Source organism: Sarcophilus harrisii, chromosome 2, assembly GCF_902635505.1.
Source record: "Sarcophilus harrisii chromosome 2, mSarHar1.11, whole genome shotgun sequence".
NCBI lineage: Eukaryota > Metazoa > Chordata > Mammalia > Dasyuromorphia > Dasyuridae > Sarcophilus > Sarcophilus harrisii.
The window spans coordinates 597,515,933-597,660,111 of record NC_045427.1 but is presented as its reverse complement, the minus strand read 5'-3'; the positions used below and the strand labels follow the sequence as shown (position 1 = coordinate 597,660,111).

The following is a 144,179-nucleotide window of genomic DNA, read 5'->3' as shown; positions in this document are numbered from 1 at the left end:
GACAATGCTGAAAGATGGACAATTGCTAACCCTAGTAGGCTGTTTTGTGAGTCTGAGAGGTCACAAATTCATGGCTGCAACAAGAAATGTTTCCTGGAATGATACAACTTCTCAGAGGAGATGACCATGCTTGGTTGCCCGGAGGATAGGGTTCTTGGGTGATTTTGTAGGTAGGGCCAAAGCTTTGGCTACTCTGGATAAATATATCAAATGTGAGAACATCAAGACCTTTATCAAGATGGAGTCTAGTTCCAAATGAGAGAGAAAGGCTAAATTATGACCCAGAGTAAAGATTCTTTCAACCTGGTTGTTTTCTCTCTGGAAGCTATAACTAACTCTGGTGATTTTTGTGTGATTTTTTTTTCTTTTCTTTTTTAAAGATTTTTTTATTAAAACTTTTTCTTTTCAAAACATATGCATGGATAATTTTTCAACATTAACTTTTGCAAAACCTTGTGTTCCAGTTTTTCTTCCCTTCTCCCACCCTCTCCCCTAGATGTCAAGTAATTCAATATATGTTAAACACTGTACAAATATATGTTAAATCCAGTATATACCTACATATTTATACAATTATCTTGCTGCACAAGAAAAATCAAATCAAAAAAAGAAAAAACGAGAAAGAAAATAAAATACAAGCAAACCACAACAAAAAAGAATGAAAATGCTATGTTGTGGTTCACACTCAGTTCCCACAATCCTCTCTCTGGGTGTAACTGACTCTCTTCATCACAAGATCATTGGAACTGATCTGTATCATCTCATTGTTGAAAAGAGCCATGTCCATAGAACTGATCATCGTATAGTCTTGTTGTTGACATGTACAATGATCTCCTGATTCTGCTCATTTCACTCAGCATCAGTTCATGTAAGTCTCTCTGAAATCATCCTGCTAATCATTTCTTACAGGACAATAATATTCTATAACATTCATATACCACAATTTATTCAGCCATTCTCCAATTGATGGGCATCCATTCAATTTCCAGTTTCTAGCCACTACAAAAAGGGCTGCCACAAACATTTTTTGTGCCTTTTTTTTCAAGGAGCCTTTGGATAATAAATGAGTAATAATAGAATGAGCAATTTATGCAAAGAGGCCTTTATCAGAATCTTTAACTGTAAAAATGTTGGGGAAAATCTCTTAAACAAAGCTTGCATATAATTTATATCTAAGATCTCCTCTAAAAAGGATTAACTGGTTCTCTTGTAGAAATACTCAATGAACAAAGTAAATGTCAGATATAGAATAGCTATGTACTTCTTCTATCACAAAAGAAATACTCAAAACATAAAGCATAAAGGCCTCTTTTCCAAAATATATAGAGAACTGACTCAAATTTATAAGAAATCAAGCCATACTGTAATTGATAAATGGTCAAAGGATATGACAGACAATTTTCAGATGATGAAATTGAAACTATTTCTAGCCATATGAAAGAGTGTTCCAAATCACTATTGATCAGAGAAATGCAAATTAGGACAACTCTGAGATACCACTTGTCAGATTGGCTAAGATGACAGGAAAATATAATGATGAATGTTGGAGGAGATGTGGGAAAACTGGGACACTGATGCATTATTGGTGGAATTGTGAATGGATTCAACCATTCTGGAGAGCAGTTTGGAACTATGCTCAAAAACTTATCAAACTGTGCATGTCCTTTGAGCCAGCAGTGTTTCTACAGGGATTATATCCCAAAGAGATATTAAAGGAGGGAAAGGGACCTGTATGTGCAAAAAATGTTTGTGGCAGCCCTTTTTGTAGTGGCTAGAAACTGGAAAATGAATGGATGTCCATCAATTGGAGAATGGCTGTGTAAATTATGGTATATGAATGTTATAGAATATTATTATTCTGTAAGAAATGACCAGCAGGATGATTTCAGAGAGGCCTGGAGAGACATTCATGAACTGATGCTGAGTTAAATGAGCAGAACCAGGAGATCATTATACACTTCAACAACAATACTGTATGAAGATCATCTCTGATGGAAATGGCCCTCTTCAACAATAAGAGGATCCAAATCAGTTCCAATTGGTCAGCGATGAACAGAATCAGCTACACCCAGCAAAAGAACACTGGGAAATGAGTGTGGACCACAACATAGCATTTACACTCTTTCTGTTGTTGTTTGCTTGCATTTTTGTTTTTCTTCCCAGGTTATTTTTATCTTCTTTCTAAATCTGATTTTTCTTGAGCAACAAGATAACTGTACAAATATTTATACATATATTGTATTTAACATATACTTTAACATGTTTAACATGTATGAGACTGCTTGCCATCTAGGAGAGGAGATAGAGGGAAGGAGGGGAAAAGTTGGAACAAAAGTGTTTGCAAGGGTCATTGGTGAAAAATTACCCATGCATATATTTTGTCAATAAAAAGCTATAATAATAAGAAATTTTCCCCTTCTACCCTGAAGTGGGGATATATGAGCCAGAGAGTTTGAGACAAAAGCCTGATTCTCTCCCTTTAAGGGCCCATTTTTGGAGCTTCTGTTCCTCTTTTAGTTCACATCTTCAAAGGTAAATTCAAATGCTCTCCAAAGGCCTTCCCCCAGCCATTATTGCTTCACCAGGAAAATTAATTTATTTTTTACTTTGTGAATATTTGCACATACAATACACATGTCCATCTGTGTAATTGTTAATTTTCCAGATAGAATGTAAGCTCTTTGAAGACAAGGGCTGTTTAAATTTTGTCTTTGTAACCCCAGCACCTAGCACTTAGGAGGTGCTCAGTGAATGCTTGAGGACTGATCTTTTAGACTGAGAAAGTTTGCTGTTAGGGACTCCAGTCTGAACAGTGCTCAGAAAACTGGCAGGGAATACCTGTAACTCCTATGTGCTCTTTCCTCAAGGTCACCTCCTGGTTCCTGGCAGGACTGTGGGGGGGTAGGGGGAGGCATCTGTGCAGAACACAGTGCATGTCCATCCTGCTGCCTTCTGGTCTGTCTTCTGAACACAACCAAGGTGAACAGACAGAAAGGACCCAGAGTTATCCCTTGTTTACATGCAGGTACAAAGGGGCAGTTCCTGTGATTGAGTCCTAGTCCTGTCAGCCAATCATCTTGGGAGCAGCCCCAGTTGGTTAAAGATTCTGATAAAGGCCTCATTTCCAAAATACATAGAGAATTGACTCAAATTTATAAGAAATCAAGCCATTCTCTAATTACTTCCAACCAACTAGAAACCAATAATGATCAGAATTACTGCAAAGCAATTTGGAGCTGTCAATTGTTCTCTTAACAAAATGCTAAAGCTCATATAAAGCTACACACAAAGGGGAGATATGATCAGCCTGATGGCAAGAACAAGAATTCCTATGATTCACCCTCCTTACAATGGATTATGGAAAAATCAATGCTGTTTACAAACCAGAGGCTGAAATTGCTAGATTATGAAAACTGGTGAATATATGAGAAAAATTATGAAACTGGTGAATATATGAGAATAACACACTTCCCTCCTATCTTTGCAGAGGTGGGGGAGCTACGGGTATGGAACATTATATACATTATTAAACACAGTTGATGTGTTGGATAGTTTGCTAATCTGCTTTCCCCACTCTCTCTTCTTTATTCTTTGTTACTAGAGATGGCTTGCTGAATGGGGGATATTATTGAGAACAATAGTTGTAAAAATACAAAATTTAAAAAAGTTTTTTAAAAAGATAAAAATGTAATTTTTTGAAAGAATAAATTTCTAAGTTCAACTAAAGTGTTATCTATAGACTTATTCAAGAAAAGGTAGCTCCATTAGAAAAACAGAGCCTTGTTGCCACTCTGCAAGACAATATCAATTTAAGGTTCTACCTCTCTTAGAAATGCTGCAACCCAGTAGTCTCCAGAAAATGGAGAAACAATGACAGTAGCAGAAATGAACCTGGAATAAGTTGTTGAAGATAACTCCTCTGTGGAAGAGAAGATCCAGGTAGAGCTCTCACCTGGAGACTGTTCTGGCTCAGTCTGTGATTGGAAATGATGGATGATCCCTGGAGCAGAAAGGCAAACGGAATGGGAAAAGGGACTGGCAAAAGTCACGATCAGGAAGGAGGATCTGTAACTAATGATTCTATCACAGGAACTGCCCCTTTGTACCAGCATGTTAATGAGGGATAACTCTGGGTCCTTTTTGTCTGTTCACCTTGGTTGTGTTCAGAAGACAGACCAGAAGGCAGCAGGATGGACCTGCACTGTGCTCTGCACAGATGCCTCCCCGCCCCTCCCCCCCCCTCTACAGTCCTACCAGGAACCAGGAGGTGACCTTGAGGAAAGAGCACATAGGAGTTACAGGTATTCCCTGCCAGTTTTCTGAGCACTGTTCAGACTGGAGTCCCTAACAGCAAACTTTCTCAGTCTGAAAGATCAGTCCTCAAGTATTCACTGAGCACCTCCTAAGTGCTAGGTGCTGGGGTTACAAAGACAAAAATTAAACAGAGACACAAGAAAGAGATGGAGGGTGGGAGGGGGAACAGGGGAGAAGGAGGAGGAGAAGGAGGAGGAGGAGGAGGAAGAAGAAGAGTAGGAGGAGGAGGAGGGAAGGAAGGGAGGGAGAGAGGAATGGAGAAAGGTAATGTGTCAACCTCTTTCCTATGATTAGGCAGTAATTTTTTGCTTGAAATAAAATTTCTTGAGGGATCCATATATAGATGAGACATCCATTTTTACCCAGATATAAATCACATCTTAGATACTTATGTCCTCCTTTATATGTGCAATCTAGTGAAAAGTTTGAACGGCGTGAGTTTGTACATTTACGCCACAAAATGAGGACGGAAAAAGAGTGATCTTTAAAATAAGAGAAAAGTAGGGGATTTTAAAGATAAATGAGCTTTTTCATCATCAGTTCACTGAACCCCCAAATTGTAAGGGACTTGGGATCAACAAAGGAATATCCATAGTTCTAGGACTGCCTTGAGTTGAGGATTTAATCTGAACATAATATAATCCCATTTTCTCACTGTGTTCTTGGCATTGGACTAAGAATGAACCAGATAAAGAAACTTGGACTCTCTCCCCCTCCTCCCTCCCCCCCCCCATTTGTGCTTCAGGGCTTTTAACCAATTAAAACCCAGTTTGTCAGAGTAAACACCATCCTCAGTGCCCTTGATTATTCTAGAAGGTTTTTTGTGAACACAGTTGCTTACAACAGGGCCTAGGGACAGTGATGAAGCTTTCCTTAGTAGAAAATTGATATCCAGGGAACAGAGCCTGGCTGCAGTCCAAAAGGATTAATTTTCTATTGTCTGGGCTATGGATAATTATGTTCCTATCTGTGGAATTGGTGTTTATTTCACAGATCACAAAGCCCTGGAACGGTCAAACAGCATTAAAAAAAAAACAACACTCTCTGTTTTCTGTGTTTAACAGAGATGTAGAACACCAACATACAGACATTCTTTAATAAGCATATTAATAGTGTTTATAACACTTAAAGGTTTACAAAGTTTCTAGTATCTGTGATTTTATTTGATCTTCCTCTGAAGGAAGTGCTACTTTCTTATGGAGCTATTAAGGATATTTTACCTAAGGATGCTGAAAGAAAGGTATTTATTAGGAGAAAAATGTAAGAGATAGTTTTTGAGCTGTCAATTCAATGCACATTTTAAAAATGTCTTTTGTATACAATATAATGTGTTAGAAACTGAGTTATACAGTCAAATTCAATTTTTAAAAAAATTATCTTAGAACTTAATATTGGAGATTTTTACAAACAACTATATTTGCTGTTTTTATTACATTATTAAATTTCAGGGAATACTGTTTTCATTACATTATTAAACTTCAGGGAATAAAGTATCATAATTTTTCAGGTACTCTAATTCTCCATCAGAATATTCTGCCCATTTATTCATTTTTTATTATTTGTAGTTAAGTGTGCATTCCATTCTTCTGCTCTCTCTTCTCTTCCTCCTTCCCTCTCCCTCTCCTCCTCCTCCTCTTCCTTCTTCTCCTTTCTCTGTCTCTCTCCCTCTTTTATATTATTTCATACAGTCCTTCCAGACTGATCTGTATTCTTCATATATGTTGGTCTCTTAGTAATTTCATTATAACATTCCATTACATTTATGTACCACAATTATTTAACCATCCCTTCCCTCAATATTGAATATGTAGGTTGCTTCCAGTTTTGATCTGATTTTTTTTCTCATCCTTTGAACATATCTCTGAGGGGGTGGAGGTAATAGTTTTTAATTACATTTTCAGGTTATATTTCCAACAACAGAAGTATTTGAGTCCAAATGTATGATAATTTAAAAAAAATTTACTTTGTACTGTGATTTTTCTGCAAAAGAAGTCTATAAGTTTGCAGTTCCTCCAATGATAAATAAATGGATCTCTCTCCACAATTTAGCCATAATTTATTTCATTGCTTATACTTATATTTGTTAATTCAGTGGGTATGAGGTAGTACCTCAACATACCTTGTTTCTTTGTATGCTTTTCTCCTTCTCTTTCTCTTCCTTCTTCCTGGCTAGAAATATAGCAGTCACTCTCAGACCCCATTCCACTGCTGACCAGCATGGTAGCTTTATCCTAGTCTATTTCTCACTCGGACCCATCTGTTCCTTCTTAAGCAGTCTGCTGGCTCCTCAATCCCAGGGCTCACTATAATAGTGATGGTCTTAGTGCAGACCCACATTTGGTTTTAGCCCCAATTCAGCTCAGGATTTCCAAGTTCAAAAAATCCACCAACCTCAACTTCCCCCCAAAGAATTACAAGCATTTACCACCATTTCAGGTGGTCCTCTTATCTTCTACGACACTGTCTCCATGCTTCTCAAACCCTCTGTCATCTTCATTGATTCCTCTCGTTTTACCCATCCTCTTTATCTGGGCATTATCCAAGACCCTGTCCTTACTTCCCCCATCCCTCTTGATTCTTCTTCTCTTGTCAAGGTCACTTTTTCCCATAGCTTCAAGTATCACCTATAAGAAGACAATTCTTACTAGTCCTGACTGCTCTGAGCTCCAGACATACTTTTCAATTGCTTTCTAGATAGCTCCATTTGGATGTCCCATTAACATCTCAAACTCTATATTGCAGGTCAGTGTAGTCTAGTGAAATGAGTTCCAGAAGTGTAACAATTTGCTCTCCAGGGGAAAAAATGTACATGAACATTTTTCTCCATCACTTCTTAGGTCAAGACACACAAAACAATAAATTGAGCTTCGATTTGTATGTTCACTGATTTCTGAGATGAAAACGCTCACATTGACAATTAAACAGTGGCTGATGGCTCTGGCACAGTTCTGAACTGACTTCTGGATTTTTATTCAGAAGATCAGGATTCTTTGTTCTGTGACTTCAGGGAGCGAACTTAACCTCTTTGGGGCCCTATTGTCTAGTTCATAAAATGAGAGGATTGTACTACTTCAGGGGTCATTAATCTTCTTTTGTATGTCATGGACCTCTCTGAGAATCTGCTCAAGCCTATGGATTCCTTAAAACAACATTTTCATAAAACATAAATGCATCATGAAGAAAACATAAAACAAAAATGCATAATAATGTAAGATTACAGAGAAAACCACCTATATTAAATGAGTTATCTATCTACCCTAGATAACTGTAAACAAGGTGAATTAATATATACTATATATATACAGTACAAATATATGTTATGTATACACTACAAATATATATTTGTTTATGCTTTTAATTAATATTATTATATTATTATTTTCTACACTACATTTTTTCTACATCACTTTTAAGTTCTAGACAATAAAACAACAAATCTGACAGTGATTTGTATGTTCACTGATAAATACACACATAAATATATACGTATGTACATATATATACATACACATATGTATAATCTCTAACCATGCTAACAACCCCTGGACTTTACAGTCCCTTACAACTCTAAATCCCATCATTTTTTTTGCCTGATGAAATTCCTTCCATTCATTAAGACTCAGTTCAGTTCCTAGTTCTTACAGAGGCATTTTCCCCCGCCGAAATGTCCTTTCCTTAGACCTGGCCGTACTTTGTGGCTTTCATGCAGCTCTGCTCCCCACAGTCCCATGACTATTTGCATCCCTACCAGGCCCTTTTACTAGGCTGTAAGCTCCCTAAGGGCAGGGATGAAGTCTTACTTATTCTTTTTGCAGGCGTCCTCTAGGGTTGGTGATTAATGAAGCTGTGTTGATTTTGTTACTGAATACACAGTTCCTGCCTTCAAGGGGTTTTCAGACTGTTTGGGGGAATCAAGGACCAACTCTGCCTCGGGCACGGACTCTCCGCCTGACCTGGACCGTCATTAACCTCTTAGTGTCCCCCAGGCAGGTCCTGGAGTTGATTGAATGAATAAAGCTTTTATTAAGCGCTTGCTAAAGCCGAGGACACCGAGGGTTTTAGGAAGGTCTCCGGGGAGCAGCGGGAAGCCAGGACCGGCTTGACGCGGGAATCGCCCGCTTGGAGCGGGTAATTGAAGCAAGCTGACTTTCTGCGAGAGGAAGGATAGACAGGGTCTTGGGGGGTGCTCATGCGCAGAGGATGGAAGGAGGAAGAAGAGCCGGCGAAGTAGGCAGAGAGGAGCAGGTATGCCTGGGAAGAGCCTCACCTGGAGCTCCCAGAACTGATGAAATCACAGGTCTTTTTGGCATTTTTTTAAAAGCCATGTACGTCATAGGAAAATAACAATACAACATGGGCTGAGAACCCCCCAAAGTCCACTCTATCCCCTTCCCATCAAAAAAACAAAACAAAAAAAAAACAGAACACTAAGAGTTCAAAGGTGAACTATGCCCAAAGAGCTAGAAAAATGTGCATATTCTTAGATTTAGCAGTATGCTAGGTCTGTATCCCAAAGAGATTGTGGGAAAGAAAAAAGGATCTACATGTACAAAATATGTTTATAGCAGTTCTTTGTGTGGGGGTAAAGAAATGGAAACTGAAAGAATGCTCATCAATTGGAGAATGGCTGAACCAGTTGTGGTATATAATTGTGAGAGAATATTATCCTGCCCTGAGAAATGATGAGTAAAATGGTTTCAGAAAAACCTAGGAAGATTTATATAAACGGATACAAAGTGAAATGAGCAAAACCAGAATAGTGAACCCAATAACAGCAACATTGTATAATGATGAATTGTGAATGCGTTAGCTATTCTGACCAATGTCATGATTCAAGGCAATTCTGAAGGATTTCTGATGAAAAATAACTATCTACCTCCAGAGAAAGAACTGATGGAGTCCGAATATAAATCAAAACATATTTTTAAAACTGGTGGTTTTTTTGGGTCTGTGTTTTCTTTTGCAACATGGCTAATACGGAAATTTGTTTTGCATGACTTCACATTTACAATTGCTTGCCTTCTCAAGAATGGGGGGAGAAAAGGAAGGAAGAGAATTTTAACATTTCTTTAAAAAGGAATGCTAAAATATTGAAAACTGTTTAGAGAAATATATTTGGGGCAAAGGGAGGGAGAGAGAAGGGACACTTGAGGAGTCTAGGTTCTTCTCTTAAATGAAGAAGAATCTTATCTCAGACTTTTGCATATCATCCAAAAAGTTAATTGCATCCTCTAAACATACTTTTGTCTTTTTCCTTTGAAAAGAACCAGAAAGAAGGTCTGAAAGGTGAAAAAATGGAGGGAGGTATTGTGGAAGGAAGTGTATAGTGGAGTTTTCTTTGGTGAAGGCAGAGAAATTTGAGAGCAACAACTTCAAGAATAAAAAGTTTGCTTGGTCATCCAGAAAACAGGATAAACTGAAGCTTTAGTTGACCAACAGGCCAAAGTCCATTCATATTCAATGAACATCTGGAAGTTTTATTGTGACTTTTCCCCAGTCTGTTACTTTATCCCTGCTTGTTCCTTTGTTACTGTAGGATACTGAGGGAAATACCCCTCTGGGGAAAAGGGTGGTGAACAGAGGAGAGTAGAAACAAAGGCATATATGAATGAAGTACAGAAGCTGTACCCACTACATAAATAAAACCCAGTGAAGTTTGATGGTCTCCACTAGCCCACACATTGGGGACAGCAGCTTCTGAGGTTTCCTCAGTCTACCTGGTGGACAATCAGCTCCAAAACTGTTGATTCTCTGGCTCTACAGAGTATGTTTTTGGAACTGGAGTTCTTAACCTGGGGTAGAATTACAGGCCTCCAGAGATCCACAGATAGATTTTAAGGGGTCTGTGAAATGAAAAATATTTTTACATCTTTACATTCACCACGTCTACTATAAATTGAACATTTCTTTCAATTATTTAAAGAAAAGAGCAACATTATTCACCAGAAAGCCAAAGGGGTCTTTGATGTTAAAAAAAATTAAGAAGCCTTGCTTTATAAAACCTCAGAAGGCTATGAGTTTGCTTTAGGTACAGAAGTACCTAAGGTAAGGGGGGGGGCACCTTCTGTAAGATGGAATGGGTGGTAATTTGCTTTAGGGAGGCTGACTGAACAATCTTTGGAGGGCCTCTGGGGAAAAAAAAAAAGAGGGACTATCATTTTGCAGTCCTCCACAGCCTGAGAAGCAGGCCTGGTGATGTTGGAAGGAAGGCTGCAGACCTGACAACATATGCTCCTCCAAGAGAATTATTCTAAAAACAATGGCTCTTTCCCACTGTTGGGTACCTAAGCCATCACTTAGAGCAGTGGATCTCAAGCTTTTTGAGGAACCTCTCTTATGCTACCAAGAACTTTTGTCATTTGGGTTCCATCTATTGATAATTGCTGTATTAGAAATTAGTCTTAGCATTAATATAAAAAAGTTTTGATTTTGAGGATCCCTTGGAATGGTATCAGGGATCCTGGGTCCACATTTTGAGAGGTACTGATCTAACCTATTATCTGATATAGGAAAGGAAACAAAAGGGAATTAAAATCAATTAATTCATTTTTTAATATCTGGTATCATGCTAGCTGTTGTGGACAGGTATGTTTTCCAGGCCCTCATCATGGACTTTCAAACTTGGAAAGAACTCACTGGTCAGCTAGCTAATCCAGAGGTGTCAAACATATCTGGTGGGTCTTCAGTATCTCTGATTAGGGCCTGAGCCAGATTAAAATGTAATTAGAGAATATTTAACAAAATAAACGAAAATACAATAAAGTATAAATATCACTTTACAACAGTCAATATGTGTCCCACGGGGATCCTTATCCATGGATGAGTAGCCCCCTCTTTTCTATTTTTGAGCTAGATAGCATTGATCTAGTTCAACTTGGCCCCAAGCAGGCATTTCCCTTATGCTTTTTCAAACAAGTGACCATCCAGACCAGGCTTGAAAATACTAATAGAAAACCACTACCTCCAGAGCCAGTGGTTGGATCCACTTGAGCTTAGCTCTCATTACTAGGAATTTATTCCTTATAGAGCTGAAATATACCACTTTTTACTTTCTATCCTTGTTTTTCCCTCTAGAATCAACCAGACCATCTAGGTGACAATTCTTCAAATAACCAAAAACCACCTTTCTGTCCTCCTTCCCACACCCACACTCACTTCCCCCCCTCCCCCTTCCCCTATCCTCTTTTTCTAAGCTAAGTATCCCAAGCTCACAGGATTATGGGAACTATCACAGGTTCATAGATTTTAAAGCCAGATTGTCACCTTTAAAACCCTCATTTTGGAACTAAGACCGGGAGCAGAATCCTAACTGTTATGAGGCCACAAACAGAAATAGCCAAAACAAAATCTGAACTCAGGGCCTTTCCCTGCCTGACACTGCCTTCCCATTGTAGTTTCCCTATTATAGATGTGCTCCAGGTTGTAATTATTGTTCATCCAAAAAAAAAAAAAAGAAAGAAAAAAAAAGTAATTCCCTCTTCTGCCCCATAATGGCACAATATTCCAGAGAAGCTTGTCTGGTTTACAAAACTGTTTCATATCCTTTCTAGGTGTACCTAGAGCAAGTGGATCTTGGTGGCTGGGCTATTTAGAGCATGGTGTTCCCAAAGGCCAGGCCTCCAATAGCACGAAATGACTATGGAATTAACAAAGTATTAATATTAATTCACCTCTATTAAAAGAAAAGTAGCAGAGTTGCATTATTAATTAACATTGGACCAGCAGTCAAGGATCTTGTGATGTTTAAGTCTGCCAGTAATTATCTACATGAACTTCTTGAGGTCTTTCCATCCCTATTCTCCCACTTCCTCATCTGTAAAGAATAAGAATCTGATATCTGTTGGGGTCATTTTCTAGAATTTTGTTCTTCCATTATTCTTAACGTCACACTTATAAACATATAGATTAATCAGGCACAATCTCTTGGGGATGGTGTTTGGCTTCAGTTAAGTCAAAGATGGAAGAGGAAAAATCACCACTTGAAAGGTTAGGAAAAGGCCTTTTAGGTGTAAATGAAGCATCTGTCCTCAGGTGAGGAGTTCTGGGGTGTGAATTAGTAATTCAAATGCATATGAAAAAGCCAGTAGACAATGAATTTGCTCCAGGGGCACTCAAGGCCCCAACACCTTTCCCTCACACCTCTCCAGCTTTTTGCTTGGGAAGTGACTTACCTACAAGCTAAGGAACTGAACTGAACTGGAGAGTTTAGAGTTAATCCATCTGGGCATTGTGCCAAATGTGCAGATACAAAAGGAGACAAAAGGCAGTCCCTTCCCTCAAGGAGTTTACTGTCTAATTGAGGAGGTAACTTATTCTAGGACAACAGCTTTCTGTCCTTTCGGGGGGGGGGGGAGCATAAAAGTTTTCAAACTAAAAAGACCAGCTTGGTACTATTCAGCCGAGAGTAAAAAGCGACTGTAGCTGTCCATCAGGAACAATCAGCTGATCCTCTGGGCACCTAATCTGCCAGTAGCCCAGAAGGACTAATCATTAATCTTCAACTGTTATAAATTATGCCTGATTCTAATCCTGTTCTATCTTCTAGATCTAAACAATCTTCAGCTTATCCTTATCTTTTCTTAGAATCAAAATCTATACTATATATATGAAAGTAGAGAATGGATTTCACTATCTGTCTCAACAACTTCAGAATTTCTGGGTAGCCATTAGAGGTGACTTTCTTGCCACTTTTAATTTTCTCACCTTGTTAACTAGTGCTCAATTTTCCTTAACTCTTCAATCTTTCTCTTAAAATATGAGGAAGAAATTAGCTTTCTATCCCATATAGCTTATTAAATAAAAGAAAAACATCCACATCAAGCTTTACTTTTTGTGCAAATGGGTAAGCTTGGGAAAGTTTATGCTCCAATTTTAAAAGTATTTTCCTTCCTATGACTTCACTCCTCCCCCAGCTACTCAAAGTCAACTGCTAGAATGAAGTCCTAATTTGCATCAAATACTTAAAGTTCTTCACTAACCTGTTTCTTCGAAGTTCTACTGCCTTCATGGAATAAGTCTCTTAAAAGTGTTCTTCAGGACTTCCTTGATGATATCCTCAGAATCTATATTTTAAAGTATGCTCAAGCAGAATATTCCATATTAAAAAATGGGGGAAAATGGAAGAAAAAATGGAAAAGATTCGAAAAAGCTATTACCAAAACCTTCCCATCAGGGAGTCCCAAGAGCAGGTCAAAGCTCCTTGTTGACTACAGCAGGATTTGGGCCCATGAATAATCCCTACACTTCCAACTGGCCCTAAAAGTGTGGTCCCTAAGGTGCCTACATAGAAAATAGAGATGGTAGTAAAGAGAATAAACATGGGGAAAATGAATGGATTGGATCAAGTATATAGAGAGAAGATCTGAAAATGGAGGCTGTATATAATTATGAGGGCATCAACGGATTGAATGATAAGTAATTTAAAGAAGTAAAAAGCTAAATGAATAGGGGAAAAACTCAACCCTCATTTAAAAAAAGATGTCTGAAAGAATGTTAACAGCCACTGACCTGTATGCCTACATACATATAATTTTTTTATGAGAGTCATTTGTACATAAACTGAGGACATCTTCAATGACAATATGATAGGGAACAAGTAGAGTTTTGAAGTGTATTTCACAACAGACCATGTCTTTACCATCTCACAATTGGCTCAGAGATATAGAGTATAGAAGATACTGTTGTGCTGATTTCAAAAAACCATCTCATTTGGAAAAACCAAAATGTCACTTAACAGACTCTTCTATAACAAGGTATCTCTCATCCATATATCAAGATCATTCAAAGATATAATTACCAAGCAAATCCTGTTCAATGACCTTTGGACAGTAGACTTTAGGTAGTAAATAAAACAGGGAGACATGGGCATGGTGTGGCAGGCTTGCCTGAGAGGCTGAAGCTGGCCCTCAGGAATTCTAAGCCAACAGAAGCTAAGCTGGTCAAGTGTTTACTAAGTTTAGCATTTTCTCCAGACTAGGAGGACTACCATATTGACTCAGGAAAGGGGAACTCTTCCACTTTGGAAAACAGAGCAAGTCAAAAGTCCCATGTTGACCAGAGTGGGCCATGACCCATGAGCAGCTCCTGAACTTCCCTTCTATGTCCAACATAAAGACACAGTTTTTTGTTTTTGTTTTTAGAAAGGGAGTGGTATTGATGGAGTCTTAATGCAGTTTGAAGTATACTTTTTTAACTTTATTTTTCTTTTTGGAATATTTTTGGTCTGTGTTTTTTTGCAATACAGCTAATATGGAAAAAAGTTTTGCATGACTGCACACGTATGATCCATATGAAATTGCTTGTCTTCTCAAAGAAGGAGCGAGGTGAGGGAAGATGAGAATTTTCTTTAAAAATTTTTATCCATTTTAACTTAAATACAAAAAAGACAAATAAAGGGAACATTTCCATGTTCATAGCACAACGACATAAAAAGAGGATTTAACATAAAACCATGAATTTCCATTTCACGGTTTACTTTTTAAAAAAAACTTTGTAATAAATATTACACATCATTTTCAAAGCTACCCTATTTTCTGTGCTTCCTTCTAAATTTTATTTTGTTCAAAGTAATTACTCGACACCAGGAACATAATTAACTTTACTGGTGCTGTTGTATAGCAGCAAGACCAGAAACACCACTGTCTCAGAAGTACACAAGGTGAGCATTGCACGCATGGAAAAGAGTGTGGGAGATGAGAATTGCCAAAACAGGCAAGCATGTTTAAATTATGAGCTTTATGGTTGAAGGGAACTCCTGAAGTGATGAGGTTATGATATTATGAGGTTATATAATCAAATAAATATCTGAATATTCAGAGCTAAATTCAAAGAGAATATCCCAAGGATTTTAAGTTGGATTATGCTTTTTTAATTCCCAAAGAAATAAAGAGAGAAGACCAGTGCCAAAGTCTTATTGGGATAAAAAGACTTGTAAAGAGTTGAGAAGAGGGGAAGATTGAGGGAGGGGGAGATAGGAAGGAATTCTGTTCTGGATGCATTGAGTTTGAGATACCTAGAGGACACCAGTTCAAGATGACTAAAAAACAAATGATGCAGCATTGGAACTCAAGAAAGAAAGTAGGATGAGCTATATAGATGAGGGAATTGAATCTGTAGGAGCTGATGAGATTACCAAGGGAGACAGCATGTACTGAAAATTACAGAGGACCTTGGACAGAGCCTGGGAGACAGGTATAGTTACTGAGCATAATCTGGATAAAGAACCAGCAAAGACAAAGAAGGAGCAGTTTGGACAGGTAAGAGGAGGAGAAAGGGAAAACAGTTTCACAAAACTCCAGAGAGAAAAGAGCATGCAAGAGGAGCAAATAATCCAGTATCAAATGATGCATCAGGGGTCAAAAAGGATAAGGAATGAGAAAAGGCCATTACAGCAATATAGAGTAGTTTCAATCAAATGATGAGATTGCAGAAAATTCAGACAAGAATGAGAAGAGAGGGACTATAGACATTGAAAATAGATTTTAAAAAGGAATTTAGCTGAGCAAGATGATTTCAGAAAGGCCTGGAGAGACTTACATGAAGTGATGCTGAGTGAAATGAGCAGAACCAGATCATTGTACATGGCAACAATTCTGATTGATGTGTTTCTTTTCAATAATGAAGTGAGTCAGGCCAATTCCAATAGATTTGTGATGGAGAGAGACATTTGCTTCCAGAGAAAGAACTATAGAAAATGATTGTGGACCCCAACAGAGCATTTTCACTCTTTTTGTTCTTTGCTTGCATTTTATTTTTTCTCATTTTTTTCCCTTTTTGATTTGATTTTTCTTGTTCAACATGATAAATGTATAAATATATATGCATATATTGGATTTAACATATTTTTTACTTATGTTTAACATATACTGAATAACTTGCTATCTAGAGAAAAGGGGAAAGAAGGGGGAAATTGGAAAGCCAGGTTTTGCAAGGGTTAATGTTGCAAAATTATCCCTGCATATGTTTTGAAAATAAAAATTAATTTAAAAAGTAATTTAGCTGAGGAGAGGGATGATACAGGACAGCAGTTAATAGAAGCAATAGGACCTAATGGGAAATAGGGTTGATTTTTGGCTTATTAAGCCATGGGGAACTGGGAAAGTTCGTAGGCATCAAGGAACAAATCAGTAGTACTTAGGAAGATTAGAAAGATAATGGGAATGATAGTAGCAATCTACTGAAGAATACTGAAAGGGACGGGGTCAAGAATACATACAGAGGTATTGGCCTTGGAGAAGAGCCATCTCTTTATTGGATATCTGAATGGAGATAGTGGAGAATAATAGCAAAGGTTATGAGATGAGAAGAAAAGAAAAGACTTCTTCATAATATGTGGTGAGTAGAAGAGAGAATTGATTAGGGAAGGATCAGATAACATAAATTTGTAGTAAATCTAATCAACATGAAGTTTTGTGAATTCTTCCCATTCCATTAGGCAGAACATAAATGGAAATAAAAGTAAAGAGTGTGATTAATCAAGGTTGGAATTTTAGTAAGGCAATATTGACAGTAGAAATGGGCAAGGGATTTTTGAAAGTAGACTGTAGTGTAGAATTGAAATACTTCACTAAGGGTTGAAATTTGGAAGGGAAGAGAATGTAGCTAGAATAAAGATGGTATAGCTGGGAAAGTAGTCAGAAGTGAAGAGATCAAAGATCATGAAGAGTGTAGATGATAAGTTTAGGGGACAAAGGGAAAGTTGAAATGACTGTGATGATTATGATTATAAATTATTATGATCCTATGAAGAGATTTCAGGAGAGGTTGACAAGCGCAACGAGGAACGTTCCAATTCTCCCACTAGAACCAGGGAATAGCAGGTATGAAAGAAAGAGGAACTAGTGCTGGAAAGGATGGCCAGAAATACAGTGTAGTTGTATCAGATCTAAGTGCCCAAAGACCGATGAGTAAGAAATGATGAAGTTTAAAACGAAAGTTTCTTAATTATGGAGTGGGAACTTGAGGAGCACAGTGAAAGGGTCTGACAGGTCTGGAGTGAACTATTTTGGGGGATGGCATTGAGGTAGATGGGAAAGAAGAATCAGAATAATGTAATTGGGGAATAGAGATTTGTTCTTTTTTTGCAGTTGAGATTGATTTGTAATTGAAAGAGTAAGAAGGGTTAAGAATACTCTAACCACCTAGAATGAGTTAAAGCAGAATTACCAGTAAATTGAGGAGAAATCAGATAAGGAAAATTGATGATCAGAAAGTTCAACATCATCCCTTGAGGCAGTCCAGACTTCATAGGTTATTGCTGTTTTAGAGGCCTGGTAGCTAAGGCAGACATAATAATAAGTAGGTATGTCCCTGATGTAGGACAGCTCAGCCAGGAGGCAAGAAGTAATGTTAACTAGAGGAATAAATAAATGCAAGATAATTTGAGGAAGAACATTAATAACTGGTGAAACCAGTGAATGATTGAATAGAAGGTAGCATCAATTGATACTTGAAGGAAGTTAAGGATTCTAAAAAGTCGGAGGTAAGAAGAGTTTATTCCAGGTATAGGAAGCAGGCTTTTAAAAGTCTGGGAGGTGAATGATTTTGTGTCACATTCAGGAAACTAGTATGCCAGTTTGACCACAATATACTCTTGCAAGAGTAGTGTGAACTAGAAAGGTAGATATGTAATTACTGAAGTGACAGATTCAGAGAAACATGGGAAAACTCATATGAATTGATCTAGAATAAAATGAGCAGAATCAGGAAAATAATTTATGCACTCCCTACTACATTGTAGATGAAAACAATTTTAAAAGACTTGAGAAATTAGATTGATGCTATGGCCAGCCATAACTCCAGAACACGGATGAGAATTGTATTTCCCATCTTTTGATAATGAGGTGAAGTAGAATATCCATCTTCAGAAATGTTTACTGGATGGGGTTTGTTTTGCTAGATTATATTCATTTGTCATAAAGGAGTTTTTTATTGTTTTAAGAGGAGAGAAGAGGATAGACAAAAAATTTTAAAAAGAATCACTGAAATAATTTAAAACTATGGAGAAAAGTAAAGGGTAGTTAAGGGAGAACACATATTATTAAGATTGTTGTAGAATTATTGTATTGAGTTTTTATGCATTTTAAAAAAACCTCAAGCTGTACATAATGGGATTTTATGGTTTCATATACAATCCCTTTTTGTTCCGTGTTTCTTTATATAACAGTGGCTTGTGGGTTGTAGTTATGGGTTGAAGGTATTTGATTCAAAAGAACTAGTTTTTCAATCTAACCCCAGTATAATGTCGGGGGAGGGGCATTCTTTCTCAACCATGGAATAGAAAAGGAATATAAGGAGGGGAGCAGTTGGAAGACAATAAGGCAATTACTGCGAGGGGAGCAACTCCAGTGCTCTATGTACCAAACCTTCCCCATGACATTATTGCTTAGATTATCCTTTGTTCAGGGAATCCATGACAACACTGATTCGTGAGTGTGGGCTTTTTCCATACCTTGATTCATTTTGAACTTTGATGGGTGGATAATCCCTGTAAATTAGAGTTCCCTCTTCTTTCTTTTAAGAATACTCTCATGAGAATCAATGGTGGCACCCGTGACATCTGAAATCACTATTGATTAGAGAAATACAAATGAAAACAATTCTGATATTCCACTTCACCCCTATCAGATTGGCTAACATGACAGAAAATAAAAATGACAAATACTGGAGAAGACATGGGAAAACTTGAACACTAATGCATTGTTGGTAGAGTTGTGAACTAATCCCACCATTCTGAGAACAGTTTGGAACTATGCCTAAAGGGCTATCAAACTGTGCATACCCTTGATACAGCATTACCAACTATTGGAACTATATCCCAAAGAGATCATAAAAAAGGGAAAAGGACCCACCCACCTGTGCAAAAAATGTTTGTGGCAACTTGTCTGTAGTGGCAAGAAAGTAGAAATTGAATGGATGCCCATCAGTTGGGGAATGGCTGAATAAATTATAGTATGTGACATTATAGAATATTATTGTTCTATAAGAAATGATGGGCAGGATGATTTCAGAAAAACTTGGAAAGACATGTGTGAAGTGAGCACAAGGAGAACATTAGCCACAGCAACAGCAACAATGTACGATGATCAGCTATGATAATCTTAGCTCTTTTCAACAATATGGTGATTCAATGCAATTCAAAAAGACTTATGATGAAAAATGCCATCCACATCCAGAGAAAGAACCATGAAGTCTGAATGTAGATTGGAGCATACTATTTTACCTTTTAAATGTTTTTGTTTTTTCTTTCTTTTTTGTTCTGATTCTTCTATTCACAACATGACTGAAGTGAAAATATAATTAATAAGATTGTATATCTAACCTTTATCATATTGCTTGATATACTGGGGAGAGGGTCAAAGGAGAGAGGGAGGAAGAAAACATTTGGAACTCGAAATCTTATAAAAGTGAATTTGAAAACCAAAACTTATGGGGTGTAACTAAAGCAGTTCTTAGGGGAAATTTTATATCTGTATTCTTAAATGAACAAAAATAGAGAAAGAGAAGATCATTGAATTGGGCATACAATTAAAAAAACTAGAAAAAGAACAAATTAAAAACTCCCAATTAAATACTAAATTAGAAATTATGAAAATTAAAGGAGAGACTGAAATGAAAATATAATTAATAAGATTGTACATCTAACCTTTATCATATTGCTTGATATACTGGGGAGGAGGTCAAAGGAGAGAGGGAGGAAGAAAACATTTGGAACTCGAAATCTTATAAAAGTGAATTTGAAAACCAAAACTTATGGGGTGTAACTAAAGCAGTGCTTAGGGGAAATTTTATCTGTATTCTTAAATTAATAAAAATAGAGAAAGAGAAGATCATTGAATTGGGCATACAATTAAAAAAACTAGAAACAGAACAAATTAAAAAACTCCCAATTAAATACTAAATTAGAAATTATGAAAATCAGAGGAGAGATTAATACAACTGAAAAGTACAAAAACTATTGAACTAATAAGAAAAATTAAGAGTTGGTTTTATGAAAAAGCCAAACAAAATAGATAAGCCTTTGGTCAAGTTGATTAGAAAAAAGAAAGAAGAAAACTAAATTACTAGTATCAAATATTTGAAAAGGGTGAAATTAGTACCAATGAAAAGGAAATTAAAGTAATAATTAGAAGCTATTTTGCCTAATTGTATGCTAACAAATCTGACAATCTAAGTGAACTGAATGAATATTCACAAAAATATAGATTGCTCAGATTAAGAGGAGATAAAATATTTTTAAAATTCCATTTTAGAAAAAGAAATTGAACAAGTCATCAATGAACTCCCCAAGAAAAAAAAAATCACCAAATGGATTTACAAGTGCATTCTACCAAACATTTATAGAACAATTAATTCCAATGTTATATAAACTATCTGGGAAAATAGGTAAAGAAATCCTACCAAATTCCTTTTGTGACACAGATATGGCAACGATACCTAAATCAGAAAGAGCTGAAACAAAGAAAAAAATTATAGACCAATTTCCTTAAAGAATATTGATGCAAAAATCTTAAATAAAAATATTGGCAAAGTGAATACAGCAACTTATCAGCAAACTAATACACTATGATCCAGTGGGATTTATACCAAGAATGCAGGGATCATTCAATACCAGGAAAAGTATCAGCATATTTGACCATATCAATTACAAAATTAACAGAAATCATATGATTGCCTCTATAGAGGCAGAAAAAAAAGCATTTGACAAAATACTTATTCCTAATTAAAAAAAACTACAGTGCATAAGAATAATGAAATTTTCCTTAAAATCATTAGTACCTATCTAAAACCATCACCAAGTATTATATGTAATGGGGATGTTAGAAACAATCCCAATAAGATCAGAGGTAAACAAGGCTTCCCATTATCAATATTATTATTCAAAATCGTGCCAGAAATGTTAGCTGTAACAATAAGAAAAAGAAACTGAAGGAATTATAGTAGATAAGGAGGAAACAAAACTATCACTTTGCAAATGATATAATGGTAGATTTAAGAAATCCTAGAGAATCAACTAAAAAACGATTAAAAATAATTAACATTATCAAAGTTGCAGGATATAAAATAAACCCAGCATTTCTATATGTTAATAACAAAGCCCAGGACAAGAGCATAGAGCAGAGCAAAGCCCAGGGCACGAGATAGAAAGAGAAATTTCATTTAAAATAACTGTAGATAAAATAAAATATTTGGGTGTTTACCTGCCAAGACAAAGCCAGGAACTATATGAACACAATTACAAAACATTTTTCCACACAAATAAAGTCAGATCTAAACAAATGGAAGAATATCAGTTGCTCATGGGTGGGCTACCATAATAAAAATAACAACTCTACCCAAATTAATCTATTTATTCAGCATCATACCAATTAAATTACCAAATTGTAGAGAGCTAGAAAAAATAACAATATTCATATGGAAGAACAAAAGGTCAAGAATATCAAGTGAATTAATTTAAAAAAACATGCAAAAGATGGTGGCCTAGCCATACCAGATCTAAAACTATATTATCAAATCTAAAACTATATTATAAAGTGGCAGCCGCCAAAACCATTTGGTATTGGCTAAGAAATAGAGTAGTTGATCAGTGGAATAAGTTAGATACAGAAGACACAATAGTCAATAACTATAGTAATCTAATGTTTAATAAATCCAAAGACTCCAGCTTCTGGGATCAAAACTCACTATTTGACAAAAATTGCTGGGAAAATTGTATAATAGTATGGCAGAAATTAGGTACTGATCCACACTTAATACCATTTACCAAGATAAGGCCGAAATGGATTCTTGATTTAGCAATTTAGGAGAGCAAGTGATAGTTTACCTGTCATATCTGTGAAGGAAAGAATATTATGAAATGCAAAATGGATAATTTTGATTACATTAAATGTAAAAGTTTTTGTACAAATAAAACCAATGCAGCCAAGATTAGAAGGGAAGCAGAAAGCCAGGAAAAATTTGTTTACAGCCAACGTTTCTGATAAAGGCCTTATTTCTAAAATATATAGAGAAGTCACTCAAATGTATAAGAATATGTCATTCCCTAATTGATAAATGGTCAAAAGATATGAACAATTTTCAGATGAAGAAAATAAAGCTATTTCTAGTCATATGAAAAGGTGCTTTTAGAGAAATGCAAATCAAGACAATTCTGAGGTACCACTTCACACCCCTCAGATTGGCTAAGAAGATAAATGTTGGAGGGGGTGCAGGAAAACTGGAACACTAATGCCTTGTTAGTGGAGTTGTGAAATGATCCCACAATTCTGGAGAGCAATTTGGAACTATGCCCAAAGGACTATAAAACTGTGCATACCCTTTGATCCAGTGGTGTTTCTATTGGGTTTATATCCCAGAGAGATCTTACAGGAGGGAAAGGGACCCACATGTGCAAAAATGCTTGTACCAGACCTTTTTTTAAGTAGAAAGAAACTGGAAAGTGAGTGGATGCCCATCAATTGGAGAATGGCTGAATAAATTATAGTATATTAATGTAATAGAATATTATTATTTTATAAGAAATGGTAATCAGGAAGATTTCAGAAAAGCCTGGATAGACTTACAGGACTGACGCTGAGTGAAATGAGAAGAACCAGGAGAACAATGTACACAATGACAAAAAAGACTGTGTGATGATCAACTGTGATGGAGTTGGTTCTTTGTAGCAATTATATTTCAAGGCAATTCCAACAGATTCGGAATGGAAAATATCATCCACATCCAGAGAGAGCTCTATGGAGACTGAATATGGCTGGAAACATAGGATTTTCACTTTTTGTTTGTTTGTTTTTTCTTTCTCATGGTTTATTTCCTTTTTAGTTGGATTTTTTTTGCACACCATGATAAATATGGAAATATGTTTAAAAGAATCACACATATTTGACCTATTTTAGGTTGGTTACTTGATATCTTGGGGAGGGAAGAGGTAATGGAAGGAGAAAAATTTGGAACACAAAGTTTTACAAAAATGAATGCTGAAAACTATCTTTACATATATTTGGAAAATAAAATACTATTGAAAATTAGGAGAAAAGTTATTGTTTTTTTTTTTTTTTTTATTTAATAGCCTTTAATTTACAGGATATATACATGGGTAACTTTACAGCATTAACAATTGCCAAACCTCTTGTTCCAATTTTTCACCTCTTACCCCCCCACCTCCCTAAATGGCAGGATGACCAGTAGATGTTAAATATATTAAAATATAACTTAGATACACAATAAGTATACATGACCAAAACATTATTTTGCTGTACAAAAAGAATCAGACTCTGAATTATTGTACAATTAGCTTGTGAAGGAAATCAAAGATGCAGGTGTGCATAAATATAGGGACTGGGAATTCAATGTAATGGTGAAAAGTTATTGTTTAAAAATATTTTTATAGGTTATTGGGAAAAATACTAATAAATGGGAAAAAAGAAATTGATCACCTTTAGGAAAGCATCTTCCTAGGTCTGGAAGCCAGATTACAAAGGATTAAGAAATGAGAGCTAAGGAAAAGGGAGGCAGGAAATACAGATGATCTTTTCTAATAGTTTCTCTTATAGAAGGGTGATTAATAAAGAAGTATTTCTTAAACACCAACTGCCAGGCATTGCAAGACCAAAAAACACTCTCTGCTCTCTACTTTTATATATATATATATATATATATATATATATATATATATATATATATATATCCGTGTGACCCTAGGCAAGTCACAACCTCAATTGCCTCAACAAAAAAATAATAATAATAAACAAAACTGTAACAAATATGTGTAGTCAAGCAAAAGTAAATTCACAAATATTTTGTACCCAAAAAGATATGTCTCATTCTATATCTGAGTCCACTGACTTTCTATGAAGAGGTGGGTATCCATCATTCATTCTCTGGAGGATGGATCAGAGTTCTTAAGTTGTTGGGCTGATTGTTGATTTTGTTATTACATAAATTGTTCTCTTGGCTTTCTTCATTCTATCATTTCATCCAAGTTTCTCAGGTTTATCTGGAACCATTCTTTTCATCATTCCTTATGGACACATTATATTTGATTCTCACAATTTGTCTCGTCATTCTCCAATTGATGGACATCCCCCTAATTTTTAGTTATTTACTATTACAAAGTAAACAATTTATATTTTTAAACATATAAGAGCTTACATTCTATCAATTAATCAACCCACATTTATTACCACTTACCATGTGCCAGACATTATGCTGAGCAGCGGAGATACAAAGAGAAAATCGCCATCCCTGACCTCAAGGAGCTCTCATTCTAATAAGGGAGACAAAATGAAAACAATCATGTATATGCAAGCTATATATACAGTGTAATCTTAGAGGGGATGGACTATTAAGTAAAGTGGGGAAGAGACAGGCCAGGAAAGGTGTCTTATAAAAGGTAAGATTTGAACTGAGGCTTGAAGGAAGCCAAGTAACAGATTAGGGGAGATTTCATTCATGGGGCATAGCTACTGAAAAGGACTACTCAGAGAGAAAGACAACCTGTGTATACACACATATACACACACATATACACGGATACAGGGATAAGTACATACATACACACACTCAGTCAATTCTGCTATAACCTGCTTTGAAAATGTGGATTTGTTCCGGCGCAATTTCTTTAAATCCCTCTGTTATGTCATGATTTGAGGATAGCTAGAACTTTGTGTTTGCTTATGTTCTATTTCGTCTGTAAAAAACCCCAAAAATGCAGAAAATGGCATCACTTCACATAACTCTCAAGCTGCAACCCTTCCAACAGCCACAAGCTAATTTCAGGTCATGGTCAAGATAAAATGCCCTATTTACTGCCTATGTTCTGGTGCCCTAGGAATTGTGGGTTAAAGCCTACCCATTCTGGTTTGCTTCTGTGCCCAAGCACATGCTATCACTTCTTTTGGCTTCCTCATCTGAAGTTTCCACCTGTCCAGCTTTCAAAAGTTTTTGACCAGCCCTCATGTGCTGGATATAGGTCCAGCAGTAGCCAACAGCTGCTGCAATTTTGTAGTATTTGTATTTTTCTTAGGCATTTATATGTATAAACATGTGAAAACATGAAAATAAACATTTTGATTAGGTTGTAATTATTTTTTTAATGTCACTGATTAAGTTTTTGAGTATTGTGTCCTTTAGCCTATTTTCTCCAAAAACCCTGTGATTTTTGTTTGATTTTGCATAACCTGATGATGGTTAGGAATGACTAAGTCACATCTATAGCAAAGCTGATTGTAGAATTCATATAAAAAACACAAGGTAAGCATTAAGGGGATTTTTAGGATGATTACTCAAGGGGGAGGGCAAAGTTGAAGCAAAAAATTTTTGAAAGACAATGAGAGATATTTGTAGGCAACAGGAAGGGAGTACTTACGGAAATATTAAAAAAGAAAGGAGAATGATTGAGAAGGTAAGCCTCTAAGATAGAGGATGAATCAAAGTTATAAGCAGAGGGAACGGTTACCCTTCTTCTGAATCAAAGGAGAGCAGAATGGGGAGACGGGGCAGGGGAGTGATAGAGATTAATAAGGTTTTATATGTGGGAGGGGAAAAGGGAATGTTTAATCGTTATAACCACCCTGAGGAGTAAGAGCTATTGCTAGCCCATTCTACAGTTGAAGATACTAAGGCTAGTAAGCTCTGGAGTGTCCCATGCCGGCTCTCTCCCACTTCCATCCCCACGACGACGCCTGGATTCTGCTCCATCACTTAATCATTTTTCTTAGTAAATTAGAGGTCGAAGCACTTTTTGGAGAGGCAAGGAGGTCGACTGTAGGCGACTTGAGAAGAGCAGAGGCCTGGAACCGCTATTCTGGGGAGTGTAACCGAGGCTCAATAAGAGTAAAGCCTTGCTGTGGGGCATCCGGGGGCAGCTGGGATTAACTACCATCCCTTTGTACTGCCGTTATTTTAGCTGAATTACTTTCTCCACTACAGTTCAGCAGCACGAAGGGCTGAGAAGTGGGCTCCTTATCTCGCACTGTCTGTCTTGGAATAGTAGTCATGGAAACCTGAAAGCAACAGGTAGCAGCTGAGCAACGATTAATGTGTTTGGGCCCCGCTTCCTTCACTTACCGAGCAGGGGGAGGGTTAATAATACCCGCTTTCCTGGAAGGATTGGGTGAGGAAGGAAATCACGAACTGGCAATCACTTTGTTAAACTGTCCCGCATTCAACGTGAAAAGGGGCTATTGTAAGAATGGTCATTCTTAGGGGCAAAGAACCAAGATAAACCGCTCCCACTTAGTGCGGTTTGTTCCGAGCGTCACCCAGGAGCCTTCCCCCCGCCCAAGTAAGGCGTCTTCTAAGAGGAACCCCCCGCTGCTGGGGACCAAAGCGGCGGCCTCCTCCCTCCGCGATCCCGGAGATGCCGCCTCGGCCCCTAAACAAGGAGCAGCGTGGAAGGCTCCGCAGAGGGGAAGAGGGGAGCTGGTGCCTCCAGCATTGACAACACTAGCATCCGTGGGCTTCCTCTCACACCTGGCACCCACATCTCCGTTTCTTGTTGGGAGCGCGGGGCGGGCAGAGGGCTTAATTCTCATGCAGACACAGAGAGGGACCAAGTCATTCCTGGTCTGCCTCTCTGCGTCTGCCTCTCTGCAGCGTCCGTCGGCTGGTCGCCCCCCCCCCCCCCCCTTTCCTGAAAGAGCCTTGCAGAGGATTCAGGATGTAAGGGGCAAGGAGAGGAGGCAAGTTCGTTCTGGGTTGGCTGAGGATGCGGAGAGGGATGCGGCCCGGTGTGGAAGCTCTAACGCCGGTGCAGAAAAAGGGCGTTAGGAAAGACTTTAACAATACACAAGGTGGTCTCAGGGCTGGGCCTGCGGCCGCCTCCCCCCCGTCCCGTCCAGGCCCGCCTTCTCCCCCGGCGGCTCCCGGTACTCCTCTCCAGCCCACCCTCGGCCCCCCTCCCCCTCACTTTTCTCCACAGTAACGATGACAAAAGCACAGCTTCCCCGAGCTGTTGCAAAGGGAGCGCGTGTAAAGCTTTGGGCGCCCGATAGGCTCCTAAAACGCTTCTCCCCTTTCCCTTTGTCCCCCCGGACAAGGCCGCTTACTGGGAGGACGTGTCTTTAATGAACGTTCTTCAAGCTTTGTAACTCGGGAGCTACGGAAGTGAAGAGGGGTCCCCTCAAAACCGCACCAGAGCCGCCTTTGCCTGAGAACATTCAAGGCTCTGGGGGCTCTGGGCTCCACAAAGCGCCCCGCTCTCGGGGCTCCGACTCGGACCGGCCCTCGCCGAGGGGACATCGGCGGGGCTCCCCAAAGGCCTCGGGCAGGGGCGAGCTTAGAATTCGGGGGGACGCCGGCAGCTCCCCCTGGAGCGTACAAAGGCAAAGCGGGGCGGCCGGTGCGCCGGGCGAGCGCGTGTGCGGGCGCGTGCCTCGGGGCAGGCCCCGGCTCTCTGCCGAAACCGGCACGATTCAGCCAGGGGCGTTTCTAGGCTTCGGGACCATTTTCGCGGGGGCGGGGGCGCTCGCCCCCCGCCCCTCCCGCCTCCTTCCCGTTCCCGGACCATCCCCGCGCTGCGCACCTGCTCCCGCGCTCGGCGGGTTTAGGCTGTTGACCTCCAGCACCCACCCCCTGGCCCCTCCGTAACCTCCAGCCCACGCTCGGGGGCAGGGACTGCGTCCCCTTTAAGGGCATCCCGAAGTGGGTGGGGTAGGAGGCGCCAACCTTTGGGTGGGTCCTCCTCGCCTTCCCGGGGAAGGGTACGCGGGGTTGCGAGGGCGTCGGGGGCGCGGGGCGCGCGGGGCCGCGTCGAGGGTGGACGGCCCTTGCGAGCCGGCGCCCGAGCCTGGGGGAACAGGTGTCCCGAGTTGGTAGTGCGGGCGGGGGAGTACGCAGGGGGCGGGGGCACGGCCGCTCCTTCGGGCTTTATAAGCCGTCCGGTGGGCGGCGCCGCCGCTGGTTGCAAAATAGCGCCTCGGAGGTGGCCCGTGCCAGTGCGGCTGAACGCGCCCATCCAGGCCGGGCGGCGTGGGCCGGGCCCGGGCCGCCCCATGGCGTTCTCACTGGTAAGAGGTCGGGCCGGGAGGGGGGACGGAGGGATCGGCGAGCCCGGCGCGTGGCGCGCCTCGCCCCAGCCGCCGCGGGCGGTCTCTGCCGGGCCCGGAGCCGCGCGCCTCGGGCGGGCGCGTGGGCTGCCAGATGGCATCTCGCCCGGGGCGCTGCAGGCACCTCTCCTTGGGCTCCGCGCCTCCGGGCCTGGGCGCGCTGCATCCGCGGAGAGGCGGCGGCCCTGCCCGGAGATGCTGCGAGGCCTGTTTGCCTGGGGGGAGGGAAGGGGCGGGGCGCGAGTCACATGTCCGCGAGCGTGGAACCTCGTGTGTTTGTTTGAGGGAAGGGACACGCGCTTCTCCTCGTGATTCTGTTGCTTTTTCATCTTAAAGGAGCTGGGGGGGGGGTCCCGTGGGGGTCTGTCGCGGAGCTCCCCGAGCTTCCCCCGCTCGTAAAGCGTCTTGTCCCGGGGTGGGAGCAGCCGTGGGCGGCATGGAATTGGAGGAGGGGGCGCCTCGCGGAGCAGGGGTTGGGAACAGGTCGGATGGGGGACGAGACTCGGAAGGTCCGCGGCCTTCTGCCTACCCGGACGTGGTTCTGCGTGACCTGCGTTCTGGCTGGTAGTCGGGGCTGCGGGTGTTAATACCGAGTGAGGCAGGAGCTTCACGAGCAGCCACAGGAGTTACCCGGAGGGGAAGGGCCCGGGAGGAGTCTAGAAACGCCACGTGGGGCGGCCCCCTGCAAGCCCAGACGCTCCCCTCCTTCTGCTGAGGCGTCCTCCCCCTCCCCCCCCACCTTAGGTCCGTGGCTGGGCGCGGGCAGGAGCGGTGAGAAAGTGAGAGCTACCGACGGCCCCTGGGGCGGCGCGTCTCCTTTAAGGGCGACTCGGCTTGGCCGCGGCCTCTCCCTCGGGCCGCCGCACGCTCCCCCCTCCCGCCCCGGCGGGGGTGGGGGGAGGGTCACGTGGTTCACACGTTCGGCGCCGGGAGCGCGGAGCCAGGGGCCGCCCGGAGTCGCCGCCGCCGCTGCCTCGGTTCGGAGGCCCGACCTGCCCAGGCAGGCAGTGTCCCTAAGTAACGGACCGAGCTTGACCGGAGTGGCCGCCGCCGCCGCCCAGGTAGGGTGGGGCCGGGGCGCAGCCGCGTCAATGCCGGCCCAGCCCGACTGAGCGGACCGGGCGGGTGGGCCGGGCGGGGCAGGGCAGGGCCCGGCGCTGCGGAGACCTCTGGGGCCGGGGAAGCGGGCGGTCGGGCGCGAGGCGTCCACGTGCGGCCGTGGACCCTCGGGTTCTCCCCGGGCCCCGGAACTTGGGGGGCAGCGGCAAAGGAGGGGGACAGCGCTCTGGCCGGGCGGGACCGATCCCAAGGCCGGTCCGGGCTCGGAGCCGCAGCCGGAGGCCTTCCCCGAGGTGACCCAGGGTGGGGTGGCGAGCTCGCGCCCCTCGGGGTCAGCCGCGGGATGCTCGAAGGCCCAGGGCTCGATGACGGGCGTTTGGGCGGACGCTGCTCGGTCGGGGCGCACCCCTGGGCAGGAAGCTAGGAGAGGGATCCTCCTCCATGTTTCTGCCGCGGGTGGATTCTCCCCAAGTGTCCGTAGCGGGGCCCCGGCCTTCCCCGCCTCTCCGGCTTTGAGACGAGCTCGCCCACGGTTCGTTCCAGCCCCGCGTCTGGCCGTGCCTTGGTGCCGGAGGCCGCCCCCCGAAATGTTGGGAAGAGACGCCGCCCCCCCAAGCACCCTTTGGCACCCGTCTCTGTCGGCGGCCAGGCCCCGGAGCCGTGGGGCGCCGGGTCCCAGCTTTGTTCCGGTCCTTTCCCCTGGTTACCACTGGTCATCTGCTTCGGGACCAAGGGCCGGTGCTGTAGCCGCCGCGCGTGTTTTCCCCCCATGGGAATCTCCAAGTGATGCTAATGAGGCGCAGAAATTCGAAAAGAGTGGGGGGGGGAGGGTTAAAATCACTTAAAATATGAGGGGCCCGCCCGGAGGTTAAGCACGTTTCCCGCTCTCTGAGAAAAGAGAGCCCGGTTTTGTTTTATTTTTTTTTTAAAGACGTAGGTTTTTAGGATATGAATTTCTTTGAAAAGGTATCTTTCCCCCCTGTTTCTTGTGCCGGGAGAGTTACTCTCCTTTGCAGGACGACACCTCCACAAAGACAGGGCGGTGGGATGGGTGTGGGGGAGGGCAAAAGGAACCGCGCTCCATCGGGGAATGGCCCCCTAAAACAGGAGGGGGATGGGAAGGAGGGTTAGTGTGCTCGGTTCTTAGGGAGGACTGGGCACAGATCCCGGTGAGTGGAGTCTGCGTGCGGGCCTCGGGCTTCCTCTGGCCACAGGGCCCACTTTCCCGTTACATCCTAGGGGACTTGTAGTAGTAGGGAGAAGCTTCTCCCCTACGGTGTTTAACAAATAGGTCGATAACACTGGAGAAAAGCGTCTGCCTTTAAGATCTCTCCGGTGTCTGGGGAAGTGGGCTTAAAAAACCTGTACGGGCTCTTAGAGTCAGTTGTTCATGTCCCCGACGTTGTAGTGAAGCTCGCAGGTAAAAGCTGCCTGACGAAGAGCAAGCACTGAAGGGAACCAGAACTTGTGCCGTTTCTGGAGCTTAGATAACGAGGGGGCTCTTTGAGTAGTGACTCCTGCCACGAAGGAAAACAGCGGCAAAGCAGAAGGCTGACGTTTTGTCAGGCTCTAGTTTTTCAGCCAGCTGAAATCGGAGCGCCTTTCTGGGTATGAAGTGTAATCTAGACCACTTGATCTTAACGTATGGACAAAGACTTGGAGATGAAGGAAACTTTTGATTACATAGTGTATATTCATAATGGATTTAAAGAGGGTTTTTTTTTCTTAAAAAGAAGTGGGGTTGAGTAATTTGAGCCTTCTCTCAAATTTGGGAACCCATACCAAATCAGCATCTCGGGATAATTTCTTACCAGCCATGAAGGGAAGCAGATTTAACAACTAAAGAATGGTCAAGATGGTGGGGGACAGGAGACAGCCTACTAAATCTTAGTCTGGAACTCTGAAGAGCTTTGGTTTGCAAGGGCAAGGGGTGGAGTGGGTGAAAATGATAAAATAAAAAAGTTGTCTATTCTTCTTTAATAGATAATAATAAAATACCAAATCTGACTCATTTTCTCAGGATTTTAGATCCCTCTGATAAAAATCATACTACATTTTGTGTAAAACCATTTTTGTAGTTGCAGACTGTATATGCATCAAGAAAGTGGGTAATATTTGATTTACGAGTATGATTACCACCAAAATGGGATTTGAATGTGAAAATTCTTGATTTACTCTTTTGTTAAGGAATTAAATGAATACAAAATGTTTAAGAAGTTGTAACTATAATAAAAAAAGGAATGACATTTTTAGATTCCAGATTTCAGATATGAAAAAAAGGGAAAAGGATAAATAGAGCAAGAAATACAGCAAATAATCAAACTTTATACATGTCTCTATTTTGTAGTGAGAGAAATAGGCCAGGCTGCTTATTTAATGTGAATAAATAGGACAGCTTTTATTTTTCTGCTTCCTATTGGTTGCAGTTTTGATAAACCTTTCCCTTTGGAGACAAACTTTTTAGTAGCTGCTGAAGCTAGCATGGCTTCTAACCATTGGCACAACAATACTGATATTAGCAGGAATGTGCTTGCATTTACCATTCTTTTTGTATTGAGGCAGAGTTAGCTGATCTGATAGTGTCTGGAAAGGCAGGTAAAGTTTACTGTTCAAAAGGAGACCTGCTTCCTTTAGTGGGCAGGTTGAACGTCAATTAAAATTACCAGAATGTTTTCCCTGCTAGAACTGTGGATTAATCTTAAATTCTAAAACAGCTTTTAAGGGTCAATAAAGGTAAACTAGATCTTAAATGTAGCATTTCCTTTTAACTGTAATTCCCATACCAATTTAGATTTCTATGGAGGATTAATCAAAATTTCAACACTACAGAATATGTTCCTTTGGGAATGCTCATAATGCATTGTTCCTCTAAGAATAGTCTAGGGCTCATTCTAAAGTCTGCAATAACAGAACAAACTCGAATTTGCTACTAGTAGAGTAATATTTTGGTCATCACTTATTTCCTTTGTTAAATGACCACTTGCAACCAAGTTATACCAGGTGAAATGAATCAGTTCTTCTAGTACTTTTCCTTTGAAATTAGTGGATTAATAATGAGTTGTTGTGTTCAGATTTGCAAAAAAAGGATGACTTCAAGTAGTAAATAATCTTTTATTCTAATGTAAAGGTTCTTGGAGTATATTGACAGATAGAATGCTGGTAGTCTGTAAATTTGCGTGGGGAAAAAAATTCCATCTTTTCTTTCACTTCCATTATGCATTTAAAAAAATATCCTGAATGTTCCATAGGCTTTACCAGGCTGTCAAAAGAAAGGGGTCCACAACACAAAGGATCAAGAAACCTAATTTTTATATCAGTCCTACTGTTTTATCCCTGAGTACATCAGTCAAGCATTTATTGAACACCTAATGTATACCAAGTATTGTGCTACACACTGGAGAAAGGTAAAAGCAACCCCTGTCCCCTGCCAGTTATAATAGAAGAGACAACAAGCAGACAACTGTGTTCATATAAAATAAATACAGAGTAAATGAGAAGTAATCTCAGGAGGTACTAGCAATGGAGATACTAGAAAAAGGTCTACTTTGTAGATCTGCTTTTCTTTTTTCTTTCTTTGTTTTTTAATTTAATTTAAATTAGTAGTTTTATTTTCAAAATATGTGCGAAGATAATTTTCAACATTCATCCTTGCAAACTTTTCTCCTAACCTTCCCTCTACTCCCCTCTCCTAGTCAAGAAGTAATCCAATATGTTAAATGTTTCTTCTGTATTTCCACATTTATCATGTTACACAAGAAAAATCATAGATATGCTTTTCTATATGATGTCTGGTCCTTTTTAATTCTTATGATTGAGCCAGGAAACTAGTAGACTAGTAGAAACCAATAACTAGTAGAGGGGCAAGCTTCTGCTGAGAGGATTTTACTTTTTTCCCTGGTTTGGCATGAGTTGTAATTAGCATCTTTTACTTGATTAAAAAAAAAAAAAAGCTAATGTAATTCAGAGATTACCTATATCCTGATTTAGATGGCAGTTTTTAGTGAAGTTGTTTTATTTTAAATCAAACAAAATTATTTTTTATGATACTTGTACTTGACATTCTAGAATGCACATTTGATCTAGAATTCTACCTTCAAAGATAATTTGTACAATAAATTTCTTGGTTAGCGGTTTGTATCAATTCTTTCTAGGTAGTAACATGGCTAATATTAACTTTTCCCCTCAGTCTTGGCAGAAGGCCAGAAACTGGAGTGTTGGTAAGGATGTGTGAGAACTTTAGAAGTGAGTCTAGAAAGGAAGGTGTTAAAGACAGAAGTTAAAGATTTGACCCTTTTTACAAATCAGCCCCCATCAGTCTTGCTTTTATAAAACTCCTTGCTGTAATTGAAACCTCCTTTAAAATCATCAGTGACAATCTAATGACCATATCCATAGATTTTTCTCTGTTACGGAATTAGACAGGCTCTGTTTCAACCCCAATATTCAGTAGCTGGGGAAACTTTTTTGTGACTTATCCTAGGTCCTGTGTCTAATGGTAAAACTCTAGGAGCAGTGTTATTTCATTTCTATTTGATTACATTGATTACTCACTTCCTTTTAGAAATTCTCTTCCATTGGCTTTCAGAGGCCTTTGAAGATGGTTCTCCATTTTTTTAAACCTCTGTTCCATTTTTGCTTCAATTGTAACTTCTCTATTCATATTCCTCCTATGTAGTTCTACTCAAAGCTCAATCTTTATACCAGAATGTTTTTCTCATAGTACATTCTTGTTCTAAGTATTCACTACTGCATTGGACTCCCCAATCTATTTCTAGTCCTGACTCCTTTTCTGGATTGAAATAGCTCTATCTGTTCACAGAATTTAAAACATCTCTTCCTTTTCTCTCCTCTTTGTAAAGAAATCTTAAGCAGCGCTTTCAACTTTCTGCTTATTTGTCTGATTCACTCCTGGTAGCTCTTTTTCTAATTAGAATTAGATAGCAATTTTCTTGAGGGAAAACTGATTTCTGTGTAACTTATACATTTAATTCCCAATAAATATTTGGTGTGGTGCAGCCACCCTTTGTTTCCTGAGGAGTTCAATCTCCCAGTCACCCTTGAATATTCCCTCATCTCTCTTTGAGTTTCCTCAGCCAATCAATAGCTGGTATTATCATTACAGCATCTGAGTAGGGACAGTAACTGTTGAGAGGTGGTAATCCAGCTTTCCTTGAAGGCTACTACTGAGAGAGTGGTTTGCCCATTATACTTTTGGGTAGTTCTGGTTATCTGGAAATTTGTCATTGCATCAAGTTTTAATCTGTGCAATTTCCAACCATGCCTTTTAGTTCTGTTACAGAATTGACCAGGAAAAAAGTCTCATCCCTCTGACTTGACGGGTCTTCTTATACTTGAAAATAGCTCTCATGTCCAGACTTCTCTTCTTTGGACTAAGCGTCTCCAGTTACTTGGATTGCTCCTCATACAAGCTGATCCTGAGGTCTTTTATGGGTTTCTTGTTTGGCTGCCTTTCTCTGGATGCTTTTTCTGGTTATTGATGGTCCTTCCTAAAATATGGGCTCTAAAACTAGACATAATAATATAGCTGGGATCTGGGCTCAGAGTCGAGAAAGTGACTCTTGATTTCCCATTTTCAGGACACCTTTTGTCATAGTCTAAGATTGTTTTGGATTTTTTTTAGCTGCCTTATCCACAATATTCAGTCACTGAATTTGTAATTCATAAAAAGTGACAGATCTTCAGTAACTACTATCTTCTCCCACTGCATTCAGGACCATCTTCAATCATCTTGATCTCTATCTGGTCACTGGTTCCAGAGGGGAAAGTAAAGCAGTTGACCTTGCCCAGCCTCTCAATGAAATCCAATTCACATGCAGATCATGGCACCTCCTCCTTGATGTCATGGTCCTCTTGAGAAGGAAGAACAAACAATAACTGCTACCTAACTAAACCTCCTCTTCTCATATTCTTGTATTTGCTTTTTCTTGTTCCTTCTACTTCTAGCATAATTTCATAGCTCAGAAGATGTCAGGTCATGGAGCTAGGATCTGAGCAGGAGGCAAGGAAGGATCTTCTGACCCTCTTGGATGAGCCTCTTAAAGGCCTTGGGAGAAAAGTATTTAGTCCAGTTCTCATAGGATTGTAAGTAAAAAGTGGTTTAAAAAAAAAAAAAAAAGAAAAGGTAAGTAAAATGACTACGACAACATTTGTAATGTGAATCTGTGTTTCACGTTCAATATGCTTTCCATTGTACCAGATTACCTCCAGTTGCCAGTTTCACATTTATGAAGCATATGATTTCCCCTTCCATGATAACCTGCTATGGAGTGGTTCTAAACTGTCTACTGAGAGACAGTCCTGTCTTCCACTCCAGTCATGTCTTCATTCAGATAGAATTCTCAGGAAGATTGGTTTCTCCTTATCCCTCCTCAGTTTAGATCTTTTCTGCCAACCGTCCCTACTCCTTAGTGACTTCTTTTAGTAAACTCCTGTGCCATTTTGTTTCTATGGTACTTACTTGAGATTTAATTCCATACCTCTTACATTTCCTTTGTCTTCCTAATGAGCATTTGAACTGAATAAGATTAGGGACCATGGCTTATATTTTTATATTCCTCAGTGCTAGTATAATTACTCATATTCAGTAGGCACTCAAATGTTTGACAAAACAGCAATCTTAAAATCAATTGTAAGCTTTCCCTTGGGTTTTTGTCATGGGAACAGTGAGGCTTTTATGGGAAGTGAGTGTCTGCTAGTTTTGCAGTACTTGTTTTGTTCTGGTGTGATGAATTTCCCTTTACATTCACCTTTCCTATACCGAGATTGCAGGATCATTTAATAATAAAAAAGCTCCTGAATATTTGAAGCACTTAAATTCAGTACAGAACATGGCTAAAGAACAGCATCTGCTGGCTCTTTCGATTGCTCCTATGGGACAACCCAAGCCAGCAGTGATGGTATCATTCTCTTCTTTCAGTGCCCGAAGAAGCTACATAGCTCCTGTTTTGAGGGATTTCTCTGTGAAAGTAAAGAGGTTAGAGAAACTCTAAAGAGGTTCAGAAGGTCCCTCTCCAAGAGGCCTACCTCCTCTGGCACTGTCCAGCTCCTTTATAGTCATTCTTCACTGATGTGGAGTCTTGGGGATTAGGAGGAGGATGGGAGTTGCACAAAGACAATGAGGTATCTTTTCATAAGAAAGTTAACAGTAAGGCAAGTATAAAAACATTTGTAGGACAAATTCGGGGGCATCAGAGGATGAAAACTCAGTGCTTTTAGTGACTAAGTATAAGATGACATAGGGATCAACAGTAAAACTGCCCATAGTATTTTATTATTTCAATTACATGTAAAGATAGTTTTCAGCATTCATTTTATTTTTAAGATTTTGAGTTCCAAATTCTTTTCTTCCTTCATTCCTTAATTCTTCCCTCCCCAAGATAGCAAGCAATCTGATATAGGTTATACAAATTGTCATGTTGTGAAAGAAAAATCAGAACAACAGGGAAAAAAGCAAACAAAAAAGAGGTGAAAATAGTATATGCTTTAATCCACAATCAGTCTCCATAGTGTTCTCTCTGGATGTGGGTGGCATTTACCATCCCAATTCAATTGGAATTGTCTTAGGTCACTATTGCTGAGAAGAGCTATTATTAATTGATCATCAGAGTCTTGCTATTTTACTGTGTACAATATTCTTTTGGTTCTACTCACTCCACTCAGCATCAGTTCATGTAAGTCTCTCCCGGCCTTTCTGAAATCATCCTGCTGATTGGAATGGGATATTATTGTTCTATAAGAAACATTTGTGTACTATAATATGCATTCACTCGGTTTCCAATTCCTTGCTACTACAAATATTTTTGCACATTTGGATCCTTTCTTTATTACAATATTTTTTGGAAATATAGGCCCAATAATGACACTACTGGATCCAAGGTATGCAGTATGCACGATTTTACAGTCCTTTGGGCATAGTTCCAAATTGTTCTCCAGAATGGTTGGATCAGTTCACAACTTCACAAACAATGTATTAGTGTTCCACTTTTCTCACAACCCCTCCAACATTTATCATTATCTTTTTCTATCATTTTAGCCAGTCTGATAGGTATGAAATGGTATTTCAAAACAGTTTTAATTTACATTAATCAGTAGTGATTTAAAGCATTTTTTCATATGAGTATAAATGGCTTTAATAATACTTTATCTGAAAATTGTCTAGATATCCTTTGACCACTTACCAATTGAGGAATGACTTGTATTTGTATGAATTTGAGTGGGTTCTCTATATATTTGAGAAATGAGGCCTTTATCAAAACACTGGCTGTAAAAATAACTGATTTTCATTGAAACTGCTCCTGTCTTGATTACTACTAATAGGCATACCTTGTACTCTTCCCTGGTGTGTTTTTTTTTTTTGTTTTGTTTTGTTTTGTTTTGTTTTGGGTCCAGGATCTTTGTTTTTCTTGAATTCTCTAATGTTTGAATTGAAGTTAATTTTATGGTAGGGGTGGTATGATAAAGGAGGGAAAGAGAGGCTAACCAGCCTTTTAAAGCCTTACACATTTTCTTTAAAGAATTGGAAAGCGAGAACATTCAGTGACTGGTAGATACTGGTTTTAGGACTAAGTGAAGATAACCTAAACGACACTTTTATAGGAGAAATCCTATGTGAATTCTTGAGAGAATTTAGAGAGTTTTTGCTTCAAATAAATTTGCATTACACATTTGACCCCTGTGAACAGCAGGACCTGAACTAGGCTCTGGTTTCTGCTCCTTGTAGGCATACAGGAACAGAGGTTGCAAACCTTGTACAGATTCAGAGGGGGTAGGGCCACGGCCACAGCCATGTGGATTCTCACTGAGAAGTGGGGGAGATCTGTGAAACATCCTATTTACCTTAAGTGAGAACTTTTTGTATCTATCATACCACTTAACCGTTGCCAGAACTTGGGATTCAGGTTCCTATCTAATTTTTTTGCTCATGGAATTTATTCTCCTTTGGTATTTCTTGCCAATTCAACTAAAATCTGAATGTTCCTTAAGACTTGCTAGTGTTCCTATATCATCCTCATCATCTTATATTAGTTTAAGAATTTATTATATCTATAACATATTTTTGAATTGTTTAAGAAAACCAAGTTTCTCAGTTGGAATGAATCTGACTCCACCTCTGAGAGTGGGCTTGTGGGCTTCCTCCCAGAGTGCTCTTTGGCCCTGAGAGCTTCTTGCTTTATATGAGCTCTCTAAAGATGTGAACACAAGCATTGTTTCTATCAGTTCCACTTCGTACCTTGTTTCAAGTTCTGGCCCATAACATCTCCTTGTAGGATCAGATCAATCATACTGAACCATGCTAAATTAGATAATTGTCTCTATCAAATCTAATGAGTTAACACTTTGTAAGGATTCCAACAAACCATATTTTCCCCAAAATTTAATACCCTCTTTAGTACCTTGACAGTCTTCTGTATATAAAAAACTTTTTCAATGAATAATTGCTTATTTGCATATATTGTTATTTGGAGTGATAGTATGATAGATCGTTGGTTTTGGAGCCAGGAAATCCAGATTCAAATCATGTCTGACACATGCTGGCTTTATGACCTTGGACAAGAACTTACTTAACTTTACAGTGGGCTAGGCAACAAGTTCCCTGAGGCTATAAATTATAGAAGATGTTGACTTGAATTGGTAAAGGGAGGGTGTGTGTGTGTGTGTATGTGTGTATGTATAATTTTACTTGTCAAAGTTCCCTATATCAATGAAATCCCAGATCTACTCCCTGTCCTGCTTGATATTTCCAAAGCATTTTCATAGAGATCTTTATTTGATTCTTGCAAAAACACTTGAGTTAAAAGCTGCTCCCTATGTACGTATTCCATTGAATAACAGACTAAGATTTGTTCATTATTAATTTAACTTGATAATGTGGAGTTTGAACTAAATGAATTTAGGCTAATGGACTCTTTTCTCTGTCATACTAGAAAGAAGACACAGGGAGGATTAAAGACTGCTGGGATAGCCTTGAAGCCCCTGCACTTTCAACTTGTAGCAATGCTGATATTTTCCGTAGAATAAACGCCATGTTGGACAACTCTCTGGATTTCAGTCGAGTCTGCACAACACCTATTGCAAAAGGAAGACATGATCACTTGTCAGGTGATGTTGCTCTGCTGTGGAAAGCAGAAATGGACTGTGTTGTTACAGGTGCAGCTAAGAAATTTGTAGTTGTGAGGGTTAGGGTGGATTACTACTATATTCTACATTGGATATTTAATTTTTGTTTTATTTTTTAAAGATTTGACATGAGAATCTAGAAAATCCATCCCTGTTGATTGTTAATGATGATATTAAGTAGAAATGATATTAACTAGAGTTTGTATTTCTTTTTCTGTTAACTCAAGAATTTCTGTTTGGGGATGTAAATAGGAGATTGTAGACAATTAACCATAAAAACTGTTGAAGAGTAAATGTTCTAGAACACACTTTTATTTGGACTGTTTTCAAAAGCACTGAAAAATTTTTAGGTAATGACTTAATTGTACTAGATGTTTCAGGGTTTGCAGAATGCTTTTCTCATAACCTGTTAAATAGGAGAAAGCCTTAATTCTTTTTTGGAAGTTTAAATTGCTTTTTTCATCTTAATGATTTGAGAACTGGAGTAAAATATTCACCAAATGGGTAGCAAAGTTGGATAGACGCTTTATACAAAATTCCCTATTTGTGTGGAGGCAACTACTTGCTGAAGATTAATGGTTTCGAAGATACTTATTATAGACATAATGTATAATAACTTTTTATAGAGTTGTAACATGTCAAGAATGCATTTATAGATCTGTATATATTGATATGTGGGGGTTTTAGATTAAAGTGGTTTTGTTTTGGGAGGTTTTATAATAATCCTTGATTATTGGAGACTCTGGGATGTTGCACACCTGGATTTGGAAATCACTGAACTATAAAATATTGGGATTTTTGGATTTCAGAATTGCTCCATGAAGGTCCAGTAGTATATAACAACTATCTTTTAAATTTTTAATATTATTTTGTTTATTTTTTAGACATTTCCCAATTATATGTAAAATTCTTTTTGAATTCCAAATTAGCTGCCTCCCAATTCTGCCCCTTCCTTAAGTAAAACAGTTGAATATTGATTATACATGTAACCAACCTTTTTTTAAAAAAAAAAAAAAGGAAAAGAATTTCTGCTTTATCTAATAGTAAAATTTTATCTTAACTAAATCGTGAATGGAATGAACCTGAAAACTGCCCCTTATTCTTGATATCTCAAAGCCTGTTAAGAGTTGGTTATATTTTCATATTCCATACATATATATCTCAATTTAGAATATTAAGAGTTGTGTTATTGCTTTTAGTGATCTTTGAACAGAGGTACTTAAAAGCACATTTTATCCTAAGGACCTCAAGAGTAGTTCTAGACAGTAGAGACAATTGAAGAAAAAAGACCTCTTGAAAAGTGGTTATAGTTGCTTTTCTATCACAGTTGCATTTCCAATCTATGAATAATTAGACTAAAACTACTTTTGGTAGAATAGTTTGATCTGTTAATACAGTTGGTTTTTTGGGTGCCCTAGGAAGCCATTTCTTAGACCATATCCACAGTTGGAAAATACTTGTCTTGAACTGCCTAGAAAAAGGTGTTTAGGATACTTTTGATTATTGTTGGCAGCTGCAAAATTTACTACTATTTATTTCATCATGCAGGTATTGTGGGCCAAAGATAAGTAAGAAGAGATTGAAAGTATGAAAACACATCAAATAGGCAACTTTGAAAACCCTTTGGAGTTATCCAACGACAAAAATTTGCAGTCTAGTATTGACTTCTGTATCCTGTGTACAAAGTTTCCATCCATGATTGAAATATAAAGTCATATTTTAGCAAGTTGTGGGGGGAAAAAAGCTTAACTCTTCTTTTCCTTGCTCAGCTATGTGCCAGGCACTGTTAAGCACCGGAGATACAAACAACAGTCCCTCTTTGAGGAGATCATTCTTGAATGGGGCAGATAACATGCACGTAGTATGTAGGAGCACACAGTCAATGGAACAGTCTCTAAGCAAAGCTTAGTGAAGCCTGGGAAAAGATTCTTTCAGGAGGTAGGACTGTGGCTGAGGCTTTAAGGAAGCCAGGAGTCACAGGAATGGGGAGAGACAGAAAAAGTGATCAGTGACTGGAATAGTCAGGAGGCCAGTGTCCCTGGCAGGGGGTGTGTGTGAAATTGCTCTTGAGGAAGGGGTCAGGTGGTTTTATATCAGTTACTTGAGGTAATGGGGGAAGGCACAGGAATTTAATGAATTAGTCATGGTCAGAGGTAAATGCTGGGGTGGGGGGGTCACTTGGACAGCTGGGAGGAATATGGACTATAGAAAGTGTTGAGATAGGGAGACCACCCAGCAGTAATTCAGGTGTGAGGAGATAAGGGCCTGTACCAGAATGGTGATTGAGTCAAAGGAGAAATGTTAACATAGAATGGAGAGAGTTAGTTGAATGGTGGATGGAGAAATTGGAAGGAATCAAAGATGACACTAGGTTTTAGGTCTAGTTGACTGAGAGGATGGATAGCCCAGTAATAGGGAAGTTAAGAAACAGGGTGGAGTAATAAAGAGCCTCCTAAAAACAATTTTTAAAAAGCCAAATGTATGGTGAAAAAACACAAATCATAGCTACTGAAGATTTTGAAATGCTATTTTTTTCTCTTACTAAATGCCATAGAAGCAACAATCTAAATGATATTTAATTTTTAAAAGTTCAAGTTTTAAAATTAAGCAATAGGAATTTTAAAGCCTCAACTTTTTTTTTCCTTAAAAAAATTTGAATTATTTTCTTGGAGAATGTTCTTATAGGTTTGTTTTTTTAGAATAATAATGGTTAAAAAAAAAAAGATCTTACAGGTTCACTACCCTTATTTAAAGATAATGAAACGGGAGCTCAGAGAGTAACTTTTTGAGGGTCATAGAAACCAAATCTTGTCCTATTGTCTTGATAGTCATTTTGGAGTCTGGTCAGTTCTACTGTAACTTGAATCATCTTCAATAACTTGAATCATCTCCAAAAACAGTGAGCTGTGCAGTTTAGTGCAGTGAAAACCACAGGGCTTAGTGAGGAAAGTGGGATCAGTGATATCTTTTTTTTTTAATAGTCTAATCAAAAGAGTAGCACAGTTTGATACATGTTAAATGTTGAGAGACTTAAATGCTAAAATAAAGAGAGGCGGCAGCTGAAGCCTCAGGCACCCATGGCCCTACTTCTCTTGGGCTGTAGCAAATTTGATGGATTGTCAAGGCATGGAATCCTTAGCTGTAACTGTGAAGGAAACTCAAGATTTAGACCATCCCTTCTGAGCTCACAGCTTACTACAGTATTGGAAGATATACAATAAATTATCCACTTGACAACAATCTAAAGCTTTCTTGTGGAAATGATCATTGAAAGTTTGCAGCTTGAATAATTGTGAAGTGGTGATTTTCTGCATTCTTGATGTTTCTCAAGAAAGAAATCAAAAAAGCAGACTCAAAGTTGTCTTTATGCTCAAAATGTTCCCTAATATACCAATTGCAGTAGTGGAACAAATCTGAGCTTTTGAAACATAAATTATAGCAGAACCAATTGCTTTAATCTATAACTGTATTTAGATTTTTCTCCACTTAACTGTAGAGGTTAGTGGTGGTGCTATGTTTGAGATTTGAGATTGTTAAAAAAAAAAAAAAAAAACAAAAAAAACCATGACATTTAGATGAATGAGAGATTAGAATTAGAAGTTTATAATCTCAATTTTGTGTTGTTGAGCTTTTCATAATGCTTTAAATTAGAATTTATTTGGGCTAAACTTTTCTTAAGAGAATTGTTTATTTTTAACACCTCCCCCCACAAAAAAGGTTAGGAAAAAATGCTTTCAACTGTACTTTCGAGTGCATCAATTCTTTGTTTCATCCTGAGTTCTCTGGAATTGGAATACCTTAGAATTCTAATTGTCTTACTTCATATATCTCCCCAAATTTCTTACCCTTAATACTTTTTATAGCACAATAATATTCTTTCATATTAGTATACTATATTTCATGCATTTCTTGATGTTTGTATACTTAGATTATTTATTTTTGGCTGCCTGTTCATGCTTTCTATGTTATTTCCTTTCTCATCATTAGATTGGAAGCTCCTTGATGAGAGATTTTGTGGGGTTTGTTGTTGGGGTGGGTTTTTTGTATATCTAACGCAGTATTTATAGCACTGTGCATGGCACATAATCACATAGTAAATGCTTATTAATTTGATAGGAGTGTTTTGTGTGCCTAAGTCATAACAACTTGTGCTCAGAGCAGGGTTTTGAGATCAGGAGTGCTGTCTATATAAATCTATAGTATTCTCTTTTCTATTATATGCAGATATATCTATTTCTATTGTAAATATATAAATACTAAAACCTAGATAATGTTAATATGTAGTTTTTAGGGATCTTATGTATGATTTAATGGTACCCATTTCTGTTGAGAGTTGACATCACTGGTGTAATTCAAGTAGGGATATTAGCAAATGAAAGGGAATGACTAGCTTTGTAGCTTTTATTACATATCACTGAATTGCTTTTTTGGAGAGATTATACTTTGAATTTTGCTTATTATGACTTTCTTCATAGTCTTGCTAGGCAGTTTTGTATTCTGAGGATACAAAGATAAAGGATAATACGTAGTATCTACATAGCACCTGAAGACTTGTAAAGCTTCACAACAGCCCTTGGAGAGAGGTACTGTTATTTTTATCTTACAAATGAGGAAGATGAGGCTGAGAGAAGTAAAGTGGTTGCTCTGGGTTATGCCAGGAGTTGAGGTGGGATTTGAACCTTGGGTCTTCATGACTTCTAGGTTGCTCTAGGGCAGGGGTCCTCAAACTATGGCCCTCGGGCCAGATGCGGCAGCTGAGGACGTTTATCCCCCTCACCCAGGGCTATGAAGTTTCTTTATTTAAAGGCCCCAAAAACAAAGTTTTTGTTTTTACTATAGTCCGGCCCTCCAACAGTCTGAGGGACAGTGAACTGGTCCCCTATTTAAAAAGTTTGAGGACCCCTGCTCTAGGATGTAGAGAGAGTGACAAATATACAAATAAGTAAATGCAGATAATTAAAAAAGGGAAGGAGACATGAACCTTGAAAGGAAATAAAGATTTTGAGAGGCAGAGATTAATAATAGGGTCCTGTCTGGATATTGGGAAGCTGCTTGGGCAAATGTGTGGAAGTGGGAAATGTAATACTGAATACAAGAAATAGCCATGAGTCCTATTGAATAGAAATATGTAATAAGATTTGAAAGATGGGTTAGAATCAAATTATGATGGGCCTTCAATGGCAGACTTGGGAGGGCTTGTGACTTAGCTAAGAAGCATCATTGTTCTGTCGTTTTTTTGGACATGTCCAGCTATGACCCCATTTGGGATTGTCTTTGCAAAGCTATTTGAAGAGGCTCTTGATTTCCTTCTCCATCTCTTTACAGATAAGGAAACCGAAGCAGATAGGGTAGAAACTAAGGCAGACAGGGTTAAGTGACTAGCACAGGATCACCCATTGTCTGGGGCCACATTTGAATTGAACTAAGAGGAATCTTCCTGACTCTTTCTACTATGGCGCCACCTAGCTGCCCAAGTGGCAATAGGGTGTCTTTGCAAGTTTTTGAATGGCATTTTCTAACTTGGAACTGGATGGAAGTTGGGAAAGGGGGACTAGAAGCAGGGAAATTATATTAAATACCAGGCAAGAGCTAAAACCTGTCTAAACTAGGTTGATTAGACATTAGTTGAGAGAAGGATGTAGCGTTCCATCTTCCTTTAAAGCCCAACTCAAATGCCATCTTCTCTATAAGGCCTTTCTTAATTTCCTGTCCTCTGTGAATTTGTGTTTGTGCTTTATAGGTACATTTCCCCAGTATACTTTGAGCTCCTTAATGGCCAAGAATTGTTTTTATTTGCTTGTGTTCATTGTGTTTGGTACATAGAAAGTACTTAAAAGATGCTTATTTAAAGACATTTGCAAAAGATGTTATACAGATGGAATATAACAAGATTTGATGACTGGATATGTATATAGTAAGATGTTACAAAGATGACTTGGGTTACAAATCTAGTGAATGGGAAAGATGGCCTTTGATCGAAATGGAAGTGGACAAGGACAGATTTAAGTTGATTTATAGAGATGTTTGTGGTTCTGAGGGGATACCCAGACAATGTCTGGTAGGCAAACTGGAGATGTAAGGATAGGAGTTAAGATGACAAATGACTAGGTAAATGCATTTGAAAATTGACTGCACTGAAATATAATTCAAACCATGATTGTTAGTGAGAGCCCCAAAAGAGAGTAGTTGAGAGGAGTCCCTAGGGGACTTCCATAAGAGTTAGATGGATAATTTCAGCAGAGAAAACTGAGGAATGACCAGATAGGTGGGAAGAGAATAAGGAAAAAGCATTGTCACTGAAACCAATAGGAAAGATGATAATCTACAAGTAGAAGGGTGGTCATCAATAATGTAAAAAGCTACAGAAAAGTCAGAGGCCAGTTGGATTCAACAGATCATGGGTAACTTTAGATAGCATTTTCTACAGGAAAGTCAAGCCAGATTGTAAGAAGTTAATAGGTGTATTGTGCTACTAGAATTGTTTCAATCCACATTTTTTACTAGAATTGAAAGGTTTTCAGGTGGAGGCTACTGGTAATTTTCCCTCAACCATTTATCCTCAACAATTCCTCAAAGTCTATAAGGAATTTGCTATATTCATTTTATTTTGGTAATGCTTATGGCAACAATTCCCAGTTTTCTCTTTTATTCTGCATATGCATTTCTTTTTGTAATGTGAAAAACTAATCACTATTTTGTTACTTAGAAATTATTTTTTTTGTTGGATAGATGAGAATTTCCTTCATAGTTGAGAGATGATTCCATTTTGTTATTTTAAAAAATATTTTCTATGCCTCATTGATTTATCTTGTATTTTATTTTATTATTTATTTATTTAATAGCCTTTTATTTACAGGTTATATGTATGGGTAACTTGACAGCATTGACAATTGCCAAACCTCTTGTTCCAATTTTTTCCCTCTTACCTCCCACCCCCTTCCCCAGATGGCAGGATGACCACTAGATGTTAAATATATTAAAATATAAATTAGATACACAATATATCTTGTATTTTAGTATATAGTATGAAATGGGAGCTTAATGTTATTTTCTTTAGCAATATTACTTTACAACTTTTCAAATAATTTTTATGGAATGATATTCTACCCTGATATTTTATAATGTTGGCTTTATCAAAATTATAACAACTAACTATAAAAAGCTACAATATCTGGCAATTCTATATCTAAGGCTTTAAAATTTGACAAGTGCTGAGATATAGGATATCCCATTTGAAGGCTCATAATACTTTGTGAAGTAAATAGAGATAATTTGTTTCTCCATTTTCCAAATGATTAAAACAAGATAAAGAGGTCATAATTTGATTATTTTCCTATCAACAAATGTTAGACAATTTGAACCCATCTTCCAAAATCCAAGTCTCACTCTGTATAATACTGCATTGCCTTACAAATCTTTGCTTTATATATTTGTGTGAGTGTGTGGAGGGAGAAGACTGCTTTTTTAGTTAGGGATTGTTCTTTAGTCTTATTTATTACATTTTATTCTTTTTTTCCCCTTCATTGTTCTCTTTTAAGCAGTACAAAGTGAGGCAGGTTACTTCTCTGCTGCCCTCTATACTCCTAAATACAATAGGACTTTAGACTAAATGATGTTAACATGCCTTATCTCTTGCACTCTTATAGTCCTGCTGCTGTTTGCCAAAGAGCCTTGAATTAGCCTCTCCCTACTACCCTCCTTAGCAACAGTTCCTCTGCTGTTGAGTTTCTTGGATAAAATCCCATTTTAGCCTGATCCCAACTAGGCTTTAGTAGCTGTCCTACCATTCTTTAACTCTTCTGATTGATTTTCTCTCAAACTCTCTATAGTCTCTATAATCTGTTCCAAACCTTTAGCAGAGGATCTTTACTCTTATTTTACCAAGAAAATTGACGATACCACGAGTCTCATTCTTTGTTCCCTTTCTCTCCCCATTGGCTCCAGTTTGAGAAAAAGAACGGAATCTTCCAATAAGACTAAACCCTTTCCTTATCTCTGGAGCTCATCTTTTCTGATCATGACCTTTTGAGTACCTTCTTATGATCTCTAGTCTTTATCCACTGGTTTATCTGCCTTAAATGTACCCAGGTCTGTTTCTTGAAACCTTCCCCTTGGAGAGAGCCATCCCAGAGAGAGGGCTGTGGGGACTGAGTGTGGGCTCACAACATAGTATTTTCACTTTTTTGTTGGTGTTTGCTTACATTTTGTTTTCTTTCTCATTTTTTTCTTTTTAATCTGATTTTTCTTGTGCACCATGATAGTTGTGGAAACATGTATAGAAGAATTGCACATGTTTAACATATAGTGGATTACTTGCTGTCTAGGGAAAGGGTGAGGGGAAGGGAGGGAGGAAAAAATTTTGGAACACAAGCTTATACAAGGGTAAATGTTGAAAATTATCTTTGCATATGTTTTTGAAAATAAAAAGCTTTAAAAATAAATAGAAACCTTCCTTTGACTTGACCTGATTGGCCCTTAAACTATCATTTTGTATCTCACTTTGTTTTCACAGCCAGACTCCTAGAAAAAGCAGTTTACACTCATTGTTTGGACTTCCTTAGTTGCAACCTGCTTTTCATTGCCTTATAGTCAGGTTTCTAAACCCACTACTCCACTGAAACAGCTTTTCTCTAGATGATCAAAGATCTCTTTTTTGATCCTTTCTCCTCAGCAAGCAGACTGAATGCTGCATATGTTGTCAGATGTATTGGTGAATTTTTTTTGGATTAGATTATAAAGGTGGGCTCCATTTTTTGAGGAGTATGTGTGGCTAATTTCCAAGAATGACTGTAGGAAAAGCAAAAAGGCATCATTGGGAATGCCTTGTAAAGAGCTCTTTTCCATGGTTGTCTCTATTTGCCTGGACAGTACAATTGCAGATCTTCTGTTCTTACCTGCTAAGCTGGGGAGTGCCATAGTACACAGAGCACTCAACTCTAGGCAATGCAACATCCAGGTCCCCTGTAAGTCTTGGTGACTCTGGACAAGTCACTTCATCTCTTTACTTCAGTTTTCTCAGCTATAAAGTGGGGAGATAACAACTTCTACCTCTTAGAGGGATTGTGAGGATCAAATGAGGTAACATTTGTAAAGTTGTGGGTTTTTTTTTTTTCTGAGGTATTGGTGCTAAGTGGCTTGCCCAGGATCACACAGCTAGAAAGTGTCTGAGGCCAGATTTGAACTTAGATCTTTCTGACTTCAGGGCCAGTGCTGTAGAGTGTTTCTTTGGCATGGTGCCTGGCACATCATAGGTGTTATATAGATTGCTTACATTGTTCCTTTTTGAGCTCTGTACTTGCATTTCATCCTGTCCTTGTTGGCTTTTCCCTATCTCAACTCAAGGTTTTTGCACAGGCTGTGCATGGTTTGGCACATTCTTATTTTTCTTTCCCATCCCCCACATAGCCCTTGTATTTTCTTTTTTCTACTTCAGATTACTTTCTGAAATCTTGAAAGGCCAAAGGGTACCTTCATTTTTTTGTGTGTAGGTATCCCTGGTACCTAGCATGGTACATAAGAACTTACCAATGCTTGTGGAATTGAAACTATTTTGTTGGATACAATTTTTCATTTTTATAATCCAATACTGGATATTTTAATAATTACTGTTATCATAACACTCTTCCTTCTTCCCATTTTTCCACCTTCAGTAACTTCAGCTTTACCTCAGACTCATGCAGGGGTGTTCATATGTTTGATTTCATCAAGTGTTTCATGTCCACAATTGGAGTTTCTCTTTAAGTTCCTGTTTTGACCTTGCCACAACTTGAGTCCTTCTGTCTTCCTTTCTTCTCTGGTCTTATTTTTCCTCTCATCAGTATCTTAACTCTTTGTTTATCAGTTTATGCTTGACTTGATTCATGTGTCCCTCTCCACCATTGTCACATTGCAACTCATCTTTTCCTTCTTAGCCCTGTCTCTGTAGATAGTCAATCTCTGCCCTTGACTTCCTTTGCTTACTGTTCCTTGTGTGCTGCTGAACACTGCAGGAGAGTTGCATGACAAATTTGTTATTAGACCTCAGGCTTCTACTGCTACACATCAGTCATTTGCTTTTCTCTTGATTTTCCTATCATATTCCTTCCAATGGTTGTTCAAAGCATTCTCTTTCCAAGGTACTTGTACTACGATCTTTCCCTTTCTCCCAGCAAAGTATTTTGTGTACTATTTTACTGGAAAAAGACTTTTGTGAACTTCTTCTTTTTCCAGTTCCATGTTTTAAATAACCTCAGCATCCCTTTATTGTAGTCTCAGGATAATGGTGACAAACTTGTTTCTGTCATTAGCCCCAAACCTTCCTCTCCCTTGCTAGTTTTTCTCCCTAATTTACATTACCATGTTTTGTCCTAGGCCGCCTCCTTTTTTGCTTTCTACATATTCTCCTAGTGATCTCGTTAACTTATATGGGTTCAACTAGTATTTCTCTACATCCCATAATTCGTTCCTATTTAGGGTCTGAGCTCTAGTCCCATCTTTATCTATTACTTAGAAATTTCCACCTAGCGGGTCCAATAAGCATCTTAATTTCTACATATTCAAAATGAAACTCATTATTTTTGCCCACCCTTCCCCTCATTTTTCCATTGAGGTGACTACTATTCTTTCAGTTACTCACATTTACCACGTATAGGAGTCCTCAATTTCATTCACCCCAGCTCCCATCCACTCATTTTACAAAATCATGTTGATTATAACAACGTTTCTAATATATCTCTTCTTCCCCTACTCATAGCTATCATATTATTTTAGCCCTTCATCCCATCTTGCCTGAAATCATTGCCATAATCTCCTTATTGATCTCCTTCTGGACTCCTTTCTATCCCATCTTGCACACAGATTAGTTTTGAGGGAAAAGTCGAATCATGTCACTCATAATCAAGAAGCTTTTGTGGCTCCTTTTTGCCTTGAACAGGCTTTTGTTTTTGTTGGCTTCTGTATATTTTGTACCTAATATTTCCCACTGATCCACCTCTGTTTTAAAAATAATATCAAATCAGTTTGATAGGAAGTTTACATTCTAATAGGAAAACACCAAAATAATGTATACAAAATTTAGGAAATGTAAAGTTACCTGTGTTCTTGGTTCAAATCCAACTTTATCATGCTGTAGAATTTTTAATGTTTAGCTTCTTGGCTAATATCTTAATAGTTTTGTGTTTATACTCAATAGAAATAATTATTCCTCTTAAGTTTTTTTCCTTTGCTTTTTTTTGTTATATTTATCTGATAGAATTTGGTGTAGTTGTTTTTTGTTTTTACATGTAATTTATGTTATTGGAATTATTTTTGATATAATTCACAGTTAAATCTCTGGTCTTGGAATATTTTTGGAGGGGGGGAGGGAGAGTTCCTTTATGGCTTATTGAATTTCTTTTTCAAAGATAGAAGTAGTACTTCTAATTCGGGCATTTTATATTTATGCAAGTATTCATCTACTTAATTTATTATCAGTTTTGTTGGCATGTACCTAAAAGAATTGTTAATTTTTAAAAATTTCCTCATTTTGAATTCTCAATTTTTATTTTTGGTATTGACATTTTGTTTTTTCTTTAAGATTAGGTTAGCCATATTTAACATGTATTGGTCAACCTGCCATCTGGGGGAGGGAGGGTGGGAGGAGGGAGGGGAAAAGTTGGAACAAAAGGTTTTGCAATTGTCAATGCTGAAAAATTACCCATGCATCTATCTTGTAAATAAAAAGCTATAATAAAAAAAGATTAGATTGTTTCATTTTACTTTTTTTCCTTTTTAAAAAGTTCCTAATTTTACTTAACAAACAATTAAACATTTTTGTTGGTATTGCTTTTTTTTTTTTAAACATGCACAATCAGGTTATTTGTTCTTTCTCCTTCTTTGAAGAAAATATTTTGCAATATAAATTTTACCCTATGAATTGCTTTGTCTGAATCCCAAAAGTTTGGGTATGCTTTGTTGTACTCTTTAATAAAATTATATATTGTTTTCTGTGATTTATTCTTTAACCCATCAATTATTTAGAATGTAAATCATTTCTTCAGACTCTTTAGGAATAGGATCTAGAACTTAGGATATTTCTGATGAAGAATTTGTTTGACCAATGCAAGTACTTTTATAGGTTGTGACTTGCCCATGCCTCCTGGCTGGCATGTACAACATGGGACCTAAACCCCTTGTCTGGATCTCAAGGCTAGCTCTCTGGCCATTAAATTGAATCTTTCCTATATTGTCTCTTTATTGATTATGATTTTAATCATGCTTTTGTCAGTAAAGGATGTTTTTCATAGTTGCTTTTTCTGCATTTATTTGCAGTCTTTATGCCATAAATCATGGTCACTTCTTATAAAATTATCATGCCTAGTTAAAAAACAATTTTTAAAAATTTTTTACTCCTCTTAATTACTAAAGTAGTGATACCTTTTCTAAATTTTCTTTTTGATTTACTAGTATTTTATTTTTCCAAATCACGTGTAGTTTAACATTGATTTTTTTTAAAAGACTTTTAGTTCCAATTTTTTTCTCCTCCCCTCTGCAAGACAGCAATATAAGTTATACATGTACAATTATTTTAAACATATTTCCATATTAGTCATATTAAAAAAGAAAAAGCAGAACAAAAGAAAAAATCACAAGAAGTAGAAAGTAAACTAAAAAAGCTGAAAATCTATGCTTTGATCCACATTTAGTCTCCATAGTGGTCTCTAATGGATGTGGATGCCACTTTTCATCCCAAGTCTATTGGAATTGTCTTGGCTGACTGCATTGCTGAGAAGCACTAAGGTCTTATCATTGTTGATCGTTACATTATTTTGCTGTTGCTTCTGTTCACTTGATTCAGAATCAGTTCATGTTAGTTTTTCCAGAATTTTCTGAAATCAGCCTTTTTGTGGTTTCTTATAGAACAATTGTACATTCTTTTATCATAACTTTTTCAGTTTTCCCCAAATGATGGACATTCCAATTTCCAGTTCTTTGCCACCACAAAAGAACTACTATAAATATTTTTGTACGTGTGGGTCCTTTTCCTTTTTTATATCTTTGTGATACAGATCTAATAATGGTATTGCTGAATCAAAGAATATGTAGTTTGATTGCTCTTTGGGCACAGTTCCAAATTGCCCTCCAGAATGGCTGAATCAGTTCACATCTCCACCAGCAGTGCATTAGTGTTACAATTTTCCCTCATCTCCAACATTAATCATTTTCCTTTTCTGTCATGTTGGCCAATCTGATAGGTGTGAGATGGTACCCGAGAATTGTTTTAATTTGCATTTCTTTAATCAGTAGTGATTTAGAGTATTTTTTTCATGCAACTATATATAGTTTTAATGTCTTCTGAAAACTGCCTATTCATATCCTTTGACTGTGTATCAATTGGGAAATGACTTGTATTCTTATAAATTTGACCCATTTTCCATCTGTTTCAGAAATAAGATCTTTATCAGAAATACTGGCTATAAAAATTGTTTCCTAGCTTTCTGCTTGCTTTCTTATCTTGGTTGCTTTCTCTTTGTGCAAATTTTAAAAAATGTAACCTCATTTTATTATGTTCTTTATCTCTTGTTAAGTCAAATTCTTCCCTCTTCCATCAATTGGTAAACTTACTTGCTATCCTGATGCGATTATGGTATCATACCTTATTCCCTTATCTTGGTATACAATGTGTGAGGTATTGGACTGTGTCTAGTGTCTGTCAAACTTATTTTCTAATTTTCTTGGCAGTTTTTGTCAAATTGTTCTTAGAAACTAGAGTCTTTGGGTTTATCAGATTACTGGTCATTGACTATTATGTCTTGTATAGCTAATATATTCCACTGATACATCACTTTTATTTCTTAGGTAGTACCAAATGGTTTTGATGATTGCTACTTTATAATATAGTTTTAGGTCTGGTATGGCTAGATCACATTCCTTTGTATTTTTCCCCATAATTGCTATTTTTGGACCTTGTGTACCTCCAGATGAATTTTGTTATTTTTTGTGGCTCTGTAAAGTAATTTTTTGGCATTTTGGTATGGCACTGAATAAGTAAATTAAGAGGAAGTATCATTTTTACATTACTTAGCCTATCCATGAGCACTTGATATTTTTCCAATTGTTTATATGTGACTTTATTTGTGTGAAAAGTGTTTTGTGTGTTCATATTTATTGGGTTTGTCTTGGCAGTAGATTTTGCAAATATTTAATATTGTCTGCAGATATTTTAAATGGAATTTCTCTTGGGATCGCTTGCTGTTGGGCTTTGTTGATAGAAAAGCTGATGTATGTGAGTTTTATATCCTGTAACTTTGAAGTTATTTCAAATAGCTATTAGTTGATTCTTTAGGATTCTCATACCGCAGAGAATAGTTTTATTTCCTCATTGTCTATTTTAATTCTTTCAATTTCTTTTTCTCATTGCTAAAGCTCACATTTCTAGTACAATATTTAATAGTGACGATAGTGAGAATTCTTGTTTCACTTTTTTTTTTAAGAAAATGTTGATAGTATTTTATTTTTTCAATCACATGTAAAGATAGTTTTCAGCATTCATTTTTGTAAGATTGTGAATTCCAATTGTTTTTTTCTCCCCTTCTTATCCATCCCTTCCCCAAGACAGGAAGCAACATCATACAGATTATACTTATGCAAACTTTTAAATGTATTTCCATATTATAGTTATATTGTGAAAGAAAAATCAGAACAAAAGAAATAAACCACAAGAAAGAAAAAGCAAACCAAAAAAAGGTGAAAATAGTATGCTTCGATCCACATTCAATCCACATTCAAAGAAAGTAATAAAATTGAAAAAAAAACTATTGAACTCATAAATAAAACTAAATTTTGTTGATTTTTATGGGGGGGGGGAAACCAATGAAATTTATATACCTTGGTTAATTTGATTTTTAAAAAAGGAAACCAAATTACCAGAATCAAAAATGAAGTGAATTAACCATAAATGAAGAGGAAATTAAAGCAACAATTCTCTCTGGATGCAGAGGGTATTTTCCATACTAAATCTATTGTAATTATCTTGGATCATTGTATCACTGAGCAGAGCGAAGTCTATCACAGTCAATCATCACATAATCTTGCTGTACTATGTACAATGTTCTCCTGCTTCTGCTCACTTCATTCAGCATCAATTCATGTAAATCTTTCCAAACTCTTTCTGAAATCAGCTTGGTTATCATTTCTTATAGAACCATAATATTCTTATTACATTCATGTACCATAACTTAGCCCAATTATTGGGCATCCACTCAATTTCCGATTCTTTGCCACCACAAAAAGAGCTTCTACAAATACTTTTTTACAGGTGGGTCCTTTTACTTTTTTTTTTAATCTTTAGGATATAGACCTAATAGTGATGATATCATGATATCAAAGGGTATGAGCAATTTTATAGCCCTTTGAGCATAGTTTGAGATTGTTCTCCAGAATTGCTGAATCACTTCACAATTCTACCAATAATGTCCCAGTTTTCCCACATTTCCCAATATTTATCATATTTTCCTGTCATGCCCAATATAGAAAATGCTGAGTTTTTTTTTGATAGATACTATGTATCATTTTAAAGAAACCTCCATGTATTCTTGTGCTCTTTAGTGTTTTTAGTAGAAATGGTTGCTCTATTTTGTCAAGAGTTTTTCTGCATTTACTGAGAATCATGATTTCTGTTTTTGTTATTGATATGGTCAGTTATGCTATTGTTCTAAAATTGAACCCACTGTGCATTCCTGGTATAAATAGTGTGTATTATCCTGGTGATAAATTGCAAAAACCTTAAACATTAGCAAAGAAATTACAGCATCAATATTTGCTAGGGAAATTGGTCTTTAATTTTCTTTCTCAGTTTTGACTCTTTCTTGGTTTAGATATCAGTACCATATTTCTGTCATAAAAGGAATTTGTTAGCAATTCTTTTTTGCCTCTTTGCCAAAATAGTTTATATAGTACTGGAATTAATTGTTCATTAAATGTTTGGTAGAATTCACTTATGAATCCATTTAGCCATGGAGATGTTTTCTTAGGGAGTTCATTGATGACTTGTTCAATTATTTTTTCCTAAAATGGAGTTATTTTATTTTGTCTTTGGTTAATTTAAATGATTTATGATTTTGCAGATATTCATGTCACTTACGTTGTCAGATTTAAAATAAAGTTGGTCAAAAGCTCCTGATTATTGCTTTAATTTCCTTTTCATTTATGATGAATTCACTTCATTTTTGGTACTGATACTTTGGTTTTCTTTTTTTAAATCAAATTAACCAAGGTATATAAATTTTTTTTCATAAAATCAACAAAAGTTTTATTTATGAGTTCAATAGTTTTCTTATTTTCAATTTCATTAATCTCTCCTTTGATTTTTCGGAGTTTCTAATTTGGGATTTAAAATTTGTTCTTTTTCTAGCTTTTCAAATTGCATGCCCGCTTCCTTTATCTGTTCTTTCTCTATTTTATTCACATAAGCATTTCAGAGAGAGAAAATTTCTGCTAGTACCGCTTTGGTTGCATCCTCTTAAATTTTGGTATGTTCTCTCATCATTGTTAGTCTTTGTTGAAATTATTGATTATTTTTATGATTAGGATTAAATTATTTAGTTTCCAATCAAATTTTAGTTTCTTTCCAATGACTCTTCATTACACATAATTTTTATTGTGATCAGAAAATGCTGTATTTAGTTTTTCTGCCTTTCTGCTTTTTTTTTTTTTTTGAGGGTTTTATGCCCTAATTCGTTGATGAGTTTTTGTCTAGTTGTCCCCATTTAGTTTTCTATAGTGATTGATCGTATCTAACTTTAAAATTTCTACTCACCTACTTAACTTTATATTTGTTTATTTTATGGTTACATTTATTGAGTTCTGAGAGGAAAAGGTTGAGGTCACAACTAGTATAGTTTTGCTTTTGGTATTTCTTTTTGTAACTCATTTAACTTCTCCAAGAATTTTGATGCCATACCAATTGGTACATATGTTTAGTATTAATATTCATTTTCTATGATACTTTTAAAGTAAGATGTAGTTTCCTTCCTTATTTCCTTTATTTAGTGTGTGTGTGTGTGTGTGTGTGTGTGTGTGTGTGTATACGTACATTTGGTTTTGTTTTGTTTTTCTTTTACTTTGAGATCAGGATTGTTGCTCTTTTTTTCCCCCTTCAGCTGAAGCCTTTGCCTTTACTCTGTGTGTTTCTTGTAAGCAATTTATTGTAGGATTCAGGTTTTTTAATCCACTCTTATCTGCTTCTGTTTTATAGAAGAATTTATCACATTCAGTTATGATTATTAACTATGTATTTCCCTCCATCCTATTTTTCCTGTTGATACTTTCCTTTGTCTTCTTTCTCTGTCCATCCTTTCCAGTGTTTTGCTTCCAATTATTGCCTCTCTCAGTCTGCCTTCTATTCTCTCACCCCTCCCAACCCCCTCTTTATTTTTTCCCCTCCTGCTTCTCTGAGAGAGTTCTTTACTCACTTGAGTGTTATTTTTTCTTTGAGCCAAATCTGTTGAACATAAGGTTCAAACAATGCTCTCCCCATCTTTTCTTTCCCTCCACTGTAATTGGGTTTTCCATGTCCCTTAGGTGTGATATAATTTGCCTAAGTCTATTTCCTCTTTCTTTTCCTGACACAATCCTTTTTTTCCAACTCTTAATTAATTTTTTTTATTAGCACATAAAAATCAACTTGCATCCACACCTTCTCTAAGAGTATTTCTTCTAACTGCCGTAATGGAGATATGGTTTTTAAGAGTTACAAATATTATCTTCCCATGTAGAGATGTAAATAGTTTGATTGTATTGAATATCATGGTTTTTTCTTTTCTGTTTATGTTTTTTGTGCTTCTTGTGAGTCTTGTATTTGAAAATAGGATTTTCTGTTCAGGTTTGTTTTTTTTTCCCATGAGGAAAGTTTTAAAACCTTCTATTTTTTGAATATTAATCTTTTCCCCTGAAAGATTGTGCCCAGTTTTGCCCGGTATTTGGTTCCTGATTGGAATCCAAGGTTCTTTGCCTTCCAGAATATCATATTCTAAGGTTTCCTGTCTTTTAATGTAGAAGCTAAGTCCTCTGTGATACTTGCTGTGGCTTCTTGATATTTGAATCATTTCTTTTTTTTTTTTTTAAATTTAATAGCCTTTTATTTACTGGATATATACATGGGTAACTTTACAGCATTAACAATTGCCAAACCTCTTGTTCCAATTTTTCACCTCTTACCCCCACCCCTCCCTAAATGGCAGGATGACCAGTAGATGTTAAATATATTAAAATATAACTTAGATACACAATAAGTATACATGACCAAAGCATTATTTTGCTGTACAAAAAGAATCAGACTCTGAATTATTGTACAATTAGCTTGTGAAGGAAATCAAAGATGCAGGTGTGCATAAATATAGGGATTGGAATTCAATGTAATGGTTTTAGTCATCTCCCAGAGTTTTTTTCTGGGTATAGCTAGTTCAGTTCATTACTGCTCCATTAGAAATGATTTGGTTGATCTCGTTGCTGAGGATGGCCTGATCCATCAGAACTGGTCATCATCTAGTATTGTTGTTGAAGTATATAATGATCTCCTGGTCCTGCTCATTTCACTCAGCATCAGTTCGTGTAAGTCTCTCCAGGCCTTTCTGAAATCATCCTGTTGGTCATTTCTTACAGAACAGTAATATTCCATAATTTTCAAATACCACAATTTTGAATCATTTCTTTTTGATTGTTTGCATTATTTTCTCTTTGCCCTGATAGGAATTGGCTACAGTGTTCCTTGGAGTTTTCATGTTGGGATCTCAGGTGGAAATCGGTAGATTATTTCAATAACTATTTTACCTCTGGTTCTAGGATATCAGGGCAGTTTTTTTTTGAAAGATGCTATATAAACTCTTTTGGGGGGGGATTATTATGATCAGGTAGTAGTCCAATAATTCCTAAATTATCTATCTTGGATCTATTTTCCAGGCCAGTTGTGAGGTATTTTACATTTTAAAGTATTTTTAATTTTTTAAAAATTTTGACTTATTCTTGATGTCTTGTAGAATCAGCTTCCATTTGCCCAAATCTATTTTTTAAGGTATTTTTTTCAGTTAGCTTTTGTACCTTCTTTTCCATTTGGCCAATTTATATTTCTCTTTGAGGCTTTACATGTAGGAATTTTGATGTTGTTGTGTTCTGATCTTTACTGTCAATGTTGTAGATTTCTATGCCCTAGGGCTCTCTTGTTCTTTTGTCAGTTTTTTAAAGTTGAGTTGTGTTCCCAGGGAACGGGGTGGGGCGGGGGGGGGGGGCGGCACTGTTTCAGGTTTTCTTGCTTGGTCAGGGACCTGATCAGTGGCTTCCTATCTGGCCTGCTGAGCCAGGATTGTTGGGCCTTGGTTGATGATCTGTGTTATGACCAAGAACTGCCTACTGATTTAACTAGACACTACCTGTGCTGGGCTTCTATTCCCTTTTATTCTAAGGAGACAAATCTTTCCTTAAGTCCATCTGAGTTATCTTGGGCTGCAAAATTGTTTCATTACATCTATGTGGATTCTGTTGCTCCAGAATTCTTTTAGATGCTTGATTTAAAGCTTTGAGATTTAATATTGTTTCTGAGGGAAATTGGTGAGAGCTCAGGCAGCTTCTTGGTTTTTCTCTGTCATCTTGACTCTTCCCCCTAAATTTTCTAAGTCTATTCAGGTATTTAAATTTATGTTGTCTAATTCTGAAAAGGGTACAATAAAGTCCTTAGTATGATTCTCTCTCTTTAATCTGAGTAACTTTAATTACTTAGATTCTATTATTTGGTGCATAAATGTTAAATATTGTTTAATTGTCCTTACATATAATAGTTTCCTCAACTCTTGACTGTCTTTTTTTAAAATTGTTGCTTTGTTTGAGAATGATTGCTACTGGTTTCCTTGATTTTATGTTTCTGACTTTTTCATTAAACAAAAAGTTGCTACATTCTGCTCTCTAATGTTTTGATGCCATGTATAATTTCATGGATGAGCTTATCTCAGTCACATTTTGTGATTCTAGTTAATTGTGTAGTGCCCTTTATAATATCTTATATTTTTCAGCTTTCTACCTTCTTCATATCTTTGCAAAGGAGGTTGTGAAAGAAGCATCTGATCTTATTCTTCTGATTCTCCTTACTTTAGCAAGCCTAGAGTTTGATCTAGGTCCTTACTCTTGGGATTCTTATGCTTGATTATTGATAACTTCCTCCTTTATGGTGTAATCTACAAAGTCAGTGATGATGGCTTTGTTCTTGAATCCTTTTTCTCCTGTCCTCACTGCTCCATGTTTCCTTCTTGGATTGCATATTGGTGTGTGCCCATGCCAGGAGGCTGTTCACGCCTTTCCTGAGGAGGAGAATGAGGATCATGGAGGAGAGGGACTCGTCTTCACCCACCCTCCTCCTCTGGGTGAAATCCCGGGAATAAAGTTTCCCTATCCCTTGCCTCCCCAGAGGCTACAAGGTGACATGGTGAGTAGAAGGAGAAGCCTGGAATCAAGAAAGTCTGAGGTTAAAGCTGGTCCCAGACCTTTGTTTTATGACCCTGGGCAAGTCCCTGAATCTCCACTTAAGTTTTCTCAGCTGTGAAATGAGGTCATCATAGCATCTATCTACTGGGGTTGTTGGGGGGAGGATCAAAGGAGATAAAGTTTGGCAAGTGCTTAGGAGAATTCTTGGCACTACAAGGCGCCTCTCTTCTCTTTACTCCTTTCCCCCCCTTTTTTTTCCTCCCTTACCTACAACCAGCAGAAGAGAACATATTTACTGTTTCTTGTGTTGGTGTGCAAGTTTGCTTCTCTTCTGACCCTTCTAGAATGGAATTCTGAAAGAACACTTAGCTCTTCTTCCCATTAGATTGTAAACACATTATTGTTTAGCTTTCATCAATTGGTCAAATGCTGTTTATTTGCTTATGTTGGTCTAGATTTGGGTGTGTTTGTATTTCATAATTGCTAGTCAGCATATTTTGTTTTTTGTTTTATTTTGTTTTATCAGGAATGTTCGAAAATATTGTTCCTTGAAAGGCTCTTCTCTTCCCCTACCTTCCATAGGATGATGATCAATTTTTCAAGGGAAGGTATTCCTTGATTGTAAGCCTTTATCTTTTATCTTTATCTTTACTTTTGGGGATCATATTCCATGATTTGCTCTCCTTAATAGTATTTTCTGCTGAGTCTTGTGTAGTGTTATCTGTGGTTCATTGTTATTTGAATTCTTTTACTTTTCATCTAATTCTTTTTTTTTTTTTTAATCTCCTTACAGGATTTTTTTTTTTCCTTGGAAGCTCTGGAATTTGGTCATGCTTTTCTTGTTTTAGGAAGTGGTGATAGGTGAACTTTCATTTTTAATGAGGGCTTCTTTTATTTTTCATGTTGCTTTCTGATTCTGAATTGAGTAATTTTCCTTTATGAAATGGTGTACAATTTTTTTGGTTGGGTCATGGTTTTTAGGAAGTCTAATTTCCAAAAGGTTTGTATTTTTTCCAGATTGATAGTTTTTGGTAGTAGGTATCCTGTATTTTCTAATTTTTCTTGCTTATAGAGTCAGTGATTACCCTATTTTCTTTTTCATGGTGCCCATGGTATCTTAAGTTTTCCACCTTCTGTCCTAAAGTATCTTTCCTTCAAGAGCTCTTAAGTTGTAATTTATTTTATGACTTCTCTTTGAGTCATTTTAATAGTCTTTAATAGTCTTTTTGTCTCTGAGGAACTGCTTATACTTGTGGAGGTTATTCATACCTGCAATTGCCTTTGTCCTTCTCCCTACCTCCCCCAAACACGAATAAAGTTTCTCTTTTGTATGACAACAGTTTTTTTTTTAGATGTTAAATATATTAAAATATAACTTAGATACACAATAAGTATACATGACCACAACATTATTTTGCTGTACAAAAAGAATCAGACTCTGAATTATTGTACAGTTAGCTTGTGAAGGAAATCAAAGATGCAGGTGTGCATAAATATAGGGACTGGGAATTCAATGTAATGGTTTTTAGTCATCTCCCAGAGTTCTTTTTCTGGGTATTGTATGACAACAGTAATGATATTTATACAGTCCTGTTAAGTAGGTGTTGTCATCCTCATTATTCTAGTGCTCGCTCACACAGTGTGGATGAGATGAGAATCAATTCTCATCTTTTCCAGTGAGACAGGATCTGTACCCTCAGAACTTCTGGACCTCTCTCCCTATACTCAGCAGCCAAACTTCTATTTTCTGTTCTTGTCAGTTTTCCTAGAGAGTAGATTGTCTTGCTTTTTCCATTTGTATCCCCCCAGGGTTAAGTTTTTTGACATCTCATTAGTTTTGATTCTTTCTCATTAATTAATTATACAAATTAATACCTTAAAACTGAGAGAAATTAAGTGACATATCCAGAATCCCCTAGCTAAGTAGGATTTGAGGTACTCCAATTCCAACTTGGAGTTTTCCTGACTATAGATCTAGTACTTTATCCGTTATGCTATCCTTTCTGTGACTTATGTTATTTTTCAGTAATTTTGTGATGAATTTCTTCTTGGGTGAATCTTCTCTCTTCCTGCTTGACTTTTCTCATGATGTCATGGTCTTCTGTTCCTCAATCCCTTTTGACATAGCATCTATCTTCTCTAATGGTTTCATGATTGTATTTTCTTCATCCCCAATATCTCTCCTGAATCCAGTTGTCTCTAATTAGTCTACAAGACAATATATACCTTTAATCTTGATACCTCTAATGTTTTGACTTTTGCTTTTCTCATTTCTTTTATAGATCTTAATGCTTTCCAAGTAGCAAGTTCTTCATTTGAATTATTTCAGCTCCATTCCCATTGAAACAGTTCTAGTTCTGGATTTCTCTCTTGGACTCTAATTTCTCTTAATTCCCTTTCTAATCTATTTCATATACTACTACCAGATTAATCTTGCCAGAAGCATCATTTTCACTTTAGCAGCCCACAGCTTGAGAGAGTTTTTTCTTTCCTCTTGTTTAATCACTTAATTCAAAAGCGTATCTATATGCCAAGGATTGTGCTAAATGCTTGAGTTTCAAAAACAAACAAAAAAAAACTATTGCCCTCAACGATCTTAAATTCTTCTGGAAGACCCTGCAGTGAGCCGAGAAGTCCAAACCTTCTAGTCTCTCAAGACTTAATAACCTGGTCTCTCAAGACTTAATGACCTGGTCTCTCAAATCTTCGATAAAAAAAAATCTATTTGAGGGCAAATGAATTGGAGATAACTTGGTGGAATAGAATTAACTGAAGAATTTTAAAGGTGGCTGTAAAGAGATAAAAATAGTAGACGCAAAAGATATTAAGCCACACAATGTTTCCTAAGGGTTGGGGGGGTATATTAGAATAAGGTCCCCAAGGAATTTGCAGTATTGTGGCAGCAGGGAACATCTCTAGCACATCAGAGGAAAAAAAATGGAAGTTTATTAAAGGTACTGTATTTATTTCTGGGTGAATAGAATGAGTAGTGTTTTTCTGCAGTTGTGGGGAAATTGATTGCAGCAGCCAAGAAGAGTGTTGGGGAGGACATGAATGCAGTAACCTCTGAAGAAAGAAATCTGATTTTGAGTTCAGTACCTGCATTCACAGCTTGGCTCTGATGCTTTCGGTCTTGTGCAAGTCAATGTCTCTGGGTCTTAACTTCCACATCTGTAAAAAGAGGAAGCCACACTAGATGACCTAAGATCCTTTTCAGCTTTAAAATTTTTTTGAATCCCAAATAAGTCTACCTTAGTTTGCCACAGATAATCTTTCTTTCTCCACAGCCCTGTAAGTTTGGGCACATACATAAGGAGTGCTGCAGGAGGCTTGGTGCCAGCTATTTCTGCAGGAGATGGACTGTTGTTGCCCTCTTCCCCCCACCTTTTCCTATCAGCATGAGAGAGAATTCCATGATGTTGCTTTCTATATACTAGCTACTTCTTTCCACTATAGGTTATCTAGGGAGATCTGCTGTGACATTTGTTCCATCTAGCTACCTCAGAACCATCTGACGACCTAGGATTTAACTTGTGCTTTATGTGGCTAGGGATCTTGGGTGGGATTGTGTTTTTATCAGTTAACCTCTTTTCTATAGGAAAAGGTGTGTTAAAAGAATTGAGTTAGTGGGGGGAACCAGTCATAGGTCATTATTTTCAGAAAGAATGGGAGATAGTGATTAGATATACATGATGGCTAACTATACCTCTTGGCTGGCAACCTTAGTCTACTAGAAGTAGATTGTGCACTATAAAGAGTATTGGGAGCAGGGTGGGGCTGTGAAGGATGAGTATAAAGGCAGAGATGAAGGGGATTGAGGAAGAACAAGAGCTTTCTTCTGTTTCAGTTAAAAGTAGTGATAGTTGCCATGTTGTACTTCCTGATCCTCGAAGTAAGGAGTAATTTTGTTGCAGTATTAAGCTAGGAATAGTCAGAGTACCAAAAGCTCACCCTTGGAATAAAAAAAGACAAGATGAAAAGTTTGGGTTTCTTCTGCTTCCTAGACAGTTTGGTATATAAGCAAGTATCTTTCTAGTAGTTCAGACTTCTTTGTGCAATGTTGTTGTGGGATTTAGCAACCTGCAGCATCTGTCCCTTGTTTTTGTGATTTCAAATGTTAAACGTTTTATTTTCTTAGTCTCTTGATGCTTGTATATCTTCCTAGGAGAGTCACAAAAGAGAGGAAACCTACTCTGGGAAATGTGGCTATTCATTGATGGTATAGACCCCATTTGGGGCAAGGAAGGAGATTGGTTAGTAGTAGAAACAAGGGTCCTCATCTAAATGGGGTTTAACTTGCTACATGGATTATAGGAAAATGTCATAGGAAATATGATAATATTCTACAGCAAGCATGCATCCTTCTTGAGAAGGGGTGTGCCAGTTGCTAACCCCTGACTACATTTCCCCCATTAATTTGGCTTAAGACTAGTCTTCCACATTAGGTATGTAAGGTCTAGGGCTTGAATTTTGGTTTTCTAAAGGTTATCCACTTTATTCAGTGGTAAGCAGTGCCGTCAGGGAGGTACTGGGGCCAAGTTGAAGCCAAATAGATTATGCTAGCAGAATTGTGAAGCTTTGCATTGGGCTGCTAAATCAGGGCTCAAGCCGGCAGCTGGAGAGTGTCCAGGACTAAAGTGTTTTTGGTTTTCAGAGAGGGGAGGGGACTAGAGAGGAGCAGCAGCAAACAAGCACTGGGTTCTGTCTTTGTTGGGGTGCGCTCATTAGTGAGGTCGCCGGATTTCAGGCCAGCAGCGGCTCTGTCGTAGCTCTGGGTTGTTTGTGCTGCCTCTCTGGCTGAGCTGAGCCAAACTGCACCTTTTTTCTTCCTGTCTGCTGTGCTGTCTTGTCTCTGGAAGGGAAGTCTCCTCCTCGCTGCTTCTCCTCCCCTCCCCTCCCCACCCCTTTAGTTCTAGAGATGATGCCTCTCTATTGCATGCCTTGCTGATGTCACTGGCAGCGGGGTACGCATCAGCAGCCTGATCACATGCTGGCCCAGTCAGTAATGCAGACGGGATAGGTGTGTGTGGGGTGTGGGGTGGCAGGTTGGGTGGTTCTAGACCTGATGCCCTAAAAGTGCTGGAACAGTGGCTGCAGGACCCTGGCAGCCCGGATTACAAGCCTGTACCCTGAGGAAACTCTTTTTAATTTAGACATTTAATATATGCGTATGTGTGTATAGAAATATATAATATAGAGACCTATATATGTATATACACACACATACACACATATTTTATATATATGTATATGTGTGTTATTTATATATATATATATATATATATTTTTTTTTTTTTTTTTTTTTAAACAATACCCTTAACTCTTGGGCTTGTCTGTTCTATCCAAAACAGACTTCTCAGACTCTGAAGGAACAGTTACAAGCAGGATGCTTTTCCCCACCTCTGCGCAAGAATCTTCCCGGGGCCTCCCGGATGCAAATGACCTGTGCCTTGGCCTGCAGTCCCTTAGCTTGACAGGGTGGGACAGACCATGGAGTACCCAGGACTCTGATGCTGCAGCACAGAGCAGCCCACAATCGGGTAAGTGAATTGGGGCCTGGCGGGAGGGGGTGGGGGTACAGCTGACATCCGCAGCAACAGTTGTCGGATTTTTCTCTTTCCCTTTCTGTCTTCAACCTCTTATCATGGAGCTGTTTTGCAGAGATGTGAATATGAGAAAAACAGCTTGTTTGTAGAGAGAGCCTTTTTTTTTTTCCTTTCAATATAATAAATGGTCAAAGTTGTTATTCTTCTGAGGGTCTGTGGGCAAGTGATAGGAAGGTAACTAATGTTTGTCAGTACCTAGTTCCATATTGGAGATGATGTAGCAAAACACTTTTAGATGGGGGGAGGGGGGAAGGAAGGAGGGGATTGAACATTTGATGTCAGACTTAAATTTCTTATTTGTTAAATGTTCTTATTTGTGTGTGTGTGTGTGTGTGTGTGAGACAGACATTGAGAAGGGCAAGAGAGAACAGTCTTAGAATATCAGCAGGGAATGAATTTTAACTTGCTGATCTTGTAGCCATGCTGCATTTAGAATTTATTTGTCTTCAGGCTAGAAAGATAGTTGGAGATGGGGACTTGACCTTTAGAGTTGGTGATTTGAGGGGGTGGGTATGGGAGGAAATTCCTAACTTGGGGCCCCACCCTTCATCCCAAAGGTTCCAATTCTATACAATTGATGGGCAAGCCCATCTTCCCTCTCCTTTTACTCTACTCATCACATTATTTTCAGTGAAAGATCATTGATTAAACCCAGTTTAAACTGAGAAGCAGATAACTTAAGAACTTTGCAAGTGGTTTAGAAAAGGGGTGGGGGGGAATCTTAAAGCCTTTGTGGCTTGAGTGGAGAAAAAAAGTTCTCATTATATCCATTAGTATTCCCTAAAATGTGACAGTGTTGTTTTGGCTGCTGCTGCCTTTTTTTTTTTTTTTTTTTTTTTGAGGAGGGAGAATACAGGCCTAGTTCTAGCTATTTATTGCAAGCCTTTTCAAGTGCTTTGCAAAGCTTAATGAGTATTTGTATTTTGGGCATTTTAATGTTCATTTAGTAGTTTTGTTTTTAAAAAAGAAAGGAGAGTTGTGGTGGTTTTTTTAACGTAGCTTTAAAATTTGAGCAAAGGGATATAGTTTTGATTATTTGACCTCTCCCTTTTCTTCCCTTGTAGGTAGCATTGGGTTTCATTGAGTAGTCAATCCATGCAGTACCCAGCTTTTTCAAGAGAAGTGGAAAACTTCATATTCATATTTCATTTGGGATCAGATAACTGATAATGGGTGAACTCTTTAGGCCCTAAGGTTCTTGTAGCCTTTCCTTAGTGTTTATATATGAAAGATGATATTGTAAAGCTTTGTCTTTCCTTTTGTTCTGTTTTCACTTGAAAGTGTTACAGAAGATGGTGCTAGCCTCTTAAGCTTACTTGTTAGATGGTGAAGGCCTCCCTGTTTGTGACTTTAAAAATTAGCAATAGAATGTGCTCTTCTCTCTTCTCCTTCCTGTTTTCAGTGGCTTCATTGCTTTAGTTTGAACTTTTTAAACAGTAATAGAGTTGAATTTGTGTTAAACCATCTATGCTTTCTATGAAGATAGTCTTGTGATCAATAGCACATGATTGTATATTAAGAGCTATAACCCGTTGTTGAAGAAACGAGCAGCTCTATATGGACACCCGGCCTATGACCTTGCCCTTAAAGTGGGACATTTTAATTTGTCATAGGCAAGATAAGATTTGTTGCTGAAACCACAATTCCTTATTCTTAGAGCTTGGGTATTCGTGTCAGCTCTTTCTTTTCCATCTCTGTACTATGTACCTTCTTCGTCTCCATCCATGAGTATGCTGCCTCCTTGGATTGGGATGTAAAACTCCTACCACACAGCTGTGTTACCAGATCTTTTTCTCACCAACAAAGCAAGAACATTCAGCCCACGTTTCTTTGCCCACACTGCTTCCCTAGTCCTAGGACTGGATGGACTCCTTCAGAGGGAGTAGGAGTTCTGATAGGTCAGTAACTGTCCTCCATAAAGAGAGAGTTTGAGGGGGAAAAAAGGTGTATGGGACATGTGGTTGTTACTGGACATATTAAGCCATCTGATCTGAGAGTACACGTGGAAGTGCACATTTCAAGGAAATTGTATCTTAATTGTGCATATACAAATTCCAGAATGCCATGATTGTTTGCTTAGGCTGTGTTCAGTGATGGGAGGCTTTGTCCTTTGAGACAAACTTGCTGCTGTGGTAAGTTTAACTATTTTCTATAACCCCAAGTGTTTAGACATTTTGAGAAAAGGAGTTAAAATGTAGTAAGGTTTTTTAAAAGTCTAGTATTAGACTCTTAGTTCTAAAAGGGATTTTGTTTATACTTTAATATATTTAACATGTATTGGTCATCCTGCCATCTAGGGGAGGGGGTGGGGGGAAGGAGGGAAAAATTGGAGCTATTGTCAATATTGTAAAATTACCCATGCATATAACTTGTAAATAAAAAGCTATTTTAAAAAAAAGGGATTTTAGATATTTTGTCTAGTCTGTCTTCCTCACATTTTCTCCCAAGCCATCCAAAGATTTTTTTTATTTGTATGACAATCCCCGACTTACTAAAACTCAGGAGAATCAAAAATTGTCCTGTCAAGCAGTCCAACTTCAAAGACAAGACTATTTAAGCTGAGAGTTTGTTTTTGATATTTCAAATCTATGTTAAGAGGAACCTCCCTGATATTGGCTTCTATGGGATTTTTAGTTATTTCTACAAAGTCCACATTGACTTAAGTTTGTCCATGTGAACTCCCCTTGACCCATGTCTGTTTTGTTTCTATGTACTGAGTATTCTGTCATCCAAATCTTGGTGTGCATTGATCGAGTTTTGCATCCTTGTTGGCTTATTTTGGGTAGATCTTGAGGCTCTGAACAACCCCAGTAAGATTGATTTAAGTCATGTAGGAGCATTTGGGGGAGGTGGTGGAGAGTGGGGACTAATGGAGAGCTTATTTGAATATACTCAATTATCTTACAGATGTTTTAGATGAGCTTTGCTTAGGGCACTAATATTTAGGAAGTTGGTCATAATCACTAAGTAGATGATAGTATACATTTTCTGTCCATCTAAGTAGAATTTGTCCAGTTTCATATAAAAGTAATTTGAAGACTCCAATTACAAGCAAACCTCTCTAAAGAGATGTTAGCCCTTTGGCAAGCATCTTTTTTGGTTCATTATGTTTGAATTGAAATTAGCACTCTCCTTAAGGAATGAGATTCTGGAAACCCATCCTTTCTCAACCAAAGAGGTTCATCCTTGCTCAGCCAGTAAGTACAGAAACGGAAGATTCAGACTAGTGTTTTCTCTTGCAGTAGAGTTTATTTTTATAATGGAGCATTGTTTAATAGAACTGTCATCTGGGGAATTGGGATTTGGACAGGTTGGTAATCCCTGTGCCTGGTATAGAAATAACTAATAAATATAATTCAAAATTTTCAAATCAAAGTATCCTGTGATATTAAAGGAGACAGCATCTCATCAAAAACGTGTTTTGTAAGAACCTAAAAATGAACTTCTTGGTTCTGCTACCTGTCCCAACTTCTAATCAATCAATCCACTAGTCCTCTCAGCATCAGGTTTTCTCAGTATCTGCCAGTTGGAGCCAGCTAGGAAAGAGCTGAGTTGTCATCCCTCTTGACTGAGGCTGCAGCTCTGGTTTCTTCCAAGTAGCCTTTCACATGAAACCAGTAATAATGAACCTATATCAATATCTGCTACAGCATCTTAGAATCCAGGGCTCTGGATAATGTCACTCTTGGTATAGGTGATCCCCCCTATAATTTTGAGGTGTGTGTTTTGGGGTGCTTATTCATTTCAAGATCTGAGGAGAAATAACCAACATGGAATGTGTTTTTTACATCAATATAATTAACTTACTTGGACTGTTATGGTCACCATTATTTATTTGATTCCTACATTCCAAAGGCAGGTGAGTTATAATCATGTCACATTATAACTGGATGGAAAAATTCCCTTTGTATATGACTGGGTCAGGGTAGCTTATGATGCGGAAGCATTTTCTGTATGTAGAAATGTTAAATGTGACTTGGGACATTAATGATGCTTTTGAATCACAGAAGAGGATATTCAGTTGTTGTGCCTAAAATAATGTCCATTGTGGGAGGACCTAAAGCAGAGTTTGCTACATTATGGCCTGAGAACCAAATCTACAATTTGTACAGCCAGGGTCTAAGAAAGATTTTTTTTTTTAACATTAAAAAAAATACTTTAAAACTATATTTTAAATGTATTTATTACACGTATGGAAATCATTTTTGCTTAATCTTTATCTAAAGGAATTATGTAGCAAGATTACTGGCTTAAAACCAGGGATATCTGAGTCCTCGTCTTTAGTCCTTCATGTGTGACCTTGGGCAAAATACAATGCCTTCAAACTCTCACAAAGAACATGAGAAGTTAATTAGGTGACCCTGTAATATAGGATCTGTGCTTTTTTTTTTTTTTTTAACATTGTGATAACTTTTACTATAATAATTTTCTTTTGTAACTTGTATATTTTATTTCTCTTTAGGCATTTATTATTTTTAGAAGAGGTTCTTAGGCTTCATCAGACTGCCAAAATGGTTTAAGATTAAAAGCCCCTCCTGTAGAAGGATAATATTCTACTTTGCCTTCAGGAGGTTGGAAGTAGGATGAGGAATTTAGAGGCCTATTGTAGTTAAAGTTCAGAAATGCAATGTGTGCTGCTTTAGTATGGTGGCTCCCTTCAAGAAAGGCTTTTAGGGCATTTTGGGGGGATGATTTAGATGGGATGTAGGATTCATCTTTTAGGTAAATCATCTGTTTCTTTGTTGGCTAAGGTTGCTTATAGTTCTTGTTGTAATAAAACAATACTTGGGAGGATATTTGGGATTAGGACACTGTCCTTAAAAAATGAAATAGAGACTTTAGGGTTTCAAACTTTGGTTATACTTAAAGGAAAAATAAGCCCTTGTAACAAGATAATTGGGAGACTCTAGGGGATGATTGAGCAGCTGTAAGGTGAGTTGTTGGGGTAAATGATAGGAAGTACGGATTTATAACAGCTGGGATTTAGAAGCATTACTTTTGAAATTAGCTAGGTGGAATCAGACATTAACAGAGACAAGAAACCAAGCTAGGATGGGGAGGAGTGTGTAGGGTAGGAGTGAGAGTTATATATTCAAGGAAATCTTAGAGGAAATTAGTGACTGTTAGAACAGTGTCAAAGCCCAGCATTAGGAATTCAGGTTTATGAATTTTTGGGGAAGATACCAGTTTTACAACAGGCCCTGAAACTGGAGGAAAGAAACATATTGGTTATGTATTTAGTCAGTTTTAATATTGTGTGATGGTGTTATCTATATGGCACTTACATTCATCTAATTAGAAAAGAAAAGAAAACTATCTCCTGATGTGCTTTGGATGTGTCTTTTTTTAGGTATTGGGATAAAATTATAGGTTATACTGTTTCATTATTTTATTAGACCTTTCTCTTGATAGTAAGGGAAACTATGTTCTTGTTGCTTTGCCTACATTATTACATAAATAACTCCTTGGTAATATGCTCACTTGAGGCCTGGAATCACTGTGAATGATTTAAGGTCTCAATTTTGTAACAGAATATTCCCCTACTAGGACACTTACCTAGATTTAGAATAAGCATCCTAACCTGAGGAATTGGCCTTATGAAGAATGTTGTGCAGTAAAAATGTTGGGGGAAGGGAATGGACTAGATTAGAGGTTTAAAAAAAAATTGTATTCATTGCTGTTCATTTTAAATCAGGTTCCCATCTATCTATGTGAACTTTGGGTTGGCATGGTATTGAGGTACGTTGAATGATTGGGGAGATGTGGGCTAAAAAAACTTGAGCATTTGTTGTCTCTGTGACCCTGATTCTGCCACTCCCTACACTAGTGGCTTTGTGCTGCTGGGGAATGCATTAGAAAGTTCCGGTGATGACTCAGCTGTAAAATCCACAGGAGCTGGCAAAGGAGGATGAAAGTAGAGAAAGTTAACAATTAGTCTAAAAATATTATTGCTGATTTGGTCTCCCACAGCCTTCGTGCTATCGTATTAATGAGCTGCAATCCCATTCTAGGCACTTAGCTCACCACGACGTGCCTGAGATGTATCTGCGGCCCCTGCCAGACACAGACTGAATATGAACAAGGGACAGCAGTCCCTCTGCAATAGTGACAGTGTCTCCTTGTCATTGGCCTCATCAGATAGTGAGCTGATTTTTAGTTATAAAAATTAGATTTAAGTTGTGAATTTAGAACAAACTTTTCTAGCATAAGTTTGAGAGAACTTCTAGGACTTGAGAGTAGCATTTGCAATTAATGAGGATTCTAGAATATAGTGACTTTTCTACTGTGGTTTGTAATTGTAATGGTAATGTAGTGATGAGACCTTTGGGGTACTCATCAATTTTATTACCAACTCTTCCAACTAACACTGCTTCTTTAGAATCTTGGCAGGTTGCTTAAGGAGATTATAAGAGTAGCAGCTGTGACATCTATTAGTGGTAGAATTTCCCTGCCTACTATGGCAAGAGAGAGACCTGCTAATTTCACTGACTGTAATTTATCTGGCGTGGAATATTCCATATCCAGAAACTGGGTCAGGGAGACCTTGGAAATGTGGCTTTTCTCCCCAGAAGTAAAGCTTTCCTATCCCTTTCTGTAAGTGATGAGGACAAGGTCAGAGGGTAAAGAAGGTTTTATTATATGGTGTTCAACCCAAAATTGTACTATTCAGTATGGTCCTGAGTCTGTGAAATGGTCTTTATAAGCCAGGATCATGAAGGTTTCATCTTTGGAGGGAAGAAATCAAGACCTTTTTCCTTTTACTCATGTAGATGTCTAAATTTAATATGAATTAGGATGTACCTACTGCCTAATCCTAATAAAAAAATCTTGAGACAACACCTTATCACCACCTGTTGGCACATAGATGCTGGTTACCTTTGAAGGTAGTAGTAACAATGATTGCTTTATGAGGCCTTTATACTTCAATATGTTTGGTCCCAGAGGCTTGGCTTCCATGGGCCTTTGACCATGGATGAAATTGGTCAAAGTAGGATGACCTTTTTTTTTTTTTTTTTAATGCCATGTTCCTTTTACTTTTGGCTAGAAAGATCTTGCCTTATTTGTTTTTTCCTGTTTTTCTTACAGTTTGACAATTCGGTTCTATTAAAGGTAGTTTCCATTGTTTGTGGGAAACTAAAGCACAGAGATGAGAATTTGTCCTAGAAGTTTTACCCTAATGCAGAACTAGAATTTGAACTTAAGCAACTTGGTGAATTTTGCAGTGCTCACATGGATCTCAAATGTCATTAATGATGTTTCGTTATGAATTGAAACTCTCCCACCATTCTTAATTGTTTTTAGTTTTGACCATGTCTTTCCATAAATTTGAGTCTTGGGACCTTCTTCAGATTTTCTTGACATTCTTGGTCACTATTGACATATCTGGGTTCCTTTTAAATTATTCCTTTTATTACATGACTCAACTTTTTTTTCTCATCACACACTTCTTGGGCATTCATTACATTAATTTTACTGGGTAGTTCCTTTTTGTAATATATGCAGCGTGCTCATAATTATTGTGTAATTCACTTTGCCATTTGGTGATATCAACTTAAATTCTTTGAATACTAATATCATACAATATCACCAGATTTTCCAAAGGCGATAATCTATCCTGTCTCTGGATCCAAGTCAGTATTCTTAGAGACAAGTTTTACAGGCTTTCCTTCCAAAGTTCTTGTCTGGATAACAGCCATTCTTCATTTATCTGGTCTTTGCTATATTCTTGGACTAAACTCAGTAATCGAGAATTTCAAATGCTAATTCAGTTACATCTTGCTGGATTCCACTTGGTTCTGTTTGACTATCACCTATCAAAGTGATATTTGCCATATTGCTTTGTCTTGTATCTTTGTACCACATTAGATAAGTCATCATTTCCACAGAGTAGTTCAAAGCCCTATGTTGAGTATCATTTGTATCTAAACCATAAAATGAAGGGGGGTATAGGCTTCGGGCTGTTCTAGCTACATACTATAAGTATTTTAGTACTATCCTATAACCATTCATTCAATTAATATGTCAGTAGCTTCCTACGCCACAGGCTCCATGCTAAGCTTGCTATTAAGATAACTGAAGTTTTTTTTTTAAACGATAACTAAAATGTTGTCTGTGGTCTGGGAACACAACAATACAAAGCAAAAAGTGAGGAATATCATGTTGATATTTATATAGTGTTTACACACATTCTTCTTTGAAGCCCAATATAGTTTTATTCGTTCCATCTTCAGTGTCTAAAAAGACACTTAAACCTCCACATTCATTGATTTTTCAAAAACAGTTTTAGTATTGTGACAGCATAGAAGCCATATTTTTAAGGGTGCGTTGATCTTGAAGTAGAAACATTGAGTTCAAGAATTTGGTCATTAAAGTAATTTTGCTTAGGGTACATAAGGTCAAAGGCAGACTTTTTGGGGGGAGGCTTGTGAAAGTCAAAGCATGTTTTTAAGACCTTGGAAATGGAAGTAATAAATGTGTTATTTCAAGTGGCTACTGTGTGCCATATATGCTAGGCACTGGTAATACAAATTAAAAGAATAAACCCTACTCAGTGAATTTACATTCTGTTTGGCAGCGACATGCAGCGTAGACTGGAATGGTAAGAGGGCTAAGGTACGATACCAGTTGGAATTCTAGAAAATGGGAGAGTTTGGGGAAAACATACATTCAGTTTCTTAACATGTTGAGTTTAAGATAACCCTATAGTATTTAGTTTGAAATGTCTAGTAGGCAATTGGAAGTTTGAGATTTGACGTCAATCAGGATGGATCTGGATATATAGAATTGGGAGTTACCTACATAGAGATATTCGTTAAATTTGGGGGAACGGGAAGAAAGGTTGACTCATCAGTTCCAAGTTACTAAGAAGGTATAAATCAGATGTTGTAGAGTGAGGTCCTGAAGGAGATTGGGGTGGAAGGAGGTGCTTTGTAAATATGGGATCATCTCTCTGCTGAGACAAGGGAGGAAGGATGAAGAAAGATGCAGGAGAAATTGGAGGGAAGTAATTTAAAGGGAAGTTTATAGTATTGGGTAATCTTTAGAGTTAGGAGGAAGGGATTTCTGGAAAGGGAGAGCTGTGGTTTGGATAGTGTCAGGGCTTTGAAGTATTATGACATATTGAACATATCAAAATGAATATGGAAACCAGAAAACTATGTTCCAGTAGAGTCTGGTGTTACTTGTATGACCATGAACATATTATCTCTGAGAGCCTCAGTCTCTGTATCTGCAAAGTGGAAGGGGGGGGAGATGATTGTACCACATACCTTAGGATTGTTGTTATTTGGAAGTGCTTTTCAAATTTTATAACATTGTAAAATGATGTTTATGTAAAATATTTTAAATAGCTGCTGTGGGGAGTAAAATGTAGTAAAAAAAAAAAAGATGGTTGTCATGAAGGACTTAATCCATATCATTATTTTCTGACGTGGGCAGCTGTAAAAAGCTTTGTATTGGACCAAGTACAGAATGAGTTAATGTCTGATTAGCAAGATCATGTGGCAAGGGTTTCTGGAGTATTAGCAAGAGCATCACTTGCAATTCTTGCTAAGTATGAAGTGTCTGATGGTACTGGACAAGGTTTTGATAAAGGAGTGAATTGGCATGGTCAGTCAGAATCCTAGAGCTTTAACTTCCCATGTTGTATCCTGATGTTGTAAAATCTTACACATTTTTTGGGGGGGGACAGTGAACAGCTGAGTGTAATGCTTAATTAATAACTATTAGGAAACCCACATTGTAGAACAGAGTATGCCATAATGAAATATGATAGTGCATCTAAGATGGGATCAGCATTTTATAACATTGGGATGGGCAGATGAGTCTTGGAGTGATAAAATGTAGGACTAGGCCAGTGAAGTGTAAGCTTCTTATAGGCAGGGTGCTGTCATTTCTGTCTTTTTATCCCTAGGACAGTGACTGGTCACAGAGTTCCTAATAAATGTTTGGGGACAGAATTGGGAAGAACTTTAGTCTAATTCTCCCTCCTTTTTATTCATCAAACAGGGAATAGCCTTGTGGCCTCAGAAAAATTGACAAAGCTAAGTGCTTGTGCAAGAAGTATCATCTAGCTAAATAATCATTACTGTTATTAGCAATAGTTAACATTGGCATAGCATGTGAAAACTTCCCAACTTATTAGGCACTAGTTTAGACCCTAAGGATACAAAGATGAAATGGGCCTCTGGATTCAGAAAGCTTTGCACAACTTCCTTCCTAGAACACAAGCTGTGGGGGGGTGGGGTGGGGTAGTTTCAGCAGGGAGGCATCAGCCTCAGATCATGTAGGTGGGTAGCATTCAAACTGAACTTTGAAGAAAATTAGGGATTTTAAGAGGCAGAAGTGAGGAAGGCATACATTCTGGGCTGGGGAAAAGGGGAGACATACTGTTGCAAAGGAATGGGATAGAGATAGGACCTTCCCAAATGAGAAAATTTCATATTGCCATCTCTGTATCCTAGTCTTTGTGAGTTGCCCTAAAGCACTAAAGTTTAATGATCCTGTTTTCAAGAGTTACAAAGCCAAGATGTCAGACATAATTGGACCTTTGGAGGTAACTAGATAGAATAATCTATAGAATAAGGGACTTGAATCAGGAAGATCTGAGTTACAATTCTTTCTTAGACACACTAGCTGTGATGATCCAGGGTAAGTCACTGACCCTCTCTTAGCCTTATTTTCTTCTTCTGCAAAATGCAGGTAATAGCTCCTATTCTCCTAAGGCTATTGAGAACCAAAGGAGATAATAATTTGTAAAGTGATATGTAAATTTTGAAATGCTGGGTAAAGTCAGCTTTAAAATGCTCACTAGTTATTTTGTTCCTGGGTCCTCCTGGCTCTGAGGCTTTTATTGTTATTCCATGGTATCTCTGCAAAGGCAATAGAGATGGAAACTGGTTAATAGAGAGCACACACTTTGGTTGAAGTTAGAGTGATTTAAAGGAAGTAATGCATGAAGAAGCTAGAATGGTTAGAACTGGGTTGAAGGACTTTAAATGGCAAACAGATTGATATTGTAGTTTATTGTGTAATTAAGTAATTGGTCATTTGAGACTTTATCACTTTTTATAATTCTGTGATTGGAGAAATAATTGAGGTAAGAAGACCCATTGAAGCTGCTATGGATAAGTGGTGTTGAGGGCCAGAGCTAAGATGATGGCTCTTTGAGTGGAGAAAAGAATATGAAGACCAAACTTGTATGGGGAGAATCAGTAAGATCTGATAAATTGTGACTGCATCTGTGGATTGAGGCAGAAGGAAGAGCAGAGGATGATTTCAAGGAGAAAAGGTACTCTCCATGGAAGGAGGGAAATTATGAGAAGGTGTGTGGTTAGAGGGAAATTGAAATTTGATGAGGAAAAAAAGATGTAGCTATTTTTTTAGCTCAAGGGCTCTTAACTTTTTTTTTTTTATCATGGATAACTTTGGCAGTCTGAAGCCTGCTCTTCTCAAAATGATTTTTAAAGGAATAAAATAGAATTATAAAATAAACCAATTATATTAACAAAATGTTTTTTTTTTTTTTTAAAAGAGGCTTACGAACCTTAAGTTGAGAATTACTTAAGATGAAGACTCTGAAGGGTTTAGATACTGCAGAACATTATTACTAGTCTTGTGTTGTTGTGGTATAGATGTTGCCAAGGGTAAAACCTAAAAAAGGACTGTCTGCCATCACTGTATAGTTTGGGATGGGGGGGGGGGAAAAGAATAAAGAAAAGTAGAATCCTGAAAGGATCAAACTAAAATTTCTTGTGAACCTGAAAAAATACTATAGGGAAAGGCGGCCTTTTTAGCAAAATTGTGAATTAGTTTTTTGTTTTTGTTTTTTTTCTCCCATTTTAATATTCCTTCTACAGTCCTGGTCTCCTTTTACTAGCTTTAAAACTTGCCCCCAAACATCAGAAACAAGCTATTTTCTACTTTTTTTTTTAAACTGGACCAGTTTTTTTCCTCTATCAAAATTTCCTTATTACATCTCTCAGTAATTGGGGTTCTTAATCTTAGATTTCTGTGTATCATGGATCCCTTCGGCAGTTTTAAGCCTATGGATGCCATTCACAATGTTTTTAAATGCAAAAAAATGTAGATTATAAAGAAAACAAATTATGTTGAAATAGTTATGAGAAATATGTTTATGCATATATAAATTTAAAATAAGTTCATGAATTATAGGGTAAGATCTTCTTAGCTATTTCTTCTGTAAGTTCTTTTGTACTTTTGCTGCATAGAAAATTAGTGAACTCATTCATTTTAGAGTTGAATACCTAAACACTCAATGTGTTACTTTTCCAGGTGTTGGTTTAGTGATAAAAAGGATAAGCTCAGGCAGATAGTGTCCAGTTTCTTTTTTCTTTTTTTTTTTTTTTTTTTCCCAATGTGGTCAAAGGCAGTCAGGTACTACCAAAAAAGTCCTGGTGCCAGTTAATTCCAGAATACATGAGCTTTACATGTTCTTACCAAGCTACTTTGCCTTCTGTTGCTTTGAATCTTTAAAGAGGTTTATAGAATTATAGGAAGTATTTTAGGGTTGTAGTATGGGAACCATCTGGAAAAATTCAGGAGGGAACTTTATTTGAGAGCGGCACTCTGCACGTAAAGTATTTTAAGTCCATTATTTCATTTGTCTTCATAAATGTAGTGCCCCATTTTACAGATGAAGGAAGTGGCCTAGAGAGATTGAAACTAACCTAAGATCATTTAGCTAGTAAGTTTTTGAGGCCATGTTCAGGCATCAACAAGTACTTGTTATGTATTAGGCATCAAGTTAAATGTTAGGGATTTAAAAAAAAATAAAAGACAAAAATATAATAGCTGCTTAAGGGGAGTTCACATTGTGAAATGTGGTAGGCAGGAGAGAGGAGGAGGCCAATGAGAGGTATCTCAAAGGCACTAGTAGCCAGAGTGGATCAGCAAAGGTATTCTTCTGCAAGGATGGCATTTGAGCTGTCTTAGAGGAAGTCTGTGGTCTTCAAATGAAGAGAATGGGGAGAGGGAACAGCTAATAGCTAATGAAAAGGCACTGAATTTTAAGGAGAAAGGAGTATTGGCAAGTAGTCAGTGTCAGTAGATCTTGGTGTAGGGAGCAAAAAAGTTCATTGATTTTAGAATGTCTTTTAGAAGCCAGAAAACATTTCTATATTTGATTTTGGTGTCAATAAGGATCCATAGGAGTTTGAGTAAAGGAAATGACATAGTCATACTTGAACTTTATTTTTTTAACCACAGCATATTTCTTTTTTAAAGTAGTATTTTATTTTTCCAAATATATACAAAGATAAGTTTTCAACATACACTCTTGCAAAACCTTGTGTTCCAAACTTTTCTTCTTCCCTCACCCCTCTCCAAGACAACAAGCAATCAAAAATGTTAAACATGTGCAGATCTTCTAAACATATTTCCATATTAGTCATGTTGCACAAGAAAAATCAGATCAAAAGGGGAAAAAACACAAGAAAGAAAAACAACAGCAAAAGGTGAAAATACTATATTCTTTTATCCATATTCAGTCTCCATAGTTCTCTCTCTGGGTACAAGTAGCACTTTTTATCCCAACAGACTTGAACTTTAAAGAGGTCACTTTTACTTTGGAAGCTGAGTGTAAAAGATGACTTGAATCATGAGAAATGAAAACTTCATATAAAATTTCTCTTCCCTCAAAGAGCTTAGTCTAGTAAAGGGATTTATAAGAATACAATTTAAAAACAAGATATATGTTATTACATAGTTTCATTATAAAGTTCCCCCAAAATACTGTGTGGGTTCTAAGGAAGGAAAGTTATGGAGTCTAGTGCCATCTTTCTGAAGGAAATGTGAGTTGAGGGAGGAGGAACTCCAAATATTAAATGAAGGTCCTGGTACATTGGAAACAGAGAGCCAAACCTAGAAGTGGGAATGAGGGGTGTCCAAATAGGTCAGGAATGGAGGAGAGTATTGAGAAAAGGTGGTACTGGTGAGTGTTTTGCAGAGCTCTCAAAGCATGGAAACTACCTGGAATCAGGAGGGATCCAGTAAAGATAAATGAGAGGAATTACATGATCAGTATTAAGATTATCTTGACTGTAGATTGGAAGGAGGAGAGTGTAGGTTCAATTATCTGTGAGGGAGATCCTGACAGGTGGTGATTAGGGAATATACTAGATCAGCCTTTCAAAAATGGCCTAAAGAGAATCTCCAGACATCTTTACATTCTTAAATTGAGGACTTTCCAAAGAACTTTTGTTTGTGTTTTATATACAGTATTTATGTGTGTATATATTTTATATAAATACTTACATGTGCACATATATAAATGCATGTGATTATGTAGTCTATTATAAATTACAATTACTTAGTATTAGGAAAATAGTTTTGAACTTGCAGATGTCAAAGGGTCTCGGGGACTCTCAAGAGGTCCCCAGACTATTTTGAGAGTTACTGTTTTAGAGTAATCAAAGTGGAAAGAAAAGGGATGCATTTGAGAGTTGTGACCATGCTAAACAAACTCCCAAGAAATTATTTTACAGACCTAGGAAAATAATAAAGTTCATATGGAAGAACAAAAGGTCAAGAATTTCAAAGGAATTAATGAAAAAAATGCCAGTGAAGGTGGCCTAGCTGTGCCAGACCTAAAACTATATTATAAAGCAGCAGTCATCAAAACCGTTTGGTACTGGCTAAGAAATAGAGCAGTTGATCAGAGGAATAGGTTAGGTTCACAGGACAAAATGGTCAATAACTATAGCAATCTAGTGTTTGACAAACCCAAAGACCTTAGCTTATAAGAACTCATTATTTGACAAAAACTGTTGGGGGAAAATTGGAAACTAGTATGGAAGAAAATAGACATTGGCCCACACCTAACACCACATACCAAGATAAGATTAAAATGGGTTCATGATTTTGATATAGTGATATTATAAGTAAATCAGAAAAACATAGGATAATTTACCTCTCAGATCTGTGGGGAAAGAAGAAATTTGTGTCCAAAGAAAAAATGGAATTCATAATTGAACACCAAATAGATAATTTTGTTTTGGACAAACAAAACTAACGCAGACAAGATCAGAAGGGAAGTAATAAATTAGGAAAATTTTTACATTTAAATATTCTGATAAGGCCTCATATCTAAAATATAGAGAGAACAGACTCAAATTTGTAAAAATTCAAGCCATTCTCTAATTGGAGAATTTACCAATTGGTAAATGGTCAGAGAATATGAACAATTTTTAGGTGAAGAAATTGAAACCATTTCTACATCATATGAAAAGGTGCTCTAAATCACTATGGATCAGAGAAATGCAAATTAAGACAACTCTGAGATACCACTATAGGCCTCTCAGATTGGCTAAGATGACAGGAAAACATAATGACTAATGTTGGAGGGGATGTGGGAAAACAGGGACACTAATACGTTATTGGTGGAACTATGAATGGATCCAAACTTTCTGGAGAACAGCTTGGAACTATGGTCAAAAAATCATCAAACTGTGCATACCCTTTGACCTGGCAGTGTTTCTATATTGGGCCTATATCCTAAAGAAATTTTAAAGGAAGGAAAGGAACCCACATGTGCAAAAATGTTTGTGATGGCCCGTTTTGTAGTGGCCAGAAACTGAAAACTGAGTGGATGCCCAACAGCTGGAGAATGACCGAATAAGTTATGGAATATTATTTATTGTTCTGTAAGAAATGACCTGCAGGATGATTTCAGAGAGGCCTGAAGAGACTTACATGAGCTGATAAATGAAGTGAGTAGAACCAAGACAACATTGTACACAGCAACATTAATATTATAGGATGACCAATTCTGATGGATGTAATGGAAATGATTGATGCCAGTTCCAGTGATCTTGTGATGAAGAGAGCCATCTATACCCAGAGAGGACTCTGGGAATTGAGTGTGGTCCACAACATAACATTCTCACTCTTTGTTTGTGTTTGCTTGCGTTTTGTTTTCTTACTCATTTACTTTCCTTTTTTATCTGATTTTTCTTTTTTTGTGCAGAAAGAGAATTGTATAAATATGTTTATACATATTGGATTTAACATATATTTTAACATGTTTAATATATATTGGATTCTTGCCATCTGGGGAGGTGGGAAGAAGGGGGGAAATCTGAAACACAAAACTATGCAAGGGCCAGTTTTGTCCCTCACTATGCATATCCATGCATATGTTTTGAAAATAAAAATTAAAAAAATTAAAAAGAAAAAAAGTTGTGGTTGAGGTGGGATCTAGAAAACTTGGTTAACTGGACATATGAGATGTCAGAGGGGGATATGAATCAAATAGAGCTTCAAAATATGGACAGGTGCTAGGGGAATTAGGTTTAGGGGGAAATGAGCTGAAATTCCTTCAGAAAAAGGTCCTTTTATTTCCTTATAGGAAAGGAATTCTTTTGATAGATTAATATACTTTTCCGGGACTATTATATCTTATTGTCAGCTTTGACAATTGTCAAGATATTTGACAATATCTTATTGTCAGTTTCTTACTTGAAATGATTCTTATCTTCTCTCTAACTAGAAATGTAAAGTAAGAATGATTTTTGAATTTACTTTTTTTTTTTTTTAAACTGTAGAGACATCCAGATCTGAAATGAAATGTCTTACTTCCCCCTCCTTCTCTATTTCAGTGGCATCCTTCCCCAGACCTATAATTTTGAGGAAAGCTGGCTAGAATTGTAGACTGAGTTTTTATTATTATAAGAGGCTATTATTCCTCTTTTCTTTTTATTTATTTGACTAGTAAACATTTTCAGCTTTTAACAAGCATTGTGATAAAGCTGCTTACTTGGCTTCCTTTTAAATTGTTTAAGTATTCATTTTGAGATACTTGTAAAGGTACATTGTGATCTAGGATTAAAGTAAGTATTCTCTCTAAACAGTGATATTCCTGGAGAGTTTTTGGTTTCAAGTGAGTTCTAGTAGTGATTGCTTACAGCTTGATATAATGAGGAATAGTAACCTGTCCATGCCTCCTTTATAGAATTACCAGTAGTGAGTAAGAAAGGAATAGCTGTTGGAATTTTTTCTACTCGGAGGCACTGATTATTTCATTCTGGCCAAATCCCTTCATCCCGGTTTTTGATGGAGCTCAATAAGAATTTATACTCTGCCAGTGCCTGCATATACTAATGTTCTTTGGATGTGGAAAGTGCTGCAGGGAATAGAGTGTTTTAGGCCTATGGGACTGCAGAATGCATTTATCAATGAAAATGGAGACATACTCCTGGTGGACTAAATATTTTAAGATCTAAAACTGTGCCAGACCCCAACAGTCCTCCTTACTTTATAAGCTCTAGATAGAAACAGGTGTCCTAAAAATGCATCTAATCTAGATGACACAAATGTGCTAATTGGTTTTCTTTAAGAGGGAATTTTTCTATATCTTACTGTAGCCATATTTTTCATGGTACAGTGAAGCAGCTGTTTGCTACAGAGTTTGCTTTTGGTCTTTGTGACAAAACTGGTAGGGAATGAAGGAATGAATGCCACCCAATAGTTTTTTTGTTCCATTCACCTTTGAAAAGATGGGGTGAGCAAACTAACTATAGTTGGATTTTCTAGGAACCTGAGCCTGACCATAACAGATTTTTTAAGAGGTTAGAACTAAATAGAACATAGACATCCATTTCTGATTTATCCTTAAGATACAAGAAAATGTTTATATGGTTCCTTCTTTATGAGTCTAACATGGTTTAGGTCAAGGAAAGCTGAGCAAATTTAGTTCCTTAGTATAGGAGCTTAGTATAAAGAAAGTATAATTGTGGCTTTAATATTTTGCCAAAATTGTGTGATACTTGAAAGCTGGTAAGAAATTTCTCACAAATTGATCTAGGTTTGAAACTGTTCATTACTTCTACTTATCTGGTTTCTCCTTGACACAACAGTAGGCTTCCCCTGATGCCCCAGAACAAATAGTTTGGACACAGCTCTAATACAGTGCAGCTTTATGGTAACCCCAAGCAGCCTGTGTTGTATCATCCTTCTTTTCAAAGTAGTCTCTTGAGAAGTCATACTAATTCCCCATAAGGGCTCCTGGTATACATTCAGTTATTTCTTGAATTGCAGTTTGAGAGGGAGTGGTATAGCACAGTTGACTTCAGAATGCAAAGACTTTGGTGGGTCCACTTGGCTCTTAGTGGCATTGTGCCCCTTGCCAGCTCTTGCCAGTTGAGTCATAAGTATATGCTAGAGCTTTATCAAATGTTTCTTGGAAGTGGTTGCTTTGGATTGTTCTTAACTGTCACTGAAGGAAAGTAGTAGTCATCACTTCTTAGATCTAATAGACACGGGAACGCACATAATCCACATTCATGAGCATTTTGCAGGAAGGCCACATCCCAGTTGGCAAATTTCCCTCAGAATAACATCTTATTTATGATTTTGAAATGGGAAAGAAGAATTTAAAAATTTTTGTTGATTTGATAAATATTTACTATAAATACTTGAAGTAATTAGAGTAAAAATACTGAAAACACAGTACTGTAAAGTATGATCTGTTTCAAAATTTGTAGAGATGATAATTCACTTATATAGGTAAATGCCATGTGAGTGATGCTAACAATTGTCCTGCCCACAAAGATAGTTAAACTGTAAGCAAAATAGTTTAAAGCCTTAACCTTCTGCTAGGAGTATTCTATTAATAGCCTTCTAGTTGGCATTTTAGTCTTTGTGCTCTAATCTATTCCCTTTTATGTTACCAGGCCACTCATTCCCCACTTAAGAATCGCTAATTGATCTCATATCAAGAGACCTCTTACATCATTTCTTAACTTTTTGTTGATCATTCAGCATCCTTTATGACCTGACTTCAACAAATCTCTGAATGTTCTTACAAGAGCCTAGGGAGATCAGTTTTCTCATCCTATGTCCTTAACATGCTGTGTTATGGGTGTATGGTCATCATGGATATGCACTTTAAGTGAATCCTTGTCCTTGGTAAGGATGGTAAGATTTCATCTGGACCTGACAATCTTGTTGTTTTTAGCCCTCCTTCATTTCATTCCATAACACTAAACATTAGGAACATCTCACCTAAAATTTGATTATATGTTAACTTTTATTCTCTAATGCTTTTATTAATTCTAGTTATGTCTTAATTTTTCCCAGTTACATTTAAAACAATTTTTAACATTTGTTTTTAAAACTCTTTGAGTTAGTCTCTTCCTTACTCTTTTCACACCCTCCCCTTCATTGATAAGGGAAGCAATTTGATTTTATGTAGTCACATAAAACATTTTCATAAGTCATGTGAAAGAAAATATAGTCAAAAAAGCCTGCTTCAATTTATATTCAAATACTATATTCAGATATCAAATATTATATTCAAATAATATTCTTTCCCTGGGGGATGGATAGCCTTCATTTATAAGTCCTTTAGAAATTGTCTTGGATCATTGTATTGCTGAGAATAGGTAAGCCATTCACAATTGCTCATTCCATAATATTGCTGTTACTTTATGTATATAGTACATTTCACTTTATTTGAGCTCATGGAGGATTTTCCAGGTTTTTCTGAGAACATTCTCATCATTTCTTATAGGACAATAATATTCTAAATTAAGTATATACTACAGTTTGTTCATCTATTCCCCAATTGATGGGCATCCCCTCAATTTCCAATTCTTTGCCTCTAGAAAAGAGTTGTTATATATATATATATATATATAGATCTTATTTCATTTTTTGTTTTATCTCTTTTAGGATACAGACCTAGTAGTAGCACATCTATTTTTTTTTAATCTCAAACTTACTGTCTTAACACATAAATACTCCATAAATAAATGAATAATACACTGTAGCATAATCTTAACTTTTATATAGTAAAAACTTGGGCAGCTTTATTGTTTTGGAAACCCACATGAATCTTTGTGGACAGGATTTGGATGTTCCCCTTAGCAGTGAAGGCAGATACAGACTTGGTTTAGAGTTGGAGTTCCTATGTTTTAATCCCATATTTGATCCTTAATGCCATGAGCCAGTCATTTAGCCACTCTCTTTCTATAGTTAGAGTTGGACTTTACCAAAACTCAGAATAGTCCAAGTCCTAAGGGGAATTGTATTGTAGAATCTGTTTTCTAATGGGCTATTAGTTTCTTGATAAAGTCTTTCCTGAACAGAAAGCTCTTTGATTAGGTGGTTTTTTTTGTTATTATTTTATTTATTTTTGCTGAGGTAATTGGGGTTAGTGACTTGCCCAGGGTCACACAGCTAGGAAGTGTTAAGTGTCTGAGGCCAGATTTGAACTCAGGTCCTCCTGACTTCAGGACTGGTGTTTTATCCATTACACCAACTACCTGCCCCCTTTGCATGTCTTCTTAAAAAAAACTCCACAAGACTTAGACAAAAGTTATTTTGGTTTGTCTTATACTGACAATTAGATATTGGTTCTGCATCTCTCAAAGGGAAGGAATAGCCAGGCCAGAAGAAAAACTTCATGATCTTAAATTGGTTTTTTTCATTTTCTACCTAGTACTGAGCATGCTCAATAATCCACTGGGAAATGTACTGGGAAAACCTCCCCTGGGCTTCTTGCCCCTGGACCCTACTAATTCTGACTTGGTGGAAAAGTTTCCAACACCATCTCTGAGAGGATCCCGCCTGGATGCCCGTCCTGTCCTGGATTCTCGTTCTAGCAGCCCCTCTGATTCGGATACAAGTGGGTTCAGCTCTGGATCAGATCATCTCTCGGATTTAATTGTACGTAATTTACTTTCAAGAGAAGTGATTGGGATCCCTGAAGTGTTTTAAGTGAAGGTTCTAATACGAGAGTGATGTCTCATATTTTGGTGAACTTGGAACTTGGCTTGATATATCAGAAAGGTGGGGGATATATGCACAGAGGAGAACAGTTGAGAGATGGTTTTGATCTCTTGTATATATTCTATTAGACTGCAGAGTCTACCACTCATGGACTAGAAATAACCTCATCCTTTTTGAGGCACAAAATTATCAAGAAAATGGACTTTAATTCACTTGGAATGTTGTAGAAAACTTGGAAGTGGGGGAATAAGAATAGGAGTAGTTAATGGTGAATCCTTCCCTGTGGTTTCCCTCTGCCTTATGAAGCTTGTCCTGTCCATGATACTATCCTTGGAGAAATGCTTAATCAAAACTCACAGGGATGAAATATGGCAGTTTTCTAATTAGCAGTCTTTCTCAGGATGGCCTGCTAATTTTTGTAGTTTTAGGACTAACTTCCTGAGCATGAGAACTGAATACTTTGGAGGTTGGCTATTTTTAAAATCAACTTGATTTGTATAGACAGTTTTTAGTGTCAACCTTCATTAGAAAATACAGGCTCAGATTTGTCCTGCTGGAATGGTGAAACCCAATTTTTTTTTTTTTTTTTGCTTAGTGAGGTTACTTGAGTTTGCTTAAACTTTGTCTTGTTCTTTAAGTTCAAGGTGACAGAATTGCTTATATGGTCTGTCATCTGTTATTTAAGTTGGTTAATATGAGCTTAACCCAGGTGGGTTGGGGGAGCATGGAGTTAGGAAGACTCATCTTTTTGAGTTCAAACCTGGCCTCACACATTTACTAGCTGTATAACCTTGGACAGTTCAATTCACCCTGTTTCTCAGTTTCCTCTTCTGTAAAGTGAACTGGAGAAAGAAATGGTAAACCACTCCAGTATTTTTGCCCAAATGGACTCACAAAGAGTTGCATACAACTGAAATGACAGAACAACAAAAAAACCCAGGTTTTAAAAACCCAGGTTTTAGTCAGGTGGAGGTATATGGACTAGGAAGTTAAATTTTCTAAATACTTTTTTTTTAAATCTTTTTTTTTTTTTTGGCCTCCTTAAAACCTTATTTTGTAACCATTTTTTTTTCTTTTGCAGTCCAGCCTCCGCATCTCCCCTCCTCTGCCCTTCCTGCCCCTTGGGGCTGGTCCCAGAGACCCTTTAAAGATGGGAGTTGGGTCCTGGCTGGACCAAGACCAGGCTGCTCTAGCTGCAGTGACTCCCTCTCCTACCAGTGCATCAAAGAGATGGCCGGGAGCATCAGTTTGGCCTTCTTGGGACCTGTTAGAAGCTCCAGAGGATCCTTTCAGTATTGAGAGGGAGGCCAGACTCCATAGACAAGCTGCAGGTAAGCTCTGGGTCTGATCACTTTTCATTTCTTTCTAAGTCTGACAGAGTCCATAATAAACACTTGGTTAATTGAATGGAGCTAGAGCTGAGCCCTGCTAGCAAGCAGAGGACTTTTCTACAGAAAGAGTACAAGCTGTCCATTTTCAGGAGACAGATCTGTTGAATGTGCTTATGAATCATTCGGAAGAATTACACAGTGAAATTACAAAGTTTACTGGTGGACTCTGTTTTTCGGGTTAGCGGAGTTTCAAGCAGATGTGAATGAACTAGAGGATCATGTCTCTGGATTGTGTGGGGAGAATAGTAACAGATGAAACTGTCTAGTTTCAAACAAGACAAGAATAAAGACTTCTAAGGCTTTTCCAGTGCTGACATCCTATTAGAACAGGTTTTAAATCTATACATGTGATATTTTAACATCTTTAAAATGTATTAGGACTACATGCCTGCCATCTAGGGAGGAAATGGGGGGGGCAAGGAAGGAGGAGGGGGTAATTTGGAATACAAGGCTTTGCAAGGGTCAATGTTGAAAAATTACCCATGCATATGTTTTGTAAATAAAAAGATTTAATAAAAAAAAAAACTATACATGTGGATGATGAAGTGTGAACCTGTTTGGCTACATAAGAGAATCCCTGAAGACATTTGCCCACTATGCTTCTGTAGCTATCAAAATCAATATTGTTTTGTACCAAGGAGATTGTTTTTTGGCTTGTTTCTAATATTCTATTCCTTTTAGACCAAATCACAGTGAATATGATATAAGCTTATTGAGGACAAGGACTATTTATTTGACTTTATATCCCCAATGCTTAAATTTTGTAATTCATAGAATCTTGTGCTACACTTAAGGACATAGCAGCCCAGTGCCCTATGTTCTAGGCATCTATCTATGAGAAAATGCCAAAATATGTAACTAGAGTGCTTTAGAGTCAAACTTGGTGTTAAACTTGCCATCTATGAATGTCAAAATCATTTTTGAGGACTTTTGGCTTTTATAATATCTTTGAGGGATGAGGTTTCTTATTTGGATCTGTATAAAGTCATGCTTACTTGTGATTTCCCTCAGTTTGCTTCTCAGGCTTAAGGCAATGGAGGCCTTGGAAAGAGCTGAGCTTTATATCCCAGGCTTGTCTGTGGTATCTGTGTCACCTTGAGTGACTTGACTCTTCTGGGCCTCCTTTTCTTAATTAAGAGCCCTTATGTCTCTAAATATATGATCCTATGGTGATATATTTTATTCTTGTAATCCAAGTTTTAACAAATCCAGATGCACTTATTCCATACGTTCTTTTCTATTCTGAAAGTTTTAGAGCTGTAAGGGCCCTTCTACAGCATTTCATCCAGTCTCTTAGCAACTTTCCTCTGGATCATCTTCATCTAAATTCATCTAATCACAGCACTTTTTGTTTTTAAGCATAGGCAAAATTTTGCTTTCTAAAATGTTTCTTGGAAGTCCAACTTTATCATGGTCTTTGGAGAAAAGTATTTAATATAGGTTTGAGTGTTGCAAATCATTCTATAAAAGGCTTATGTGGTCTTAGAAAAGATAGAACTATGCTAGAAAAATTCCAAAGAAGGAAGGCTAAAAATTAGCACCAAGAGTAGAGACTAAAAGGGGATATAAGTTAATATCTGTGTGAACAATATGGGAATAAAAAAGCTGCATCCTTACTATTTAGGCAGTACATCTCAGCATTTTACAACTAGGTGATCATTTTGAGATGGAGTGGGAGTTTAGACTTTTGATAGAAAAAAATCAAGGTTAAGAGAAATTTTAAAATGAATTAGTTGAGAAAGTGATAAAGGTTTAATTTCTTTCAGAGTTTAATAAGATTTCTTTGTGATAGTTGTGACTTAGTTGGATCTAATTGTCTCAATTTGACGTTAACCCCAAGGAAGAATGAATATCTCTTAGTATTGATGTCAGGTTTCTAGGGTAGGTAGTTCATAGATCTGAACTAATTGAGTAACTTGCACATTGATGAAGTTGTTGAATATAACTTTTGTTGGCATCTTCATTCGTATTTGTACATTATAATATTAACTAGTCCAGGGGCAAGAAAAAACATTAAAAACTCAAAAATTCTGGCTAATTGGAAAAAAGTTTGTTATAGAAATGTTATAAGTAGGTATTTTATTATTGTTTGAGTTAAAGCTGCCTTCCTAAAATATGATTGAAAAGGGGAGAAAAATACAAGTAGATGTAGAAAAATTATATTGTGTAAAATATATTTTCTTTGATTAAAAAAAAAACTTAATTCACAGTTTTTCTTGGTAAAATACTGTCTTTTGCTACTCAAATTACTACAACCATTATGTAGGCCCACCTCCTTTGTCTCCTCTTCAGGTTTTTCTGTAAACTGGATTGGGCGTGGATGGGTAACCCCTATCCAATCCAATGAGGCCTTTTTCAGTGAGAATAAACTCACACTACTAATGGTATTATTAATTTTATTTTTTAATTTTTAAAATATTAAATTTCACTTTTCTTCAGTTACATGTAAAAACTTTTAATTTTTTTTCTTGATTTTGGGTTTTAAATTTTATTCTTTCTTCCCTCCCCTCCACTGTCCCCTTACTAAGATAGTAAGCTAAGCAATCTGAATTAGGTTGTATATGTGTAATTATGTAAAATATTTCCATATTAGTGTTTCTGTATAATAAAACTCAAAAAAGAAAGTGAAAAATAATTTGCTTCCATAGGTATTCAGATGCTATCAATTCTTTCTCTTGAAGTGAATAGCATTTTTTTTTTTTAATCATAAGTCCTTTGGATTATTTTGGGTCATGTGGTGTTAAGAATAGCTAAGTTATTCGCAGTTGATCCTTGTACCATTTTTCTATGAATTGTGTAAAAAGAATTGTCCTCCTGGTTCTTATTTTACTTTTGTTGTCAGTTCATACAAGTCTTTCCAGTTTTTTCTGGAAATCATCCATCATATACCACAACTTATTCAGACATTTTCCAATTGATAGGTACCCCCTCGATTTCCAATATTTTAGTCAATAGTATTATAAACAAAGGAACATTAGTTTCATATTATGTATAAGCATATTTGACAGGGATTGAAGGAAATTTTTGTACCATACTTTTCTTCTCCAATATGTTAATTTGTATATCTTGTAGTATTTGTCAAACACCTGTCAAATAGAATGTCATATTATTTAGGTAGAATAAATAAATCCTTAATAGTTATTAAATCTGAATGGAGCAAAAATCCTTTAAACCCCCCCCCCCCCCAAGCAACACATGATTAGTCACATTTCACTCTGTGACATATTACTTTTTATCTTTTGAAGCTGTGAATGAAGCCACTTGCACCTGGAGTGGTCAGCTTCCTCCTCGAAACTACAAGAACCCTATCTATTCCTGTAAGGTGTTTTTAGGAGGAGTTCCTTGGGACATCACGGAAGGTGAGCTAGTCCCAGCAGTTTGCACCTTGTTTGAGATGTTCAGATTATGGAATAAGTAGCTTTAGCATTTGCACTGGAGGGTAGGCTGTATGGGGATTGGAAATAAGAGGGAGGTTAAATACCTAGTTTTATGCTAGTTGGAACAGGAACAGTCTCACCAGGGTCCAACTCTCCAATCTGGTGTGTAGTTTCTAAAATGGTTCTTTGTGGGGTAGAAGTAGCCAATCTCTCAGGAGCTCAGGAAGAGAATATTTCTGCCTGTAAAATATTTGTTTCTCTCTATCTCCATACATCTTGCCTCTTTCTCTGCAGCTGGATTGATTAATACCTTCCGTGTATTTGGCTCTTTGAGTGTGGAATGGCCTGGTAAGGATGGCAAACACCCCCGCTGCCCTCCCAAAGGTAATATGCCTAAAGGTAATAAAGACATGGTAGGACACCTTTTTTTTTTTTCCCTCCCTGGTATGTGACCACACTGAGGGATGCTGGGATGTCACAGCTGCATGCCACTAACTTGGTGAGAGCACTCCAGGGTGCAGACTTCCTGAGCTGTCACCTCTGCCGGATCCAGCACATGCTTTATTTTCTGTTTTCATGTGGATTCTGAATTGCTGCACTTTATGCTAGCTTTAAAACAAAACATTTGTAATGATCACTTACTTTTGCGAATTTGAAGAGAAACTCAGCCCATTGGAGCTTTTCTATTTAGAGACGAGCTTTCCCAGATGTGCTTTTTTTTGTGGGGGGGCATTTTTATTTCATTATGAGGTAGCTCTCTTCAGAGGCTGGCCTGATTCTGAGCTCCCTCTGGAGTTGTCAGGATTAAGGAGCCCCAGGGGATTCTATTCTGGAATTGTCTGAAGTTCCATCCCTATAGAAATCAGGTGTCGGTTCCATCTCATTCACCTTCACCAAAGAAAACAAATGAGGAAGCATTTTAGTGACTTTATTAGGATTTTAATGAACTTCTTTGGAACCCAATTAAAATTTATCTTAGTCTTCCTCATGCTTTGATTGCTTTGATTTAGACATGTCCATCTTTTCTGATCGATTATAGCACTTCATTTTCTAATGGTTACTTTTCTAAGTTGCCAAACCTTTCATTTGTAGATATGTTGGGGACATAACTACTATCTCTTTTGTTTTTTGACCTAAGCATGGTATGTACTTGGCATAGACATAGTTCCTACTCAAGAAAAGATATTTTAGATTATAGCAGTAGATGTGTATTTATTTAAACATAAATAATTCCCTTCCAAATGAGCTGTGCAAAAAAAAATAATAACACCACCAACAAAAATAGCCTGTGTTTCAGGTGATGTGGTCAAGGACAAAATTATATAAGGATATACTAACTTTTGGCCCCCTATTTGCCCCTCCCCTCGTTAAACAGGGTATGTGTACTTGGTGTTTGAGCTGGAGAAATCTGTGCGTGCCCTGCTCCAAGCTTGTTCCCAAGATCCACTAAGTCCAGATGGCCTGAGCGAGTATTACTTCAAGATGTCCAGCCGCAGGATGCGTTGTAAGGAAGTAAGTTGATTCTTTCTAGATAAATTTCCTTCTGACTTTTAAGGCTAAAAGTTCTGGTATTATGCTTCCTGCGCATAAAACCACTTTGTAAACAAGATTAATTCAGTCTACTTAGGAGCTTACTGAGGATGAGTGGAACCTTATTCCCTATTGCACAAAAGAAATCTGCTAAGAACTTACATTGCTATTGGGAGGAAGGCCTTTTTGGTTAGTCAATGTGAAAATTCCAGAGTCTTATGCATTTGCCCCATTTTCCTGAAATGGTGCAGAGAACAGCTCTTCTACTTAATTGCGTTCTGGGAGCTTGGACAAGGCACCTGGCATCAGTAAATCTCCTATAAAATGAGGAGGTGGAAGTGTGGTCATTACTGTTCACTCTAGACTTAATATTCTAAGATAATCATTACCAGGATTCTGCCTCTTGTTTACCAGGATTCTGCTTCTTGTTTACCTGATTCCACCCTCTCTGGTACTACTTTTGTCCATGTTCACTTCTAACATTTTTGGCCCAGACTTTTGTCCTTCTAATGAAATAGCTTCTTTTCACAAAGTTCATACTTGGTCCTACTACTTTGGCTTTCTGATATATTCTTTAAACTTTCTTTCTATGATGCTAGGCAGTTCTATAATAGAAAGAGTTGATTGGGGACTTGAATCTTGTTTTGGCCTTTGACTTGGACTCTGTCTCTCAACCTTGTTTTCCTAATCTGTAAAGCGAAGGAGGTAGACTAGAAGACTTTTAAGGTTCTTTGTAACTCTGAATCTCTTATCTTAGGATACTGTATTATTGACATCTTTCTAAGAGCTTTTCCTCAGGAGCAGGCTGGTCCTTATCTTGCTGGGGGATGATGGGGGGGGAGGATGTTGAGTCATTTTTTCAGTGCTTGACTCTTGGTGAGAACTTCTACATTCTCCAAGTAGCTATGGTTGCATGTTTAGCTTTCTTAATCCTCATGAAGGTCCACGATATAGAAGAGTCACTGCTTTTCCATATTACCTTCTTAATTGTTTTCCCTTTATCAGATGGTTTCCCCTTTGGATCTCTTAAGTCTTTCACATTTGTTTTTCTTATTAATTCTGGGACAGTATTGTCTTCACTCTTACTTCCTTTTTCTTACAACAGATTCCATATCTGACTTAATTTTGTACTGAAAAGTTCTGAGATGACTAGTAACCCCCCCCCCCTTTAAGTATCTGATCTAATAGAAGGACCTTTTCTCCTGCTTCAACTCTTGATTTCTCTATGGCTATGGACAGTGACCTATTTATTTTTTGAAATTTACTCCTCCCTTGACTTACGTGCTGTACTCTCATGCTTCTCTTCTGATAAATCTTTCTAAAGTGCCTTCTCAGGCTTTTTTTCCCCCTGTTCACAAGGTGTATTCCTTGACCCCAATATTTTATTTTTTTTTTAATCTCCTGTGTTTGACATCTAAATCTGCTTCAGTTTTATCATCACTTGAAAAATATTTTTAGTTACCTTTTAGAAAATCACCATTTTGTGCTATTGGTCTCAAACTCACTTTGTACAAAATTATAAATTTATTCTTGTCTATTTACCTATACAATTCTACTTCTTCTCCTAACAGCCATAACTCACTTTTTCATACTTTGCTATTTCTGTCATTACCCTCTTCTAATGTCTTAGCCACTTTCAGCTCCTCTTTCACCCAATGGACTTGCTCACCAAAATCGTGATTCCTTCTTCCCAGTGTCTTGTATATGTTCCTTCCTCCCAATTTCTGACACCTTAACTTGATCTCATCTTAAATAAAGATGCCTTCCTTCTTGGCCTGTTTCCCAGCTATGGGTTTCTTCTCCCTAATTTTTCATCTTGCATGTAGTTATCAGACTATTCTTGGTTTCTTATTTCCAAGCATTCTCTCTTTCTATGTACCCTGTCCATCCCATTTATCTATATTTCTTACCAGTCCTCAGTATTAGATTTGGTGTGATTCCTAGTTCCACCTTTTGGAATTGTCAGTCTTTTAAGGCCTGATTTGACTATCATCTTGAAATTGTTGCTGATGACTCTTAAATTTTTTTTTTTTTACCTTTTCAAGATTTATATCAACCCACTGAGAAAAATGTTCTGCCTTCCCTCCAATTCACTATTTTATCTTGTCATCATATAATACTACCATTGCAACAAATACTGTTTATTCCTTGTCATACTAAATCTTGCTGGGGTTAGACTCATAACCTTTTATACCCAGTGCTAAATTTGTAGTAAGATGAAATTTACACTTCCTCTTAGTTGACTAGATGCTTTGTAAAGGGAGAAATGATCTTTTTCTTTAAATCCCTAGCATTTATTTACATGAGGCACTGTGACATAATCAATAGTGTTGGATTGAATCTCAGGTAACATTCATCTCTCACATCTGAGTGAGTGATTTAATTGCTGTGTGCCTCTGGAATATAAAACTTGGGTTTATAGAGATGTGTTGATGTTTGAATTAATGGAGGGAATCTTCTCCCTGGGAATTTCCTCACTGAAGAAATTACGGACCCTTCTTGGATTACCCTTTGAGTATTCATACATTCCAGCCCTGAATATGATGCTTGACATAGGTTTTAAATTCTAAAAAATAATTCTTCTTGTGTGCATGGGGCACATATTATCCTTCAAGCTTTAGACAGGCTAAAATAAAACTTCTACATAAATCTCAGTTCAACAAAGTTGAATTTACTCACATTCGGTTTTCCAGGATGATGGTGTGCCATGGTTTCTAAGCCACCCTCCCAGTGAGGTTTTGTGGGAAAAAATGTAAAGGGTGGAGGTACAGCAGGAGGTATCATCTGGCCATGTTCAGGTTGTGTATTGAAGGGTGATGATGATCTGGGAAACAAGAGAGAAAGTTGACAAAGACTGTTCCCTTTTTCCACAGTTGCCTATTGGCTTTAATTAACTGGAGCCTGGTTTAGTTCAGGAAATTTGTCAGCTTTAGTCATTGGGAAGTTATCTGAGAGACATTTGTGAGTCATGCTTGGAAGCCTTCTATGTGATCCTTATATTGCTCAAGTTTGTTTTGTGGCTCAATGTGAAAGATGCCTCAGATCTACTTATCTCTGTCACATCATGTGTCAGACATTTATCAAGTACCTGATGCTCACTATGTGCCTGGCACTATCAGTGCTGGAGATACAAAGAAAGGTAAGGTATTCTCTGAGTTTTAAGGAGTCCACAATGTAGTGAAGAAGACAACATGCAGACAGTTCTACAGACAAGCTACAAACAGGGCAGATTTGAAGTAATCAGTCTGTCTTTTGAGCATCATGTAGAAAGACCTCATGTTCATGGGAATACTGGTCTATATAATACTGCCACTACCTTTGATCAGGTGGTAAATGTTGTAAAGCAATCTGCTTTAAAAGTTTGTCATGTGAACATATTATATTGCTAGTTCTTGAAGAACCTTCTTTTTCCCCACCATGAATGATCTCTCTGTGACCCTTAGTCTTACTATGAATGATCTCTTTGTGACCCCTAGTTTTGCTCATGAGCCGATTTCTGTATGGTTTCAGGTGCAGGTTATCCCCTGGGTCTTGGCTGACAGCAACTTTGTCCGGAGCCCATCACAGAGACTGGATCCTAGCAGAACAGTCTTTGTTGGGGCACTGCATGGGATGCTCAACGCAGAGGCCCTGGCTGCAATTGTAAATGATCTGTTTGGAGGAGTAGTGTATGCTGGCATTGACACGGATAAGCACAAGTATCCTATCGGTGAGTGCCACCTTCTCAACAGGGATATGTGGTACATATAGAAATATATATGCATATAAATATAAATATTTGGGTATAGATATAAGTAAATGGGGTTATGTGGCAACCCTTAGATTTTCCTTAGGAATCCTTGGTTCCTAAGTAGGGGAAACCTTTTGCTCATCAGATTATGAACTATTTATGTGATTCTCCTAGTTAGGGTTGGGAGGGAATAATTTCTGACCTTTTCTAACAAGGAAGGTAAACAGCTTTTGTGTGTGTGTGTGCGCGCGTGCGCCACTTTGGTGGTGGTTCTTACAGAAATAATTTTGTTTCCTTCCTTTACTGGGTATGACCAGATGGTTGATTGACCAACTACTATGCCACAGATCTCTAGCCTAATATTCTTTACCTTCCTTGCCCCATCCCCTGATCATTTTGTGAATCTAGAGACACAACCATTGTGCACCATATTGCCAACTGTAGCCAATAACCAAGGAACAACTGGAGTTCAGTTAAATCAGAAGCAGGAAGATATAGGAGGGAGGATTTGAGAACCAGCTAAGAAGGCTATTAACTTTCTTTCTGTCCTTCGCAACCTACAGTTCTTAATAGAAGTTTGTTCCCTGTTTCTCCAGCAGTCTGGCTGAGCAGTAACTCTCCATTTGTGTTGATTGGTGTGCTGAGTAGAGAGGTGGAGAGGTTGGGTTGCTGCCCTTGGGATATGCCTCTTTTCCCTCAAATAATATGCATATTTTAATAGGTTAATTAGAACATGTATTTGTCTTCCTTTAATGTTCCTAAAAATATATTATGTTACCTGAATGAGGCTAAAAAAAAAAAAAAAAAAAAAAAAAGCAAGCACTGTGTGCTATATCTGATAATGCACTATGAATTCTGGCTCTGAGACTTCAGACATTTAAGTAGGAGGTAGAGCATTGTGGCCCTGTCTCATAGTGGAGCTCTCAGATTTTTTGCTTTGTCCTGTACTGATAAAGCAGTTCTGTTCACATCAATTGAAATCTTTCCCTTAGTTGTTGTTTTTCTTCTTTTTGTATAGGCAGTTCATGGCATCTAATTGGATTTAAAGAAATCTCTTCTCTTTCCCCAACCTAGCAAACTATCTTCCTTCTTATCCTGAGCTAACATTTGCATTGACATGGAGCATATTGATTTTGCTGTTTTTCTTTGAAGTCAGGCTGTAGAATTTTAGGGAGACTTGTTGGGACAATAAACCATATTCATGTGATTCTCAGGATCTGGCCGAGTGACTTTTAACAATCAACGCAGTTATCTGAAGGCAGTCAGCGCTGCTTTTGTGGAGATCAAAACTACTAAGTTTACTAAGAAGGTAAGTAGAATGGATGGTACTTTTTGTGTCATTGTCCCTCTTATAGCATCTTGGAAGATTCCTAGAGATGAGTTAGCCCATGGTAAAGCAGGTCCAGATAATTGATAAAAGGGCCTAAATTGGTCTGCCTCAGGGTTGTCATCGGGAGTTGGTGCCATGGGTGTGAGGTATCTCTGGGTTTGTGTCATTTAGGGTAGATAAACAAATTACAAAATTTCTGGAGTTTTGTGGCTTCTTTGGAATATAGACATTATGACTTGACTTGGAACCTAAAGAGGATTAACTTAAAATCTAACATGGTATAAAAGTAAGGAGAGTAGGCTTGATGATTTCAACATGACTTCCATATTCTGATCTCCTCTTTCTTCCTAGTTATTAAATAGAATTTATGAATTATGAATCTGGTCCAAAGCACTCAGCTGTTGCCATTTGGCAATATGTGAGAAGCTCTAACTTCATAGTGCCTACCTTGAGGGTTGTAAAGCTCTAATCACCTATTCCCTGAAGGTAATCCAAGTAGCTTTCTCTTGGGACTGAAGGAAGCTGTTCATTGTCTGATTATTCTCTTCATTCCTCAAAGAGCTCTCTCGGAACTCTTCCTGAAGGCAGTTGCCCTCTTCATCCTTCACTACAGAATAGTTTACCTTCCCTTTTATTCTTGATGATGAATGCTCAGCACATAGTTCATCTGTAAATTGCTTTCATATAGGTTCAGATTGACCCCTACCTAGAAGACTCTCTCTGTCATATCTGCAGCGCTCAGCCAGGTCCATTCTTCTGTCGAGATCAGGTAAGTCTTCTTGTTCCACTCAATTCTGATTTGGTGTAAAACCCTCAGAGCAGAGGTGTCAAAGCACTCAGATTGCTCCCAGGACTTCTAGTATGACAGAAACAGGTTAAAATAGAATTGGGAGGTAGTTAACAAGTTAAATTAACATACTGTATTGTGACTCCCTGCTTTCTTTATTCTAATGGAGATAATGTATAAATAACTAGCTTATACACAAGCTTACATATACAGTAGATGGAAGATAACTTTACGGGAAAGATTCACAGTTACTTTACGGGAAAGATTCACAGTTAGAGAGATTTGGGATGACCTGGTGACAATAAGCTTTTCAGAACAGATTAGCCACCGCAAAGCACAGAGATTGTAGAGAAGGATGTGTTATTGTGCCAGGAATGCAAGTAAGAAAGACTGAAAAATAGAAAGGAACCAGACTGAAGAGCTTTAAATGCCAAAAGGAGGCCTGTAATTGATCCTACAAGGTAATAGGGAACCTCTGGACTTGGAGCAGATATTAAGATGATTAAACTTAATACTTTTAGAAAATCACTTTGGCAGTTACAAGGACTGAAAAGAGACTGAAGGGAAGACAACCAGTGAGGAGGGAGAGAGGTTTGAACTGGGGTTTGATTGTGTGAGTATAGAAAAAGAAAACATATGCAAAAAAGGCTGGAAAAGTATAAAAGACAAGATTTGACTATTTGAACAGGTAAAGTAAGAGTGAGCCAAAGTCATGTTATTAAGGGTTGTGAATATGGATGATTAGAAAGTTTCTCAGCAGTAATAGGAAAGTTCAAAGGAAGGGAGTCATGGGGGGAAAAGACAGTGAGATTTTATTTTGGACGTATTCCATGTGAGATACTTAAAGTTCATTTTTGAAATGCCCAATTGGAAATTAATGACTTCAGGATTGGAGATCAGGAAAAGAGTTATAGAACTTGAGTATATAAACACCTAGAAATCACCAAAGAAAGAAAATTGTATCCTTTGGAAGCTGATAAGTTCACCAAGTGAAAAAGTAAAGAAAGAAGGCCCAGATAAGGGTCCTGGAAGGATGCCCACAGTAGTGGGTGTGTCTTGATTAAGGTCCAGCACAGGAAACTGTGAGACTTAGCTTTCATACATAAGTCATGTTCTGAAAACCCAAAAGTAGATCAGCGTCCAACAATGCAGAAATCGGGAAGGATGAGCACTGGGAACAGACCTTTAGATTTGATGTGATTGAAAAAGCATTAGTAACTTGGGAGAGAATTATTTTAAGTTAAAGTCCTGTTGCAGAGTGGAGAGGAGACTCAGACCCCAAGTGTAGTCAAGATTTTTCTGGGAGTTGGGAACAAAAGTTGAGATACAAAAGAAGTAGCATGAGAATAAAGAATAAGATTGAGAGAATTTCAGCATGGGGGTGCAGACCCAAGGGAAGAAGCCAGGAGTGTAGAGCAATGGGAGGGTACTTTCACTTTCACAGTAAAAGAAAAAATGTCAGATTCCCAAGTCTTTAGTCAGGTTGTAGTATTATTTTAAAATAAAGTGAGATTTGAGGCAAATGGTTACTAGGAAGAGAAAAGACTTGAGACTTTAATACTTATAAAGGAAATTCTTCCTGCTTCTGTTTCTCCTTTTTCTTGTTTGTTGTTTTTAATGTGGGTCCTATAGTCTTTGACAGGAAGGAAGAGCCAGACAAGTCCTGTCTTAGACCCTTTAGTTCTTTTCCAAGCTCTAGTGTCCCTAAATAAAATGGCTACTAATTGACAGACTGAAGAAAGATATTCCTGTTTTTAGACCTGAATGCTTAAAATGTATTAAAAGTACATTAATTAAGAAAGCTGAAGCAGCCCTGCTATTAGGCATTAAGACAAATTATCTCATGACAATGCAGGTGTCATGGCTGTCGAGTTGTTGTGCCAGAAGGATCTTACCAGCTAGAAAGCCTCTATTACTTCTCTTGATTGTCGATGCCTGGCTTTTACAGTGGACTCAAGTTCATAAATCTTAGCCCTAGGGAATTGTAACATCTTCCATTGACGTATAGGACATTATTTTTTTGAGAGCTATGAGGAGACGAAGAAGAGATCCTGATCCAAGGGATTGCCTTGGTTTCTGTTGTCAGATGGGCCAATTGGCATCAAGGATTCAGGGGTGGGAGGTCTTTGTAAAAGGACTAGATGCACTTGTGTGTGTCTGTTTCACACACATGTTTGAATAGGAATTATTGAAAATGCTTTAAACAAACAAACAAAAAACCAAATGCACACCAAAAAACTTCTGTAATACCAGGCCATAAAGATGCCTTAGACAAAGTGTTTGGAAAGGTTTTGTTTTTTTTTTTGTACAGAGCACATGAATCCCCAGAGATCTTGTGGGACAAGATTTTGGCTGTAATGCTTAGGCCATTGCTACAGTTGACCCATAAGGTCATAGCTTATGTCCATGACTTATTTCTACTATTTTCTTCCCCTTTCCTACTTAGAATTGTTTATCAGTTTAACTGATTTTTATTTCAGAGTTGGTTGCTTCTGCTTGATAATAGATCATGCTAGAATTGATATTCACTTTCTTATTTTCATAACTTCGCTTCATAGGTCTGCTTCAAGTACTTTTGCCGAAGCTGTTGGCACTGGCGACACAGTACTGAGGGCCTTCGTCACCATCGCCCACTAATGCGTAATCAGAAGAGTCGAGAATCTAGCTAGAGGGTTGGTGGGTGTCCATCTGCCCCTGGTGAAGCTGGTTCAACCTGAGTGGTGAGAGCCGGAGTGTCGCTACCAGCCTCAGGCCCAAGCTGGGAAGCACACTTCCAAAGGACACGGGGAAAATCTTACATTCACCTTTGCACTTGCTGATCTGTCTTTGTTTCTGCACTAATGCACAGTGAGTTTTGTCGGGTTTTGTTTTCAGGGGGTGTTATAAGGGGAAGGGCCCCCCAGTCACCTCCCAAGTGAATCTGCAGTTTTCCCAGACTTTAGTTCCTCAGTTTGCTGATGACAAACAAAAAAAAAAAAAAAAAAAAAAAAAAGGACCATGTGTTAAGAAGGTATTTATGCAGATGCCTTCGTCTAGGTTTTTTATTTATTAAAAGCGCTTTTTTACATTCCTCGCAATACTGATGGTAATGACGCAGGTCTCAGTGGCTCCATGTTTGCAGTTGCCATACAGTGCCTTTCCATTTATTTAACCCCCACCTGAACGGCATAAACTGAGTGTTCAGCTGGTGTTTTTTACTGTAACAACAAGGAGACTTTGCTCTTCATTTAAACCAAAATCATATTTCATATTTTACGCTCGAGGGTTTTTACCGGTTCCTTTTTACACTCCTTAAAACAGTTTTTAAGTAGTTTGAAACGAGATTTTTTTCTTTCCTGGCAGCTTTTAACATTAATGCAAATTTGTGTCTGGGGACTGCGGCTTAGGATTTCTCACAGTTGTGGAGAGAGGCGTTTGCAACCAGGAAAAAGACAAGATTTTCAAATTTAAAACTGGACCGGATAAATGATGGTGGAGCTGCTGTACATAGTTTTAAACCGTTTCTTGCACTTTCTTAAGTTGCACTTAAGTGGGGGGTTGATAGAGGTTTTTAATCACAAAGTCACAGGACTTAATTTTTTTTTTTTTTTTTTTTTTTTGTAACTGAGCTAAAAGGGCTGCTTTATGGCGGGGGCAGATGAAGGTTCACAGGAGCCCTTTCACTTAGAGGGGACAAGTACCTTTCCCTTTTTTTTTTTTTTTTTCCTCGTTTAAAAAAAATGTATGAAGCAACAGGGCAGTTGGCTGCTGCTGGGATTTGAAAACTTGACTTTTTTTTTTTTTTTTTTAAAGAAGAAAATAGAACTTGCCCCTCTACGGGAAGCTGTGTGCCAAAGAACCAGTGTCATAACCCTCCCTCACCCTCTTTCCCCTCCCGCTGAGCCGATGTTGCATTGTTGCGTATCCCAGCTGCTCTGTGTGGGTTTTTTGTGAATCTGTGTGTGAAGTCCCTACCTCATTGTAGTATATGCAGGCAAGACTGCACTCTCCTGCAGATGTGTGGAGTAAGCTGTGGTGTAGTTTTTTTGGCACATAATAAACACGTTGCAGCAGTGTTGGCCTTGTGTCTGTCATTAATATTGGTAATAGTGGGTGGGAGCATCTTGGTGGATTGGTCCCTAGATGATACGGAAAGTCAAGTTGGGATTTCCAGTCATTAGACCCTGGCACTTTGGTCTAAGGCTTAGCCCCACAAGGTAGATTAACATGCATACACCTCAACCCATGCAACTCTGGAGATTTTGGGCCCTAGCTTTGAACTTTTGTAGGCTTTGAAAATTGAACTTTTTGGAGCTTTTTGGACTCCATTTAGCTGAAGGATGGTTTCCTTTTCATTAGGAATGTGAAAACTCTCGGGAATAGGACTGGCTTTCCTTTGGTGTGACACCAACAAGAACTCTAATCCACTTAGATGCAGATAAACTTTCTGGTTGCTAGCTATATAAGTAGTCTTTTCCTTTTACTTACAGATTTTTTATTCCTTTTCTACTTGCCCATTTCACACACACCCCTTTTTCTTCATTGCAGAACCCAAAACCTGCCATTACATGTTTAGAGGTATCTGGGAAGCCCAAGTTTCCTTGACTTACCCTAAAGAAAAACATTTAAAGGTATAGGCTTTTTATTCCTACAAGTCACACTTAAATTTTTCCAGCTAGGATAACCCCATATAGTTACTATCTGAACATCCTTCCTTTAAAGCCTGTAGAGAAATGGGGGAGGGGGAAATGTGCTGGAATCAGGTCATTGAATTTGGATGTACTAAAGAAAGTCTAAAGTTATAAGAAGTAGGTCTGGGGGCAGCTAAGTGGTGCAGTGAATACAGTACCAGCCCTAAAGTCAGGAGAACCCGAGTTCAAATCTGACCTCAGACACTTAACACTTCTTAGCTGTGTGACCCTGGGCAAGTCACTTAACCCCAATCGTCTCAGTCAAAAAAAAGTAGGTCTGATGAAAGCGATGTAAATTTGACTACACTTCAGCAATCTCTCCAGTATTTTAATTGATATTTTAGATTTGTATCCAGGTATTTCAGTTAAATTAACAGATCATGTTTAGGGATGTCAAAATTGCCTTACTAGCTGTGTGACCCTGGGTAAATCACTTAACCCTGTGTATCTCAGTTTCCTCATCTGTCATGAGCTGGAGAAGGAAATGACAATGTCTTTGCCAAGAAAACCCCCAATATGGTCATGAAGAGTTAGGCACAACACATAAATGTTCACATTCTAATTCCAATCTAACTGGCCACTTGCATTACACATACTCCATTTCTCTCTTGCAAAGCTTTTAATAGCTCACTTCTTTCTCTTGGAACCTTTGAATCTATCCAAGTCTTAGCTCAACTGCCACATAATACTTTTTTAGAGTTCTTTATTTGTTAACTTCCCTCCATGGAAATGCCTTTGTTTATATTTTGAGAAAAACTCATTTGCTAAATAAATTGACGTGCAAACAGCATGGATTAATTGTTCCAAACATTCAGGCTTAGGCTTTTAAACAACTAACTGTTCGGACTGAGGCCTGTTTGAGGACAAAATAATTCTGAGACCCTCCAATGCTACTACTAAACTCTGGCAGGGGCAGAAGGCAGACCAGAGTGGAACTGTCTCTCCCAAAATGGGATTGGACATACAATCATGCCTGCTCATCTAGGGAATTGGATTCTGGCACTGGAGCAGGCTAAGATTCACTAGATTGGTTGGATGGTCTAAGTCCCTTGAGATCCTAAGTCAGGTTTTTTCATCCCCTGTGTTGTAGAAGGAGCTAGGTTAGCCCCTATCACCCAACAGCAAAAGGAGAGGAGAGGTCACAGTCCTTCATGGGAAGGCCTCTTCCTCCCAAGGGAAGGGAGCCCATTTTAAGGGACAGTTTTACAGTATTCCAGTTCTTTAACAAAATTTGGAATAATGAGAAATTAGCTGACAAGCATTTTCTGAGGGCCTGAAAAATAATACTTGTATTTCCCTGTGTCTCCTCGCCATGGCTATCTGTACCCCACTGGAAACTTGAACTCAGTCTGCTGGATCCTCTGGTTAAACTTTTGACTTGTCTCATCTCCTCTTGCAGTTTTTGTTATCTTTCCCCATTAAAATAAGCTTCTTTAGGAAAGGAACTCTCTCTTGTTTTCTTATATTTGTATCTCCAGTGTTAACAATAAGTTCTTAGATGCTCTACCTATCTATTCTGTGTACTTAATATTAGCTTCAAATAAAAACTTTGACTTTTTTTCCTTTATTAAAGTTTTTTATTTTTCAAAACATATGAGTATAGATAATTCTTCAACATTAGCCCTTGCAAAACCTTGGATTCAAATCCCTTGTCCAATGCCCTCCCCTAGATGGCAAGTGGCCCAACGTATGTAAAATGTGTTAGAGATGTGTTAAATCCAATATATGCATACATATTTATACAATTAATATGCCACACAAGAAAAATAAAATCAAACCAGAAAAAGGAAAAAAAAAGACCAGCAAAATAAAATGCAAGCAAACAACAAAAACAGTGAAAATGCTATGTTGTGAAAGACACTCAGTTCCCACAGTCCTCTCTCTGGGTGTAGATGGCTGTCTTCAATCACTAAACAATTGAAACTGGTTTGAATCATCTCGTTCAGTTTCTTACCGCTACAAAAAGGACTGCCACAAACATTTTTGCACATGTGGGTCCCTTTCCTTCCTTTAAGATCTCTTTGGGATATAAGCTCAGTAAAAAAAACCCTACTGGATCAAAGGGTATACACAGTTTCATAATTTTTTGAGCATAGTTCCAAATCGTTCTCCAGAATGGCTGGATCCGATCACAGTTCTACCAACAATGTATCAGTGTCCCAGTTTTCCTACATCCCCTCCAACATTCTACATTATCTTTTCCTGTCAGCTTAACCAGTCTGACAGGTGTGTAGTGGTACCTCAGTTGTCTTAATTTGCATTTCTGATCAATAGTGATTTAGAGCATCTTTTCATATGACTAGAAATAGTTTCAATTTCTTCATTTGAAAATTGTTCATATTCTTTGACAATTTATCAATTTGAGGAGTGGCTTGAATTCTTATAAATTTGAGTGACTTCTCTATATTTTAGAAATGAGGCCTTTATCAAAACCTTTGCATGTAAAACTGTTTCCCAGTTGATTAATCCTTCTAATCTTGTCTCCGTCACTTTTGCTTGTACAAAAACTTAATTTAATATAATCAAAATTATCTATTTTGTGATCAACAATGATCTTCTTTGGTCACAAATTCTTTCTTCCTCCACAGATCAGAGAGGTAAACTATCCTATGTTCTTCTAACTTGATAATAACATCATAATTTATGTCTAGATCTTGAAACCCATTTTGACCTTGGTATACGATGTTAGGTGTGGGTATGCCTAGTTTCTGTCATACTAGTTTCCAATTTTCCCAGTTTTTGTCAAACAGTGAATTCTTATCCCAAAAGCTGGGGTCTCTGGATTTGTAAACACTAGATTTCTGTAGTCATTGTTTTATCCTGTGAACTTAACATATTCTACTGAGCAACTAGTTTCTTTCTTAGCCAGTACCAAATGGTTTTGATGACCACTGCTTTATGATATAGTTTTAGATCTGGTATAGCAAGGCCACCTTCAGTTGCATTTTTAAAAAAATTAGTTCTTTTGAAATTCTTGACCTTTTATTCTTCCAGGTAAGTTTTGTTATTTTTTTGTAGGTCAGTAAAACAGTTTCTTAGGAGTTTGATTGGTATAGCACTAAATAAATAGATTAGTTTGGGAAGTATTGTCATCTTTATTATATTCACTTGACCTATCCAAGAGCACTTGATATTTTCCCATTTGTTTAGATCTGACTTTGTGTGAAAAGTATTTTGAGTTTTGCTCATATAGTTCCTGACTTTCCCTTGGTGGATATATTTCCAAATATTTTATATTATTCATAGTTGTTTTAAATGAAATTTCTCTTTGTATCTATTGCTATTGGATTTCATTAGGGATGTATAAAAATGCTAATGATTTATGTGGATTTATTTTGTGGATTGCTAAAGTTTGCTAAAGTTGTGGATTTTTTCTAGTTATTTTTAAGTTGATTCTCTAGGGAAAACTTTGACTTTCAAAAAAAATAGATCTGATGGAAAGTCAAAAGATTTTAATGAAATTTCTAAGCCTGTCAGCTGCCATTCCTTAATCACCTTGGTCTGTAAGTGATAATTTTGAAATACAGTTACTATATGGGAATCTAATTACGAGTTTAGCCCTAGTGGAATTAGGGAGGGTACTACTAAAGGACTAGAGGATAACCATATAAACAAGTTTAGGTATCATGATTGTTTTACCTTTTCCCACCAGAGTCATGGTGGGGGGAAGAGATTAGGTCAGAGATATAGAAAATGGGAAGAAAACTTTAATAACGAAATAGGTAAACTGGAGTGGTCCTTGACCGAATTCCAAATCTCTAGGTTCCTTTGGCATTCTTGCCTGACCCTGGAGAGGGAATGGTTTGGGCACCTTTTAATCCCCAATTTTCCCAAACTCCTGCCATCCATCTCTTTAACCCTGTTCTTACCATTATAAGTCTTTATTTCTTCCTGGCATCCATCTCTTCTACTATGCTCCTTTTACCATGGATGGGGAAATACATGTAGAACCTTGAATAGTTTGATATAGGGAAGGCCTATTCAGTGCCAGCTGGCCTATGGAGGATAATTTTATCCTTTTTTTTTTAAACACCAATCTTATGCTTAGCCCACATCATTATTCTTTGTTGTAAAGATGACTTAAAAAAATTATTTTAAGTAAACTTGTATTGGCAAAAGAAACAACCCTAGTATCCTTGCTTATTGCTGTCACCCTCCTTTTGCTAAAGGTAACTTCTAGCTCATTCCAGGACTCTTGAAGTGTTTCCTTGAAAGATGCAGGGAGCCTGCCCTTTCCACCTCGGGTTGTAAGGGAAGAAATAGAGATGCTTTTCTTAGGATAGAGAAAGTAGCTGTAATTCCTGCGCTTCTCAAACATTTGTAGGCTGCTTTGTCTAAATGTATATAAGAAACCCTGTAGCCCAGATAGTTTTGTTCTTAACCACTCTGTTGAGCGTGTTTTTTTAGTCTGGGGGCTGAAGGAAAAATGAGTGTGGGAAACACCTCAGGGAAAGCCTTGGCACGAGCTATCTTTCCTAGGACCAACACTATCTGACCAGCTCTAGTCTGACAGAGATACTCTCTATCCTTGACAGTTTTTCCAGCAGAGTGCTCCTAGAAAAAGCTGCTTTTCAAACAGGACCAGAACTTCGTTTCCCCACTCCATTTCGGGTCCTCTTGCATTCTGGCCTAATATCCCAGCCGGCTTCCTAAATTCACCAGGGATCTCTGTGGATGGCCTTGTGCCCTAGCCCTTTTGGAGCACAGCCTGGGCTCTGGGGCTGTTGGCTTACCTGGCCTGTAGAAGGCCAGATCTATAGGACAAAGAGAAGGGATGGGGGGAGGAGCAGCAGGGTCAGGCACTTGCCTTTTGGCATCCTTAACACATAATCTTGCCTCGGGTCAGAGAGCCCTAGCCCTCCTCTCCCCCATTTCCTCAGGGTGCTGTCACAGGGAATTGTGGCCTGGGCCTGGCCTCCCAGCTGAGTCCTAGGAGCAAGTCCTAGGGGGCATGCCGGCTCTGGTGCCGCTCCCCCCGAGGCCGCCCGTTCCCTGGCTTCTCCCTCATTCCCATGGCCCTCCTTCGCTGCCGTCCCGTCAATTCTAGGGAGGGATGATAAAGAATTTCAGGTGTGGCTCCTCTCTGGCAGCGGCGAAAGGAGGGGACGCTACCTGGGGATGGAAGAATCGGCCCGAGATCGGGACGCGCTTAGCGCCCAGCACAACTCCCAGCAGAGGACTAGGCTGCCACCTCGCCCTGGCTGCTGAGACGCTGCCCCTTGGGCACCTAGCTGAGGGGGGTGAGGGGTCGGGATCCCAGTTTTCGCCGGCCTGCAAGAATGCCGCGGGTCCGGCGCCGAGGAGAGGCGGGGCCCGGGTGCCGCCAGAAGGGCTCTAGGACTGGAACCACCTGCTTCCCTTCCTAGACCCTGGGATGGAGATGAGGATCACGGGGAGAGCGCGGGGGGGCGGGGGGGGGGTAGTAACCGCAGTCCCCGGTCAGGCGTCCGCGCCGGCCCCTATCCCCTGGTGACGGAGGATTAGGGGACAGGGCCTCCCCAACCCCCGGGGTTAAGAAGGCTTCATTTAGCGCCCGTTATCTGCCAGGCACGGTGCCCAGGGAGAGATTTCAAAGCCCCTCTGCTTCCCGAGGCCCCCAAGACGGCGGGCGCACCTGGACGCAATTTGCGTCCGCGGACATGCACTTGAGGGACTTACTTGCTTACGGCCTCTTCCTCCCGTAATCCTCGGGCTCTCCAGTTGCCTTGCTTTCCCCGCCCCACCCCCAGTCCTAACTCCACTATCTCCAATCTCCGCCCCTGGGCTGGGGGATGGGGATGATTCCTGGGACTCGGTGCCCGGAAACTCAAACCCGGACTGCAGCGCGCTGCTCTCGCCCTCCTGCCCGCCAGAGGCCGCTGTGGCACCCAGACCCTTGCCTGGCGCCTCTCCGTCAAGCGGAAGTAACGCGACCGCCGTCTCTTTATAGGCCTTTTCCCGTCAGCCTCTGCTCCCTTCACCCCCTGCAGCCAACATGGTAGGTGCTGCTACGCTCCAGATCTGCCCCGGGATCCGTCGCCATCTGCGGCTCCCCCGGCCCCCGCGCTGCCGATTCCAAGCCCGGCAGCTGCCACTCCTTTAGGCCTATGTGTCTGGGAGGGTCCTGGTCGCGGGGCTTGCCGCTGGGGCTCGAGGGGGCCCGAGGATGCGGCCACGGTGGCTCGAACCGTCCCGGGGCCTGGCGGGCGGGGGCGGGGGCCGGGGCCGGGGAAGGGGGGGGGCGCGGCGGGGCCCCGAGCCAGCCTCTCATTCTCATCCGCCCGTAGGGTCGCGTTCGGACCAAGACCGTGAAGAAGGCGGCGCGAGTTATCATCGAAAAGTACTACACCCGCCTGGGCAACGACTTCCACACCAACAAGCGCGTGTGCGAGGAGATCGCCATCATCCCAAGCAAGAAACTCCGCAATAAGATCGCGGGGTGAGCGGGGCGTCGGGCAGGGGGGCGGCCAGGAAGAGGCGGGTGTGGGGCCGCCGCGGGACTCCCGGACCCCGTGGGAGGCTCCCCTCGCTGTCCTGGAGCCCAGCAGTCCTTCCCGGCCTTTGTGAGTCGGGGCACCCCCTTTGCTCCCAGCTGTGCCTCTGTCTCCCGGAGACCGAGAGCGCCTTTTCGTTCCCAACGTGGAGGATTCCGTAGGCTTGTGCGAACGGGTGGAATCTGGCCCATCCTGCGTGGTTTTCCCATGCTTGCTGAGCTCTGAGACGGGGACTTGTGAGGAAGGACCCTGTGATTTAGGGAGGTGGCTCAGGGAGTCGCATAAAGGCCGCTCTCGTGGTATAAAATTGCTTGGAGAGAGTTTGACCCAGCCTTCTGTTGCTTGTAGGAAGTATAAATTTCTCCGCGGTCGAGGAAAGGACTTTTTATAGAAGCGTTTGAAGCTTATAGGTTTCTACGGCATTTTTCCTGAAAGAGCCTTAGAGAACCCATGTAGTAGCACTATGAACCGGAAGTACAAAGAAAGTTGGAAAACTGAGCTCCGGGGGAGAAAACGTGCAAATGATGCATAAAGAAGCTATAAACGGGATAGATTGGGGGTGGTCTCAGAGGAGAAGCAAGGACTAGGAGGGGCTTCTGGCAGAAAGTTTGCTGGAACACGGAGGTGAGAAGAAGGAAGAGAGGCCTGAGGGATAGCTGAGAGTGGGGGCGGTTTCCTGGTTGAAGAGCCACAAGGAGATCTCATGGGGAGCTAGGGAAAGAATTGGCAGCAATGGAACGGAAGGTTCCTGGAAAGGTATCATGTAGGATTTTATGTTTGATTTGTAGTTAATGAAGGAACCACAATGGTCAGATCTTTGGGGAAAGAAGTTTGGGGAAAACTCCAGTTTAGTGGCTGGAAAAGGAGCATGGGGATAAGAGAGACTTGAGAGAGGGAGACCAACAGAAGGAAGGAGGGGGACATGAGAGTGGAGAGGTTGGGAGACAAATGTGCAGAGAACATTGATGCACATTGTATCTAAAAGTAAGTACTTGTAGGAAGGTGCCAGGTTTCAAAGGACTTTTAAAGCCACCAAAAGGTTTTGGTAGTTGATTCTGGAGATAGTAGGAAGCCATTGGAATTTGGTCATATATTAAGTGGTGATGTGTTTAGTCCAGTATTTTAAGAGCTGCTTGATTTAGCAAGGAAGTTCCAGTGAGTCTTTGAATAGTCCAGGTAAAGCGATCAGTGTTTGCACTAGGCTGTTGAGAGCCTTGAAAGAGAAAAGGGGAGGACATTGTGTGTAAAGGACTTGTGTAGTATGTGGTATTTTATAGGCAGTTGGAGAGGTTAGGAAAGTGTCATAGAAACAGAGGTTGATTTGCAGAGTAAGTTAAGAGAATTAAAATTAAATTCATTGCCAGATGAAAAGTTGAGTTAAGCCATTGTGATGTCTGAAATACCACCCCACCCTAGTTTCAAAGGTGAAAGATTGAAACAAGACATTTCAAGAGTAATTTGTGCCAGCACAAAGTGAAAGTTGTACTTGTTTTGAGGAACTTGGGAAGAAGGGCTTTGAACAGAGCAGTATTCGCTTCTGTCCTCTTCTAGAGTTTGCCTACAGTGGAATCCCTATTAAGCTAGTGCTTAATGGACCCTCAGGACTGGCAGCAGAACTGTTGGTGACATTTGTTTCAGTGATTGGGATCAGCTGTGGGCCTTCCTGGAACTGTTTGTTCTGCCTTAGCTGGTGCCTGAAACTAATTCACACATAACTAGTTAAATGCTAATAACTCAGGTAAAGTAGAACAAAGTTTTTAAGCTGTTAGGTATTCACCATTTTAAATTCCCCCCCCCCCTTGTATTAATATGTGTTAATAAATTCCCTTGTCCAGCTTTGTTCATCTTTGTTCACATCCACCACATTTGATAACGAGTGGTGTTAAAAATTGGGTTTATGAGTTATTTTCTTATGTACTTTGGTGCTGGTGGCTTATAGATATGTTACTCATCTGATGAAGCGGATCCAGAGAGGGCCCGTGAGAGGTATCTCCATCAAATTGCAGGAAGAAGAAAGAGAGAGGAGAGATAACTATGTTCCTGAGGTAAGCTCTGTGGTCATCCCTCAATCTGATTCTTTTCTTCCTGTGTGTTCTAGAGCATTGAGAAAAAGCCTTTTTAAATAGGTTCTGAAATTAAATGGCCAGAAGCTCATTCTGTGGCTTTCTAAAGAGATTTTTCTCTGACATTTTCTGACCCTGTTTCTGCTTATAAGCATTAAGCATGCTTGGCTCTTTGTTGTCATTGCTGGGTACTTGTCTGGGTTTTCTTTCATAGTTTTTCCTACTGCAAATCTGAGGAAATTCTTTGACCTATTTTAAGTCACTATTAAGGGTTAGGACCTGAACACTCACTGACTTTTCAACTAGTCAAGGAATTGTTTTCAGCAACAAATGCTTAGTTAGCCTGTGCTTGGGCCCTCATGACACTTAGCTTTTGAATGCAATGGTATGGGAGACTCCATGCCAAGAGGTTCAAAGGTGAAAAGTGGCTCTGAAATGTTTGGATTTTTAGTGACCAGATTTACTTATAGTCTTAGAGATCACCTCCATTAACAACCCCTGAGAACTGAACAGCTCTTATTTTGAAATAGTTCCTTTTATTGTTCAGTACTTTTGTAAGAATAAGTTTTCTGCCTGCTGCTCACCTGTCTGAACACAGGCTGTTCCCCTTTTTCTTGACTCTTGTTCTTTGGACTGTCTTTTTTTCCTTTCACTCCCTCTTGGATTCCTCTTGACTGGATGGTAAGGGAGAAATACCAGGGCATTTTTTGGGGCTGCTTCATGGGCCATGTTGTGAGGAGAGCATTCAGTAAGCTGTGGGGTGCCTGCTTGTTGTAATCCTGGGCCAGTAAGGGTAGGCAAAGAGGATTTCACTTTACAGAACAGGTTACGTGACTTGTTAATTGTCACACAGTTAACAAAGGGCTAGATAAGAGTTAAAACTGGGTTTCTTGGTTCCACTGTTCCGTGATGTGATCAGTCACAGGTGAGCTCCTGGATGGATAGAGGGGAGTCCCTTTTGGGAATGTTGCTCTGGAGATACCTTTTGGGAGACCTCATCTTTTTGAAATTTTGAGAATTGGGGAAAACTTGACTTGGCATAGGCAGAATTTCATACCTGGCCATACCATAGCAGAGGAATATGTCACATTCTGGCAGAAACGTCTCCCCAGTGCAGATAAGTGGCCATCTGCAATAGTTATCATTTGAGCATCCAGGGCCCAAGTGCTCAGTGATTTGCAAGTCTACACATATGTGGAAGAAGCTGGAATGGAATCCAGGGCTTGCTTAACTCTTGAGGCTCCCTTTCTCTCACTGTTCCATGGGTGACTGAGCATGATATGGCTGGTGGGAGTATTTACTCGATGGGTGAATTGAAGAGACATTTTTATGTGAACAAGGTGGAGAGGCGAAATGTGTGGGAAGTGTGTTGGAACATCTCATTGTTAGTGACTTCATTCCTCTTTTCTCCTAGGTCTCTGCTTTGGATCAGGAGATCATTGAAGTGGACCCTGATACCAAAGAAATGTTGAAACTCCTGGTGAGTGTAACTTTTTTGGTCTGGTGGTACCAGAGATTAGGGAACAATAACTGTAGAGGTTCAGATTTGAAGCTTTTAGGGGATTTCTGCAGAGGCCATTGGGGCAAACCAATCTTTTTGGGACTTGACTTGTTCATGGGTCATTGAGTCCTTAGATTGTTAATTCCTGGTAAGGGGTGAGAAAAAATTGAGCGAACACCCTGTCAGAATTCCACCCATATTAACGCCAGTTGCCTCGGGGTCCCACTTAGCTCAATTTGCTTTCTCTGCATATTACAGACATGGAGAGGGGGAAATGTGGCAATATGGACTAAGAATGGAGGTCACTTATTGGTCCTGAGCCTCCTGAGATTTCTCTGGGTATTTCTTAAGGAATCAAGAATGCATCTCATTTAGAAATCTTTTTTTTGTTCCAGGACTTTGGCAGTTTGTCCAACCTGCAAGTTACCCAGCCCACGGTTGGGATGAATTTCAAAACACCAAGAGGAGCCGTTTAATATTTACTTTTCTCTTCTTTCCAATAAACTTGGGAAACTCACTCCCCAGAGTGTTGTCTTGTTTTAAAATGCTAGATCATGCACTAGCAAGCCTACCTGTGGAGAAAATTTGGGTTCTGCAGGCGGGTTTCAGTATGCAGTTTAGGGCCACTGAATTAGTGTTCCAAGCTCTGTACAATTATTATCTTGCTTAGAACTCTTCCTGAAATGTAACTCCAGGCTTGTGCATATAGAAGGTAAGGTCTGTGCTAGACCAGTGGAGTCAGGCTCCAAGTAGAAATGGATCCCATTGGCCGCATGGTGTTTTAGTAAATATTTCCCATGTGTATTTTAATCTAGTTTTCTCCTGGGCATACTGAGGTAGAGATAAGTTATTTGGCAGTTACTTTAATCTTGGCTTGCTTTTTTACTTATTTGTATATATATTGTAATTAGCAAGATGGTAGATAGAAATTCTTCCTTAGACATTCACCAGTGATGGGACCTGGGATAAGCCATTTGTGCTCATTTGCCGGTTTCTTCACCTGTGTGCTTGGCTCATAGAGGTTGATAGACATATTTATTCTCTTCCTTCCTGTTAGGATGTTACCTTTTTTTGAATAAGATACACATACTTCCTGTTTCTTATTGCCATCTAGTGGCCTCCATTCACTTTTCAGCTCCAGCTGTTTGAAAACTGCCAGGAATCGGAGCTCTTTCCTCCAGCCCTCCTTCCCTTTCTGAAGTCTTCAGTTTGTGTGTGCGTTTGGGGAGTCTCACTGGGTTTTGTTCTGACCTTGTAGCTGGGCTGTGACCCTCTGCCTTGGATGTTTCAAGCACCCCTTTAGTCCATCCTAGGTGGTTTGGTGCCTTTTAGCTGTGACTTCAGGACTGGGTACTAAGGGAATAAATTAAAAGGAATGAACACATGTATAGCACCCACTGTGTGATGGGCATAAAATGAACAGATGGCAAGTAACTGCATCTTCATGACAGCCCTTTGTGGTCAGTTTTACAGATGGGGAAACAGCAAGACCTGCTCAGAATCATGCAGCTGGAAAGTGACTGAGGCAGGAAGTGGGCTTTCTACCTGGATGCTCAGCACCTTCCCAAAGCAGGGCTCTCTACTTGAATAGTTCTGATGCGAGGACCACCCACACCTTCTGAGCCTAATGATCTGTCCTGACTCCTCAGAGTTGGGAATGTTAGATCATCGTCCAGCCTTGTTTCCTCTAGTTTTGAACTAAACGGGCTGAGGCCCATTCCTGCTCCAGATATCCTGTTAACTCATGCCCTGACTGGAACACGTCACAAAATGGGGGGGAGTTGGAAGGGACCTCAGCACTCATCTAACCTAACACATAATTAGATTTAGGATTGGGTGGTTGTACTTAAAATGATGTTTGCTAATATATGTCTATTTACCTAAAGATACTCAAGGGATATCATGAGTTCTTTGCCCTGGCCTAATTGGCATTTTTATCCTTAACATAAAAGATAATGAAGGCATTCTTTGACCAATGTATTACCACAAAAATCTTGACAGTTGATAGATTGGTTGAATGAAAAAGCATTTTTTTAGCCCTTAAATGTGTAAAGCTTTGTACTAAGTGTTGAAAATACATCAAAAAGCCAGATAGTCTTTCCTCTAAAGCAGCTTACACATTGTAAAAGGGAAAATCCGATGTAGGAAGTTTTAGTTGCAAATCAGGGAAGGGTCCCTTCATCCTTCACTTGGGACAAAGCTGATAAATTCATTTGCTTTCATATTGCTGCTACTGCTGAGAGCATTACCCATTTGTAATGTTGAACCATTTGACTGGACCTTGGTGACCAAACCTCTTCCTACTCCTACCTGGAGTTGATGAGTGAGGGGCTGCAGAATCCAGAGGCTACCAGAAAGGCTTGGCTTGGCTACTGAGGTGTCCTGCAAGCTTAATACAAATCAGCAGCGTGCTGTGGTTAAAACGGGTTGTGTCATTGCGCTGTCTAAACCGAATTAGTGGAACAACAGGAATTTTACACTGGGGACTGGTTAGATTGCAGATACAATGTGTCCTGGCCTAGGCAACACATTTTAAGAGAGCCATGGACAAATTTGAATAGGATGAGGACAGTGAAGTGTCATAAAACATGAGGAATAGCAATGAAATACTGATGTGGAAGCCCTCTACAACCTCAGCTTGACAATTCCATCCAGCAGATGGTCTTAGAGATTTGCAGGCACACTAGCAGTCAGAGATAAAAGGACCCCAGACCTATTAACTCTAGGTGAGCCTTTACTCAGCTGCTTTTCATAATATAGCACCAGTCTTCAATTATTTGAAGGGCTCTTTTATTAAGTTTAGACTTATTCTTGGTAGCTCTGAGAGTAGCATTAGAAGCAACCCCTTTGGGCTCTAAGAATTTTTTAGGAAGCTAAGCTGCCCAATATTTTTTGTTCACTCGTTTTTAAGTCATGCCTGATACTTTGTGACCCCTTTGAAGGTTTTCTTAGCAAAGACATTGGAGTGGTTTGCCATTTCCTTTTCTAGCTCATTTTATAGATAAGGAAACAAGCAGTTAAGTGATTTGCCCAGTGTCACATTAGTAAGTGTCTGAGACCAGATATGAATTAGGGAAATGAATCTTCCTGATGAGGTCAGGGAACCAAATAATGAGGTGTGAGAATTTGGGGTGGGAGAGCCCCTCTCATCAGAACCACAGGTCCTATGGGAAGGAATTCACAAACTGGAAATCTGTGCCGCAAAAGGGGATTTATTGGCACTGAGAAGGCAGATTGCTAGGAAGATAGACTTCTTAGTGGGCAGAGTCCTGGCAGGACAGCTTCCTTAGCAAGCAAATCCTGGTTAGGACTTCTGACAATTTAACCAACCCTTGATTCTGGGAGCAGTTTGGGCTACCCAAGAGGACTGTCTGGTGAGATCTCCAACTGAATAAAATCACTTGACGGAGAGTTTGAGCTACTGTGAATGGTTCTGGACCAATCTTCAATTCAACAAGTGCGACCCCAGGCCCTGGCTACCATCTCCACTGAGGGAGACCACCCAACTGGGCTTCCTGAGGGTGGGCATCTTTCAGAGGAGAATGTGAGACTCAGGAACTTCCCTTGAGAAGGGGGACAGTCTCAGGGTTCACCCCAAAGGTTAAGGGGATGTAATTCACATCATTTCCCCCAAAAGATCTGTTTACATCATTCCTGACTATGTCTGGTTCCCCATACGTTATTGATGAGATCTATGGTGTGGGGTTTGTCACCAAATAATGGCAGGCACCAAAAGTTGGGTCAGTCATGTGATGAGTTCACAGAGGCCATTCTCTGACAAAAGGTAGATTCATTTAGAAAAACAAATTACAGACCAAATGAAGGGATACAATGGACACCATGAATGATGAATAGAGTGGGAGAGCATTTGAAAGACCAGTTCTTTGGTGGAACTCACAATTACCCAGGAGAAAGGGACCCCATGAGGTTGGGGCAAGCCCTTTACTGGTGGACTAAATCCTGAAAGGGACATAGCACCCCAAAAGAGTTAGCTGTAAGGAGCAGGAGTGGGATTGGGAAGCATGGTGGAGTTAGGGGAGATACCACATGGCATGAGGGGGGGGAAGGGGAAAGATTACAAGGCAGAGTGCTGTGGAGGACTGACCCAAAGAAGGCAGCAGCCATAGGATGGCCCATAGAATTTTATAGGGAAAGCAACCTCAGGGACATGACTGGGATTTCTGATAGGATATGGCAAGGTGAGACTGCTGGAGACCTCTACAGAAGATGGTTCTCAGGGGTTTGACAAAACTTGGATTTCTGACTGGAAGATCTCCCCTGAGGGTGGACCTTGGAGCTAAAGTCTCTACCAGAGCCATCTCCCTGCCTGCCTCAGAAATTAATTTTTGAGTTTCTCTTGATCCAATATTTGGGGTCTCCCCATTATGGTGCCGCCCAACTGCTCCCATCCAATATTTAGCTCAATGCAAAAGTTTGAATTGAATTGCCCAACAGTGAAATGGGTTCTCTCATGAAACAGTAAAATTTTCATTACGCATTATTCAAGTAAGGACTGAATGACTGACCACTTGCCAAAGAAGCTGAAAAGGGATTCCTGAATTGAGAGTGGGGTCCAACAAGGTGCTCTTATAAGGCCCTTCTGACTCTAAGCTTCCATGGTTCTAAATTTAATTCTTACAAGTTTTTCCTCCATTTATGTGTCCCCAGAAGGTCACACAGTCCTCTGTGTCGGTCTGTCTCTATATATTTCAGATTCAAAATATTCCTAAATCAAAGATCTGTTTGCAGTTTAGTGGCAGTGTATATTAAAGATTCTAAATTCAACTCTTTCAAGTTTTTCTTCCATTTATAAGTGTCCCCAAAAGGTCACATAGTCTTAAGTGTGTCTGTGTATTCCTAAGTCAAAGATTTACCGTTTCATGGCAGTATTTGCTAAAGAATTAATTGAATACTATCCATAATGGATACTATTTTGGTCCATTTGCCTCTTGAGTCCTCCATCTGAGAAATAATGGCTTCATTGAAACTGAAGTATGGTGAATGAAGACTATACAATAGCAGACCACCTTGAACAGTTTTAAATTTCACAGTTGAAAAAACTAAGGCTAACAGGTTAAATGACTTGCTCAGGACCACACAGCAAATACAAGTCTAACAGGAGATTTGAATTGAGATCTTGACTCTGGGCCCAACACTAGTTACTACGAGAGATGTATGAAGGGACCTCCTTCTCTGTGTAGAAATGGAGGATTATGGAGTGGAAGACTACAGATAACCCCAGCTTTCCCAATTGTCGATTCATTTTGATGAACTGGGTTTTTTTCTTCCTCTTTTTTATTCTTTGTTAGGGAAGAGTTTTCTGTATTCACTTTTGGGAATCAGGCTTTCCTATACTTCCTCTCTCAAGATTTATACCTCCCTAAGGCACTGTGTCTAACAGACACATCCAGAGCATCCGATTGTGCCCCATCACGCCAAGGGTCGGTGAGACCCACGAGGTGGAGTTTGGCTTCTAAGGTTAGAACGTCCTGTGTGTTTAAAGCTGGAGCATGGGGGGTTACAACTTAAATCACTCATTGTGCTCTGTTCTCCCCACTATTAACTACCAGTGGTGAACATCCTACTTCCTCTGAATTAGTAAACATTAAGGCCTTTTACAAAGAGATATTTATTGTGAAGATACAACAAGAATAGAGATGTAAACAGTTCTCTCTCAAGACTGGGGGTGGAATGGGGAAGAGAATACCCGTCTTTAAACCACTTTGGTCCTCAGGATAATGGGAACATAATTCCACCAACTTCATACCCAAACGTAACATAGCTGCAGGATAATTCCGTGTCTCAACTACCAACTGCCTAAATCCCAAACATTGTTCCTCCCTGATGCTGGATTTGTTGAATGGGAGAAACTCTTGCTCTGCTGGCCTTTCAAGAAAAGCTGGTCCTAGCTAATACTAATCTCCTTTACCTAGAAATAGGGGAAAATGGCTACAATTGAGACAGGAAGGACAAACCCACTTGGCTTTGGGCTGAGTTCTTAGTGAAGGAAGACCTAAGACTCCTCCACCAAGCAGTAGATCTCAAAACCTCAATATTCAGTATACAGAGCAGAGGCAGAGTGTCTTGAGAGTATCAGGGAATAAGGTGTAAGAATATTGGAAAGATAGGAGGGGACCTGATTATGAATAGCTTTGAGCACAAAATAGAAGTTATAAAGGATGCCTTTCTAGAAAGGGACTAGGAAGAGGGAGGAATACATTGGGATATTCAGGTGATCTCAAAACAAAAGGTAGTAAACATTTTTATTTTATTTTTTAAAAATTCAACTTTTATTTAGTATATTTTAATGATTAAAAAAAAGATTTACATGATTTTACTCTATTTTCACTCAAGTTTTGTTTGCAATAAAGATTTCTGTCAATGGTAAGGAAAAAGAGTTTGAAAACCAATGTGTTTATTAGCATTTTTAGAGGTACAAAATCTTTTGTACAGTTCCAAATCTACCTAACTCTACTATTATTAGTAAAAATTATTTTAAAAAGGAACACCAATTACTTCAGTACAATCTTGGACTGATCTACTTTTTCCCATTTGTTAGGAGATCTCTGATGCTTTTCCCACAGCGATGCTTGATAAGGACAAGATCATGGATCAGAAATCGGAGGAAGATAACTTTGTCTTTTTCAACTAGGTTTCATTTTCCTGTGTTTTGTTTTGTTTTGTTTTTCTAGCTCCTAGCTTCATTTGAGTGCCAATGTGGATTTTCATAATGAGAAGAAGCCTATTGCCCAAGCCACCTACAGTTCTCTATCACTAACAGAAGTAGCTCTTTGTGCAGGATTGGGGATCAGTATTTCAAAACTCTTCATTTATTTCCTCTTTCTGATAGGTGGTCTGTAGTATATTCTGGTTACATTGCTTCTGCCATGACTGATCTTCATCTGGTTTTTCTCCAATATGATTTTGCCCTCTAGATTCTCAATTTAATCACAAGGATATTTTTAAATACTCTTTTGAAGATTTAATCATTCAGAGGCACATTTTATCTCAACAAATGTCTGCAATAGCCATGGCTTCTTACCTTAGAACCTCTAGTGTTTTGGTGTCTAAACTTTAAGCATTTTAGGGTGGATGGTTGAAACTTTATTTATGGCTCTTATTTTGGATTGTGTCTCTTGTAAGCTTCCGATAATCTTCTCACTCTGTAGCTACTCTATAGTATGTAGCTTGGATAAATATAGGCACCCTCATTTAAAAAAAAAACAACTCTTTTGATTAGATTTGCAAGATCCAGACAAATATATTCTTGTCAGCTCTTTTTGATATATTCTATTCCTGAATAGTTCCTTGGCAAAGCATAATTCCTATTTTGGACTTCTGCAAGAAAATGCGTTTAAAATTGCCTGTTTTATACCAAATCTGAGGCTGGGGGTTTCAATTGAATGAGATTGCTTCAATGTTGTCGCTGCCCCCAGGCCTAGATTTCCAGTTGTATGAGACCACTTAAGTTCAAATTTAAGTAGGGAGTGACCCTAGACTAATTTTCAACTCAATAGAGAATGCAGCTAGTCCCCACAAGATAACTTATCTTAATTCCCTGAGGTGGCCTCTCCCAGAGGAGTTTCTCAGAGTTCATTCCAAAAGTCAAGGAGGACAGTTTCAGGGTTCACCCCCATCACTAATATGCTTCTGGCTATTTCCAAGAAGGTTCATTAGAACCTCAATATTCATCCCTTCAATTCTTTTTTATCATCTCTCAATGACTTCAGAGCCACAACCAAGTTCCTTTTCCTTTTCTCCCAGATCTCTTTGAGTTTCAGATTTATTTTACTGTTTTTTTCTTCTTTAATATACCAGCTATCTTCTCCTTTCATCTTAATAATTTTATTCCTACAGTTCAAATTTCTCTCTTTCAAGTTCTCAAAATTTCTCTCCCCCTCTTCCACTTCAATCTCTGGACTTTTTTAGAAGTTCAAAGTTTTTCAAATCACTTCACAATATCTTCTTAATTAAGTCCTCCTCCAATCCCTTTTTAATCAATTATTCCATTGGATTAAATATCTCTTGACACTCTATCTTCTTGTGGGCTGATAAAAATAAACAACAGGGAAGATTAATAAATGCAGTTTTTTGAGGGAAGTGGGAGTGAGATGGGGCATTGAGTGGGTACTGATTCAGAGAGTACCAGGAACTAGAGGTAACTTCTCACATCAGAGAAAGGTGCCCCAAAAGCCATTTTGAGTCAAATACTGACCTGTCTGCAACTTTTAATCACCCTCTTTTCTGCAAAAGATTGTGCTCTATCCTGGTTCTTCTACCTGTTAGATTATTCCTTCTGAATCTTTTTTGCTGGTTCATTATCAGTCTCATATCCTCATATTTTGAATATCCCCCCAGGGTTGAACTGGGCTCTCCTTTTCTTCCTCTTCTATTGATCTATTGATCTCCTCAATTTTCACAGATTCAATGAACTCAATTGATGACTTTCTAATCTATGTTCATTCCTAATGAAGAGATAAAATAGGCACCCGGAGTGGTAAATGGAAATGCATTTGGGAGAGCAATAGTTTGTAAAAAGAATATTATAGAAAAGTTCACAACATAGAGCAATCACAGGTTACAAAGGTTTGCAATTTATTATGTGAATAGCACAGAGAAGTTAGCAAAGCAAGAGTTGTCTTTTCTTTTCAGATTAAATGTTTAAATTTTCTTGAAATTTTTTTTTTTTTTGCTGAGGCAATTGGGGTTAAATGACTTGCCCAGGGTCAAGGGATAAGTGTCTGAATCCAGATTGGAACTCAGGTTCTTCTGACTTTAGGGCTGGTGTTCTATCCACTGCGCCACCTTGATACCCTGATAAAATAATAAAAATTAATAAAAAATTATTATTTTTAATAATAGCTTTTTATTTTCAAAATACATGCAGATAGTTTTCAACATTCACCACTGCAAAACCTTGTGTTCCCAATTTTTCCCCCTCTTTCCCTCATCCCCTCTCCTAGACAGCAAGTAATACCCTATAGGTAAACAGCCTTTTAGAGTTCTCAATAATAAAGATCAAACTGTAGCAGAGGAGAACAAAGGCAGGGCAGGGACCCGGGGCAGGCTCAAATTTTAGCTGCTGGATACAGGGAACCATGGGGGTTTGCATCTCAGATGTCATAGCCAAGGCCATTAAGCTCATGAAGAATTGCACATGTTTCACCTATAGGGTATTACTTGCTGTCTAGGAGAGGGGATGGGGGAAATTCAATCTGACATTGAAAAAGGCACATGCACCCTGACTCTTCCACCCTGAGAATGGTATTTCTCTGAATCCTAAAAGGGAGGGCTGAATCAGGATTCTGAGGGAGAAATTGGATTCCCATCCTTGTATGGGAGAGACTGAGGTGGGGCTAGGAGGTTTCAGAACCCAATTTAAGAGGTGAGGGTCCAGGGGACCCTTGGGAAGAACATTAAGTAGAAGTATTGCCAGTCATAAGGTGCAGACCTGGACAAGGGGGCGGTACTGGAAGGGATTCTTGGGTTTTCTGATAAGGATTGCACGAGGGGGAAAATGGGGGTCCCATGTCCCTGGAGTGGAAAGGAGGGGGTCATCTAGGAGGTCATGCTACTATGCCAAGCTTTGCCAAGGCATCTTCTTCTGCAAAGATTCAGGTCCAGAGTTGTCTTTTATTAGCAGTCTGAACCTTGGGCTTCCATTCAAAATTGAATGAGATTTCACTCAATGTTGTCAATGCCCCAGGTCTAGATTTCCAGTTGAAAAGAGATTACTTTTCTATCTCACTCAATCAGGCCGAGATCTCCAACTGAATGAGATCACTTACCTTGGGCAGGGCATTGTCTGGGAAAGGTTTGCTTTTCCCAGGGGAAAGCTTGAGGCAGTTTCAGGTTCACCCCCATCAATTTCTTAGCAAGAAATTTTTCAAGAAGGAACTTTGCTGAGAAATGGCAAGAAATTGTGTCCCTGGTCAAGGAAAGTTTGCAGAACATTTAGCAAAGAACCACAAATAAGATAATTTTATAGAAAAGAGAAACAGATCAGCACTGATATGTTAATTTTATGATTTAGAGGTACAATTGAGGAGTGGTAGAGGTGGAGTTACACCCATGATTTCATTCTATAGCTTCTTAAAGAGTATTAAATAGAGGTGGAGCAGCTCCCATCATTGAATTCTATGACTTACTGACCAGCAGACTATTCTCTGACAGCCAGCATTGTTTCTGGCACTCCCTAGGCTGGGAACCTTAAGGGTTTCTCAGGAATTATTGCTACATTCTAGTAATTACATCTCCTCAGCTCCATCCCAGATCTATTGGAATTGGCCTGAATCATCTCATTGTTGAAAAGAGCCACATCCATCACACTTGATCATCTCATAATCTTGTTGCTGTGTACAATGTTCTCTTGGTCCTACTCTCTTCACTTAGTGATAGCAGTTAATGTTAGTCTTTCCAGGCCTTTCTGTTTGTTTGTTTCTTTTTTTTTTTTTTAATAGCTTATAATTTTTAAAACACATACATAGTTTTCAACATTCACCCTTGCTAAACTTTGTATTCAAAATTTTTTCCCTCCCTTCCCCCATTTCCTTCGCAGACAATAAGTAATTCAATATAGGTTAAACATGTGCAATTCTTCTATACATGTTTTCACAAATATCATGCTGTGCAAGAAAAATCAAATCATAAAGAAAGAAAAATGAGAAAGAACAAAATGTAAGTAAACAACAACAAAAAGGTGCAAATACTATGTTGTGATCCATACCATGTTGTGATTCACCCTTGGTCCCTATAGTCCTCTTTGAGTGCAGATGGCTCTTTCCATCACAAGGCCATTGGAATTGTTCAGGCTTTTCTGAAATCATCCTGCTGATCGTTTCTTATAGAATAGTAATTTTCCCTTACATTCATATAACACAACTTATTCAGGCATCCCTCAACTGATGAGCACCCACTCGGTTTCTAGTTTCTTGTGTGTGGGATGAACTTAGTGAAGACCCTCTCATGGGAGGGAATATGATCCAATTATGACTTGAGACTTTATAATAACAAGTAGAACTATAGTTAAAAAGCTGCATATGTTCAATTGTCTTGAATGAACATTCCCCTCCTGTTTCTCAACACCTCTTAATTAGCATTTAAATACTTCTTTTAAAGGTGATGATGTCTTTGAATTCTGTCATCTGGGGATATCTGCAGTTCTCTAGGCAAATTTTAATTAAAAGTGTGTTATTGCCTTGTATTCTTTTGTTTCTTGGATAGATTTCTGGGTTTAGGGTGTAAGCCTGGACTCCCCCAAACAATAGGAAAAAAGATTAAAGAGGAGATGAGTTCTGGTCTATTTAATCTTGTGCTTTGCAGTTTGTACTCTGCACTCCTTTTACTGACAAACCCCTTGTCAGATGGGAGATGCCCTTTCTCATGAGATGGTAATAAAACCCTTTTTGCTTTTATTTTACCCTGAGAGTCTCTGATTGTTTTTTGTAGTCACTACTGTCCCACAGTTTGGAGAATATGTCCTATTCATGAAGGGTCTTTGCTGTACGGAATCCTTGGGCAAGGACTCTCCAGAGAGTTCTCTGGGTCCTTGAACTGGGCTGAGGAACTTCATCTCCAGTGGGAAGAGACACCCGGAGGAAGCAAAAATGGAAGTGGGCTAGCAAAGGTAGGAGATTAATTCAGCCCAGGAGATAAGCCAGCTGAGAAAAGTTTGAAGTCAGGTAAGCTGTGCAGCACAGCCCAGAAGAGCAAGAAGTGGTGGTGGTGGGGGGCGGGGAGAGAGACCCTATTCCTAAGAGGACTTTCCTCTGCCAAGTAAATGGTGAGCCTCCTGAGAGACTGGCATTGGGACTGGGAGGATTTAGGCGGTTAGATCTGCACAAGACTCCTATTTCCCTTTGATATTAAGAAGAGTCTGTAAGGATTCTCCTATTTCCCTTTGGTAAGACTGGGTGAATTCTCCATTAAAAGAGGATCCAGTGAGCCTTTGGGAAAAAAAGTAGCTGGCTCTAAACCTACCTGGTGTACCTGGAAGATAGCTCTTTAGGAAGAATTGGGATGAAGTACCAAAATCTATGGGGAAATACTGTTTTGTTTGGGCTGGTGCCTGCTCACTGGGAGGAACTGTTCATCCCCTGAAGGCTGGCTATGAATTCAAAGGAGACTTCCATACTCAGCCAGCCTGCTCCTAAGCCTTTGGCTGCAGACCTCCCCTGCTTCCACTCAGAGATGGAGAACCAGAACTGGATTGATTTAGAAAAGCAGTTTGTGTTTATGCCTGTGAACCTGTCTTTGGTTGGTCTGTGTTTCTGTCAGTCAACGGAATCTGTTTGTTTTATGCATAATTGTATAAAAAGTGCTTGTTTTATACACAATTGGACTTATACAAATAGATTTTAGCTACAGAGAGGAAGAACTATTTCCGAAATAGGGAAAGTTTTTAATTGTCACACCAAGAAGAAAAAAAAAAACCTGACCTTTCTATGGACCTAGAACTGGCCAATTTGGGTCATTTTGGCAGATTCTGGGGGCGGGGGTTTGAGATGAAGTTTTAAGTTGCTTGGCACTGTCTATCAAGCTAAATTGCTAATCTATTCTATTTTTAAGTAGGCCTAATTTACATGACTAAAAGCCTTCTGAAGGCCAGATCTAGAAGCTATAGAAAAAAACTGAAGAAGGAAAAAAACCCTCTGGGATTTTCTAAGCTTCTCCCAATTATCTATATTCTGAATCTTAAGGTTTGTCTTGCTTTCTCCTTTTAATAAAGAAATAAAGGCAAGAAAATTTGGCATATAGGGATATGTATAAATGCACAACAAATTGTATCTGAAAGGTGTGTAATATATCTAAGTTTCAGGTTAGTTTTTTTTTTTAATTAAAGCTTTTTATTTACAAAACATGCATTTCACCTTTGACCTTTGCAAAATCTTGTGTTCCTGATTTTCCCTTCCTTCCCCCCATCTTCTCCCCTAAATGGCAGGTAATCCAATAAATGTTAAAAATGTTAAATCCAATATATGTGTATATATATTTATACAATTATCTTGCTGCAGAAGAAAAATCAGATCAAGAAGGAAAAAAAGACTGAGCGGAAAAAAAAAAAAACAAATGCAAGCAAACAACAACAGAAAGAGTAAAAATGCTATATTTGACCTACACTTTGTTCCCATGGTTCTCTCTCTGGGTGTAGATGGCTCTCTTTGTCAGTGAACACTCGGAACTGGCCTGAACCATCTCATTGTTGAAGAGAGCCATGTTCAGAATTAATCTTTGTATAATCTTGTTGTTGCCGTGTATAATGATCTGCTGGTTCTGCTTATTTCACTCAGCATCAGTTCATGTCTCTCCAGGTCTCTCTGAAATTATCCTGCTGGTCATTTCTTACAGAACAATAATATTCCATAACATTCATATACCATAATTTATTCAACCATTCTCCAATTAAAGGGCATTTATTCAGTGAATCAGATTCTTAAGAAATGGATTACTAAATTGATGTTAGAGTCTTGCCTTGGACTAAATGTTTGCCTATGCTTTGTTAAAAGATCTAGAACTGTCCCCAGAAGTGATCTGGGACTTTCCCCATTTGAGATTAGTTTATTTATTTCATTTGGGAGAAAAAAGGGAAATATTCTCTTTTGAAACAAATGGTAAGTTTTTAAGGAACTCTATACTGACCATATACTCATTCTTTTTTAGCCCTTAGGAGACAAGGATAGTTAATTTATTCAGCACCTTGGAGCTGTTCTAGCAGCAGTTCTAGGAGTCCTGGAAGAAGCAAAGTGGGAAGGATCTTATCACATGTTACAGATGATAGATACTGTACGCTGGAGGCTGAGAACACCAGGTTTAAGGGACCTGTATGGGAACCTCAAGAATGGATTGTTAAGGACAATTTATTACTTCTAAAATTGACTTTGCAATTAGGATTTTTTTTGGTTTATCTGTTATTTATATTTCCAGAAAATTTTATAGGGATTCCTTGATTGGAGAAGGTTAATTAATATTTTTTTTAGGATGAAAAAATTATTAATGTTAATTCTGATAGGGTTCTTTAATGTGAAATTAGGACAGTATATTCTATATTCTATGTGAGTTTTAACTGATTGTATTGAGTCATTTTAAAACTATGCCCATTGTTTAGGGAAATTCTGAGAACAGTGATTTATGTTTTTGACCCTTTGAACATGATTAATACCTGAACATGTTTTGATACAGATTGGTTATTGAACATCTTAAAGTAAAATGAGTTGTGTAATGTTGAATTTAAAATCCATCTACTTAGCTACGAAGATAAGCAGTGAACTTTCTAGGGTGAATTTCTTACTGTTATCAATGTAAGTAGGTATAGTCAATACTTATTTAGCATGTGTGGATCCTTGAGTGCTAAATTCACCTGACACTTTGATTAATAAGAATTGCTATTTGAGATAAAATCTCTTGGGATTGTAGCTGATATTATTTGAAGTTTTGAATTCAGATACCATCAAGCCAGTAATCCACCATGTGAAGGTAAAATATGATACAAGCTACTCAGAAGAATGTGATTCTGAATTGTTACAGGTGGAGGTTAGTATTTGGGCAAGAGTTGTGAGGACAACCTTGACCTCTGCTTAAGGTAGGATCCTTCTGATCCCAGTGGTGTTCCTTTGAATAAGAACCCACCTGATAATTCTTGGCCATAAGGTGAAATTGTTCAACTAAGCTAAGGATCTTGCCATATATGTGCTTTCAGGCTGAAGGACCAGTATTTGATTTATAATCATGTCCCTGCTTTTTCTTCTTATAGCAAATTTCTATAATCAGGGCAAGTGTTCTGTAGATGTAAGATCTTATAGTTTCTTATCTGAAAATATGTGGTCATTATATCCTAAATGAGCAGGTGAGCATTTGGCCTGGTTGTCTATTTGTTGCTAGATGAATATAGCTCTGTTTCTTTTGGCATTCTTGTGCTTTCGTGATGGGCATTTTTATTTGTGAAAGGTTACCTACTCTAATTACCGAGCACACAAATGGTTGGAGTGATAGATGGCACCAGATGGGTACAGAACCCCAATTTGTATGCTCAATAGGTTCATCAGACTCCTGACCCTAGTCAAAAGAATTAGTAACCAGATGACAAAGGCGCTGGATTTATGGTAGATTTGAGAGCAAGGAAAGGGCTTTTACAAGTTCCTCAGTGGAACCCACAATTTCCCAGTAGAAATGGAGTACCCCATGAGGCTGGGGCATGCCCTTAGCTGGAAGGCTAAAAAAGGGATTTAGCACCCTGAAAGAAGGAATTAGCTGAGGGAAAGAGAGCCTGTGGTGTGGAGAAAGGGAAAAGACACCACCAGGCAGGTGGTGGGCTGGCCCAAAGGAAGATGGCCCACAAGTAGCTTCTGTAGGGAAGTTGAGTGGGATTTCCACAGAAGAAAGACTGAGCAATCTGGAGAGGGAAGTCCAGTTAAAGCAGGATGGACCCCAGTAGAGCAAAAGGACAAGCCAGCTTGAGAGGGATTGGAGACTGGGAACAAGATGCTTGAGGAAATCTAAAATGGTGTGATTGGTCTTCAAAGGGTAATAAAAAGGAGGAATTGTATGATATGAACTGAGTGAAGATCCTCTCATGGAAATATGGCCTAATTATGATTGGAGACTTTATAATAACAAGTTGAGCTATAGCTAAAAAGCTGCAGGTGTTCAATTATCTTGAATGAACATTCCCCTCCTGTTTTCCATCACTTCTTAATTAGCATTTAAGTGCTTCTTTTAAAGGTGATGATGGCTTTGAATTCTGTATGTGAAGATATCTGCTTGTATAGAAGTTCTCTAGAGAAATTTTAATTAAGAGTTTATTATTGACTTGTATTTTGTTTCTCGGAGATATTTCTGGGTTTAGAGTGTAAGCTTGGACTTACCCAAACAATGGGAGAAAAGGTCAAGGAGGAGGATGGTTCTGGTCTATTTAATCTTGTGCTTTGTAGTTTGTATTCTGCCCTCCTTTACTGACAAATACTTTGTCAGATGGGAGATGCCCTTTCCAGAGAGATTGTAATAAGCCACTTTTTGCTTTTTCTTACTCTGTTTTTTTGTGGTTGCTGCTGTCCCACACACTTGCCACTATGAAAAGGACTCCTACAAACATTTTTGCACGTGTGGGTCCTTAGGAAAAGGGATTTTAACAACTAACAAGGAGAAAGACAAGATTCTGACTGGAACTCACAATTAACTAGGAGGAAGAAGCTATTAAAGGGAAAACATTATGAGGGGCAAGAGAGTACCTCTCTAGGAATTAGCAAAGGTATACACCATGAGCCAATATTTTGTAGGGGAAATATAACTTCCAGGGTTTGACATTATAACTTGGAAAGCCTCAGGAGACTTGTAACAATAGCTAACATTATATAATATTTACTATATGCCAGGCACAGTACTAAGCACATTACAATTATTATCTCATTTTATCTCATATCAACCCTGGAGATAGATGCTATTATTATCCCCATTTTGCAGACAAGGAAACTGAGGCAAACAGAGTTAAATGATTTGCCCAGAATCATATAGTTAGTATCTGAGACTGGATTTGAATTGAGGACTTCCTGATTTCAGACCCACTGCTGCCATCTCTCTCTCTCTCTCTCTCTCTCTCTCTCTCTCTGTCTCTGTCTCTCTCTATGTTTCTCTCTCTCTCTCTCTCTGTTTTTCTCTCTGTCTCTCTCTCACACACACACAGATACACATAGCTATAAATTACTCATCACACACATGTGTATACACAATGCTCATACAAATAAATGCATGTGCCCCTATGTATATATAAATACAAACATATGATTTCTACAAAAATACATTTTGCACATATATGCTATATACACACCCAAATATATATTATATAGTATATGAAATATAATTTATACACACTAATTTATATTTATATATAAATCATACATAATTTATATAGATAGACCTGTTCTGTATCCTGAGTCCAACACTTTTCTATCAGGAAGTGGGACAACATGCTTCATCATCAGTCCTCTGGAATTGTGTCTAGTCATTGTATTACTGATAGTTCTTAAGTCTAAACAGTTGTGTGTGTTTATAATGTCTTTATTTTATAAATTGTTCTCCTGGCTCTGCTCACTTCAGACATATCTCCTCAGGTTTCTTTCATTGTTTCTTACTGCACAATAGTATACATAATTTTAAAATGTTGGACACCTTTTTAGTTTCTGATTCTTTGCTACCATATTTAAGAGCTACTGTGAATATTTTTGTACATTTGTGTTCTTATTCTCATTTTTAAAATTTCCTTCCCACACAGACCCACTCATGAGATTGTTGGATCAAATGGTGCACAGTTTGGTAATTCCAAAATCTTTTTCTTTTTTTTTATTATAACTTTTTATTTACAAAGTATATACATGGATAATTTTTCAGCATTGATAATTGCAAAACCTTTTGTTCCAATTTTTCCCCTCCTTCCCCCCACCCCTGCCCGCAGATGGCAGGATGACCAATACATGTTAAATATGTTAAAATATAAGTTAAATACAATATACGTATACATGTCCATACAGTTATTTTGCTGTACAAAAAGAATCGGACTTTGAAATAGTGTACAATTAACCTCTGAGGGAAATTAAAAATGCAGGCGGACACAAATAGAGGGATTGGGAATTCTATGTAGTGGTTCATAGTCATCTCCCAGAATTCTTTCACTGGGTGTAGCTGGTTCAGTTCATTATTACTCTATTGGAACTGATTTGGTTCATCTCATTGCTGAGGATGGCCACATCCATCAGAATTGATCATCATATAGAATTGTTGTTGAAGTATATAATGATCACCTGGTCCTGCTCATTTCACTCAGCATCAATTCCTGTAAATCTCTCCAGGCCTTTCTGAAATCATCCTGCTGGTCATTTCTTACAGAACAATAATATTCCATAATATTCATACACCACAATTTATTCAGCCATTCTCCAACTGATGGGCATCCACTCAGTTTCCAGTTTCTGGACACTACAAAGAGGGCTGCCACAAACATTCTTGCACATACAGGTCCCTTTCCCTTCTTTAGGATCTCTTTGGGCACTGCTTGGTCAAAGGGTATGCATAGCCAAAATCCTTTTCAAAATTACTAGATGAATTCACCCCCCCCCAGAAGTTAAGAATTTCACAGGAAATGGGGACACTAACAACAAAGTGATAAATTTATGCAATAACATATGCAGTGGTTTCACATGTTAAGCCCTAAATTAGGGCTACTGGAAGATCCTGGGAAGAGGCCAGAAGACCCCTAGCTAGCAACCTGGGTTCGGGCCCATGAGAGTCCTGGGAACTTTGCTCTTGCTGAGACTACCTGGAGTTGATGTTCCAGACTGCACCCATGTGGCCAGGGATGCTTTCTTCTCCTGAGCCCGCGTAAGAGACAAGTTGATGAAGGGAGCACACTTCCTCTACAAAGGTAAATCTCTTTTGGTACATTAATGGTTTTTGACTTGTTTTGCACTCTGGGCCCCCATTATGCCATGTTCCAACCATCCCTCTATTGACTTCCTTCACATCCTTCTTAAATGACCCTGTGCTTTGCAAGGCAGCTGCTGTGGGGACGGGCCTGCCGAGCTGGTCAGGGTGGGAAGCGGCCCTCCTACAGGGGTATGGCTTCCTCTCCCATTGGCACTCCACTCATCCCCTGCCCTGGAGATGTCTGTGTCCCAGCAGCAAACGAAAGGCCCAGCCAGCTCTGCGGGAGCTCCAAGCACAAGGCCCTGAATGTTCTTATTGGTTTGTCTGTTTGCTCCCTAAGGGAGCCCCAAATGCTAAAGCATTCCCCCAAGATCTAAGCCTTCATATCCATATGTCCCTGGTACCCCGCCTTTCCTGGCACTTTTTTTTATTAGGACAGTAAAAGAAAATTTTAAAAAGATTTAAGGCATGCAATTACTAAATCAAGGCAATCCTGTCTTTTCTGTGGCTTCTAGAGAAATAATGTATTTGACTTCCAAGATGTACCTGTTTTGCCCACATGATCTATTTCTTCCTAAGTTTCCAATAAATCTTGCTATGGCTGTCAAATGTAACACTTCAGCATTTTGCCTCAGTGGGGAAAGATAATTCTTTTTGGTTATTGTCATTTTGTTTCCTAGATCCAAGGAGACACTTCAGTGAAAAGTGGAGACTGACATAATGATTTATTTCCTTTATCTCCTTTTTGAGAGACAGCTACTGACTGCTCTCCAGGCATCCTCACTTATTATGTGTGAAATAGTGTTTAGGCTAATTGACCTCTAGTCAGGAAGACTTGAATTCAAATTCTGATGGAATTACTACCTGAGTGACTCTGGCCATGTCACAATTTTTCTCAGACTCAGTTTCTCCATCTATACAATGGGAATAGTAACATCTGTCTTACCTGCTTATTGTGACAATCAAATGAGCTAATTTATGTAATGCCTTCCATTGAATTTAAAACATTATGCAAATGTTAATTAGTTAAATAAAAACAACTAGGTAAATATAAAGATTAGTTATTAGTTTTAGTAATTTTTGTTGTGAGAATCAAATGAGTTAATTTATGTAATACCTTCTGGAGAACTGAAAACATTATATAAATGTTGGTTTTTAAATTTTTAAATTTTTTTTGCTGAGGCAGTTGGGGTTAAGTGACTTGCCCAGGTCGCACAGCTAGGACGAGTTAAGTGTCTGAGATAAAATTTGAACTCTGGTCCTCCTGACTTCAGGTCTGGTGCTCTATTCACTACCCCAACATAAATGCTAATTAGCTAAATAAAAATAAGTAGATAAATATAAAGATTAGTTGTTATTTTTAGTTAATTTTTACTGAAACAGGCTTGTTTTATGATTGTATCCAATGAGAAGGTAAACCCTGTTCTCTGTGGGTCTGGTGTCTCTCAGTGTGACCATAGTTGGAGCAACAAAAAATAGTGAGAAATAACAACTTATGATTTTGCAGTGTTAGAAGCAACCTTGTCAGATAAGGTAGAGCAAGTATCTTCTCCCCATTCTACAAGTAAGCAAACTGAGGCTGAGGGAAACTATATGGCTAAGGCCATATACCCAGGGTCTTCTTGACTACAAGACTAAAGGCTAAATGAAAGACAAAAAGTTCTGCGTTCTAAGCTCTGAGGGTGAGAGCAGCTCTGTGGGTATGGAAGAAGGAAAGTCACCAGGAAATGGGGGGATATTAGAGGTAGAGGATGATAACTTTTTCCAGTTAATCCTAGTATTTAAAAATATATGTGGGGAAATTTAAGTTAAACTCTATAATTCTTTATTATGTACCTCCTTTTTCTAGCTTTTAGTTGCATGCCTAATTCATTGACTCCTTCTTTATTTCATTCATGTAGCTATTTAGAGATATAAAATTTTCCCCAAGAACTGCTTTGGCTGCATCTCATAGGTTTTGGCATCTTGTCTTATTAGTCATTCTTTTGAATGAAATTATGGATTGTTTCTGTGATTTGTTGTTTGATCTCACTCATTCTTTAGAATTAGATTATTTAGTTTCCAATTTTTTTGGTCTATTTTTCTGTCCCTTTATTGAATATAATTTTTATTGAAGCATGGTCTGAAAAGGAAGCATTTATTATTGTGAGGTTTTTAATGCCCTAATATATGGTCAAATACTGTGTAGGTACTATGTACTGCAGAGAAAAGGATGCATTCCTTTTTGTCCCTATTCAGTTTTCTCCAGAGGTCTATCATAGCTAGGTTTTCTAGGTATGTATCTCCTAATAGCAAGGTATTGTGCTGAGTATATATACACAGAAATAAAACATTACTATGGTGGGGAAAAGGAGAGAATATATTCAAAGTAGTTTGAAAAGAAAATTAATTGTGCTCCCAATCAAAAACAAAACCAAAACACATGGGATAAAATTGTCCCTTATTTACAAGACTGTTTTCAGAGATGAGGAGGGAAAGGCATTTTTTTGCGGAATTTGATCAGACGTACAAATAAAATTTATGTATTTTTGCAGAAAAAAAGACAGTGAAAAATCACTTATAAAATATGGCTTGGCATTAAGAAATGAGAAAGGACTTTTATGCTACTATACTATCTTAGCTGACTGATAGAGGAGTCTTTTCTGAATTAGCTGCCTGTTTGCTGTCAGACTATTGAGCTAAGATAAAAATCAATATTATATTAAAAGAATAAGTATGGGAAGATCTAATATACAATAAAAACTAATGTAACAGGCTTGAGTATGAAAAAATAATAAAGACATCCAACAGAGACTACTTACCTTTTTATGGAAGTGTTTTTTGTTTTAAGAAATTTTATAGATCACAGTCATTCTAGCCTTTCAATGCTGAGCTCTCCCCTATGACAAAAAAACTTATTTTTTAATTAAATCAATCAAATTAAATAAATAAGCAAAAACATTCAACATGATGACTGCTTCTGACATATAAAATGTTCTGCTCTAGGGGAGCTTCTCCTTTCTCCCAAAAAGGAAGAGATATGTTTTATTATGTGTTCTTTAGACCTCTCAGTGATTTTTTCTTCTTTTTTAAAGCATCAAACAAAATGGGTGTTTCCAAATGTATGATATAACAGAATTATTGATGAAACTGAGACTCTCTATTATGTATAGCTTGATTTTCTTTTAAAATACATGATAATATACAATAATGATTAATAAGTATTTAGCAATACATAATTAATATGTAATAATGCAGAATAAAAAATATATAATAATGTGCAACTTGTAATAAATTCAACATAGACAATTCAAAGTTGTTCTATTTGTCTTGCATTTCTTTCTGGCCTTTCTGTTCATTTAAAGAAATGATTTTTTTGTTCTTTTAAAAATATTTTTCTCTCCCTATCTCCATCTTTCTCCTACCTCGATAGTAAAAAAAGGAAAAAAAAAACCTCATCATAAATATAAATGGGCAAGAAAAGCAAATTCCTTTATTGGCAGTATCCTCAAATGAACATTTCATTCTGTACTTTTGAATCCATCATCTCTTTGTCAGGATGGAGAGTATGCTTTATCATCAGTCTTTCAGAATTCTGATCGATCATTCCCTGAATCTCAAGGCCTTCAAAGTTGATAAAATCAACAATGTAATTGCTATTGTATAAATTGTTCTGGTTGTACTTCAGTCTGTCATTTTTTTCAAATCTTTCCAGATTTCTCTGAAATCATCCATTTCATTAGATCTAGTGCAATATTCTAATTACATTCATATTCAATTATAATTCATTTACAAAATAAATTGTTTAGTCATTCCCCAACTAAATAATGCTTTGATATAACAAAAATTTGCTATAAATATTTTTATATATGTAGGTCATTATGATCTTACATTGGTTTTAACCACATATTCAATTCATTGCTTTGTTCTTTCTCTGTTTTGGTGATTAAAGTATTTGACAATATAAAATTTCCCTTAAGAGTTGCTTTGGTTGCATCCTAAAATTTTGCTGTTATTTTATTGTTTTCTTTGTCTTTGATATGAGTACCACATTTTAGGAAGGACACTGATGAAAAGGGCAAGCAGTGTCCTGAATGTCTTGAAGCTCCTGTTATTCAAATAAAAATTGAATGAACTGAGGATACCTGGCTGAAGAAAAAAAAAAGTTCCTACAGAAGAAGCAGGGAACAATGATCTCTGTCATTAAGTATTTCAAGGTCTTTTCTGAAGAAGAGGGATTAGCTTTATTCTGTTTGGCTCCAGAACAGAAAACAAGGGTTAGGAGCTGCAGGGGTTGGGGCAGAAGGGTGGCGCAGTGGATAGAGCACCAGCCCTGAAGTCAGGAGGACCTGAGTTCAAATTTGATCTTGGACACAACATTTCTGGCTGTGTGACCCGGGCAAGTAACTTAACCTCAATTGCAGCAGGAAAAAAAAAAAAAAAGGAGTTGCAGGGGTTCATTTCAAACCTATATAAGGAAAAACTTCCAAATAATTAGAAAGTGAATGGGCCAAGTCATGAGTGAGGAACTATAGAATTAGATTTAGAATTATAGAAGTTATATTTAGAATTTCATTAGAGTTAGAAGAAATCTTGGTGATTATTTAACCAAGTGCTTTCATTTCATAGGTAAATGGAGTCTTGTGGAATGGGATGGTGGCTGTACCCCAGTGGACTCAGTTCTAGGTCTGGGATCAGTCACCTTCCATAGAAGTATATCCCAGAACATAGTTTTTGTCTTCTACCAATTTCTGAGGTGGCTAAATTGGGAAACACACCTCAGGACTTCCTTGCGGTACCATCAACACCCAAACCAACCTTAGACAAGGAGCTTTCTCTGAGCTTTTCCCGCAGTTATAATTTCTGAACTCTGGGGAAGGGCAGGATGGAAGGATATTGAGTCTATGGAGATGAAGAGGTGATAAATCAAACTTGGAACCAATCTGAAGAGAGATCCTTGGCGAAAGGAGGAGCTGGTGGGAACTCTGGAAGAAAGAGGCTGAGCCTGGAAGCATCTGTGGGGAACATAAGTCAGTGAGACATGGTAGAAAGAGGCTCAGTTCTGTTATTACAGTTTTTCTCTAGACCTGCCCAAAGAGTAGCAGACAGAAGCATACGTACGGCTGCTCCCTCCAACCTTGTAACATTCAGCCTGTTCATTCCCACCCACCTCAGCCACACATAATGGTCCTATCCTTGATCTTGCCATCACCCGGATGTACCTCTTCCTTGTTCATGAACTCTGAAATTCCCTTAACTGATGATCACAGTCTATTTTCATCCCGAATCTCCTCCAACTACTTGCTCTTCATCCTTAACACAGTCCCAATCTCTTAACTCCTCAGTTCTTCCCAAGTATCCCCCTTCCTTTTTTTTCTTTTCTCAGGTCATTGAAATGAACCATGGCTACATGATACAGCTTCACTCTCTTGAGTGCCTTGTCCCCTTATCATATCACCCCTGCCTTACCTTGTCATGGCCTCAGATCACTCCCACTAGCCCTTGCCTTTACTCCCATACACATATTGCTGAAGGAAGCTGAGTCTATTACACATTTGTGTTGTATAATCCCAACTGGGCCCTTGTTGGTCAAGACAATCCTTTTACTTATCCCTAATTAACTCACACCACAGTGACTCTTCCAAACCTTATCATCTCCATCCCCAAGGCTCCCTCTACCCTCTTTGCTTAGATCTTGTCTCATATTTTACTACAAAAATTGAGGTCATTTGCCAAAAATTCCTCATCTCCCCTCTTCAACTCACATCACTCAGATGCCTTCTATCACTCTCTCCTCCTTCACTCCGGTCTCACATGTTGAAATAACTTTTCTCCTACTCAGGAAAATTCCTCTGGATGCTCAGGCAATCCCAATTCATCCTGTTTCCTTCAGCAGACTTCCTCCCCATCTTCAATCTCTCATTGTCTACTGACTACTTCCTTATTGCCTACAAACTTTTCCATGTCTCTCCCATCCTCCAAAAAAAAAAAAAACCCTCACTTGATCTATTGTCCTAAATCTCTCCACTGTGACTAACTTCTTTGAAAAGGCCCTCCATGATCAACTTTCTTTTCTTTTATTCTCTTAACTTTTCAGAGTCTAGTTTCCAACCTCATCATTCCATTGAAAGTGCCTTCTCAAAATTACCAATGATTTCATACTTATCCTTGATACTCTCTTCTCTCTAGGTTTTCTTGATATTACTCTTACCTATTTGATTGCTCCTTCTCAATCTCTTTTTACTGAATCTTCATCCAGGGAGATATCCCTCAGGACCTTCTTGTCTTCTCCTTAAACACTTTTTCATTTTAGTTATCTCATCAGATTCCATGATTTCAATTATCATTTCTATGCTGATGATGTTAGATCTAATTATTCAGTTCTTCCAACTTTCAGATTTGTATTTAACTTTCTGTTAGATATCTCAAACTGGATGTCTCATGGATCCTTTAAACTCAAGATGTCCAAAACTAAACTTTTGATTTTTCCCTTAACTCTCTCCCCTTCCAAACTTCCGTAGGAGTGTCAAGATTACCACCATCTTATTAGTCACCCGGGCTCAGAATCTCTTATACTTCTCTCCTCATTCTCTTACATCTTCCCCCCTCAAACCTTTGCCAAGTCTTGTACCATTTACCTTTGAAACATATTTTATATGTATATGGCTTCTTTTCTCAGACATTGTCACCTGGTATAAGTCTTCATCACCTCAAGCTGGGATTTCTGCAATATCTTTGGCAACTCAGGCTGTTAATTCAAATTAGAAATTCAAATCCCAAATCTATTCAGTAATATTTATTTAATGTGTCCATTGTGTGCAGCCTAGGGAAGCTCAATAGCACAGTGGATAGAGAACTAGGTCTGGAGTGAGGAGAAATAGAGTTCAAATCGAACCCAAGACATTTACTAGTTGTGTGGCTCTTCTGGGCAAGTCATTTAATCCTGTTTACCTCAGTTTCTCGTCTGTAAAATGAGCTGGAGAAGAAAAGGAAAATCACTGTGGTATCTCTGCCAAGAAAATTTCATTGGGATCCTGAAGAGTCCAGCATGACTGAATGACTCAACAACAATGTGTACAAGACACTGTGCTAGACATTGGGATTACAAAAATAGATGACAGATTGCATCTACACAAACAATCTTACATGAGTTCAATCTCACAGGACCCAATTTTACAGGAACAAAAGATGTGTTTGGTTCTCCTAGAACATGTCTCCCAGAGCCACCTGAGATTTGTTGCATCTGAAGACCAATACCCACTCCTGGAAATTTGCATCTTCCATGTAATGGGACATTCTTCTTAACTATATTTAGGTTCATGGAGCTCTTTGGGTAAGCATTTGCTCTTTTCTAAATTTCTGAGCCCCCACCAATCACCAATACATCTCTATGTTGGAAAATCCAAGACTTCCATTTAAAATTTAAAGCCCTCTTGATCTAATTTGCAAGCTCTAGGCAAATATATTTTTTATCAGCCTTCTTTAGATAGATTTCATCCCTGGCCAAATGCCCATCATCATTCGTGTATGAAGAGCCAGGTTTGAGAAATCCAAATTCTGTTCTCAGAAAACATCTTCTTAACCATTTATTCACTTGTTCAATTTCACTTTTCTATTGTTAAGTCTCTACCTTTAATTGACAGCAATGATGCAAATACCAGTTGCTTTCCCTTAAAGTCTTAAGTTCTTGCCCAGAACTTCCTAATATCAGCAATGCCTCTGAGTTCTTTCTGGTGGGATCTCTCTATGGAGAGCATATCCATGGGATTCATGTTCCTTTCAACATTTACAGCTAAGAGAACGTCATATATTGTGAGGTGGGAGGCAGAGGGGAGAGGAAGGAATTATCTGGGTTGCATTTCCCAGATTGCTGTGGCAACATTACCCAATGCATACTTTGGATGGGGAGTGCTTCTAGGATGGGAAGGCTAAAAAAGCACTCTAAAAATCCCATAAAAGGTTGCTCAAGCCAGGTGGCTGGAAATGTAGGAGGCAGCAAAGGGAGTCAAGACAGAAAGGAAGGGCAGCTGCATCTAAATCACATTGATGTGGATGGACATGGTCAGCATTCAGCTGGTTCTGAAGGTCCCCAAGTCAAGTATCTTAGAGGCTGGTCCTCTCGGGGCCGTGTGAAAAGGAATTTGTTAGACTGAGACTGAATAAGCACTATAGTTTCAGGCTGACCTTCAACACCAAAGTCAGTATTCTTTCCTGTGTTGGGACTAATTGGGGAGTTTACTAATGCTCATAGGAAATATTTAGAGATAGAAGCTATTTGGTATGGATGCTAGGGACAGTTATTACCTGATTCAGTGTCTTGTATTTATATTTTTATTATGTTTTAATTAAGTGCCCTGTAATTGACTTCATGTATCATCTGGCATTAAGATGTATAATTGGGAATATTGTCTTCTGGAGGTAAACCAGCTAAGTTGGAGTTAGGAAGTATCATAGCTGAATTTGAACCAAAAACTTCTGACTCCATCTAATGTTTCTTCTACTAGATAGCACAGCCAGAAGCTCAAGGGGTGAAAGGACTGGCCTAAGAGCCCATAGCTAAAAAATGGTCCAGCCAGGATCTTGGTTCTGTCAAATATTTGAAAGGCTATCATGTGGACTTATTCTGCTTGGTTCCTGAAGACAGAATAGCTAAAAACATTGAATAAAAATCATATAGAGGCTGATTTGGGTTTTAGGCAAGGAAAAACATCCTCTCAGTGTAGACTATCCCAAAGGAGAATATAGGTTGTAGTGGGTTCAAGTCCTCAATCTTGGAATCCAGCCTGGATGTGTAGGAAAGGAAGGGACAGAGACAAGGGTGAGGGGAGAGCCAGTAGGGACAATCAGACCACAAGCACATCCACCCAGAGGGGATGGTTTGGTTCTTTTCCTCTTGGAGTTTGGGGAGGGGGGTCAAGGAGACCCCAGGAAATACCATGACAATGTCTGTTAGGGGATAAAAAATAAGGCATGGAGATGATGGTCACAGTGGGAATGGTTCCTCCAAGGAAAGGAGTACCTCCTTCCTCTATTTCAGTACCTTGGGGCAAAGCTCTGACAATTCTGTTAGCTTTGTTTGGAATTGTCTGGTATAGTAAGGCTCATGTCTTTATGCATGAAGAAATATTTACCCAAATAGTTTGATGAACCTTATTCCCCACCATTGGAGATGTATATCCCAGGTGAACCCTGAAATTTTTTGTTCCTGTAAAATTGGGTCATGTAAGATTGAGTACACATAAGATTATGGTATCTACTTTTGTAATCTAATGTCTAGCATAGTGTCTTGCACACAGTAGACATATTTAATAAAGATTTCATAAACTTTGAATTGAATGGGTCTGGGATTTTAATCTATAATCGACTATTCTTAATATCCTGATCTACCAAAGTATGAATCCCAGCAAAAGTTTCAAGAGATGCCTCAGATAGTGGGTATTTCCTTATGTCTGTCCCTGAGAAAACACGTGGAAAGAAGGGGTCTGAGTAGCTCTTGTATACTGTCTGGCTCTCCCTTTCTTTTTGCTAAACTCAGTGTTCTGTCTCTCAGGGAGTACTAGACCCAATCACAGTACACAAGCTTTACAAAATCATTTCTGTTCAATAACTCTGTGAAGTAGATAGGATAAGTATTATCCTTATCAAACAGATGGGGAAACTGAAGTTCAGAGAAATTATATGGTGATAAATGCTAAGTATCAGAGGCATGCAATGGACTAAACTCTTGATTTTTAAGTCAGGGCAATAAAGACAATATGCATATATAAATGTATATATATATATATATATTTTGAATTACACATAAAAACAATTTTAACTTTCATTTTTAAAAATTTTGAGTTATAAATTTTCTTTTTCTGCTCTCATTGCCCTTCTCCTTGAGAAAGCAATATATAGATCATAGATATGATTCATGCAAAACATATTTCCATATCTGCCATGTTGCAAAAGAAAATACAGACCAAAAAAAAATTCCTCAAAAAAAAAAAAAAAAAGAAAACCAAAAAACCTCAAGCTCACAAATGAGAAAAATAAAGTTAAAAAAGTATGTTTCAATCTGCATTCAGATGCAATCAGTTCTTTTTCTGGAGGTGAATAACTTTTTCATCTTAAGTCCTTCAGAATTGGCTTGGATCACTGTGTTGCTGAAAATAGCTGAGTCATTCATAGTTGATTATCACTACAATATTGTTGTTATTATGCTTTCATAGTTCTGTTCACTTCACTTTGCATTAGTTCATATAAATATTTATAATTTTTTCCTTGAGGATATCCTGCTCACCATTTCTTTTTTTTTTTTTTTAACTTACAGCTATTATTTTTAAAACATATACATGAATAACTTTTCAACATTGACCCTTGCAAAACCTTGTGTTCCAATTTTCCCTTACTTTCTCCATCCCCCTAGATAGTAAGTAATACAATATATGTTAAACATGGGAAAAATATATGTTAAATCCAATATATGTTTACATATTTATACAATTACCTTGCTGCACAAGAAAAATCAAATCAAAAAGGAAAAAAATGAGAAAGAAAATAAAATGCAAGCAAACAACAACATAAAGAGTGAAAATGCTATATTGTGATTCACATTCAGTCCCCACAGTCTCTCTCTGGGTGCAGATGCCTCTCTCCATCACAAGACCATTGGAATTGACCTGAATCATCTCATTGTTGAAAAGAGCTGTATCTGTCCCAGTTAATCATCAGATAATATTGTTGTTTTTGTGTATAATGTTCTCTTGGTTCTGCTCACTTCACTTAGCATCAGTTCATGTACGTCTCTCTCAATCTCTCTAAAATCATCTCCTGATCATTTTTTATAGAACAATAATATTCCATAACATTCATATACCCTTACTTATTCATCCATTCCCCAACTGATGGGCATCCATTCAATTTCCAGTTTCTTGCCACTACGAAGAGGGCTGCCACAAACATTTTTTTGCACATACAGGTCCTTTTCACTCCTTTAAGATCTCTTTGGGATATAAGCCCAGTAGAGACACTGCTGGATCAAAGGGTATGCACAGTTGGCCATAGTTTCAAATTGCTCTCCAGAATGGTTGGATCAGTGATTGTGCAATTTTTATGACCTAATATAGGGTCATTTTTGTATATGTATCATTTACTGCTGAGAAAAAGGTATATTTCTTTCTATCCCTATTCAGTTTTCTCCAGTGTTCTATAATATCTGTCTTCTAAAAATTCTATTAATTTTCCTATTTTCTTTCTTGTGTATTTTGTGATTAGATTTATCTAATTCTGAGAGGGGGAGGTTAGGTCCCTCACTAGTATAATTTTTCTGTCTTTCTTTATGTAACTGGTTTAGCTTCTCTAAGAATGTGTATGCTGTACCACTTGGTATATATATGTTTAGTATTGATATCATTTCATTGTCTATAGTACTCTTGAACAAAATGTAGTTTTCCTCCTTATCTCTTTTAATTAGATTTGTTTTTGCTTTTGTTTGTCTGAGATCAGAATTGCTATTCTGGGCTTTTTTTTTCTTCAATGGAAGCATAATAAATTTTGCTCCAACCTTTTATCTTACTCTGTCTGTGTCTCTCCATTTCAAATGTGTTTCTTGTGAACAGCATATTGTAGGATTCTGGTTTTTAATGCACTCTGCTCTCTGCTTCCATTTTATGGGAGAGTTTATCTGATTTATATTCACAGCTATGATTACCAGCTATACATTTCTCTCCATCCTTCTTCCCTATATATACTTTCCCCTCTCTTTCTATCTTGTAATATTTATTTTCTGTCCTATCTCGCCCTGAACCTGCCCTCTCTTCTACTTCTATTACCCTTTCTCTCTTCTCTTACTCTTTTTTCCTAGTATTTCTGCTCTCACTTTTATTCATTCCTTCCTTTTTCTTTTCCCTTTCTCCTCCTACTTCCCTTTAAGGTAAGATAAATTTCTATACCAACTGAATGAATACATTATTCCCTCTTTGAGCCAAAACTGATGAGATTAAGCATCAGACAGTGATCATCTACCTCCCTTCTTTTGTGCATGTAATCTAATTTACCTCATTTTAGCTCCCCTTTTCTCCCAGTATCATCCTTTTTTCCAGCCCTTAATGTCATTTTCTTTAATAACATCATATCAAAATCAGTTCATATCCATACCTACTGTCTATGTATGTCCCTTCTAATTGCCCTAAAAAAAGACAGTTCTCAGGAGTTACAAGTATCATTTTTCCATCTAGGAATGTAAAAAATTTAGCCTTTAAATAATATTTTCTTTTCTGTTCACATTTTTAATGCTTCTCTTAAATCCTGTGTTTGTAGATGAAAATTTCCACTTCGTTTTTAGTCTTTTCAATAGAAATCATTGACAGCCTCTTATTTCATTGAAAATTCATCTCTTCTCCTGAAAAATGGTGCTCAGTCTCACTAGATAGTCGATTCTTGGTTGTAATCCCAGGTCCTGTGCCTTCTGGAATATGGTATTCCAGTCCCCCTAATCCTTTATTGTAGAAGTTGCAAAGTCCTGGGTAATCCTGACTGTAATTCATTGATGCGTGAATTGTTTTGTTTTGTTTTCTTGGCAGCCTGCAGTATTTTTTTCCTTGAGATTATAGTTTTGAAGTTTT

At 38.3% G+C, this 144,179-nt stretch overlaps 2 protein-coding genes and 1 long non-coding RNA gene across 10 annotated transcripts; 2 read left to right on the top strand and 1 right to left on the bottom strand.

Moving 5' to 3' along the window:
- The first annotated feature begins 28,192 nt into the window (after positions 1-28,192).
- CPEB1 (cytoplasmic polyadenylation element binding protein 1) lies at positions 28,193-101,469 on the top strand. 6 transcript variants are annotated; one of them, XM_031956305.1, is made up of 12 exons: positions 28,193-28,316; positions 39,359-39,533; positions 65,330-65,518; positions 86,043-86,269; positions 87,414-87,663; positions 90,969-91,082; positions 91,395-91,484; positions 92,476-92,612; positions 96,141-96,339; positions 97,575-97,669; positions 98,379-98,459; positions 101,036-101,422. In XM_031956305.1, the coding sequence occupies exons 1-12, from the start codon at positions 28,302-28,304 to the stop codon at positions 101,144-101,146; spliced, it is 1,683 nt and encodes a 560-aa protein (XP_031812165.1). In that variant the 5' UTR covers positions 28,193-28,301; the 3' UTR covers positions 101,147-101,422. The 6 variants fall into 6 exon arrangements, with proteins under 6 accessions (XP_031812165.1, XP_031812164.1, XP_031812167.1 ...); XM_031956304.1 differs by having other exon boundaries at positions 91,395-91,499; XM_031956307.1 differs by lacking the exon at positions 28,193-28,316 and adding an exon at positions 29,102-29,416 and having other exon boundaries at positions 91,395-91,499.
- On the bottom strand, positions 62,928-108,893 carry LOC105749025. 3 transcript variants are annotated; one of them, XR_004232525.1, is made up of 5 exons: positions 108,806-108,893; positions 95,310-95,454; positions 91,743-91,988; positions 76,395-76,455; positions 62,928-63,149 (listed from the first exon to the last, which is right to left on the bottom strand). It is a non-coding gene; the product is annotated as an uncharacterized LOC105749025 (long non-coding RNA). The 3 variants fall into 3 exon arrangements; XR_004232526.1 differs by lacking the exon at positions 76,395-76,455; XR_001120306.3 differs by lacking the exons at positions 62,928-63,149; positions 76,395-76,455 and adding an exon at positions 90,664-90,809.
- Positions 108,894-109,026: 133 nt separating this feature from the next.
- RPS17 (ribosomal protein S17) lies at positions 109,027-113,701 on the top strand. The gene is made up of 5 exons (XM_003755167.4): positions 109,027-109,124; positions 109,414-109,565; positions 111,560-111,665; positions 113,098-113,163; positions 113,580-113,701. Exons 1-5 carry the CDS (start codon positions 109,122-109,124, stop codon positions 113,658-113,660), a joined length of 408 nt encoding a protein of 135 aa, XP_003755215.3. The 5' UTR covers positions 109,027-109,121; the 3' UTR covers positions 113,661-113,701.
- Positions 113,702-144,179: the final 30,478 nt, after the last annotated feature.

Coding starts and splice junctions, on each gene's coding strand:
- CPEB1 (XM_031956304.1), top strand. Junction 92,613..96,140: donor GCAGGATGCGTTGTAAGGAA/GTAAGTTGATTC, acceptor GTATGGTTTCAG/GTGCAGGTTATCCCCTGGGT. Junction 96,340..97,574: donor TAAGCACAAGTATCCTATCG/GTGAGTGCCACC, acceptor TGTGATTCTCAG/GATCTGGCCGAGTGACTTTT.
- RPS17 (XM_003755167.4), top strand. Junction 111,666..113,097: donor GAGATAACTATGTTCCTGAG/GTAAGCTCTGTG, acceptor CTTTTCTCCTAG/GTCTCTGCTTTGGATCAGGA. Junction 113,164..113,579: donor AAGAAATGTTGAAACTCCTG/GTGAGTGTAACT, acceptor TTTTTGTTCCAG/GACTTTGGCAGTTTGTCCAA.